Genomic DNA, 121896 nt, shown 5'->3' on the forward strand with positions numbered 1-121896 from the left:
TACTATAAACTTTATTTGTAAAGTTTGGACTTTGGAGAAATACCTTTGCATCTGCACTGAATCCTTTCAAGAACTTGACTTGAACATAACCAGTTAATCCTAATAGAGGCAGCAAAACCAGGATTATAAGAGCAAGTTGCCAATTTGCCACAAAAGCAATACACAAACCAGCAATTGCAGTTGCTGAATTCTCAACCAGCAACCCTAGAGCATCTCCAACCAGCCCACGCAGAGAAGCTGCATCTGCGGAAAGCCTCGCACCAATTGCACCACTTGAGTGCTCAGGATCGTCAAACCAACTTACTTCCATGTAAACCACCTTCTCATAGCACATTGATCGAACTCGTTTTATTAACTTACAGCCTGCCACAGCAAAAAAGTATTGTTTTGCTGGGATTGCTATGAAAGTTACCACTCCAAGAACAATGAAGATTAATGCCCAAAACTTCGAATCCTTACGGAGTTGAGGAGGTGGCTCGTAGAAGGTCTTGATTACACTGGATATCAATATCGCAAAAATAGGAAAGACTACCCCATTGACTGCTGCAGCTATAGTACCTAGTAATAATACTGGGATCTCTGGCTTGTTCAGGTAAGCCAGGCGGCGAAGTGAGACTTCTGCAGGCACTCTTGATGATGCTGAGCCAGGAATATCACGTCCTGCAGATGCTGTTTCAAGAGCATCGACTGCAATTGGCACACCGTATGAGATTGAGAAGGAATGATGGTTACTATTTCCTCTTCCAGATGATCCCCGGCTTATGGATCGTAAGTTTGAAAATCTTTTACTTGAATGTCTTCGAGAATCCATGCTGCTAAGCCTTTCGTGATCATTTACAGCAGTCTGTTCTGACACGCTGCTCATTTCTTGCAACCTTATAAGCTGGCTATATGCTCCTTCAGGGTCCTTAATTAGCTCAGAATGTGGACCTGCTCAGTTGACAACGTTCAGTATGTGCAATACCCATGGACTATGAATAAGATGAATTGTAACATTATGTTGAACTATAGACAATACGATTTGTCCTTCAAATGGTACAACAGGACAACATAAACAAATGCATTACCTTTTTCAACAATTGTTCCTCGATGTATAACAGCAATGGTGTCAGCATTCCTTACGGTGCTCAAGCGGTGGGCTACAACAACAGTAGTCCGGTTGATCATAATTCTGTCCAGTGCCTCCTGCACAATTCTCTCAGATTCTGCATCAAGAGCACTCGTGGCTTCATCTAAAAGTAAAATCCTTGGGTCTTTGAGAATTGCTCTAGCTATTGCAACTCTCTGCTTTTGGCCCCCAGATAGCTGAGTTCCATGCTCTCCAACCATTGTGTCTAGTCCCTAAATGCATAAATCATAAAACCACAAATGAAAAAAGGAATTGAATGAGTTGATCAAAATAATCCGAGTTTTTAGAAAATTCATGTGATCTCTCTATATTTCCATCTTTCAATGTAACAAAATGATAAGATCACTGGATGTCTCAATAAGCTTCCATGGTCGTGGAAATTAAGAATTCACACAAAAAGTTCAGAGAACAAAATACCAGAACTTCGATGAAAGTTTAAATGAATTTAACCTGCGGCAGTTTGTCTATGAATTTAGCAGCATTGGCAAGCTCAGCCGCAGCCCTTATTTCTTCAGTGGTTGCACCATCCTTCCCGTAGGCAATATTATCTTTAATGCTACAAGTAAATAAAACGGGTTCCTGGCTGACAAGGCCTATTTTCTGTCTGATCCATTTCAGTTGGAACTCTTTGAGATTAATACCATCAATAAGAACTTCGCCAGCTAGGGGGTCATAAAATCTCTCAATCAAACTGATTACAGTTGATTTACCACTTCCACTCTCTCCAACCAAAGCAGCAGTTGCACCACTAGGTATTGAGAGAGAAAATCCATCGAATATTTGTTCATCTGGTCTTGCAGGATAACTAAAATAAACATCTCTCAGTTCTATGTCTCCACGGATATCATGTAATCGTTGCCCATTAGTGTCAGAAGCATCAATCTCTGGCTTTCTGTCAATTGTCTCAAACATCTTATAAGCTGCAGCTTGTCCAGCAGCAACTGCACTCAAGCATGGAGATGCCTGCCCTAGGGACCTGAAAATTTATCATAGAAGCAGAAAGTTATATCTTGATCTTCTGAATAATCACATATCAAATTTTGGACTGAAGGGGGGAGGAGGAGTAGTCAGTAGATCACGCAAAAATGCAAACATGTTAACTAGTACAATAGTACTAGGATCAACAAATTTGTTCATTAAATTTTACTGAAATGAAACTTACATGGAGCCAGTCAACACAGTGAAAACTACATTAATGACTTCCCCTCCTGTATATCCTTTTTCTAGTATCATCTTTCCTCCAAACCATATAGCCAGAGCATAACTACACATCATAATCAGCATAACCGAACCCATTCCGAACCCAGATGCCAAACCCTCTTGCACACCAGAGTTGTAAGCTTTAATTAAGGAGTTGTTGTAATTAGCTATAGCTTGCTTTTCTCCTGTAAACGATGCAACCTGAATTGGGAACACCAATCAGTTTTAGTTCTACACTAAGAAAATAGAAATAATAAATTTTTGTTTTAAAGATCTTAAAGACAAGTAGGCCTACTGTTCTGATTGAACCAATTGTCTGCTCTACCACAGTTGCTGCCACTGAATAAGCAGTTTGTCCACTGGATGCCATCTTTGATATAAGGATGCCCATGAAGGCTCCAGAGAGGACAAGAAGGGGGAGAGAAGATAGCATGACAAGGGTGAGAAGCCATCCCTTAACAAATGCTATAACAAAGCCTCCTACGAATGTTGCAATTAACTGGATAAAAGTTCCTACCTGCAATAAGAAAATGAAAGAATGAGAGGTTACTGGAGAAAATAGCAACAGCTTAAGGCTTTTGTGTGTGGCATGTAAATACCTTCTCGCCCATGGCCTCTTGAATGAGCACAGTATCACCTGACATCCTCCCAACAATTTCCCCAGTGTTAATTTCTTTATCAAAAAAGCCAACATCTTGCCTCAATATTGTTTTCAAGTATAAACTTCTTATTCGAGAAGCCTGTCTCTCTCCAGTGACCATCCAGCAAGACATCTCTGGCATATAGAAAAAGCTACTATTCTCAGTTCCCAAAAAGCCAAATTATTTGTTTGGTGCACCAGCAGGCAGTTCAGTGTACTTACGTAGAAATGCAGCTGCAGCAGCTCCCACCGCCAAGTAGACAAACTTTAGAGCCACCTGAGAATATTGAATTGGTGAAATTATATGTGATTAAGCCTTGTTCATTACAATTTCTACTAAGTTAGACGAACCAGAGAATAAAATAGATCTTAAAACAGAAGTAAGCTCACAGTTCTGATAGAACTGGATACAGCAATGTATTGAGTAGAATTTTGTTCTTTACTATTGCTGCTGTTGCCTAGATAACTATCTACCAGTTTATAGTCACAGAATATTTACCTTGGAAACTGCATCAACCACGTCTTTATTATTCCCACTTCCTCCAAAGGAGTTGATCACATCTCCAAAGATTATGGTCATTAGAGGCATACAGACCCCATTTCCAATAGCGCTGATTGTACCAATAGACATTAACAGGTAATCTAAGGAATCAGCAAAGGAGAAAAGCTTGTAATATGGTACTGTTTTGGTGCCATCCTCCTTGCTCTTGGTTGTATCTTGGGGGTTGTTTTGAGAGTCCTCCACTACTGCTGAGTGGCCGTTCGATGCTGCCGTTCCCTGCTCCTTGATTACATTTCCAACCGCAGGATTTTCCTCAGCCATGTTATTCACAGCAATAGTAAAGATGCTATATTTTACGACAAGCACCTCAGAGAAGTAAGTTGTTACTATATCTGACAGAGAACTTGATCAGAGCTGCAAGACAAAACATTTATGGTTTGGATCAGGAACATAATTTTTTGGGGGGGGGAGAGAACTAAATTGACTATACAAACCAAGGAAAATTTGCCAACGGATTCTAATTGAATATGGAGTTGATTATTCGGCCAAACTTAAAAAATTCATTTGTTCCTATAATCTTCTTTTTGTGCGTGTGAACATTAGAAAACCCGTTACTGAAGCAAGTGGTACAGAATACGGACATGTTGATTCCAGTAGATGAAAATAGAAAATAAGGGTGAACACAGACAGGAAAAGGAAACAACGCAAGAAAAGAACAAGCAATAACAAAAATACTACACCCAAACCAAACATTAAGAAGCCTCACACAGCAGGCATGAAATGCAGGCAGTGAGAATGCTGAGAACAAAACTTCTCAAACACAATTTGAAACTAACTAAAACGAAACTAGGAATCAAACGAAGGAGAAAAGAGAAAGAAACCATGTGGGCAGCTAATGCATGCTCTAAAGGTGAGAAACTTAAATAGAAGAGACATAACCACAACTGAGATACAACTTCAAAAAGTGTTGCAGGAAACATTAATATCACCAAAAGATGAAGTTACTCACTAAGGAGGAAACAAGTTTACAAACTTTCAGGAAATGGGTTGATGAAATTGTTGTACTTCCCCCCGAAAGCATTGCTTTATGAGGCAGCACATCAGCCTACAGCCTACCATCTAGAAAGATAGTGTAGATACAAGACTAGTCAAACGTTCAAACTATCCATACTTTTTAAACTAAATTGAAAGACGTAAAATTCTGCTCCTCTTCTTGGTGGCTTTGGTTAGGCAGGAAATCAAATGGGTTGCTTTGACATTAAGTTAAAGTTGAATTTGCAAAGGAAACACTAGTGTTAGTGGTTTGGAGTATTTACTCTTTCAAGCAAGGTCTTGGGTTCGAGTCCTAATATTCTTGTAGATGTGTGAGTTTGGTATACTATCGCCCCTCTCAATAAGAAAGGTGCTCAAAAAGTTAAAATTGAATTTGTCAGCTCAGATACTATGCTCTGCTGCTTGCAATGTGAATCGGCCGTCTTTCTTTTGCAATTAAAGTTAAATATACCTTACCTTTTTTTTTGTTGCAAAGTTAGGAAGGCAACGGGGTTTTCTTATACACACTGCCAATTGTATCATGAGAGTTCAAACTTGAAACCACTAATATGCAAGTCAAGGCAATTTTTCACTGAATTAGACCCCTTCATCACCTACCCTACCATCATATTGCTTTGAATTTATAAAAATAATAAATAAATAAATAAAAGATCCTGGAAAAACTTGAGACCAGTGGAAAGAAATCATTTTGGAGACGTAACAAGACATGTGACACATTGACTAGCATATTCTATATATCAATCTCTAGTTGGTTGTCCTTCCTCTGTAATTATTTAACTTGTATGATATGTAAGCAGATCACAACGTTAGGTAGAAGGTACCAATCGATTATGCTTTGCCCTTTAGATTAATCAGGGTCTACAGTCTATCTACATAACAGAATGAGTAAAATAAGAAGCTGGGATTGGAATTATGTTCATAATTTGGACAATTAATTAAGTTGTATTTTGTCAAGGGGATATATGATTAGAATACATCTAAATGAAAACAAGGAATGGCAGCAAAACAAACTACTATGGCATGGGATGGAAGTGTTTGTGTATTATCGTTGACGAAAAATGCTCAAACTAAATACGTAGATAACTTAGCTGTGATATTATATTAGAATGCGAACACCAAACTCAAAATTATTAAACTATGAATCCAAGATTTCCATTTCCGAAGTAGAATAATTAATCTTAACATGAGAGTGAAGTGAGCATATGTGGTTTGATTCCTTCCCATTTTTCTTTTTGTCTTTTAAAAAAAGTAAAACTAAGAGTGATGCGCAAGTTTGTGCAATAGAAAGAAGAATTCGAGCACTGCAATTTGGGTGATCCAATATGACTTTTGGAGGTTGACTATATTTTTATTATATTATATGAAACTTGGAGTGTTGGGCATGCATATCAATATGCTAAAATATGAAAATTATGAGAGAATATTTGTTTGTGGGAATTTTTTGTGTATTCTTCTCCTTGTAAGATGTCATATTTATAATACAATGAAACTTAAATGGGCAAGTAAATAATAAATTCCTAAATCTATTTACAGTAGGAAATCAGGAATTAAAGTAAATCAATTACAATTATAATAGGAATTCTTGGTGTGTAAGGAAAGTATGTCAATATCCACAAGTCACGCCAACACTCCCCCTCACGTTGGTGCATAGATGTCGCCAATGCCCAACTGATCCAATGAATTGTGGAATGCTTTACTGGAAATCGCCTTTGTCAAAATATCCGCCAATTGATCCTCGGATTTCACAAAAGGAAACTGAAACACTTTAGCCTCAAGCTTCTATTTGATGAAGTGTCGATCCACCTCAACATGTTTAGTACGATCATGCTGAACCGGATTCTGTGCAATAGCTATAGCAGCCTTGTTGTCACAAAAGAGATTCATTGTGGATGTAGGTTTATACCCAAGTTCAGTAAGCAACTTTCTTAACCAAAGAAGTTCACAACTCCCTTTAGTCATGCCTCTGAACTCGGCTTCTGCACTAGATAAAGCTACTATATTCGCTCCTCCATGTCACTAAATTACCTCCCACGAATGCGAAGTAACCCGATGTGGATTTTCTATCTGTTACATTACATGCCCAATCTGCATCTGAATAACCATCAATATTTAGATGACCATGCTTTGAGAACATAAGTCCTTTTTCCAGGTGCAGACTTCAAATATCTAAGTATCCGAAGAACTACATTCATGTGGTCTTCACTTGGAGAGTGCATAAATTGACTGACAACGCTCACCACATAAGCAATGTCTGGTCAAGTATGTTACAAATAGATCAATTTTCCTAACCTTTGGTATCTTTCTTTGTTAGTTGGAACTTAATCCGAATATTCTCCAAGATGATGATTCTGAACAATAGGAGTGTCCACAGGTTTGCAATCTAACATTCATGTGTCTGTCAACAAGTCCAAGACATATTTCTTTTGAGAGAGAAATATGCCTTGCTGCGATCGAGCCACCTCAATTCCAAGAAATACTTGAGCCCACCAAGATCCTTCATCTCAAACTCAGTAGCCAAATAGTCTTGTAGCTGTGATATTTCATGTTTATCATTCCCAGTAATAATCATATCATCAACATAGATTATTAATGATGTTACCTTCCCTTTCCGATGTTTCAAGAACAGAGTATGATCTGAGTTGCACTGTTTGAAACCATTGTTCTTCATTGCCATGGTGAACCGTCCAAACCATGCACGTGGTGCCTATTTCAATCCATACAATGCTTTTCGTAACCTGCAAACTGTTCCAGTCTGAGTAGTATTATATCCAGGAGGAATGTCCATGTACACCTCCTCTATGAGTTCGCCATGTAGAAAAGCATTCTTTATATCAAACTGGTGTAGTGGCCAATCCAAATTAGCTATAAGGGACAATAAGACTTTAACAGTGTTTAACTTTGCAACTGGAGCAAATTTTTCTTCATAGTCTATACCATTGGTATGTGTGTACCCTTTTGCCACAAGTATTGCCTTGTATTGCTTGATAGATCCATCTGCATTGTGTTTTATAGTAAACACCATCTACATCCGATAGTCTTTTTTCCTTGTGGTATAGTCTCCAATGTCCAAGTCTGATTTTTCTTAAGAGCTTTCATCTCATCTTTTATAGCTTTGACCCACTTAGGATATTTCAATGCTTCATAGACCTTAGTTGGAATATGGATAGCAGACAACTAGTGCACAAAAGCCTTGAGTGGTTCAAACAACTTCTCAGTGGATACATGATTTGCAATTGGATACTTGGATGTCTTGCCAATATCAGGTGAATAACGGTTTAGTGGCTTCCCACGATTCTGCCTAAAAGTAATAGATATCCAATAGTTTTATCCTCTAAATGCACAAGTCTAGTAGGAGTAGTTACCTCAAGGATATTCTCAGAAATTGGTTTGTTGGTACTGTTGAGTTAGATGGGGGTCTTCATCTTGTTGTTCTATATTGTCTGTAGGTGTGAGACTCGTATAAGAAATATCTTCGCATGGATCAGGTGGGTCGGCAATTGATCGCTATGAATGGGCGATTGATCGCTTTTCGGCAGAGAGTAATCTCGTGCTCCAGACTGGACGATCGATTATTTCTATACAGATGAGAATTTCTTCATTTTCCAAGTTGCTCCAATTCTGCTCTTCACTTCGTGATCTCCCCCTGAAGCATAGAATTGGATGATAGGTCATGGAAGAACAACTTAGATTCCAGAAAATGTCACATCCAAAGTGACATAGGTACATCGGGTAGGAGGTGATAACAGCGGTAGCTTTTCTGATTAGTGGCATAACCTACAAAAACACAACGAAGCGCATAGGGATCAAGTTTGCTACGTTGATTTTTGTGGAGATGAACGAAAGCCACACATCCAAAGATTCTGGGTGTGAGTGCCAAAATATAGGTAGAGGTCTGTGTTGCGCAAGCACCTGTAAGGGAGTTTTAAAGGTTAATACACGAAGGCATGCGATTGATCGTGAATGCGGTGACAATAGCATCATCTCAGTGATGGGAGGAACATGAGCGCCAATCAAAAGTGCTCGGGCAATTTCAAGAAGATATCAATTCTTTCTTTCAGCAACATCATTTTGTTGGGGTGTCTGAGGACAAGTCGTCTCATGGATAATTCCATGTTGTTGGAAGTAAGTCTGAAAGTCATGATTGAAAAATTCTCCACCATTGTCTGAGCAAAGAATCTGGATTTGAGCATTAAACTGAGTTTTCATCTGTTTGTGGAATGACTGAAAATTGGAAAACACTTCATTTTTATTCTTAGCAAATAAAGTCATGTCATCCGTGTACAATCATCTATGAATGTGACAAACCATCGAACACCAGAAGGAGCAATGATAGGGGAAGGTCCCCATACATCAGAGTGAATTAACGTAAATAGAGTAGTACATTTGTTCGTACTCAACGGGTGAGGGCACACGGTGACTCTTGACCAAAATACAAGTATCACATGTGAAGTCGGAGTCCATGAATCCTGAGAATAAATCTGGTATAAGATGCTTCATATAACTAAAAGACGGATGTCCCAATCGACGGTGCCACACCCAGATTTGCTTTTGTTTGCTATCAAAGGGATGCGTCACACTGTTAGCCACACCGGGACTGAAGTCATCGACATAATATAACCCCCTTTTTTTAGTACCACGACCAAGAATCTCCTTAGTGTGAATATCCTGAATCAAACAAAAACTCAGGTAAATAAGTACACAACAATTCAATTGTTCAGTAAGCTAACTAATTAACAATAATTTAGTAGATAAAGATGGAACAAGTAAAGTATTAGACAGTGAGAGAGAAGATGAGAGTGCAACAGTGCCAGCCCTTGTCACAAGATACGTAACTCCATTGGCATTTGCAATACAAGTTCGTCGACGTTGTGTAGTATTCAGAAAATCTTCAAGATCAAACGTCATATGATCAGTTGCATTAGAATCAATTATCCAACTCCTAGAATCAATCTTATCGGAAGTGTGGAATCCATAACTAGTACCATTACTGGTCGTATTGTGTTGTCTTCGATCTTTAAGAGTAGCTCACCAATCGGGGTAGCCATGCAATTTAAAACAAGTCTCAAGAATATGTCTTGGATCACCACAATATGAGCAATCGGGTCCATGTGTCAAGGTCGTTAGGCGAGAAGTCAAAATACGTGCAGCGGAGAGGTATAGGATACAGATTGAGTAGGAATTGGATCGGGATCGATCTGAGTCAAGGCCGGAGTCAAGTCGGAGTTGAAGTAGGATCGGGCCTAAATCAAAGACAAATTCGGGTCGGGGTCATCTTCGAGTAGGGTCGGGTCGTCGACTCGAGGTTGTCATCGTGCCATAGTCGGGTCGTCAAAATAGGATCCTGATTTCGGATCGGGTTCGGGGTCATCAAAATAGGATCCTGATTCGGATCATATTCGGGGTCAAAGTCTGCATTTGTAGGAGCCGAGTCATCTGGGCACTCAACTCAGCTATGGTTGGTTGAGAATGAGAGAAGAGTCGGTGGTGCTACATCCATGAGGGTTGAAAAAATCATCAACCCCCATAGCGGTGACGGAGGTTTGAAACTAGAGTTAGCAATTCCAAGATCGCTGCTCTGATATCATGCTAAAATATGAAAATTATGATAGAATATTTGTTTGTGGGAATTTTCTGTGTATTCTTCTCCTTGTAAGAGGTCATATTTATAATACAACGAAATCTGAATGGGCAAGTAAATAATAAATTCCTAAATCTATTTACAGTAGGAAATCAGGAATTAAAGTAAATCAATTACAATTATAATAAGAATTCTTGATGTGTAAAGAAAATAAGTCAATATCCACAAGTCACTCTAACAAATACATGCACGTGTGTTTAATAAAGGGATGGCATAAATCCGACATGAGACATGACAAGTCAATCCTCTCGATTGCCATTCTTTTTGTGTTTTTGTTGTGTTAATCTTTGAACTTCTTGGAAGTTTGTTGGGATATTGTCTAGCTTTTTTAATTTACATTTTTTTTTTTCACTTATCATTTTCTGGGAAGATGAGATGAGCTTGTACTTGGTAGAAAGTAGAAACAAAGAAAATGATGACAAGGTGATTATAATATTGTTAAGGATGCTTCTGACTAATAATAGATTAATGGGTAATTAGTCTAATATGCTTATGACGAACAGTCACTGCCTGACTGGTTCAGTTTGCAAAGGTGGCACTTTGCTCCCTCATGTTTGCTGGGAATCTCTAGATGGTCAAGGGGTACGGAAAATTGCTTTTCACAATAAAATATGCAATTGCCATTGACTTATTATGGATAGAATTCTAGATGGTCAAAGGCTAAATAATCCTTGTGTTTTTTTTTTCTTTTCTCCCAAGGAACAAATTGACTCATCTTGAAATCCCCAAGAAACAGAAATGATCTTTTGTAGACATCCATGTTGACCAAAGGATGTTTATTCAAATTTTGTCAATTGGAAATAGCAAGAAAAGGAAGGGAGTTTCCCTAGATTCTTTGCTTTACTAGATTCTTAAAGGAGTTTCAAATTAAAGTAAACTTAATGATCATTATTGCGACAGTGTATTGAAAATTGTCAACTAACTTTGTTGAATAATCGTCTCTTAGAGGAATTTTTATTACTATTAATAACTTAATTTTGATGGATTGGTAAACATGACTGCGTCCTAAAACTGCAGCCTTTTGTGATTACTGACTCTAATGAAAATCAAACAACAATTAATCGCAAAAGTTTGAGTTTTCAAGGATGGTTGGTCTTTGTTGAGGAAGATTCAAATTGAAGCAATTCCAAGTTGGTAAGCGCAGGACGAGTTGAATTTAATTATAAGATATTCAATTAAGTTTTTTATTTATTTTTTATACAAATGATATTAGAAAAGAGAAATCGAACTTATGACCTCCGATGCCACTTAAGCTACCAGCACTTGCATATTTGATAAAGGTTGAGTTTAAGTATATGTGATGGGCCACAAGTGAACTGAGCAAGATATGTGATCGGCCAAATAAGTAGAAAAGGAAGATATGTGATGGGACTAATATTCATTGGCACAAAAGGCTTCATTTATGGTTACATAACGTGAGCATGGGGTATTCATTGGCCATTGATTTACTTCTGATACATTAGAAAATGGGTAATTTGATAAAATTACAAGAGTGTAGTTATTTCCACCTATTATTTTATTTTCTTCACTCACCTTATGTTTTCACATTCTACTCAATTTTTACCCACAATCATTCCTAAAATGCCCCCAATATTTTGATCAAATTGACACTAGTCTCATAGTTTTCACATTCTACTCAATTTTTACCCACAATCATTCCTAAAATGCCCCCAATATTTTGATCAAATTGACACTAGTCTCATAGTCCGATCCATTTGAAAATGGGCAATTTGATGAAATCATAAGACTGCTCCTATTTCCATGCGATGTATAACTAAACTATTGCACCTCTTAATTTTCTCATTAATATGTAGGGATGGCAACATGCCGGTTCAGAGACTAGTATCACAATACTATCTCCGCACTCATCCCTACCCTAATCCCGATAAGAAATTTCGGAGAATCCCGTCACCATCCCATGTCAGGGGGTTGTCCTCCAAACTCGCCCTGAATCTCCATTTTTTATTTATAAAAATATACTACAGTCAATTTTGACCAAAAAATAAACTCAATTATATTCAATTAAACCATAAAAATTCAACTTAACTACTTAAAATCATCTAAACAATTTGACAAACTATCATATATTCCACAGTAAAAACTAAATATTTTGTTGCAAAATTCTTATTTTACCTCTAAAATTAACAACAACAAAACACATTAAAAACCTACGAAAATAAAAGATGGAGAAATCGAATATGAAACCTCAAATACAAGAATAGCGAAAGCTCATTCATTTTAGATATATGGCAACATGACATAAATAATTTTTTGAAAACGTAGACATGTTTGCATAAATTTAGTAAGGTTAAGAAAGTTATGGTTAAATCTAAGAAAATAAAGCTGACCCGAGATCAATTTGTCCCAAAACAAAATTGGGAGAATGTACCAAATGTCCAAAGGCCTTTTTTAGATCGTTTACTGTCCAAAACAAAACCGAAAAGCGCTTGACCTTATCGTCATCACCATGGTTGCAAAGACCGATAGACCAAACTCCAAAGAGAGCAGCAGTCACAGCAGCTGAGCGACAAACCAATCAATCTCATCCACGAAAACAGAAAAGCAAACCTTCACTTTCAGTAGTGCCTTTCCTACCGTTGAATGAGACTGAACCAAAAACTCTCCTCAGATATTTTGAGACCTCACTCTTCTTCTTCTACTTCTGCTTCTTCTCTCGCGCTCTGCAAACACCCAACATTCATTTTCAAAGAGGGAGAGAGAGAGAGAGAGAGATAGAGATGTATACAACTGAGGCATTGGGGAATTTCTCAGTGTTTAGGGAGACTTCCGTTTCAATGGCGGCCACCAACTATGTCAGAAGTCCAGTTCGAATCCGACCCATGTCCCGCAGCATTCTTAGTAGCAAGAATTTACTCTGGAATCATGTAATCAAGTGCCAGTGCAGCAGCAGGACCAGCAGTAGCAGTAGCAGCGTTGATGAGAAGTCAGTGTTTTCACTCACCTCGTCAAGCAAGTACGAAGTTGATTATTTGGGAGAGAAAACCAAAGGGGATTTGAATGTCAAGGTGGAGCATCTTGAGGCCTTTGGTAACTTTCTTTCCTCTCCAATGCTCTATTTCGTTCTTTCAGTTTTGAAACTACAACCATATATATATGTGTGTGTGTAAAGTTTTGTTCTTTTCAATGAACCAATGTAGGAATTGATAGTCAAGCAACTTTAAAAGGTCCAATTGAGGAAGTGGCCAGGTTTGAGGCTGAAGAAGCTGAAGACTTGCTCAGAGACTTGGGTATCCCGGTGCTGTTTTTTAATTCCTTTTCCTGCAAACATTTGGTCCTATATATGCATTACCTTATCTCTTTGCTTTCTTATCTTTTTCTTTAATATATGGTTCTCTTGAATCTTGAACCAATGGATATCCCTCTTATCATTTGCTTATAGTACTACCATGTTCAATATTTATATGCAGACTCCTTTTTCGTCAAGACAATCAGCTCGCGGCATTTTTTGTAGCCGCACATTGAATCTTCGATCAATCAGTGCCATTGGATATGATATGGACTACACCTTGATGCATTATAATGTGATTGTAAGTGTCATCAGCTTAAAATATGTTCTTATTCTCAGCATTAGTTGGCGCGTCAGCTTTGATGCAACATCAAGATCATATAGTTTTGCATGTGCAAGTGACTAGTGTTGCAACCTCAACCATTACTATTCTGGCTATTGTGTGACATGGATTTGTATTTTGCAGGCTTGGGAAGGGAGAGCTTATGATTACTGTATGGAGAATTTGAAGAAAGTGGGTTTCCCTGTTGATGGTCTTGCGTTTGACCCTGACTTGGTAGCATCTATAAACAAGTTAAAAGGTTTTTGAGTATTTACGTTTAAGCAAGTCATAAGATCTAATTTTCGTTTTCCTTCCTACCTTTGTTCCATCCTTTCCCATAGGTTATTAGAGGCCTTGTCATAGACAAAGAGAAAGGCAACTTAGTGAAGGCTGATCGATTTGGTTATGTAAAGAGGGCTATGCATGGCACGAAGATGCTATCTAATCGAGCTGTAAGGTACACTATGAAGCTTTTATTTTGATTAGTGTCATAGTGCAAATGCAAAGCAGGCATTCATTGTGCTGTTAAAACATTAGCAACAAGACTTCCTATGGAAGTTCCTTTTATCAGATTTATTACTCTGGTCTTCCCTTGTATTATAACTCTCTGTATGTGGTGCTTAGGTTCTTCCAACATTTTGCACTTTAGCGTATCATTTTTGGGAAAAGATGGAATCATATATTCTATAGTGTGGCTTAACTTTTTACTCATTGAAGTGAGATGTACGGGAGGGAACTGGTGGACCTCCGGAAGGAAAGTCGATGGGAATTCCTTAATACACTGTTCTCCGTCTCAGAAGCTGTCGCTTATATGCAGGTACTGTTTTGTCATAGCTAGAGCACTGTTTTAACTTCTGACTCATTTTATTGCTATTATTTTTATGGATTTAGTTTATTCGTATGCAGACATTGACTCATGATTCTTTTCAGATGGTTGACAGATTGGATGATGGAACCATAGCAGCACAACTTGGTCCACTTGATTATAAAGGGCTCTATAAGGCAATATGTTGTGCCTCAATTTTATAGAGCCTGGTATTGGTTTTTTCTTGCTCCTTTTTAACTATTGACATGATTTCAGGCTGTTGGAAGAGCCCTCTTCAGGGCACATGTAGAGGGTCAACTAAAGGTTAATATATTTATGATTTGTGTATTAGATATGTAAGAATTGGTTCATGAGCATGAACTGATTCTGGTATATATGCAGAGTGAGATAATGTCTAAGCCTGAACTATTTGTGACACCTGATCCAGAATTACCCCTAGCACTTTTGGATCAAAAGGAGGTATGTCTTATAGAAATTTATCTTTCAGTAGCGTGTGACATCATTTAACTCCTTATTTACTTTGACCTATTCGTGCATTAGGCTGGTAAAAAGCTTCTGCTCATTACCAACTCAGATTATCATTACACAGACAAAATGATGCAGCATTCCTTCAACAGATTTCTTCCCAATGATATGGGTTGGCGGGATTTATTTGACATTGTAAGTAAATGTCGTTTGTATACTTATAACTTCATGCCATATTGAATAGTAATTATTTTATAGGACCTCTGCTATAGAAGTCTCAGGATCATTCTTTCCTGAATGATGCTTAAACTAGCAGCATAATTTTATCACAGAGCAGTGTTTTGTGTGTGTGTGTGTGTGTGTTTAACAATCAAAGATTGCCTTGAAACTTAATGATCATTAGAATTGTGATCGCATTAACAGCAGTGAGTCATGGTTTTTTCGGTCTATTACGCTCCTTTTCAGGTAATAGTCTCCGCAAGGAAGCCAGAGTTCTTCCAAATGTCACACCCTATGTATGAGGTGGTGACAGGAGAAGGGCTCATGCGTCCATGCTTCAAGGCTAAAACAGGTGATGAAGACTAATGTTCAGTACTTGTGCTTGTTTAGCCCTGAAATTCTTTTATTTTTAAGGCAAAATACAGTGAAGTTGTTAATTTCATGTGCTCAGTGGTTGCACTTGCTTTGAATGTCACTTGGTTGCACATTAGCTAAATAATCATGTTTGATAAATGATTGTTATTGTGACATTAATTAACTAAATAACTAAGTTGTTAAGTTGGTCAAATCTCTGCTGTTTTTGTTCTCATTCAACATCATTTTTATATGTCAATATATTAAATTCCTCTGGGCTTTGTATGGATCATATTATTTAATAATTCTTTACTTTGTTGGCATTGGTTTTATTTAACAATCTCATGCTCATTCAAATTCTTCTTCTTGCAGGGGGATTGTATTCTGGGGGAAGTGCTCAGATGGTTGAGAATTCCCTAAATATTCATGGAGATGAAATACTGTATGTTGGGGATCATATCTACACTGATGTAAGTCAATCCAAAGTTCATCTGCGATGGCGGACAGCATTGATTTGTCGAGAATTGGAAGAAGAGGTTTGTGTAGTTGATTTTCTCTTTACATGCAAGAGCACAGAAGAGAAAGTGCAATTATCATGTTTCTGGAAGTTGATATCTCACTATCATCGAAGAATTGAAAATTTTGGCATGATTAACAATATACTGACTAGAAAAAACACTTTGAGACAACAAATGGAACCCAAAGAACCTGCTTGCCAGTTTCCTTATATAAATATTCTATTGTTCCACAGACCAAACACCTATGGACTATAATTTTTAATTTGGTATCCTAGTAATTGAGAGATTTAATATCCTTGACCTGTTAAATGCTGATTAGGTGTCCGTTTGTTTCGTGAAATTTTGAGGCTGCAGTTTAGTGCTTTGATCCATAGCCGGGGTCATAGAGCATCACTGGTAGAGCTTATAAATCAAAAGGAGGTTGTAGGGGATCTTTTCAACCAACTTCGGCTCGCCTCGCAAAGGCGAACTAAAGGACGCCCTGCTCAAGTAAGCTTTATCCATCACTGAATTCCTGTAATGTATAGTGATAATATCTCAATGTATTTTTCATATCTTCTCTTTTTTATGCTTGTATCTGTATCCTTGAGCATTAAACAATTACTGCTTTAATTAACAAATATTGTCTACTCACCGTTGCATGTATTTGAGTAAAATAAATAAAAGTCATGATGATCTGGTTATCATTTGAACATTTCTATACTAATGATAAGTGCAACTCTTAAGTCTGGTGTTACGTCTGAACTGAATCCATGCTACATTTTCTTTTTCCCATTAAGCATCACCGCTCAGCAAACAGTATGAACTCCTAATCCAAGAGTGTGGACCAAGAGATGATAGAACTGGAAATATAAATTAAAAAATGGTTTATATAATGTAGTGCTTCTTAATTTTATCTGAACTTTTCTGCACTTTCAGACCCTTGCTGCAACAAACTTGGATGATCAAGAACTCTCAGAAAGCATGCAAAAGCTACTTATAGTTATGCAAAGACTGGACCAGAAAATTGCTCCAATGCTAGAAGCAGATGGAGAGCTCTTCAACAAAAGGTAAGATGGGGTTGGGAAACATACGGATTTGATTTTTTTTATTACTAGTGTATATCTGTGGAAAATGTTTCAGTCATAAATATACAGTTAACCTCGTGAACCTGCTGTGCATTAGGTGGGGATTTCTTTCCCGTGCAGGGTTCTGGGATAAAAGCCATCTGATGAGACAAATTGAGAAGTATGTTCTTTTTTTCGACAGTTCATATTTCATTCATCACAGGACTCTGGTTCACGTCTGTGACAGAAATAAAAATTTATATTTTGAGTGTCCTTAACAATGATTCTCTCAATTCTTTTTCATCTTACAGGTATGCCGATATATATACCTCCAGAGTGTCAAATTTCTTGCATTATACACCTTTCATGTATTTCCGCTCACAGGAACAGGTAACTACTAAACACCAAAGCTTAAATTGTTAAGGAATGCCAACACTGTCATCTTCATGCGCAACCCTGCACGTTAAAGGCTGACCGTGTAAATTACCAAATGAGTAGAGAATGAGGATTTGAGATTTCAAACTTAGGACCTCTTGTAACCAGAACTCTGATACTGTGAGGTAACAATGTGAAAAAGAGAACAAGACTACAATATTAATGAACATGCAAATAAGCAATCAATACATTACTATTTTACAACCCTCAACTTTTTGAAAGAGCACTTATATATATGCCTTGTGCCTTTTACCACTGCAGACGCTTGCCCATGATTCGTACTCATACTACTGTTCGAGGTTTAATGGGTCTGCTGTGGATGACGAGGTCAACTTTATGTTGTAGAAGTGCATTTTTGGCTGTAAATATTGCTCAAGTTAACCATGTTGACCATGCTAACTATTGTAGTATCTTGACTCCATTATTGTTCTGTATGAATGATCCAGGCACCTTACAATTTTCAAGGTTATAAACTAATAATGAATAATAATGTTTGATTACTAATTAGTAATCAGTGCGTATCCAATGATGAGTGGATTGTTTATGCCAGACAGATTAACAACGTGAGGTTATTTTCATCCATTAAAACTGAACCCATGACATAGTATTTTACCCCTACGTTGCTAGAATTCAAAGCGCCGATTATACTAGAATTCGAAGTGTCAATTATAGGGAAACATGTATTCGCATGCGAGCTGTGAGAGGTCAGTCAACTGGCAATACTAGTCGGTAACCGGCCTCTCATAGTTAGGACGCACTTAGAATGTTTTGCATGTATAAGGGCATTTCTTTTCTAATCTCACAGTAAAAATACGTCTAGAGACTATACACTAGGGGTGGGCATCGGAACCGAAGAACCGATCAATCAAACCAAAACGGATCGGAAAAAACTGAAAAAAATCATGTTGACCAAAAAGTCAAATCCAATTTAAAAAATCGAACCGAACCGATTCTAATCGGTTCCCGTTTTGATTCTATACCCCAACCAACCAAATCGGCCAAGCAAATTAAAAAATATTTTTTTTAAAAAAATATTTATTTATATCCAATGCTGTATTTTTAATCTTATAACTAATATTTATCCAAGCTTAATTTCAAAACATCTCTCTTTTCTAGCCCCAATATTTCTTTTTGTATGAAATTGGATAATTTGTTAATTTTCAAGCCAAAAAAATAAAATTTCTGTTGAAATTTGTATTAAAAAAATAATTTGAAAAAATAGTAATAATAATTCGGTTCAAAACCAAACTGAATTGGGACCAATTCAACTCAAACTGGACAGTTTTATAAATCTTTTGTTAAAATTGGACCAAACCAAATTAGGTAAATAATACCGATTTTGATTCCAATTTGAAGCAAAAACCGGACCGTACCCACTCCTGCTAGACACAGCGACTGTGGTTTGGGAATTTCAAATTAGATACACAAACGGCAGAACTGCTAAATTAGATAAACGTATAGGGGAACTATCCTATAAGAAGCACTGTCGTTTCCAGACTTTGGACGACTCGTCGTTCATACCTTTGTTAAAGCAAAATCAAAATGGGTTTAAGAAGCCGCAGAAGAAGCTAAAAGAGCAAGCAATCTGGAAATGGAGATGAAGAAGCTGAGATGGGCAATGGACGGAAGTTTTTGGGACCTTGACATGTCGACCCCGAGGACCATTGACGGGCTGGGGCGACCCGTTCCCGGAGACCCACTTCCTCTGGGTCTGACCCGAGGCGCCAGGCTCTCCAGGCCCAAGCAAATTGACTTCATGCAGCGTTTCATGACTGCCCCTTTTGTCCCTTCCTACTCCGCCGCCAATGGCTTCAATCTTCAGCGAGTCCTCACCATACCCATTAGCGACAATTGGTACCCGCCACCAAAATCCACTTCAATTCCTTTTTGCTTTTTCATCTTCACCGTTTTTCTTTATGTGGGTTCAAGTTGAATCAGTAATTCTTGAATTGAAAAGCTCTGTAGGTTTGGGACGTTACTGGGCCAGTTCAATTTGCAGAGGTTCGTATCCTCTGTTAAGAAAAGTGGGAAGACAACACCACCAGACTCTGCATCTTCATGGATGCAAAGCATTGGAACCCACCTGCGTGATAAGTCCTTGTATGCCCTTTCTTTCTGTTCTGACTTCTTGTTGACACCTGACGACACATTGGTGTTTAGTGTGGAGGCTTATGGTGATGACAAGAAAGCTCGAAAGAAGGCACTTTTTCAGCACAAGGTGTGTTTGTGTTTACCCAAGTGTCAATTTTGTGCTTCTTCTGGCTGGGTTTACTGATAAAGCTTTGGCTGTTGTGTAAATTTCAGTTTCCTCATCACAATTTGACAGTGGAGGTAGTTTGGCCCGGGCTTTTTGTTGACAAGCCTGGTAATTATTGGGATGTTCCATTCTCAATGTCACTTGATCTGGCTTCGGTTGCTTCTGACTCCGGGGCCAGTTATCATATATGTGCCCATCATAATTCAGGTGAACCGGAGCGCCTTGACAGTGGTCAGAGCGATGGAGTTCCTGCTAGTCTGCTTCCTGGTTTGTCTGTCACAAGTGCTTTTTCTTTTAAGAAGAACATTGAGCTTTGGAGAAGTAATGCTCAGAAGTTGAGAATGGTGCAACCATATGATATATTCCTCTCAAATCCTCATGTTTCGGCTTCGGGGATTATTGGTAAGACACTGCCTTTTTTTATTGCTGAATTATACTGGTAGATGATAATACATAGGAGAGGGGCAAGAGGGTGAGGTTTACTATAAGAATTATTTAGACACCCTTTTGCTTATATGAAAGAGATGTTTTCTGGGTAAAGAAAAGAAGCCATCAGGCGGTGGCATTAATGATTTACAACGTTTGCCCAAAATTGGGATCAAGTAGCTCTGTGCCCTTTGTAGCATAAATTTTATGATGTTCATAACTTTTTTGTGTACTGTGTTTTAGCTTAGGCCAACCCCTGATAGTTGGGAATCAAGTGAGTTGAGTGGAGTAGTTGTTGTCTTAGCATCTTGGCCACTGTCTTATACATGTACAACTCTCACTAATTGATAATTCAAATTCGTTCATACACAGGTGCTGCTATGACTGCCTCGTTTGGTGATAGTTCAGTTAGGTCACAAATCGCAGATGATGATCCTGAGGGTTTTAGAGGCTTTAGTATTCGGGCTCCTGAAGTAAAATCTGCCTTTCTAGCAGATATATTTGCATCTGCATCATTTACAGCCCAGCATGGAAACTTCCAAAGGCTATTCCTAGATCTTACTCGCTTTCATGCCCGTTTGGATTTTCCTTCTGGTTCTAAATTTCTTTCAGGTGCTACACATCTAGCACAAGATTTTTTCAATTCTCAACAGCCAAATTTGGAAGCTATCCGGGACATTTGCCCCAATGCCATACTTTCTCTTCAGCAGCAGGTATCTATATTTCTTTTATATTAATTATATTTTCCATCTTGGAAAAAATATTTCCCAGAATTCAAGTGTGATTTCAGAATGAGAGAAACATTAAGGTTATGAGTTAAACTTGTTCTTGTAATGGATATTCCTGTGTTGATCTTGGGCTGCACCTTTGTAGTAACTGGGTTTCAAAGCAGTCCGGGTTATGGTCGTTTCTTACATAGCTGTTGAATCTGAATGACGTTGAAATGAATGTTGACTTTGAATTGCCTCTGCAATTTCTTGCAGATTGCTGGACCTTTCAGTTTCAGGGTCGATTCAGGAGTTGCAGTTGAACTAAAGAACCAAGACTGGAATATACGTGTGGACGAGCCCGTATTTGCCCTTGAATACGCACTGCAAGTCCTTGGTTCAGCCAAAGCCGTTGCTTGGTATTCGCCAAAGCACCAAGAATGCATGATAGAGCTTCGTTTTTACGAGACATAATACCATGTGCTCTTGATATTTGATAGGGTTATATTGTCGGGTCATTTTGAGGGAGATTCTCCCATTAATGCAACAAAAAAAAATCATTCGCCATTTGTAAAGTGGTGTATTATTGGAGAATTTTATTTTTGATGAATGCCATTGTAGTTCTGGTAACTGAAACTCTCTTTGTGCTTCAACATTATACTACCTTCTGAAAATTGGATAGATATAAAAAAAGAAAAATAGTGATGATGCAATAAATACACAAGTAAATTTAACAGATCCAAAGGCAACAACTTTTATATTTTAACAGAGATTGAAATCCCCTGGTCACACCATTTCTTGAATGCTCATGTTATTGGTTCTTTGTTTATTGTTTTGGTACAAATGAAATTCGTAAATTCTTAGTAGAATGGAAGCTTACATGAGCCTATAGTATAATGCCTACCAAAACTGGTCGTGGAGCAACCAGATGGAAGCCTTAGATGCTCCTCGTTATACTTGACTGTCACAAGACTAAGCCCCTGAGGTGGAGCAAACATGGCATATTTAGCAAGTTCCCTGCGATCTCGTGTTGCCAATATCATGGGAACAATATAAGGAGGAAGTGCTTCCCTTCCAATTTGAAGCAGCAGAGAGACCTGCACAAGTGTTTCACAGAAAATGCTTATACTACCAGTTGATGAAATGCATTGCATAGTACTAAAAAGAAAATAACTTTTGATGAAAATGGTTAAGGTTGTGAATGCTTCACCATGTTCCGGACTTGTCGATATAAGAAACCCGAGCCTTCAACTTCTAGTTGTAAAAGAGCCCCCTAGCCAAGGATTTGAATGAAGAATCAGTAATGAATCATACATTTCTCATAACAAAAACTTATAAACATGGATGCGCTTCATGGAATGACTTATCAATCCATCAACAGCAAATGAAGAGCAACCTAAAATTCAACTGCTGTTGAAGAAATCCTGTTGTGGGGTTTGAAGTATTACCATTTCAATGACATCAAAACGGAATATATTCTTTACTGGATCTCACACTCGTTCTTTCTGGGAGGCATTGGCAAAAGCAGAGAAATCATGCTTTCCAATAAAATACTTTGCAGCTTCTTTCATAGCAGCGGGGTTTAGCTTATGAGCACTATGGTAAGCATAGTGACGCTGAAAAGGGTCCATGAATGTGTCATTATATATTTTGTAATGATAAATTTTGCTTTTCGCTGAAAAACGAGCATGGAATTCGGGCACTGCAGGGCTGATCTCCCTCACTCGAATATCAGAAGGAAGAAGACCGTTGAGAGCTGCATGAATGCTCTCTATGCTGTCATAGTTGAAAGGTGTGACAAAGTGTGCAACCTGAAAGCTGAACTGAAAGTAAGTTTTGATATGTTGGTGGATTTGCTTGTTGTGTTTAATCTTGATGAGAGTAAGAAAGAAAATCAGACCTGACCCCAAGCATGTACTCCCTTATCTGTCCTACTTGCACCAACCAAACTAAGATCCTTCCTTTCCAGCTTTGTTGCTTGCATTAGAACTTTCTCCACAAAGCACTGTATTGTAGGTGGTGAACTCTGGTATTGCCATCCTGCTAATTCATGGAAGTGTTGGAGATGATTGATGCAGAAAGTTGAAGCTTAATATCAAATTGGGATTTTGAAATGGGCATCTGAAATATCTCAAAATTGACAGAAAATAACCACCTTCATGCCTATAAGATGCCCAATTTGGAAACTTGCCATATCAACTAGAAAAATTACACAGACAAAGTTGGAGAAGTAGAAGGAAATGTAATCATACATGGGAGCATTATGTCAAATATCATTGAAGCACATTTCCATTTCCAAGCAGAGCTATTTTCATCAGAACTCAAAAGAAGAAAAAGAAAAAAAAAAAGGTCATCACTTTCCTCTAAATTATCAAGTGGGTTGTCACTGGTGAATTAAGAATTGAATTCTAACTTCAAATCAAACATAATAATTAGCAAAACCCATGACTGGAAAAAGCTTAGAAAGCAAAGCACATTAAAATTCACATAATAGGAGGCAAAGCTCAATGCTTTAATGGAAGAAAGAAAGAGAACAATAACCTGCATAGCGGGTGCCGTCATAAGCAATAACCAAACGCCACTTATACCCTCCAACCCCAGTGTGGTTCATTACCAAGTGGTCTCCATCCTTTGTGTTCTGCTAAATTATCCATTTTTGTTATCGCCAGTTCACAATTATCATAATCAGAAACACAGAGAGAGGAAGAGGGAGAGGGAGAGGAGAGAGAGAGAGAGAGAGAGAGTGTGTGTGTGTGTGTGTGTGTGTGTGTGTTTTATTAATCATTACCGAAGTATAAGTGGGAGTTGGAGAAGAAAGAGTCCCGTTAAGATTTGGAGGGGAAGGAAGGCCTACAACTACATTGCTACACATCTTCTCAGCTCTCCATTCAAAACCCACAATGCCACAAACGCTCGTTTTGCCAAATGACTCGAAGCAGATGCAAGTATAAGGGTTTAATGAAAACGAAAATAAATCTCCAGCCATCGAAAAAGTCAAAAGCAAAGAATATGTAAGATGAACGGTTTAAAAAGGCGGACGCACCATGGTTATCCTACATCCGGAGGCAGGTCAATCTCAAGGCTAAAGGCTGGTCGTGAAGGCATCCAACAGATTTGCCAGAGGAATTCTCCTCAGTCTGGATAGGACCTGCACCTAAGGTAGATGAGTAAGTAATTCTAACTAATTATACTACAAGCCTTTTACTCAACATGCTTGTGTGAATTATAACAATAAGGGTAAACAGCCGAAAATTCCCCTGGACTATATCGACTATCAAAATGTCCCTTCTAGATTATTTTTTCAACCAATTTGGCCTTCGAATTTAAAAGAAATCGCCAATTTTACCACTGTCATTAGTTTTTCCCCAATTCTATCCAAATGCCCGTTAAAAACACCACGTGAAAGGCACGTGAGGCGTCTCATGAGGGTAATATCGTCATTCTATACCCTCAGCCCTCAGCCCCCTTTGATTGAATCGTTCGAAGGTCAATTCCCAAATCCATTCCCAAATCAAAGTTAGGGTTTCGAAAAGGGTGAGAGAAAGGGATAGAGAAAGCGACTAAAAGATTTGAAAAATCGTGAGAAAGACATATTGCGACTGAGAGATTCAATTTTCGGAGATATTTTGTGACTTGAAGATTCCAAACAAAGGTGCGACAGTAAATGCATAATGAAAATCAGAGATGGTGGGGAAGCTCCCATGATGACCCACCCCAAATTTCCTCGAAACCGGGACGGACCACGCCTAATTACAGACATCACCCGATGCGCCCACTTACTAAAGACCGAGACTTCTACCAAAAATTTGGCGAGTCTCACATGTAAATTGAACATTCTCAAACTTCAACCTACTTAAAATTTCGATTAATAAACCCAACCAAAGAACATGCTTTACAAGCGCTTAAAAGTTTACAACAAAGGCCTCCTCACAATGAAACAAAGTTCCACTTGAAAAGAAAGATGAAGGAGTCCCTACAAAGACTCAAGGTTGGAAGCACCGATCCGCTCAAGCTCGAGCTCATCACTACTTGGTGTCAGCGCAAACAGAAAATTGTGAGTGGACAAAAATAAAGTTCAGTTCAAATAAATCAACGTAATATAACCCCACCGTTAGAAAATCATGCAAGAATTCCAATGCATCTTAAGATCGTCATAAACAAGTATATAAACATATACTAAAATAATACCGGATACCAAGTCCGAAATCCGTGAACAACACTTCACAAACCCACCATTCAAAACTTAAAAGTCCCGAAAGATTAAACTCTCGAAAACGTACCCACTGACATGGCGAGAAGTATCTTTACTGAGAAACAAGAACGAATGAATATTCATATGTATATATATGTATAATAGTATAATTATAACCAACATTTAGTTGTACCGGGGAAACAATCCAACCGAGGGATTGTTTGACTAGTCAACATGGCGAATCATTCCTCAATTCACCATGTGACTAGGGAACGAGCCATCCAAGTGGGGACTAACTCTCAACCAGCACGTATGCCGAGATACTCAAAGCATTTGTACGCTGAAAAACCAGTCCTACGCGCGCAAATACCCCAAATCCAGAGGTCTACAACATATACCAAGGATGTCCCTGGTTCCGACAATTCCAAGTATCTCAAGTATCAGTAACCAAGTTCCAAATTCGGGGAGGTACATAGGGTAGTACTTTAAGCACTTCAAACAAATATTTCAATACTCAACCCTTTCCACAAACTCATTCCAAATATATCAAAACCCAAAATGCCAATACTTCATAAAAATATCAATTTCCACCATTGAAGAAATAATATATCCAAATATACCAATAAACATTATGCATAAATTTTCCCACCACAAAACCATGCATATTAATTAAAAAACAAAGTCCACTCACAAGTAGTCTCCACGCTACTTGACCTTGAAAGGGTCCCGTTTGCTACGTATGTGGTCGAGTACCTATTTCAAAATATGAACACGCGATTAATATCAAGCGCTTGAAACAGAATTTTGAATTAAAAACCTAGTTTCCCGGTTCCTAGTGAGTGTACGCGGAAAGAGACATTCTAAGGTCCAACTACCCAAGCCGGACGATGGAAAAGCCTCGGTAGACATTCGGTCAACCGGGTGGACAAACTTCTCAAATTGGGTCAACCAGGCCCACGGACCCACGACCTCTATTTTTCAATCCGGGAGTTCCTAAAGGTTTTACAAAGTCTAGGATGCACGTCCTGAAAGTTTGGTCCGAAACGGACGGTTAGATCGCTTACGATCGCACGATCAGACGGTTTTCGTAAAACGTAAACTTTAAGTTATAGAATCGGAACATCCGGGGCTCCAATTCATGATCCGCGAATTCCTACACGATCCTAGGAAGGTCTAAAGCAACATAGTTCAATTTGGAAACGATCCAACGGTCGGAACCTATCGAACTCGGATAACGCACAATATGCGAAAATCCGTTCGATAGTCAAACGACCTCCGAATCGAGATCTGTGAAATCCTATGCACTCATGACATCCTAAGGATCTCATCAGGATAAAATTCAGCTCCACCACTCTTGCCCACGCACCGCCACACACGCCGGCGCTGTGTGGCTTGATCAATTCTGTAGCTGAAAAACTCCAAACCGGCCCAAACTCCTGTCCTAGGTAAAACACTATATTTGGAGTCACTTTTGTTCTTGGGCCTACCCCAAAAAGTGGCCGAAAATGGCTTGAATTTCGAATTGAAAACCAGCCAAAAACCTAGGTTTTCAAATCGATTTATGCTACTGAATTGATCCAATCCTATGCAATCAATCAGCTAGAACTCGGAAAATGGATGAGAACCTCACCTCACCCGTCGGAAATGGTGGCCGAGGAGAAAGATCGAGAGCTTGAAAATTCGTCTGCAAAACCGCTGAAATTTGTATTTTTGGCATTGGTGGCGGTGGCGGGGAGGTGGATCTGTGAGGAGCGTCGGCAAGGTCAGGCAGGCGGACATTTTGGGGTAAGAATGAGAGAGAGAGGGAAAAGATCGCGAGGAGAGAGAGTGTGGGGTAAGAGTGAAAAATCTGGTTTTTACCAAACTTTTTCGAAATAATTACGTTTCCGCCACCGAACTTATTTTGATCGTCACAACTTCGTTATAACTCCGATTCAAGCCTGCCCTGCTTTGTCTCTGAAGTCATCTTGGAACCACCTACGCAACCAAACCACCCGTGGTCCCAATATCCTTTCGGATGAGAAAATGACCAAATTACCCTCACCTTAAGGGTAATTCCGTAAATTCACTTAATTTAATTAAAATAGGTAATAATTTGGAGTCTGGGTGTTACATCCCATATACAGTAAAGTAACGTACTTTAGTTTATTTGTTTGATGCAATTGTTTTAGTTTTACTGTCGGATTTCATTGTTGGACTTGATGAAAAAGCATAATAAAAGAAAGACAGTGGTCCCTATGGTTGTTGTTTGTTGACTAAGACTTAGGTTGGGTTGTGAATGTGGTCCCTATGCATGTTTTTTGTTTATTGTTTGTCGGGTTCTTTGTCTGAGTTTGTATTGTATTGTATTGTATAGATTAAATAGTAATGTACTGTATATGGTATTTATATGGTAGATAGTAAATGTATATTGTACTATATAGGGTAGATAGTAAATTAATGAGAAAATTTATTGTTGTGCAGCTAATCCTGATATGTTCACACTTGAAGTACACCATGGGGGCTACTTTGTTGATGGTTTATATATAGGAGGTATTGTACAATGGGTTGATGGGCAAGATGCAGATGAGGTTTCAATGCTTGAGTTATTTGAACTGGTTAAACACCTTGGTTATGATGAGCAGAACATTCAATACTATTACAAGCACAAGACAAATGGCTGGGTTGAAATTAGGACAGATAAGGATTATTTTGGAGCATTGAAGTTGGTGAAACCGATGCAGCTGTTTGTGTTATACATAACTGATAATCCAGCACCTAGGCCTCAGTAAATATTCAATCCCCACTATTATCTGCACAAGGTGAAAATGTTGAACATTATGAAAACGAACACACTGCTCCTGGATATGATGGTGATGAAGAAAATGGGCAACATAAGTTCGTGCATGTTGAGATAGATGAAGAATGTGGTGAGGCAGAGGAAGAAGTTGAGATAGAAAGTGATGAAGCTGAGCAAGGTGGGGAGGATGAGGAAGAATATGGTGATTTCATAGATAGTGAGTTTGAGCAAAGTGATGAAGAGGACAACATGAATTTTCATAGGTATGTTGTGACTGAAGAGCAAGATGATGGGCATAAAGAACTAGGTGAGGGTGACACTGATGGTTATAATACATCAGACTTAGAGAATTTGCGTGAAGATAGTGGATATGAAGATGGGAAGAAGAGAGGTTTGAGGCAGCCAAAGTTCAAGCAATACAATAAACAGCATGACCTTTTAGATCCAAAATTCCACTTGGGTTTGGAGTTTCCTAATATGCAGGAATGTAGAGAGGCTATAAAGTACTATGCATGCAGGTGTGCTAGAAGAATAAGGTTTGTCAAGAATGACCCTAATAAGGTAAGGCTGGTATATGATGGTAATAATGAGGGTGATAAGGCAAAGAGGCCTACTAAGAGTGAAAAAGCAAAGAGGCCTGCTAAGGGTGATAAGGCAAAGTGTCATAGTAAGAGTGATAAGAGTTAGAGGCATGGTAAGGGTGAAGAAGGTCAAAAGGGTGAAGATGAATTTGAAGATAAACTTGAAGACTGTCCTTGGTTATTATATGCTGCACATGTTGGGAAATGGCCTACTAGTAGAGTGAAGACATACCATCTAATTCATACATGTGGCAGATCTCAAAGAACTAGGTTTGTCACTTCATAATGGTTGGCTAAAAGGTTTGATGAGGATCTCATAACCAATCCTAACATGTCAGTTGCTGAGTTCATGACATTGGTGAGGAAACATTACAGTATAAATGTTACTAGGGACCAATGCTACAAGAAAGAATTTGGCAAATGAGAGGATTCAGGGAAGCATTGAAGAACAATATTCAAAGTTGTGGGATTATTGTGAGGAGCTTAAGAGGCAAAACCCAGGAAGCACAGTTTTAGTAGAAGACATCATTGAGGAGAGATGATCCAGTTTTTAAGAGACTTTATATATGTTTTGATCAACTGAGGAAGGGGGTTATTGAAGGATGCAGAACCATGGTTGGTTTTGATTGGGCTTTCATCAAAGGACAGCATCCAGGATAACTTTTAAGTGTTGTTGGAATTGATGCCAACAATGGCATGTTCCCAATAGCTTTTGCTGTTGTGGAGACAGAAAGCATAGATACTTGGACATGGTTTTTAGAGATTTTCTTCAATGATGTTAGGGTAAGAGGCACTGGAAATGGGTGGGTTTTTATCATTGTGAAACAAAAGGGACTGGAGCAAGCAATTGAGGCTTTAAAGCCAGATGCTGAACATATGCATTGTGTAAGGCATTTGCACAATAATTTCAAACTTGCAAGCCATGGTAGTTTGGCACTTAGCAGAGGCTATAGGCTGCTGCTAGAAGAACAACACTCCCTTGGTGGGAAGCTGAGATGGACAATATTATGAAAATATCTGCCTCAACTCATGCATGGCTTCAGGATAGGCCTGCAATTCATTATAGCAGGTCACATTTTACTCACTGGGCCCAAGTGTGATATACTGCTGAACAATTTATGTGAATGCTTCAGTTCATCAATTTTGGAAGCAAGAGATAAACCAATAATCACGATGGTGGAAAGGATCAGAACATATTTGATGTTGAGAGTTGCAAGACAAAAGGAGGTGAAATAGACTCAAAGAGTTGGGCCAAGGATATTTCATATTATTGAGAAGAATTTCAAAGAGAGTGGCTCATGCATTGCACAGAATGCAGGTGAAAACAGGTTTCAAGTCACTCATATGCTTGGTGGGCAATATGCAGTTGATCTAAATACTCATTCATGCTCTTGTAGAAAATGGGATCTCTATGGCATCCCATGTTGCCATGGCATGCTGCTATATCAAGGCAACAGAGGAGCCCAATGACTTATGTGAATGAGGTGTATAAGAGATAAGCTTATCATAGGGCTTATAGCAATTACATTTCACCAATGTCAAGCCAACAATTATGGAGGAAATCAGGGTATAGGCCAATTAAACCCCTATTATATCACAAACAGAGTGGTAGGCCAAAGAAGGCAAGGACTAGACCTGTTGATGAGATCCTAAAGGGTGCCACTAAGCTTAGGAGATATAGAATTGTAATCCATTGCTCAGTCTGTGGAGGAGAAGGCCATAATACTACTAATTGTGGAAGGGCAGATGGCAATATGGGAAGAGGTAGAGGGAGATGAAGAAGAGGAAAGAAAGATGAACCAGCTCAGTCCATCCATCTAAAGAGGAACATGTAAATGATGTGAAATTGTGATTAATTGTGATTAATTGTGATTCATTTCAATTGTTTTAATTGTGATTCATTTCATTTGTAGGCAATTAGAGAAGGGTTGACAAGGACTGTAGCCACTGTAAGCCAAATAGCTCCAACTAATGTTGCTACCCAATCAAGTGGAAACAATGCTGCTACACAATCAGCTCCTTGCAATTTAGCTTCACAAGCAGGTCCAAGCAATGTCACTTAAAAAACTTCCAGGTCACAAGGGAAAAGGTTCAAATCCTTACAAAAAGGGCAAGGCCATGAGGTAAAATACATTGATGAATTAGGATGGATTTTGGAATCTATATTTTTAATACATGGGCTGGTAGATGTGTGTATTTTGAACAGATGGCTCTTTTTGGATGGATTTTGGATGATTAAGCAAGGTTGGAATCTATATTTTGTAGTAGAAGTTCTTCCACTGTATTTTGAACTGATGGCTATTTTGGATGGAATTTAGATGTATTTAGGTTGGGTTGGAATGTATATTTTGAACAAATGGCTTTTTTGAATGAATTCTGTTTCTGTTGTAATTTTGGATTAGTGTCTTTCCCTTGCTTTTGCTGTACTATGTTTGCAGTTTATGAGTATTTTTCCTTGGCTTGTGCTATGCATGCAAGTATCCAATTTAAACAAGCTTAAAAGACAATTCTATGAAGTTGTGCTAAATTCAGATTTGGTCCAAACTTCAAACTTCATCCACAAATTGTGCAATCTACATTTAACCCCAAAATGTACATTGAACCAAATCCAAATGTCACTGCATTGGTTAAGCCAAAACAAGGCACAAAAAGGCCATTACATTCAACCAAATCAACTAACCTACATTGAACCAAATAAAAACCTAACCTACTTTAACCAAATGAAAAGCTCAGTAATAAAACAAACAACAATAGAATCACAACCAAACAACTCAGCAGCACCTTCGAAATTTTTTCTCTCTGTCTCTTAGCTCTTGCACAATCTTCTTGTCTTTAGCTCTTTTCTATTCTAATGAGTTGATTCGTCTCAACAATCGACATATGACATGTTTGCCCTGCTCAGACATTTTTGGGTCCTTCCAAGCCTTCCAACCATAGCGACCACCATACTTCTCTCTACAACACACATATAACCTCTTCCCTGCATTTTCATCAAACTAGCAAACAATCGTTTCAGCCTCAAATCCACATCGCAGATACACACCATATCATCCTCCGTAATAAAAGTGGTCGAACTTGATTCAGATAAGCTACACGTCTGTTCCTATGCATCCTATCTTCAACTGCAATTTCTTCTCTTCTTCGTGAAATTGATGAACATCAATGCGCGTAAGAAGGTTGGAGGCGCTTGCAAATAGGGTTGGGTTCATCATCAAGGGTGGGTTCTGAAGAAGGGATGGTTTTGTCGAATCTCATGTATCAAACGAAGCTTCGTTCGAATAAAGGGAAATTTGAGGGTGAGGGCTGAGGGTGAGGTATAGAATGGCGATATTACCCTCATGAGACGCCTCATGTGCCTTTCATATGGTGTTTTTTACGGGCATTTGGATGGAATTGAGGAAAAACTAACTGCAGGGCTGAAATTGGCAATTTCTTTTAATTTGAAGGCTAAATTGGCTGAAAAAATAATCCATGGGGGACATTTCGATAGTCGATATAGTCCAGGGGGTTTTCAACTATTTACCCTAACAATAAATGTAGAACCCGCTATGATAGCATCAGTGCTTGTGCGCAATTTTTTTTTTTTGGTCAGGGAATACTATTCATTAATAGTGGAAAGCATTACAAATTGAGGAAACTCATTTCCAATGCAACCCAATACCAACAAATAAAACAGGCCCAAGGATAGAAAAGCAAATAAGCAGAAACCCAAAAATATTAAACAAAGAAACCCTAGATCTAGAACACAGGAGCAGCCACACATAGCATGCCAACAACACCACCAGAGCAGATCGCCACCACCAGGAGGAGTCACACGTATCAAAGGCCAGCGGAAGATGGGGTGAGCGGGCCACCCGCGCGGAAGCGCTCCCATAATCCAAGTGTTAAGTGCATGATGCACTTTAATCGCAGCCACGGACCACCACACACCAGAGAAGAACAGCGAGAAGCGATGGATGAGGCCGAGGCAAGCGGTGGTAAGGCGGCGCCCGGATGAAATTGCTGGCCATGTATGAACGGCATCACTACAGAAGAGATGAGGAGAGTGTGGATGTAAGAAGTGGAGGGTGAAAAGTGAAGGTGGCTGGGGAAGAAAGGAGATGGATAGATGGGAGATAAAGGGTCTCTGTAGGGTAGGGTTAACTTGAGAAGAGCGAAAAAAGACTAAAGGAAACAAGTGGAGGCAAGAACCCAGATAGGGGCCAGGCTGGAAAAACACCCATTCTAGGTGGAACCACAGAGGGTGAGCAAAATCACCACAGGGTGAGGCAAAATCACCATGAGGGTGAAGAGGAAACAAGGAAATATAAGCAGAGAGAAAGGAAGAGGAGGGGAAGAGAGAAAGGGAGGAAGAGGAGGGGAGGGAGGAGGCGGACCACCTCCCCAAAGCAGTGAAGGGTTGGGGACTAGCGAGAGAGATTGTCACGTGCAGCTTGCTCAGATGGTAGAAATTGTGAAGGTGCTTGTGCGCAATTAAACTTAACATGCAAACGCACCACACTTATGTTCAGACAAACCTTTTCTTTTGGATCAATAAGACAACTTTAATTAACTAGCTAGTCATATCCTCATTATTAATTTTACACCAATGAAAAACTTGATCAAAGTTTAGTCTAAATAATGCAATCAAGAAATAGAGATAGAGTTGCATAATGTACATCATCTTCCAAGGTGTCAAATTACTTAAGTACCATTAGAGTAGGAGGTATGTACACTGTACATGACTAATTTTAACAGAAATATATGAAACACGTGTAATTAGAGGATTGGACGACCGGAACAGTATGCCGATACAGTGTGCTGATTAGAAAACAGTGAAACATCGTTTGTCCAATTAGGTGAGACCCACGTTGATTAATGTGGGCCCACGGAATCTGATTGGGAAAGGAGATCATCTAATGTACCACATACCAATACAATCATTACCTCATTGGTTCAATAATCGCCGTCCAGTGCCAAGGATTTATTGAGACAAAAAACCAAAACTTAAAACTTCAGCCATTCAACAAGTCCAAACCAAAGAAGCCGCAACATCTACGGTTCAAAATCTGTGGGCTCACTGTAGCTAACTAGACACGGATGCAGTGAAGCATGACGGTAAAGTAATTACACGCTTCGCTCCATCTCTTTCTGTGTATGCGTACGTTTCGGAGCGGGCAAGCTCTCTCTCTCTCTCTCTCCTGTTTTCGGAAAAGTAAACGAACTGAAGGCGTCTTATAGGTTTACCAGAGGAATTCATCTCAGTCTGGCTTGAAGGTTCGATTTTTATTATCCATGCAATCTAGGGTTCCTATCTCTATGAATTTTGTGGTTGGGTATTTCATATTAGGGTTCTTGTTCCTCTATCCTTTTTTTCATATTTTTTCACAGTGCAAAAGATTTGTCTTTTTTCTTTTAAATTTGATTTTCGGCTCTGTTTGTTGTACTTGTTTTGAATTGGGAATTAGGGTTATTATGGCTCCGCACCTTTTCCTGTGGGATTTGTTACCTTAGTAACGTCTGCAGATGGAAAATTTCGTGTTGTTCTCCCAAATAAGACATTGGGTTTATGTAATTTCAGCATTAGGGTATAGATATGGGCAAAAGTTTCAAACTTTAGGGTTATTATTGTGAATGTAGTTCGAAGCGTAGTCTCATCAACTGTGAAATTCAACCTGCTTATGTAAACTTGGCTTCAAAAAATGGGATTTAGTCTCTTATCAACTGTGAAATTCAACCTGCTTCTGTAAACTTGGCTTCGAACAAATTTGTTATTTCCATTATGACTTCTTGTGTATAAACTTATAAAAAAAATATCCTTTTTGGGTGGGTAGGCCATGGCTGCAAAGAAGGTTATAGCAATATGCCAATCGGGTGGAGAATTTGTGACGAATAAGGATGGAAGTTTATCGTACACTGGGGGTGAGGCCTATGCGATTGACATTGATCAACAAACACTGCTTGGTGATTTCAAGTCCGAAATAGCTGATATGTTTAATTGTAGTGCTGAAACAATGTCCATCAAGTATTTCCTTCCGGGCAATAAGAAGACTCTCATTACAATCTCTAAAGATAAGGACTTGCAACGCATGGTCAATTTCCTTGGGATACAGCCACAGTCGATGTTTTTGTCATGTCAGAGGAAGCTGCTGCTCGAAATGTGTCAAACATGCCTGCTAGTAGGTACTTTTTATTTTGTTCATCTTATTTCTTGCTGATTCGATACCCACTTGTGTGTTTGTTTCCCTGGATGCATAACCTTTTATGGTTCGGTTTGGTCACAATTGCAGCAGTTACAATGTGGAACAGAGGCCATGGAAATGTGCTTATAGCTCCATTGTTATCTTGCACAGAGTGTTACACGTGCATGCCTCTTTGTATTCTGTTGTGTAATTATATAGTACTGTGCTTGTGTGCCAAAAAAGCATTTAATAGAAGTGTTACCCTACATGTGTTTTGCATAAAAATCTCATCGGGAATTGTTACCCTACATGTGTTGGACGTGCAGGTCGAGCAGGACAACTGTGTCAGAAGCAGTGGTTCCTATTGTTGAGCCTATTGATGTGCGAGTTGATACTTGCAATGCCATTGACCAAATTGATATGGAACTCCATGAAACCCCTTTGGTTTCTGTTCTTGGTTCTTCTAGTGATGATAAGCATCATAAAGCTGCACAACAGTGGGAAAATACCATCACTGGTGTGGACCAAAGGTTTAATAGTTTTGGTGAATTCCGAGAAGCATTGCATAAGTTTTCAATTGCACATGGCTTCGCGTATAGGTACAAGAAAAATGACAGTCATCGTGTTACTGTCAAATGCAAATCTCAAGGTTGCCCATGGAGGATATATGCGTCAAGATTGTCTACTACCCAGTTGATTTGTATAAAAAAAATGAACACAGATCATACATGTGAAGGAGCTGCTGTGAAAGCTGGGTATCGGGCAACTAGAGGTTGGGTGGGAAGTATCATAAAGGAGAAGTTGAAAGTTTCCCCTAACTACAAGCCAAAGGATATAGCAGACGACATTAAGCGAGAATATGGGATTCAATTGAATTATTCTCAGGCATGGCGTGCCAAGGAGATTGCCAGGGAGCAGCTTCAAGGCTCCTATAAAGAGGCCTATAATCAGTTGCCATATTTCTGCGAGAGGATAAAGGAAACTAATCCAGGGAGTGTTGCAACATTTACCACTAAGGAGGACTCAAGCTTCCATCGCTTCTTTGTATCTTTCCATGCATCAATTGTGGGTTTCCGAGAAGGTTGCCGCCCTCTCATTTTTCTTGATAGCACTCCTCTGAACTCAAAATATCAAGGAGTTTTGTTGGCTGCAATAGCGGCAGACGGTGATGATGGTATCTTTCCAGTAGCATTTGCTGTTGTGGATGCTGAGACTGATGATAACTGGCATTGGTTCTTATTAGAACTGAAATCTGCAGTGTCAATATCTCAGCAGATTACATTTGTTGCAGATGTTCAGAATGGTTTGAAAAAGTCATTGACTGAGGTATTTGATAAATGCTACCACTGCTATTGTTTGAGGCATCTTGCTGAAAAACTCAACAAGGACTTGAAGGGGCAATTTTCTCATGAGGCAAGACGATTTATGATCAATGATTTTTATGCTGCTGCTTATGCACCCAAACTGGAGGCTTTCCAGCGTAGTGCTGATAACATAAAAGGTATTTCACCTGAAGCTTACAATTGGGTCATACAAAGTGGGCCAGAGCACTGGGCTAATGCATTCTCTGGAGGAGCCAGGTACAACCATATGACGTCAAACTTTGGACAGCAGTTCTACAGCTGGGTATCAGAGGCACATGAGTTGCCAATTACACAGATGATTGATGTATTGCGAGGTAAGACGATGGAAGCCTTCTATTCACGCAGGGTGGAGTCCAACCAGTGGGTAACAAGATTAACTCCATCTAAGGAGGAAAAGCTTCAAAAAGAAACAACAATTGCTCGATCACTTCAGGTGTTGCTCTCACAAGGTAGCACATTCGAGGTTCGTGGAGAATCTGTTGATATTGTTGATATCGACCATTGGGATTGTAGCTGTAAGGGATGGCAACTTACTGGTCTGCCTTGCTGTCATGCTATTGCCGTCTTTGAATGCATTGGTAGGAACCCATATGATTACTGCTCCAGATACTTCACAGTCGAGAGTTACCGTTCAACTTATGCAGAATCAATTCATCCTGTTCCTAATGTAGACAGGCCACTCCCGAGTGAATCAACCCTGGCAGCAGTTACTGTTACCCCTCCACCAACCAGACGGCCGCCAGGCCGGCCAAAGATGAAGCAGGCTGAATCATTAGACATAATAAAACGTCAGCTCCAGTGTAGTAAGTGCAAGGGGCTTGGCCACAATAAGAAGACGTGTAAAGATTCCTAGCATTATTTTTTAAGGACCTCGTTAAGTAGGGTGCTTCAGCTTTTAACCTGTGTATATTTTGACATTTTTTATTGGCAGTTTAGGCTTTTGCTCTTTAAGCTTAAGGTAGTTTAGGATCTTTGTTTTGTTTTGTCAAACGAGCTTATTGATTTTCCAGTCACGCCATCATTTTAATAAAGGCATTTAATCTAGCTCGATACCCTTTTAACTTGCATGAATTTTTGCGTATGAGAAAACTTGTGCGTGGAACTTTGCATGAGATTTTGGTGTGTATGAGAAAAATATGAATGAATTTTTTTTCCGGGTAGCATGTTTCTCCTCCATATGCAGAATGCTGATTGTACAATTATGCCTGTGGAGGGGTGTAGGTTTCAGTATGACGTGTCTTACTCCGAACTTTCCCATTGCTCTCAACATTCCAATCTACTTGTGTATTGGCAGAACACTTATCATATTAGAATCTATCTCTTCAGACTGGTTTAGGCATATCAGATTCTCATAGACTCATCATGGCCTCAAAGCAACCTTACAAACAAAGTACTCAACATTATACTTGACTTATGATGCTGCATTTAGGAAGATAAATATTAAATACAATTAAACTGAGATAGATAATGAGTCCTTTTGTATTTGTAAGGAACAACTAAAAACTGGGACAAATTTTCCAAGCAATTATTATTATTTTCTGATTCATCAACTGCCATGCATCACACCTTGCAGGTTCTAAAACATTAGACCTTTGGACAATGATAACCTAAATGAGTGTTTTAGCATATACAGTTATGCAAAAGGCAAAGAATGGTGAAACATTCAAAATACCCAAAAAGGCTCTTGGTTAATGCAAATATTAAAAATTGAATATATTAATTAAATGAGGATAATATGGTAAATTTACACTTTTTTATATTAAAAAATAATTAAAATTTCAAAACAGAATCAGATTATGGATAGTTATGTTTCATAAAAATAGGACCCATTATCTTTTTAAATTCTAAAAGAAAATAAATTAAATTTATAAAAAATTATTTATATATAAAGTAAATAAAAATTGGCACCAAGGGGCTAGTTTAAAAAAAACAGAGAGAGAAAACTCTCTCATAATCCGAACAACAATAATTTTTAAAATTTATGCAACTATCAACTAAAGTTTTCCCCAAAATATAAAATGAATTTTGAACTATTTCAATTATTCTATATAAAATTATGGATCTTGTTCATATTTTTTTTTTCTTTTTTGAGGATAATATATGCTTATTTACTTTCAATGGGTGCAAAAATGATAAGTTCAGAAAAAGTGATAAAATTATGTATATATTATCTCCAAATATCCTAAAACAAAACTAAAGCAGACCACGGATATTTGAGAGATGCAGAAGAAGCTATTTCACAGGTTCATGCGGTTCCATTCAGGAAGAGACACGCAAATTGCAATCCCAACATGTCGACACCTTCGATCAAAGAGAAAAAAAAAAGCCAAAACAAAAAACCCTGTCGACACCTGGGAGGCATCAGCATGACACGTGTCCAACTCTCTAGTCTGAACAGGTGCTGAACTTGCCACCTTGTGTTACACCTGTCCTCTTACTCATACACCCTCCTCTGCCCTCTCTTTCTTCTTCTTAAAACCACAACTCCCCAACCGTAACCTCTCTCACATTCCAATACACTTCTTGTACATATCACGAACTTCAGTTTTCGAGAAACACTTTGGCATATTTGAATCTCTTCAGACTTTGTTCATGGCTTCAAAGCGACCTTTCAAAGTGCTATTTGTTCTTGGGGTGGTGGCGGTGATGCTGGCCACCATTTGCAGAGGCTCTGGTGTGGGCCATACGTCTTCCAGTGACGAGGTGTTTAAGGTGAAAACAAGGCAACCGCAGGACGAGGCGGCAGAGAAGGAAAGAGAGGGCAGAGAAAGCTCAGACTCAGAGTCATGGGCAGAGTGGGCCAAGGAGAAAATCTCTGGAGGACTTGGATTGAAGCAGGATGATGATGATGAAAATAATAAGAAAGCTTCTGATGCTGCTTATGACACTGCCAAGAACACCAAGGACAAGGTTCAAGACACTGCTTCTGGTTAGTAGCCTCAACATTATAGTAACCTTTTTTTTTTTTTTTTTTAATTTTAAAAAGAAAATTTTAATTTGCTTACATAGTGATGATTTATGAGATATGGCATTTTGTGTGTATGGATGTGATTGATTTTAATCGATTTAGGGCTCGGTTGGAGTGATTCTGGAGGGGCAAATAATCACTTTTATCTAAAAGCACATGAGAGCCTAGAATCACTTAATTTTTTTAGTGATTTTCTGGAGAATCATGTGGAAGGTGTTTCTTCTCAAAAGTGATTTTGGTCTATCTATAAATACTCCTTGTTAGGTCATTTGAATTTTTTACGTGTATTTTTGCGATATATGTTCTGATTTTAGTGCCCATAATAATTGATTGTTGTGTGTGAATTCAAACTCTAACCTAGTGTTACTCAGAGAGATCATGAGTTTTTTTTTTTTTTTTATAACATGAGTTTTTTTTATAATTAAAAAAATTAAAAAATAAATAAAATGCAGACAAAATGAAGTGCTGAAATGTGGGTTATGCAGGAAATTGGGGTTGGTTATGTTTGTGTTAGGGATGAAGATACTTTACATCTTAATCTGACTTGAGAAAAGCATATTTTCCTAAATGAACAACTGATAAATGGGGGCTTTAATTAATGGTCAGGAACTGGTCAATACACCACAGAGAAGGCCAAAGACATTAAAGATACAGCAGCGGAGAAGGCTAGAGAAATGAAAGAAGCTGCAGCAGAGAAGGCTTTTGAGGTTGAGAAAGCAGCGAAGGAGAAGGCGTATGAAGCCACAAAAGCAGTAAAGGACAAGGCCTCTGAAGCCACAAATACAGCAAAGGAGAAGGCTTATGAGGCTGCAAAGTTAGCGAAAGATGAGACATACGAGAACAAGTATGCGGCTGAGGAAACAGCCCGCAAGGCTGCAGAGAAGGCCAATGAGGCAAAGCAAAAGGTAGGGCAAACAGAAGAAGAGATTAAGAACAAGGCTTATGAGAAGGCAGAGGAGACCAAGGAGGCAGAAGAAAAGGCAAAGCAAAAAGCAGAGGAAGTGAACAAGGAGGCCTATGAGGAGGCAGAGGAGACCAAAGAAGCAAAGCCAAAAACAGAGGAGGTGAAGAACAAGGCAGCTCAGAAAGCGAAGGAGGGTTATGAGGCAGCCAAGAAGAAAGCAGAAGAGACTGTGAAGTCTGCCAAGGACACTGTGGCATCTAATTTTGAAGCTGCCAAGCAGAAGTCACAGAAGATTAAAGAGAACGTCGCTGGTCAAGGCCGTGATGAGGAGCTCTGAGCTGCTCTGCCTGTAGTTTTCTATCCACACTTGATGACCATTTCTTCTTATATAGTTTTGTTGTGATCAAGTCCCTGATCTTACAAGTTGGGTTTTGTTGTGTAGAGATCTAGTTTTGTGTTTTATGTGTGTTCGATTTTGTTGTATCGTACTTCTTTCAATCTCTGCTTGAAATATAATTTGGAGCCAGCTTTGTATTTCGAACTTGATCAATAATATGAAAATTTTCATCTCCACAATTGTATTGGGCCAAGTCCCTATTGGGATTTGGCAAGATTGTCCGTTTAGAGCATTTCTACCTTTTTGTCATGGCAGGGTAAGCGTTGTTATTTATTGTCACGTGTCCATATTTATTATAAAATATTAATTATTTTTTATTTTAAATTTTGTTTTATTTTTTATACTTAAATGAATAATTTGAATAAGATTTTGATGGTCATATGTCTATATTTATCATAAAATTCACATCTCAAATTTCAAATAAGACTAAATATAAAATTCACATCTCAAATTTCAAATAAGATTCTCTGACAGGAGTCGATCTAAATCCCACTTTGAAATCTGTGTCAAATTCTATGCGTGTCAGTCAAATTCTATGCGTGTCAAACACCTGGCAGGTGTCGAGCACACTTGTTGAACAGGAAATTTTCACAAAAGCAATCAGCCAGGAATTTGACTTGGGATAGAATTGAAATTTTTGTCCCTGCAATCTTATTAAGAAAAAAATTTAAAAAAAAAAAAAAAAGAGATGTATTTCGTTAGTTAGATATGAAACACTAAGAGATAAGTGTCTCAGTTGAGAAGTGGTCATCGGCTTGAATTCAAACTCGTCATAATATAGCCTTTATAAGAGGCATGACCCCTAGAAAAAAAAAAGGTAAAAAAAGAAGGGGCAAGGGGGAGCGGCAGGAACGAAGAGGAAGAGCAAGCACATAAGAGGATTCTGGCTATGGTGACTTCTGTCATCGTAAATAAAGTGAGGAATCTCTCTATGGCAAGGCTTCGCTCAAAGACTTCCAAGGATGCATTCAACATTCAGTACAATTAACCCATGGGGATTCTTGGCTATGATGATTTCAATCATCACATATTAAGTCAAGAATCTACTCTAAAGCGTACCTCTTCTCAAATACCTCCTGGACATCCAGCTATGGATTGACAGCCAAGATGATTTCAGTCATCATGAGATCAAGCCATGATCTGCTCCGAGGTGCAGCTCCGCTCAGACGCTTCCAGGATGTGCTCAACATCCAATTCACAAGCACTCCGTAAGGATGGCTTTTCATGATGGGCTAACCATCACAAAACCAGAATTGGTTTGTGGTGCCATTAACATACGTAAAGAAGCTCCCATAATTTTCTGGACTTCTCTTATGGCAGCAGCACAAAGGCTAAGACTTTTTTTTTTCAATGTTGTTTGTGTCTGCTGAGGAAGACAACAATAAAAAAAAAAACAAAATTAAACAAGATTGAATTGATGAAGATGTGGAGGTGAATCCACCACGGAGTCAAAAGCTAAGAAGGAATGTATGTGATTACCTTCCCAAGTGGTAGTGGCAAGCCTCTGTGTGAAGCCCAACAAATCAAAGAGACCCCATGGTAGTTGAGCTGCCTTCCACATGCTGCCAGCAAGTCGCGGAAAGGAGCTAATCTCTATAAAATCCAGACAAGCATGGAACTTATAAAAAAATAAATTTAAAAAAAAAAGGAAAAGAAAAAAAAAGGAAGATTGGCATGTGGGTTACCACGTGAAATCCTAGAGGGGAAGAAACAATTTGTTTTCTACTTTTGATGATGCAACATGTGGCTTTGGGCAAGTCTACGAGCTGGTCGGGGAAAGAAAACAAGAAAAATGAAGTTGTGGGATTCCAATTCGATCAGGAGCCTAATTCAGACTTCTTGACAGTCTCAAATACAACGGGCTCGTTTCAAGCCCAACGGGTTTGTCCATTAAAAATCCAATTGGTGAATAATTGGTGCAAAGTCCTAAATTCTCAAATTATAAATTAATGGGCTCAAATAAAAAAAGTCCCATTAATTCTCAATGAAGACTCAAGTGGTACAAAGCCACACCAAATCTCAAGTGGTACAAAACCACCCAAATTAAACAATCAAATTGGAATTACGTCGGTTTGATTCCGTCAATGATACGTAGGCAGTCTAGCATTCCAATAGACGCAACCACGACCAAATTTAAATCTCTGGTTTATCTTAATCAAATTTGCCAAAACACTTTTTCAAGTGCAAATGTCAATTTTAGAAAATTAGTGGGTTAATCAAAATTGCTCATTATTTTTCTTAGACATTGACAATAAGAAAAATGGTACAAAACCATCCAATTTTTCCCATGAGTCATCTACCCATTCAAATTTTAATGAGATTAAATTCAAATCTCAACACAAATTCTCAGTTAGTGGGCCACACTCACCCATTAATTTACAATTTTTCTCATGGGTCATCTACCCATGAAAATTCCAATAAGATTAAATTCAAATCTCTCAAACACAAATTCTCAATTAGTGGGCCACACTTACCCATTAATTTTCAATTTTTCTCATAGGTCATCTACCCATGAAAAACTCCAAATTATCCCAAAGACACAAATTCTTAATTAGTGGGCCACACTTACCTATTAATTTCCAAATTTTGAACTACGTCGGTTTGATATCATCAAGGGTACGTAGATAGTCTAGCATCTCAATAGACACAACCGCAACCAAATTTGGATCACTGGTTATATCAACCAAATTCCCACAAATCAAATATTTATCTTCACACAAATCAAATCGAACTACGTTGGTTTGATCCCTTTGAAAGGGTACGTAGGCAATCTAGAGATTCAATCTAGATGCAACTGTCCAAAACACAATTCCATATCGAATCCCTGATTTATTCAAACTAAATTCACTTAAACGCTTCTCAATACAATTCAAATCAAATTTCCCTTGAAATGAGTCATTTTTTCTTTGCGATTCTTTGAACTACGAGTGGCTTGATTCCCCCAGGGGATACGTAGGCACCCTAAGGTTCGACTTAGGGGCAGCCGCAAAACCAAATACACACATTCTGTTTCTTTATGATATAATCAAAGGGTGTTTCTTTGAAGCAAGATATTGTAATTAAGAGACACTACGTCTTTAATGGGTCGAACCTAAAATAATAAAACCTTATTAATTAATTAGTGGTGGTGAAATTATGTTAGGAGGATCACATTTTCCTTCAACAACACTTGACCAAATTGCCCTTTAAACCAAACTCAAACATTCTTTTAAGGTTTGACTACTACCAAAAAATCGGCAGACTCTCCCCTATAAATTGCTCGTTTCCCAAAATTTACTCCTGTACAAAATGCAATTCATATATCTACAAGTGTTTAGCATGCACAATGTTAGGGCACACATAATTCAACAGCAAATTTGTGTGGCCTCAGGCCTTACAAAAATCCCAGGGCAATATCATAGCCTAATAATTAATTTAATTTACAAAAATAGTACGGTTACAGTAGAATATCATACATAATGGAAGTATATGAGTGGTGGGTGATGAATGCCCGGTGGTGATGTTCCGGTACTTGATAACTGTCTGAGAGCGCAAAATATTAAAAATGTGAGTGGACAAAAGAAAGTTTTGCAAAATATAATATCAACATACTAACCCCACTATTAAAATCATTTAAAAATTCATATAATTGTTCATACCTTCAATCAATTCATCAAAACTATTTGAAAGCATTGAAAAATAATAAGTCCTTTTCACCTAAGTATACTCTTCATAAATCCGTCAATTCCATAATTTTTCTATTTATTTCCCACATTATACCATCAATTTCAAGTGTCACATAAGCACTAGAAGTGCATAAGGCCCCCTCTGCCCAAATTGACCTGTAGCGCTAGAAGTGCTCTTAGTCACTTGGAATATGATCCGTGAACTAAGAAAGTATATGGCATTTTCTTGGACAAAGATGGCTTGACTAAATGGGCGAAAGGACAATAGTGGCTGAATTCATGCCCAATTCTATACACCATGATTAGATTGTTACATAAGAACGACTACATGGGCATTTTTACGGTCTTTATACGTAACAGTTTCATGTTTGATAATACTTTGAGTCATTCTTTCTTACAAATAAATCACAGTTTCATGTGTAATATATTTGGTCCGTAAAAAAGTATTTTAATGCATATTTGAGATTAAATAAATCTAAAAGGTTATTATTTGGTACCGTAAAAACACAACTTCTTACAGTGAATATTTTGTCTAATATAGAATAAATCATGAAATTCCTAAAAAGTCCTTCAATAATGCAATGAAAGAGATGCCCGATCATAAATAAGCATCAATGGTTTTGTTGGGATCCCATTTATTGGTGAGAGTTGTGAGGATTTTGTCGTGAAGAAAATGATGTGCAGGCCAAATTGCCATAGAAAACATGCGTAAATTACGCTTCAAACGTGTTCCTTTGGATTTGATTTAATCCAAGTCATACATAACACGCCGCACGCATCCGGAAATTCTTTATTCAACTGAGAGCTAGCTTTGAATATATTTCTTGTCTCATAGCTTGAACAACGCAACGATTCTTCTGGACTGAAAAGCTTACGCTATCTCTTTTGAGGCTAACAAACAAAAGGAATAAGTTACCCGCAGTTCCCCCAACGATGTTACACTCTGAATTATGGCAAAACATAAAAGAGAAAAAGAACACAAAACAAAAGCTACATAGACAAATGAAGTGACATGTTAGAGAGGAAAATATGCAAGATCTTTAATTAGTTTACTTTACGGATCCTTAAGATTTTCTTTTCCATTCTTACACATATATTTAAATTATATAAATCACTACAACAGCTGGATTCGAACTTAAAGACTTTCACCAATTATGTATGTGAAGGGTAAAACAACTACTATTACGTGAATAGTGATTATGATTTTTGATGCATTCCTTCCATTGCCATGACAACTCAAGGGATCTTATTTACATGAGATATGAGGAGATGAAGTTGTATGGATTTTGGCGTGGAAAGTAAAGAATATGGCTAGATATTTATAGAAAGAAAGAAAAAAATCTGAATTTTTTGGTTTTTATAATCAACTTTTTTAGTATTTAAATTGGTCTCTGACTTTATGCTGACGTCAACATGATATCAATTTGCCCATACAAGTCTTGTCTTCGGGCTTGCTCAGTTTCGTGGATCACTTCTTGCCATGACAACTTGTCATTTGTAAGGTTTGTTTTTGGAGCCTAAAAGCAAAAAGGAAAGAGTGGAAGTGCTCAAAGTGCAAATAGATTCACTGTCCTAGTAAACAAGTATAACTTACCTCAGCGACAAAGAAAATTATATATGCTCATTCTGGTATGTAATGTTTTTGCTTTCAAATAAAACCAAACCACAATGAGAAATGCGAGTGGGTCGGCACAGACCAAATACGGTGGTGCAATGTAACTTGTCCGTCGGAGAAAAGAACAGAAAAAAAAAAAAATTGTTGTTTGACATGTGTAGGACCAGAAGTATCGTCACTTGTCACGTTCCTTATGTACAAGGGAATAAATAAAATAAGAAACCGCCAAGAAAATTTCTAATAGTTAATAATCTTTTAAATGACTTTTTCAAAAAACAATAAAATAAAAAACAAAACAAAAACGTGGTACTCTATTAGATAATTTCTGATTGGTTGAATTTCAACCTTCGATTTGGAATAAATAATTTAGAAAAAATGTTTAATACAATTTATTTTAAGCAATTGAATATAATGCCTAACCCTTTTTTTTCTTTTTTTTTAAGGACATTTCTGATTGAAATGGACGATATAATATATTAAATTCATACACACAACATAACAAAGATGTTAGGACTTCGAACCCAAAATCTTGCGTGGAAGAACAATTATTCCAAACCACTACACTAGTAATTGTATACAATACCTACATTCATTTTAAATGACGCATACAAATACGATTAAATTCTATATATATATATATATAAAAACAATAAAATCATTTGAAAATGAGTGCATTTTTTTCTTTCCACTTCTAAAAGAAATCTAAAAGTTTATGTATTGTTTTTTTCTCCCAATGGCTTCATACCTATAATTTAGGTAATTATATATATGCCAATCCAATCATATAAAGGTGTGAGGCCCATGACTTCCATTTCCACCTACCATGTGCAACATCTTTCCAAGCCACTGGCATATGATCTCATGATTTTGACCTGATTTCAAATTATTATGTCAATTGGGCGGGTGGCTGGCCGAGTACACGCAAAAGACATGTTCTTTTCTTTATAGGTTTTGATTATTCTTCGGATCCTTCTTCTACATCTTAAACACACACAACAATTTTCTCATTATTTTTCCCCCCTCTTTCTCAATACACTAACATTTTTGGGAGGAAAACGATCATGTCATGGATATGTTTATAATAAGCGCTTCCATCACAACTGTTCATCTTGTTATGGTCAAGATCTGATCTTGTCAATAATTGTTGCTTAATGTATTAAGTTGTGTCGAGATCAAAAAATTATTTTATTGGACTGCAAAATTGTCATGTGATTCACGTATTATAATATCAGTAAATTTATTTTCATTTATTCTCATTATAATATGAATTGATTGATAACATCACGTAACAGTATTACGATAACACTAAAAATTTCCCCACCAAATCATAGCTAACCGTGTGAGAGCACGAAATGTTTGGTTTCTTCATATATAGGAAAAAGTAAAGATGCTTTTCGTTGAGCCATATGACCCAGCAGCTACCATTATTGACACTAAAAACAGGAAGTCAATTCATAATTTAAAGTAGATAGGTAACCCGTCAATTCTATAGTAAAAAGCAGCCATACATAAAAACACGTGTCATCTTTTTAAGCAGTGACAAAAATCATAGCCACGTAAGGGCAGTCAAAAAATATAGACCGCCAATTTCAACCATCTTAGCTCAACACCTTTTATAAATACATTAAATTATCAGTAATTTAAGAGAAATATTTTTCTAAAACAGGGGATAACACTTATTTTGTTATTTCTTACCAATTGCAGAATATCACATAAAAAGTTATCATACGTGATATATCGTGATTGACTGAAAATATCAAAATAATACATTTTCCGTTTCATGTAAATGTTTCTCGTAATTTACTCAATGTAAAGCTTTAGTATTGGATCAATTTCGATACTGACCTTAAATTTTTAGAGACTAAAATGTAGTTAATGCATACAAAAATCACTAATCACAAATAATGTGTTAGATAAAAACAAAAATGCAAAAAAGTAGAGGGTCCATGCTCACATGATCGGCGTGACGCAACTACACACCTGACACGTATTTACTTTAATAGAAATGCTTAGTTGTAATACTTTTTCTTGTAATGTATAGTTGAAATTGTGGTATAAAATTAAAGCACAGAGGCCCGTGGTGGCTTCAAAATGCATGGGAGGCTTTTGTGGGGGAGAAAGATGATGTGAGAAAATGGACCCCTCGATGGTCATCGGGAAGCCTGAAAAAAAATGTGGCTAATAGCAAAGGAGGCTGAAAAGGTAAGAAAATTATGGTCTCATGTCCCTCTTATCCATACACGCATACATCCGTGGTAATCCAAACACCTTGGATGTTTATATTTTATTCAAATATTATAACCGAAAATTTGAGTAACATATACTACGATTAATGGTTTGACTATGATGTATTATTTAATTTGATCTTAATTAAATAATAACAACGCAATAAGACTCACGAGATAAATTTAGATTCGAACTGAAACATAACATGTGTTCGGAAATCCGAAATGTAGATGAAAAGGAAGTTTACCTTTTTATGGGGATGAAAACAACTTGTTTTAACCACGGTCGACCCTAATTACAGTTCAACCCACCGCAACCTCCTTCTGTCTTCTCCTATAAATGTATGCACATGCGTTATTAGTACATACATTAAGTGGAGGTTTTCAACTCATTGTTTTTGCATGTATATATATATATAGATAGAGAGGCTTCCGAGAGAGAGAGAGAGAGAGAGAGAGAGAGAGAAGGCGTGGCCTAGAAATAAAAGGGAGCTCGTTTATTTGGTTGCAAATTCCCAGTTGCGTCTCTGTTTCACCCAGTTGGACTTGGACTTTTTGTTTTTGTTATAGTTTTTATAGAATTTGCGTTACGTTTCGAATCGTTGATACTTTCTCAATTCAAACGTTTCAATCCAAGAGCCCATCGTTTCTATATATAAAGACAGAAAATTAAGAAGCAGCAGCAAGTGGTCTTCTTCTTCCTTCACGGAAACCAGAGCAAACGTGTCATTACATGGTGATGGTAAGAAAAGGTGCAGAGGAGGAGGTGGACAAGAAGAAGAACGCGAGCAATTGCAGTAACAAGGGAATGCGACTGGGAAAATACGAGCTTGGAAGGACTCTTGGTGAGGGCAATTTCGGCAAAGTCAAATTTGCTAAGAACGTCGTTTCTGGCCAGCCCTTTGCTGTTAAGATCCTCGAGAAAACCAGAATCATTGATCTCAAGATCACAGACCAGGTCAGTCTTTTTGCCCAAAGTTTCAATCTTTCATTGATGGGTTCCGTTTTTCTCTTTCAACCATTCATTATTGTTCTATTTTTTCCTCAAAGTTTTAATCTTTCATTAATGGGTTTTCTGGGCAGTGTTCAATCGAAACTGAAATTGACATTCATGAATTTTTTTTAAAAATATTTCTGAGTTTTGGACGTTTTGTTTTGTTTTGAACAACACAATAACACAATTTTAGAAGAAAAAAAAATTGCAGATAAAGAGGGAGATTGGCACTTTGAAGCTCCTGAAACATCCCAACGTTGTTAGATTACACGAGGTATGCATTGCTTCGCTGCTTCTAGAGCTCTGTTATTAACAGCGTTTTTGTTTGTCCATTACTGTCTAATCCATGAATCATGACCCCTAATTATCACTATAATTACCATAATCTCTTCCCACTAATTTCTAATAATGACAACCTCATGTTGCTGTTTTTGTTTTGTTTTGTTTTGTTTTGTTTTCTAATAATGACAACCTCATGTTGCTGTTTTTGTTTTGTTTTGTTTTGTTTTGTTTTGGGATTGGTGCTAGCAAGCACAGTTGTTTTTTACTGTGGTAACTTTTCTAATTTTTTACTTGGCTAATCACTTCAATAACGCGTCACATGACACGTACTACCCCATTTTGCTTATCGTTTCCTCAAATAAAGGTAGCATATAACAAAAACACTTTCTAGATTTTCGTTTACCGTTCTATGCTACGTGATCTACTGAATCTGAACCACACATTCGAACACGATATTTATGATACATTAACTTTGTTTTATTTGTTCATGTCGCGGTTTGCACGGATTGCTTTGTTCATGAGGTCTCACCCGGGATGATTTGATCAATCACCCTAATATACTTTTACCCTCATTAAAAAAAAATTGGTTGGGCCTGGAAAAAAAAAATTTTTTGTTGGTTATTGAGATATTTTCTTGTGTATATGACTCTGTTAAGGGGATCCATCAACCAGTCCAACCTAGCCATGTGTATATAGTAATGGTATATATACCTATCTCTGCTGCAGTCTGCATGGACTTAGTGACCTGACCTCACTTCAACAAGCATATTTTCAGAATGGGCCCACCCATGATACCATTTTGATGGATAAGACTAAGATCATTAATATGGTCTTAATTGTGGTCACCAAGGGAGGGCCATGCCTTGTCAATTGTCCCCTAAAATGAAAATGATTGCTTCAAGTTAGTTGCGTATGGTATATTCATTAAGCACCTTAATTAATTTTAGCATCCATTAGGGTTTCTTCAAATAGAATCATAGGATGAATTAGTCATATAGACAGAAATATATAATATATTTAGGGAAGAAAAAAAAAGTTTTAATAAGAAAGAAGAATGGAAAGTGATAATTTTGGATAAGGATGGTGGTGATGACTATGAATTATATATGTGGAGTTTTAGAATATGGGTTTTGTTGATGCAGAGAACTGGTCTTGGTTGCCTTTCTACAAAGGTGGATGGAACACATTTTGATTTGATTAAGTAAAAGCATTCGAACTCAATTCAATGTGTCCCCTTGGTCAACAAATGTCATCAAATTTGTTTGGTATTCAACAAAACAGTATCTTGTAAATAATATTAAGGGTGTCGTTGATAAAAAAATAAAAATCACATCCCAACCATTAGCATAATTAGCGCTGTCATTGGTTCGATCTTTGATCTATTTATAATGCTGTAAACTGTAAACCATATTTTTTTCTCTCTGTGTTCTCATCATTGGTATTAGGACTTTCAATGCCATGGCCAACAATGCTTTGTATTCATCCTGCTGATTATGCTTATCTTGCAGGTTGTGGCAAGCAAAACCAAGATTTACATGGTCCTAGAATATGTTACTGGAGGAGAATTGTTTGACAAAATTGTAAGGAGCTCTTACTCTAATGCACAGCTTTTTGTTTCAGAAGGCAGGAAGTTGAATAGTTGATGATACTAATAAGTTACTCTGTGTTTCAGGCACACAAGGGAAAACTTACAGAAGCTGAAGGCAGGAAGCTCTTCCAACAGTTGATTGATGGTGTGAGCTACTGCCACAACAAAGGCGTTTTCCATCGGGATTTGAAGGTACGTCCTTTCTTTTTAAGAAAAACTTTGTGAAACTGAGGACTCAGCAAAAAGCTGCAGATGGTTTTCAATTGCTCGCTCTTTCTTGCATGACAAGTTTTGTATGTTTTTGGTTGCAGCTGGAAAATGTTCTTGTTGATGCCAAGGGGAACATAAAGATATCAGACTTTGGCCTCAGTGCTTTGCCCCAGCATTTTAGGGTACATTACTCTTCCAAACCAAACTTTTTAAAGTGATAAGTTTGGTATCTAATAACTTAACCCTTTAATTCTGTCTGATATATCAGGAAGATGGGTTGCTTCATACAACCTGTGGAAGCCCCAACTATGTTGCTCCTGAGATTCTTGCTAATAAAGGGTACGATGGTGCCACCTCTGATATATGGTCATGTGGTGTCATCTTATACGTCATTCTTACCGGATTTCTCCCTTTCGATGATAGAAATCTTGCAGTTCTCTATCAAAAGGTGTTGACAACAACTCTCTTTGATTTTCTTGTGTTTGTTGTATGGCTTTAGGAATGAAGAATTTTTATTATCATTTGCATTTCCTTCACTTTGATGCTAACATTTTTAGAGGGATTTCAGATCTTGAAGGGTGAAGTTCAGATACCCACATGGCTATCACCTGGTGCAAAGAACTTGATAAAAAAGATTCTTGATCCCAACCCTGTTACCAGAATAACAATGACAGGCATCAAGTCAGATGAATGGTTCAGGCAGGATTACTCTCATGCGAATCCCGATGATGAAGAAGAAGATATAAACGTTGATGATGAAGCTTTCTCAATAAATGAAGTGGTATGAATATGCAATTCATGTCCATTCCCTACCCGTTCTTTTTTTGTACATCTTTCAATTTCTTTTATGCTAACTGAGAACCGTTTCTTTTACCTTTTGGTATAGCCATCTGAGGGGGAGAGGAGTCCAGACGCCCGGCACTCGCACACCCATATAAATGCCTTTCAGTTGATTGGAATGTCCTCGTGTCTAGACCTCTCCGGCTTCTTTGAGAAAGAGGTGAGGGTAAAAGCTTACTTTGTAAAACGATTTTTGTCTTCTTTGTTTGGCATTAAGTATTTCATTATCTATTACTGAAGTTGACACCTCTTTCTGATTGTGGGTTAATTTAGGATGTGTCTGAGAGGAAGATCAGATTTACATCCAACCACTCTGAAAAAGATTTGCTTGAAAAGATTGAAGAAATTGTACTAGAGATGGGATATTGTGTCCAAAAGAAAAATGGAAGGGTTAGTAGCTTTATATCCTCATTTTCGACTCACGTCCTGAAATATTAAAGTTGCAATGATAACTGGTATAATTTATGTTTCCTTCGTCAATGCAATATTGACTGAAATATGGTTTCGTTTTGTCCAACATTTCAGTTAAAAGTGATGCAAGAGCACAAAGGGGAGAGAAGTATGGGTAGTCTATCAGTTGCAGCAGAGGTATTTCATTTCAAACTCTTGGAGGGTTTTCTTCCTGACAAAATATTTGTGCCTGGCATGCATTTTAATTAATTTCTAACCACATTAACTTTCTCTTTCAATGTTTAATCCTTCTCTGTGACAATTTTATTACATGAATTTTAACTGATAGTTGTCTCCATAATTGCATCAGGTGTTTGAGATAAGCCCATCTTTATTTGTTGTTGAAATCAGAAAGTCATATGGTGATTCTTCTGCATATAGACAGGTATATATTCTTCTGAATGGTGCACAGCTTGTTTACAGTCCTATCTGCAAGTACCCCCGTCTCTCTCTTATTTCAGGAATTAAAATCATTTTCTTTTGCTATGTGCAGTTGTGTGAAAAGCTATCAAATGATTTAGGTGTTCCCGCAAGCCAAGGGTTGTTGACTAGCCAAGTGTGAAAACCATGTTCTTTGCAAAGTCAAACAACATGGTATTTAAGCCTTGGAGAGATGTAGATAGTATAGAATCCTATATTACGATTTATGTAAATTTTCAGTTTTGGATGTATTTAGTGTTAATATGTAAGACTCGAGTAGATGTGAAATATATTTTTGATTACGAGAATCATTTCATACTTTATTTTTTCATCCACAGGAAATGAGAGATTCGAACTTGGGATATTTTCCAACATTAGAAAGACAAAAACCACTAGATAAATAGTCCGAGTTATTTCGCATTTGTAAGGAAAAAACTTAAAAGCTAACTCAAATTTTCTAAGCAGTCATTATTATTTTCTGACTCAACAACTATTGTCTATGAGGTTTGTACAGATTCGTCACACCTCATATATTTTATAGACGTCTGGCTATTTTTTTTGGGATCAGCAACAGGTTCTAAAACATTAGACCTCTTGACAATGATAACCTACATAAGTATTTTAGCATATACAGTGGAATTGATCTATTTACATCGTGAATGAGAGTAACTACGAATAACCCTTCAACCAGATGCAAGCAAATCTAATTTGCAAGGCTGCTGTCAAGATCTCTACCATGTATCAAGCTGCTGTTGTCTGCACGTTGAAGTTTCTCGGTCAACACGGTCTTGTACTGCTCATCTCTGTGCTTAAAATTGCGCACAAATTCAACCTGCCAGAGATAGGAAGACAAATAAGATCATTCAGACTAAATTACCTGTCAGAAAATCGATGTCTTTAACAAGTGGTGCGCATGGGAAAAAGCTAACATTAGTTCAAATAATACATGTAGACTAGGTTCCTAAAAAGGTGTAGACAAGGTGATCCGCAAAGAAAAAGAAGGCAAAGAGAAAACTTTTTATACGACTTTTGTGGTTAAGTACTTCCATTATGAGAGATATCTTTACCTGTTTCTGGAACAAATCAAATTCATCTGAGCTAAGAGAACCATCGCTGCATCATCTCGAGATAGAGGCAAGGTGCTGAGTAACGGAATGGAGAGCTTGAGATCTTGCAGAGTAATGAAGGGTCCTGTGCTTGGTAAGCTCAATTCAGGAAAGTGTGAATCTTTAGGCCCCATTAGAGTCTAATCTCTTCAAAGAACAAATTTTCAAAAGACATGATCTAGTATACATTTACCTGGAACTTGTTCAGCCGATCAGCTAGTTTTTTGATTGCTTCTTGCACATCTTGCTCACGACATAGGTCGTCAAACTCCATCTCCTCGGAGAAGACCTCTTGAGCAGCTTGACCAGAGTTTTCACTCATTTTCGGGTGGCTCTGCTAATAAAGTAGGGCCTGGAGAAAAGTATCAACACAAATTCAAAATTTCCGAAAACATAAACATGAAGATTGCTGCTATTTCCTCCACTTTCGACTAGTTTCACAACCACCATAATTGACTCCATCACTCACTAACGGACCATCTAATAAATTTCTCTACTGAAACACAAAGACAATAGCTTGTAAGGATGCTATACATTCTTTATTATAATCAAGAGAGAAAATGCCATGTTGGATAGCTAATTACATATACATCACACCTAGGATACTATATCTGGCTATTCTTTCTTTAGGAACCAACAGGTTCTACAACATTAGACCCCTGAACAATAATATCTTACATCATTACAAGAGAAATTTGGTATATACAGTTCAAATATTTCTATTTACATGGTGAATGAGAGTAACTACATATATCTCTTCAACCAGATGCAAGCAGATCTAATTTCCAAGCCTGCTGCTAAGATCTTCACCAGACACCTGGATCAAGCTGCTACTGTCGGCAATTTGAAGTTTCTCATTCAATACGGTCTTGTACAGCTCATCTTTGTCCTCGAAATTACGCATAAATTCAACCTGCATATATAGGAAGAAAAAAAAAATCATTCAAATACAACTGCCTACAGGAATCAATGTCTTTAACAAGTAATCTGAACGGCAAGAAGCTAACTGTAGTTCAGATAATTAATGTAGATAAGGCGTTCCATAAACATGAAATAAAGTACAAAATAATGGTCCACCAAAAAATTTCAAAGAAGTGGCGCATCAATCTGATAGTCCTTTTAATACAAGTTTTCGTGGCTAACTACTTTGAATGTGAAATACAGCAATCTTTACCTGTCTCTGAAACAAATCAAATTCATCTGAGCTAAGTGAACCATCACTATTTGCATCAAGGAGCTGCATCATCTCACGTGCATCTTCCCCTGGGGCACCAAGCTCTTCCATCACCTCCATAAGTTCCTCAATATTGATCCTACCATCTCCATTCTTGTCAAGAAGGCGGAATACTCGATCGCTCTGACTCTGCTCCGTCTCAATACCTTCATGATTCATGGATGGAATATCTTGAAGACGCAATGCCGCAAATTCAGCTGCAGCCATCATTATGGCCTTGAGTCGCTTTGCCTGATCATCATCAACAAGTGATTGTAAGTCACATAACAGGCGAATATAAACCATTTCAAGTACATTTACAAGCTTAATGCGCAGGGCATATATCAAACAACCTCTTCTGGGTCTGTAAGACCACTCTTGTACAAGGAGTGGGATGCCGTTCCAGCATCTGCCAACATGTCCATCTCCTTAGTCCTTATTTGTATTTCCATCAATGGTCTACTCTTGCCACAGTCACTAACATCAACAGCCATATGTAAACTCCTGTACCCATTTGTCTTGGGCCTGGCAATGTAATCTTTTGTCCTATGAGGCATTTCCTTCCACAAAGATCGAACAATTCACGCGTCCTGTAACAAGCGCTTTCCCCTACTTCTGCCATATCTTTGCCACTCCTAGGCTCCAAAATGACTCTCAATCCTAACACATCATGTACTTGCTCTGGCTTCCTACCATCTTTCAACAGCTTCTTCATGGTGCTAAACCGACTCTTATACCGACCATCAACTGAAACATCAACAACCATGCCTGCCAACAAAGGATCAACTCTCAAAGACTGCAAGAGCTGTTCCTTGTAAACATCAACCAGAGGCTTACTTCCACTCTCATGACTTTTCAACCATGTATCAACATAAAGGTAGGAATGGGGAAACAAGTACTGAAACGAGAGATCCTCCAGCTCCAGTGACAGCCAGTTGGTCCCAACAGCGTGAGCTAAAGGTGCGTGAATCTTCATAACCTCCAGAGAAATCGATTGTTGCTGATACCTTGGGAGGTAACCAAGATGTCTCATCATGTCAAGCCTGAGGACCAAATCTAAAATCACAGCCCTCATATCATAGTACGTCAAGCAGAACTTTCTCAGCGCAACAGCACTGCCATCATCCAAGACATCAACTTTAGAAGGGACCTTCATGACCCGCATGCTTTCATGCAATAAATGGGCAGTGCCAGTACCAATCTGGTTTCTAACATCAAGAATCGAAATTGCACCAGCCTCCACAACTGGTCTGAGTATCCCAGCTGAGATAACTTCAGCATCCATCTACAACAATCAAATTCACTGAAAACCCATTAATGGTATCATCAAAATTACATAACTGAAGGTCCAGATATTGAAAAAAAAGTCCATACCTGAAGGTCTGCGAGAAGGAGAGAAATAGACAAGGCCCTGGAGAGCGAGGACCGACCATCTGAGGTTAGAGGCAAAGCGTGAAGCAGAGGAATGGAGAGCTTGAGAGCCTTGAAGAGTAACTGGGACCCACTGCTGGAGAGCATCCCCATCCTCTCTGTGAGCTCGTTGAATGCCCCCACCAGCTCAACCACCATCTTCCCTCCTGTCTGTTCCAGCAGAAACGACCGAGTTTTCAAGAAACCCAGTCTTCGAATTCGCTGAGTACAACATCTCTGCAGGGTCACAGTACCCGGGACTATCCTCACAGTACGGTGATGGGTTTTGGGTATTGGCTCCTGATGAAGAAGACGATGACGATGACGATGACGTGGACAGTAAAGCTCCATAGATGGAAGCTCCATGCTTATGTCTCTGCTTTGTTCGTGGTGGAGAGGTAAAGAGAAGTAGACAGACAGTGAGCAGGACAATATAAGGATATGCTTGTAATTTTATCAACTTTATCCTCTTTTAAACTTGTAAAAAGTCACTATTGGTCCTGATAGTTTATTGATGGTTTCACTTTTATCCATGTGATTTAAATTATCTCAATTGGATCCCTATAGTTCAATTCAAGAACACATTTAAATTTCCGTTCAACTTTATGATGGAGTAAGGGTCTGTTTTAGAGTGCTTCTAGATGGCTAAAAGTGCTTCATGATAATTAAAAACATCTTTGATAGCATTTGGTAGAAATACTTATAAATATTTCTTCAACATAAGCACTTGGATTTTCAATAAATTTTTTGATGTTTTTCTAGTAGAAACACTTTTAAAAGCACTAATGAATAGAAGTTCTTTCTACATAAACATTCTCAAACGAGCCTTAAGTAGGTGTCATTGACGTGGAGAAATATTTTGGAAAAATTAATTAATGAATTTGATAAAATTTATAATGTGTTTTTGAATTACGAGATATTTAAAACTACGGAGACCAAAGTAATAAAACATGTGAACTATAAGGACTGAAAAATACATTTTGCCTTTAAATGGAAAAGAACGACGTCGTCCCTTTAAACTGATGTGATACACGTGTCAAGATATCCTTGCTGGAACACGGTGGACTCGAATGCAGTGAAACTTATACCCCGTCTCTCTCCCTCAAGTCCTAAACCCTACGCCAAAGCCCCTATTCGAAAACTCTGCAACCTCTTGTGGGGTTTCACAGCCAATCAGCCATGCCATCAAACCCATCAATCCAATAAGACTGTTGAGATTCACTGCGGCCATGTCGGCCTTATCAAGAGGCCTCATTTCTCGCCTTCGCCTTCTCTCCCTTAACCCCACTGCCGCTGCTGCTGCTAATGCTAATGCTACGACGTCGTTTACGCAAACTCAGTACCATTTCTTCAGATGGTTCAGCTCCGAGGCCTTGGTTGAAGCGGCTGAGGTCGCCGAGGAGCGGAGCCGCGTCATCGAAGCCAAGCCTGGGGCGATGAGCCCAAGCTCAAAGAGGACTGGGCTCGTAGCCGTCAAGTGTGGGATGACTGCGCGCTGGGACAAATGGGGTGCTAGGGTTCCCATCACTGTGCTTTGGGTCGATGATAATATCGTCTCTCAGGTCAAGACCCCCGAGAAAGAGGGCTTCCCTGCTCTACAGGTAACCTTTTTTCTCTTCATTTTGCTCTGTGACGAATTCATTTTGCTTTTGTCTGGTTACTGTTTTGTTAAAGTTTTTTTGTATTCGTGGGTTGATTTATAATATCTCTGTAGCTCTATAGGTTATGAAATTTCCGAACTTTAGATTTTTCAGAGTTTGGAGAGATGATATGCGTTCAGTCCTATGGAGCGGATACAACTTAACATTTGGGCACACACTGATTTTATGATTTTGTTATTCAACTAAAGCAATATTTACTCCATTTTAGCGGTTTTAAATCTGCAAAAAAGCCTGTCTGGAGACCAGACTACTTGGCAATTTATCATTAGTCAGATCATCTGGAGTTTATTATTTGGTGGCTTCAGTTGTGCTTTAAAATTTGAAGCTATACGCATCTCTTGCTGGGCATGTGTGAAAGGTCTTGTTAGTTTTGTTACAGTAAAAGGGGTTTCTATGAATGGGATGCTCATAAATTTCAAAATTCGTTGTCACTGAGGGCGCATAATTTGTGATTTGTTTTCCTTCTGTTTTGTTAATTATATGACAGGCCAATTTGGCAGTGATAGTGTAGGAACCATTTTTGCTTAGAAGTGCTTTTGATAAAAACGCAACAAAATTTATATTGAAATTCCAAGTGCTTTTTTTGGAAGTGTTGTCCTTTGGTTCTTGCATCTCTTTTTCTTCTGTTTTGCCAACATTGATCATATTGATTTTTCTTGGTAATTAAACAGAGGGAAAATTTATATTTTCAAAAAAATTCAAGGGCACGGGTTAATTATAGGATGGTATTCTGTTGTGGTGCTAGTTAGATTGGTTGCGGACAGAAGAAAGCAAAACATTTGACAAAGTCTGAGGTCGGTCATTTCAGAGCTCAAGGTGTTCCACTTAAGAGGAAACTGAAGGAGTTTCCTGTAACAAAGGATGCACTTCTCCCTGTCGGTATGTCAATTGGTGTTCGCCATTTTGTTCCAGGCCAATATGTTGATGTCACAGGAATCACGAGAGGGAAAGGTTTCCAGGTGAACTAATTTCCTAATCCTCGTTTTTTGGTCTATCCTGTGGTTGTATATATTTTTTCAAGCAAAAAAAATAAAATCCTTGTATTAAGGATCCAATCAATGAATCTACAACAGTGATAAAAAAAAGTAATACTTTCTTTAGATGATGAAATATTATGTATCATTTTTATTTTCTGTGTTCAGGGCGGGATGAAAAGGCATGGTTTTAAAGGAATGCCAGAATCTCATGGTGCATCCTTGTCACACCGAAGTATTGGTTCTACAGGTCAGAGGGATGCTCCTGGAAAGGTTTGTATGGGATCCAAATCTCCTTAAACTATTCCCATGAACTCTTTTGGAAAATCAGTATAACCAAATTTTTTGCTTCAAATGAGATGGCTTAATTTTGTCAAATATTCTGTTGCTCATTTGTTTGTTCTCGGACATGCTACATTGCATTGACTTTCTACATACTATTGTGTTTAACCTGTTTATCTTTTCCCCCTATATGAGTAAACACTGTCGCATTTGTGTGGTCTGGAAAGTTCAATAAATGTTTTCTGTAAATTTCTTCATTGGTTTGCTATAATTATGTTTCAAGAATCAAAATTTCTGAATATTTCCGGATGCATTCTAGTTCCATTAGGTTATAAATTGTAATTGTGACAATCATATGTTTGTATGAACAGGTATTTAAAGGCAAAAAGATGGCTGGGCGCATGGGTGGGAAACAGAGGACGGTAAAAAATGTATGGGTCTACAAAATTGATCCTGCAAGGAATTTGATGTGGGTGAGAGGCCAAGTAAGATTTCCTCACAAACTTTACTTTTCTGAATTAAGTGCTCAAAATTGGATGGAAAAGGAGGAGGTTATCCACGGCCCTCTTCAATTACCTGCACACTGATGACCTTAAGTGAATGCATTTTGAATCTTATTCAACAGTAGTTTCATGAGCTTAATGGTCTTCATAAGTGTTAATAATGTTCAGGGGAAACGAATGTATAATTAAGGGTTTTGTGCCGGTAGAGGATTTTGGTTGGTTTAATGAAATTGCTGATACACACATTCACAACTGCACAGTTTAAAAGCCATACGATTATTGGTCTTAATCCTCTTCAGAAGTCAGTATGTTGTATTGTTATTCCTGGTTTTGTGTTACTCAATTGGATGTTGTCTATTCTCACAGGTCCCAGGTGCTGAAGGGAACTTTGTGTTCATAAGAGATGCTTTCTACAAGAAACCTGACATTTCATTGCTGCCATTTCCAACTTACTTTGCTCCGGAGGACGAGGATGCAACCAAGTTAGAACCACTGGTTGCTGATCTTGGAGAGGTAGATCCATTCATGGTGGCAGATTAAGCTGGAGTGTAATCTGAAATCCCGTGAGGAACTAGGATGTTTCGTTCAGCCTAATTGACTACACTGCGGTCACGTCCTTTTTGATGATGCAAAGAGCATGCTGGCTTTAGGGTTATAAAGACCTGTCTGAGGGTGTTGAATATGTTTTTTTTTTCCTATAAAGTTGATTTTTGTTAGAGGAATGCAGGCGCAGAGGTTGTAATATTTATATAATTGAGTTCATTTCAACCTCAGAATTGAATACTGACCGACAATGGTGTTTTTTTTGTTGGAACCATGTTTTGAAATAAATGTGGCTGACATGAAATTGTTGACTCTTAGCATGGTTGTGCTTTGAACCAGTTGAAAAGCATTGATACTTTTCCAATAGAAGAGGCTTCTAAACTCAAATGAATTGTTGCAAGATACAGAAGAAAAGGTTCAAAAAAGAAGAAAATGGAATCAATTTGTCATGCTATGGATTTTTAGTTCTGTTCTTTCTGGTATTTGTGTGCAGGATGAGATTAAAAGCATTAAAAAGAAGAAGGAAAAATGCAAAAGCAGAAAAAGGGCTTTTGCTTTTGGAGTTTTGCCAAATTTGCATTCAAACGCAAACAGTCAAGTGTCAAACACTCGTAGACTTAAAAACCAAAACCCAATCGATGATTTTATTGACCAGCCTCCTAAAGAATTTGCTGCTATTGAGTTTCGGCTCTGAACCTCGTCCTCTCCTCGCCCCATTTCGTACCCAAAAAAACCCTAAATTCCACCTCCCTCTTCTTCTTCTTCCTCCTCCTCCTCCTCCTAGGGTTACCGTTACCCAATAATCCTGACCCTCCAATCTCACAGTCAAATGCGAGTTCAATGGCAATGAAGCGAGACCAACCCGACCTCGAGAAGCGACTCTGCGGCGTCTGCGGCTCCACTGAGCGGTGGTTCCTCCACTACGTCCGCCACAGAGGACATTTTCGTAAGCTCTGCACCAACTGCGTCCTCAAGAACAACCCAGGCCTCTTCTGCCCTATCTGCCTCGACTTCTTCGAGCACCCCCTTCCGGCACGTGACCAGGTCATGTGCGTCCGGTGCCCTTCCATCTCTCACTCTGCCTGCGTCGCAGCCAATTCCTCCTTCCGCAGCTTCCAGTGCCCTCCCTGCTCCCAGCCCACCTTCTCCTTCTTCAACCTCACCCGCCAAAACGATGGACAAGATACCAAAACGACAGTCGTCATCGACAAGGACGCCGCCAAGGCCCTCGTTGCCGCCGCCAGGATCGCAGCGGCTTTGATGACCAAAGCTGCCGTCGCCGCCAGGGTTGACGCCGAGCGCCGGGTCAAGGAAGCCGTCGTGGCGAAAAAGAAGGCCAGAGAGGCCTTGGAACGACTCACGTCTCTTGTCAATAAGGAAAAGGAGAAGGATTCGAAGAGTGGAGGCGTTGTTTCGGCGCCTGAGAGCCTCAACGCGAAGCCCAAATTGGAGGGTCCTGGGCCAATTCAAGTGGTGCCCAAGATTTCTGAGCCTGAGGAAAGTAATGGGTTGAAAACCAGTCATGCGGATCCTATGGAAGAAGACTGATTTGAGATGAAGGAAGGAGCTTGAGCTTCTTCATGGGTTCATGGGTTCGTAGGTTAAGTTTCTTTTCATTATTTGATGATGCTCAGCTTTTGCTATTTAGCTTCAGCTTGAACTTCTACACAGTCTTCTGGCAATCTGTGAGTCTCTTTGTTAGTTGCTGTTGGTTTTATTTTTTTAAATTTTTACGCGGACGCCCTTGGAACTTTTGCAGAGACGATGTTTACTTTCCCAAGCTGATGATTCTCTGGGCCCCTTTGTATCTACATTGTCCTTCTTTGCCATAATCAGAAATTGCATTTTGTAATTCTCTGTTTTCTCCCTTTGCATACACTTTGTTTCCCAATTAGCATGAGATCTTTTGTGGTTCCTTGGCTATGAAGCTTTACCAAATATGTGTGATGGCCTTGCTTGCTTGTGTGCAAATGCATTTTGTCCGATTTTGGTGCTATTCAAGGAGATGCTAGAAAGATGACATGTTTATCAGAACTTCAAAGTTGGTGTTTCATTATGCACACTGACCTAAAATGAGTCTATTTCTTGTTCCTTGCATCTTGCAAGTTTTGCCGTCTTGTCTTGAATGCAAAATGATAAACTCTCTAGTTACTAATGCTTTATTGAGTCAAGTTCCTGAAAGACTTAACAGGTAGTGATATGACTTTGCGTTTCCTGTTATGGTTCCAATTCATTCAGAATTTTCTCTTGTTACAGTGCTCTTCCAGAACTTTATTAGTTATACAAAACATTCTTCTTTCTAGTTCATTTTGTAGGTGCTTGCATAAAGCTTAAAATTTTATGCTCTGTTGTGCCAACTTCATGGTTACAAACCCATTTGTCTGGTTAAAGCTCAAGATTACATTGCTGTATGGTTCTCTTTTTTTTCTTTTTTTGGTCGGAATTGCTATATGGTTCTTATTCGTAAGGTTTCGATTAAAACCTATTCTTGCGCAGAGTTCTGTGTGTGCATGCCGACAACTTCACATGACTGTATTATGGAAGTCGTTTGATCTGCGGCCGATTGAATGATGAATTGACCTAGGTTCCTTTTTACATCACTGAGTCTTCAAAACTCAATTGAGTTGAACCTTCTTTTACATCATCTTCCATGGTTTCTCTGTTTCCTGCCTAATCTATGCTCTCTGCCATGATGCTCATCTTGTCATCAAATTTCAGTTTTGCGCAGCCGCATTCCCAGCCACCCCTGCGTTTCATTTTATTTTTATTTTTGAGTTGTCAAGTTTCCTAACATGAAGGATATGTCATGTGCACGAGTGCGCTGCATGCATCCCTGTGCTTCCGTCCACCATATATATAATATAATAAGTTTTCAATTAGAGAGAGGAAGGGCATTTCTGCATGGCAATATTTTGAGAAGAAAAGGAGAAAAGATGCCAATGAAGTCTTGAATTTTACCGGTTTCTGACCAAACAAATATTGGAATATAGCAGGGCTTCATATTTGCCTGATTAGGGTTTTTCTTTTTGGTCGAACTATATGTCATATGGGTTTGCTGACAAACAAAATGGCTCAATCATTTTTCACTGAAAGGGTTATTACTTGTACACCACATTTTTGCCCTAAAATATAAAATCCTGGATCTCACCAAGAAAAAAAAAATTTAACTCTCATTTTGGCCTCCTTTTTACAAGAAAGGAGAAAAATGAAAAACAATGTGCTTTGCCTATATCAGTTCAAGGATGTGTCTTCCATGGGGAATAAGATGAGTAAGCAAAGCATATGTATTTACTATGATGAAATGTATATACAGAGAAAGGGCATTTGGGTACATAAAAATGCTATGCAAAAAGGTACTGAAAAACTGTACAGATACATGCAGCAATATGCAAACAATGCGCAGGGACAAAAGGGCTCCTTATCTGTTATCACTAGCGGGGGTGACAATCAACAGCGCCATCCTCTCTCTCATCCAAACCATCCATCCATCCATCCATCCATCTTCAGATTAAACTTGTTTATTTCAATTCAAATCAATGAGGCAGCTAATCCTCCTCATCTTCATGTCTCATGATGAGTAGTTAATTGGGCTGAAATGGGATATCATGAGCTAATGTTTCAAACCAGTGAAGTAAGGCACGCCTGTGTTTCTCAACCACTGGTCACCCAATAGAAAAGGACCTGCAGTGAATTGAAGAGCCTCATTTCTGTTCCGGATCACATGAAATCCCTTCCATCTCACCCTTCCGTTGGTCACAGCCCCCGGACCCCGGTTCCCATACTCTGCAAAATACAGAGTATCAAGTGCAAAGTTGCCACTCCATTCCAGCCACCCTGCTGGTTGTATGAAGTCTCCTAGTTCTGATTCCATGATCACAGCCCTTGAGTATGTCTTCCATGGCCTCCCTAAGTATGACTTAGTCTTGAACCTCGTTGGGAACAGAGCCTGTTCGGGGACTATCCTGCAGTTCTGGATGACAATGCCTGTGGTTTCCCTCTTGTCCTGTCTTCCCTGAGCAGTCACAGTGTTTTGCTGGCCGTCCATAGGCTTTCTCACTATGATCAAACAGTTCTGGATGAGTGTTGGTGAGTCACCGAAGATGAAGTCAACTGTGCCGGAAATGACACAGTTGCGATAGAACTGGCGATGCGTTTGGACGTACAATGTGTCTTGGTACGCATCCATTCTACAGTTGAAGAAGGCTGACATCTCCGACTGGACTCGGAGTGCCACTGCCTGATGCTTCTGGGCGCCTGCTGTGTTCTGAAATCCCATTGCCTTGGCTAGAAACCCACTTCCAATTGCGGCTGTGATTATAAAGAAAAAATGTGATTATAAGCTGTATCTATTACAAGGTTACCATAACAGCCAATCCATCCTTATCATGGAAATTGGTTTTCTGTAAAGCATTAGGGTCATCAAATTTGTTCAGCATATAAAGCGTGTGTAAATATATGTCAGGTTCACAGTCAGTTTAAATAAAGCATTATTTAGTGAACAAATTTGGTGACCGTAGCATTATTGGTATGGTATTATTAACTGGAGAAGTAACATCTAACAGGTGACTCACCGAATGTGGCGGTGTTCTGGGTGGTGATGCCATCAGCCCAGCTTTTACTTCCAGTGACCATGGTCTTCCGGGGTCCATCTCCATACATGAACACATTGACCTGGTCCTTGGTAACAGTAATGTACTCATTGTAAATCCCAGCCTTCACATATATGATATATCTTCCCTTAAGCCCCTTAGGGTATGCAGCAAGAGCCGCACCAATTGTTTTGTATTGTCCACTTCCATCTTTTGCCACTACCGCATTTGGTCTAACCTGCCCGTTGCTCTGACTTGCCAATAGCCTCCTGTCTGCAGCGCGAAACCAACTAGGGTACTGGCCTTGCTCATCATTATTGTGCTCGAGAAGTCTTCGGGAGCTGCTTGGATTCCTTAAATCTTTGTTTAAAGTGATGTTGAAGCTTTGTAAGATCTCAGAAATTGAGGAAGCAATTGCTAAGGCATTGCTCGTCAGCTGCGTGGCATTGAGAAGCCCATCTTTCATCTGTTTTTGGAGCCCTTCTTGAGGAATCCCATCAAGGCATGATTGTTGGAATGATATCACAGCACTCAACCAATTTTTCAGCTCATCCTCTCTGTCATGCATTGTGTGCATATCACCGTCCCCTACGTATGAAAACGAAGCTTGAAGATCAGCAATTGCCGATTCCAACAAGTCCTTGCAATCATCCATTGCCATTTTTCCTGTGGAATTGAGATTGCTAAATGATTTGGCAATGTTGCCAGAATTGTCTATTGCAGACTTCACTGTTGAAATGGTGGAATCAATGGCTGCTTGGATGAGGTCTTTAGCCGTGGCACTTTCATTTTTCGCAACTTTGCTAAGGCTGTTGATGCATGCTTCCTTGTAATCAGTTGGCGCACAAATTGCAGCGACGGCCTTAGAACTTGTAGAAAGTTGGTCCTTGTGACTCTTCCTAGTGCAAACCACAGCCACAAGACCAATCACGACGCCAACAACAAGGACAATTGAAACTCCTCCTATTACCAGCTTGCCTTTTTTCTCCATAATTTAGTTTCTGATATCTGATTTTGGTGAAGAAATGGAAGTTCTAAATCATGGAGATCATGTATATATGTTATATATATATATACAGCTACAAAAAGGCATGCATTGTATTGGGGGCTGTCCAAATTTAGTGGTGATTTTGAAGGCCTTGTCTAGAATAAGAGCAAGGTAGATGGTGTGAAGCTTAGGACAAAAATTCCCATAATGTGGTGGTGGTTAAGGGACAGTTATATTAGTTATTGTGTATATATAAGATCATCATCTCCTACAATTTCTCCGGAATGAGTTCCTGCTCAACATTGCCTCTGTCTTTTTTTGGACTTGATGATCATACCAAAACCTACCAACAACAGAGTTCACTTCCCTACTCCCTCCCTCCCTTTAGCATGCACCCTATCTTTAGAAGGACGATACCCTTTTTTTACTTGACCTTCAAGTCAAGCAGTCTATGTTGTGGCCCAAGATATCAATCAAAAGCTCTGTGATTTCTCTACGTATATCTAGGCTTTTAGAAGATGGGATGATTGTTTTGTCTTTTTTTTATTTTTTTTATTCTTTTCACATAATTACAAATCTATTCGAATGTTCTAAATTAGAGTTCTAAAACCCATTTACTCTTGAAATTAAACATTACATATATTGCACTAACAAGTTGACATGACAGTAATATTTCATAACAAGTTGACGTGACAGATCATTATAACACACTCCACAATGGACATCCTCAAATTTTAGAGAGGAATGATAAAATAAATCCTTATCTTTATTTAATGAGTATTTCTAACCATTTTTATATTTTATTTTTAATGAGATGGACCAATCAAAAGAGTTATAACATTTATGACTCTCAAATTATGGAGTATGGTTGAGTTGAAATTTTTAGACTCTTAAAATATTCTAAATTTTAGCTAAGAAATAGAAGCGTCATTCTTATCACTATATAGTCTATAATCAGTCCAATCACCTTGGATGTTAATCAATATTTCAAAACCCACCGTTGGATGTTAATCCAATGGTTCAAAGTTTCTTAAAAGTCAAGAGTAAGTGAATTTACATCCAACTGAAGAATACAAATCTTTGGACTCAGTCCAAGAGATCGGGATGAGTCTATAATATATGTAAAAAAATCACCATATTATATCTTATTCATTCATGCAAATTTTACGGTCAACCTTTTGTATTTGCAAATACATATTTTGGCAAATGTTTTTAAAAACAAAACATTTTTGGGGACCCACAATATCTTATCAACGGTGAACAAAGTAGAAGGTGCTGAAAAATAGGGTGAGTATGAAGGTTCTCTCGCTCCAAAGTGAAGACAAATGACTTCGCTCCAAGTCCTTCAAGCCACCCCACCCCACCTAAGCTCGCCCAAGACCCAGATTTCACCACTACGTGGCATCGAATCATGTTCAACCATGGCCGAGCTCAAGCAGTTGCACTCCCAAGTCATCAGGCTCGGCCTCGCAGCCGACAACGATGCCATGGGTCGTGTCATCAAGTTCTGTGCCCTGTCCAAGAATGGCGATTTGGGTTATGGTCTCCAAGTGTTCGATACAATGCTCCACCCGGATGCATTCATTTACAACACCGTAATGAGAGGTTACTTGCAATGCCAATTACCCAGAAATTGCATTGTTTTGTACTCACAGATGTTGCAAGACTCTGTCACTCCCAATAAGTACACGTTCCCTTCTGTTATACGAGCCTGTTGCAATGATGATGCTATTGGAGAAGGGAAACAAGTCCATGCCCATGTTGTGAAACTGGGGTATGGAGCTGATGGGTTTTGTCAGAATAATTTGATTCACATGTATGTGAAGTTTCAGTCTTTGGAAGAAGCTAGAAGGGTCTTCGACAAGATGCCCCGGATGGATGCTGTGTCTTGGACCACTTTGATTACTGGGTACTCGCAGTGTGGTTTTGTTGATGAGGCTTTTGAAATTTTTGAGTTGATGCCTGAGAAGAACTCTGTTTCTTGGAATGCCATGATTTCTTCTTATGTCCAGAGTGATCGTTTTCATGAGGCATTTGCTTTGTTCCAAAGAATGCGAGTGGAGAAGGTGGAATTGGATAAATTCATGGCGGCTAGTATGTTATCGGCTTGTACAGGTTTAGGTGCTCTGGAACAAGGGAAGTGGATTCATGGATATATTGAGAAAAGTGGGATTGAATTGGACTCAAAACTTGCAACAACAATCATCGACATGTATTGCAAATGTGGTTGCCTGGAGAAGGCCTTTGAAGTTTTTAATGGTTTGTCCCATAAAGGTATTTCTTCATGGAATTGCATGATTGGAGGGCTAGCAATGCATGGGAAGGGAGAGGCTGCCATTGAGCTTTTTGAGAAGATGCAAAGGGACATGGTAGCTCCTGACAACATTACTTTTGTTAATGTCCTTAGTGCATGTGCTCATTCAGGGTTAGTTGAAGAGGGGCAACAGTACTTCCAGTCCATGATTGAAGTCCATGGTATTGAGCCCAGAAAAGAGCATTTTGGCTGCATGGTTGATCTTCTTGGAAGAGCCGGGATGCTGGAGGAAGCAAGAAAGCTAATAAGTGAGATGCCAATGAGCCCCGATGTAGGCATATTGGGTGCCCTCCTTGGAGCTTGTAAGATCCATGGAAATGTTGAACTGGGAGAACACATAGGAAAGAGAGTAATTGAACTGGAGCCAGAAAATAGTGGTCGCTATGTGTTATTGGCCAATCTATATGCCAATGTGGGCAGATGGGAAGATGTCGCTAATGTGAGGAGATTGATGAATGACAGGGGAGTGAAGAAGGTTCCTGGATTTTCCATGATTGAACTGGAAGGTGTTGTTAATGAATTTATTGCGGGGGGAGGGGCTCATCCTCAGACAAAAGAGATATATGCCAAGGTTGATGAGATGCTGAAATGTATAAGATCTGCAGGCTATGTTCCTGACACAGAGGGAGTGTTGCATGATCTTGATGAGGAGGAAAAGGAGAATCCTCTATACTACCACAGTGAGAAACTTGCAATTGCCTTTGGCCTACTGAAGACTAAACCTGGGGAAACTCTTCGTATATCGAAGAATTTGCGAGTCTGTAAAGACTGCCACCAAGCAAGCAAGCTCATCTCAAAGGTTTTCGATCGGGAAATAATCGTGAGGGATCGAAATCGTTTTCACCATTTTAAAAGGGGAGAGTGTTCTTGTAAAGATTACTGGTAATGCTGTCTGGTGGTCAGCTGTATAGATTTTGTACATCTTACTTAAGATATGCTGTAAGCAAGATAGGTTCATCCAAATACTGAAATTCATTTGATTGTGTTATTATTTTGATCAACTTTGTGGTTTTCTAGCACATGAGTTTATGATTTGTCTTTGATTTGACGATAATTTTATGCTTCAAATTTCTTCCCTGTGTTAAAAAAAACAGTTTGTATAGAATTGAGTGAATGACATTTTGTCAACGATTCACCAAACCAGTTGTGCACTCACTGAGTCAAACTCACACAATTATATTGTGCAAAAAATATTTGTCTTAAATTATTTAAAATTAAAAAAACAGCTAAAAAGAACTTTGTGTTGGGTAGCCAAAGGCCAAAATTACCTTTAACCTTATTTCTTTTTATTTATTTATATTTTTTCTCAATCAATCATTGGTGGTAAATAGTAAAAATAAATAATATGTTTACCATAAAGAACAGAAACCCTAAAAAACGGCGGGTCGAGCAATCGAGTCGAACCTATTCCACTCGCGACTCACGATTCCGAACGATCCCAGCTCGTTCTTCTTCCTCCACCCAATTTTTCAAGTTTTCCCACCAATCTGACCCTCAAAAACCTAACTTTCCATCAATTTCTCCACTTTCGAGCGTATCAATCATCCCAAATCCAAATGCGCCTGACCCACATCGAAGAATTTTCAGATAGATCAATATTTCTTTATGCCATTCGTTTTTTCTAACCCAGGTAAGCAGAATTTAAGCAACCATTTAGTTTTCTGAGCTGTGTATTTTTACCTGGTTTTCAGTGGAATCAGATTATCCCCTTTCTATATATTATGGTGTTAGAAAGTTGTAGCCTTAAATTTGGGTGTTAGGAAATTTCAGCTGTGGTTTTTATGTGATTAATTGCAAAAAGTGAGTGCCAATTTGTCTGATTTTTATCTCATGCTTAAGTCTTGTTTGGTCTCAGCTAGCTACCTATGTACTATGTTTGCCGTTTTTGGTACCATTTATTGTGGCTTTTTGTTGTTTCAAATCTTATTCTGCTGCTTCAGATGCTGAGACAAAATTATTTTGAAGTGCTGGATTGAGTTTTTGAATCAAATAAACCCATTTGTTGCTTTCCAAGCTCAGAAGGAGTTGTTCTTCTGTTGAAATTTTCATTTTAAGAGTCAAATGACATTTTAATATCAACATCTATTATAAATTTGTGAAACCCCAAATTTATTTGTGTGAATTATTTGGAGTTGGTTGTGTGCTAGGTCCAGAGTTCCATTAGTAACCAGTCCTTTTTCATAATTTTTTTTGTCGAAATCCTTTTTCATATTGTGTCAATGTATCAAGCACGTTTGAGAATCTTGCCAGCTATGTCTTTATTACTCCATGTTAAGCTTGAAAACATTTCATCTTACTGTCTTTCGTACTGAATTCTTACGTATTTCTCATTTGTGCTCGCCATGCTTTGGCCTATACGCTGCCCTTAAGCTAATGAACGAATGTATTTTTTTCAAACATCTCCTGCAGATTCCTATTTCCTGTTGCCTAACTCTCACTGTGGTAAACACCAACATCCTCTTTACTAGTGTCATTGTCGGACCATGCAACGTTGCAAGATTAAAGATATTGACTTCTGTTAGTGCTGAGGATACAGCGAGTGAATCAGACAAGGGTAGTTTCTGATATACGTTCTTAAATGGTTTAAATTGACGGCCACAATGCGCTCCTCTGGACTTGTTGACCCTGGATGGGAACATGGCATGGCTCAAGATGAGAGGAAGAAAAAGGTTAAATGCAATTACTGTGGAAAAATAGTTAGTGGAGGAATATATAGATTGAAGCAACATTTAGCCCGAGTTTCTGGAGAAGTTACTTATTGTGATAAGGCTCCAGAGGATGTATACATGAGTATGAAAGCAAATATGGAAGGAAGTCGTTCTAATAAGAAACCTAGGCATTCTGAAGATATTGGGCAAGCATATTTGAATTTCCAATCTAATGATGATGAAGAAGAGGTGCATGTTGGTTATAGAAGCAAAGGAAAGCAATTGATGGGTGACAGGAATTTAGCTATGAAGTTGACTCCTCTTCGGTCATTAGGATATGTTGACCCTGGGTGGGAACATGGTGTTGCTCAGGATGAGAAAAAGAAAAAGGTGAAATGCATTTATTGCGAGAAAATAGTTAGTGGTGGCATCAATCGGTTTAAACAACATTTAGCTAGAATTCCTGGAGAAGTAGCACCTTGTAAACATGCTCCTGAGGAAGTTTTTCTTAAAATAAAAGAGAATATGAAATGGCATCGTACTGGAAGGAGACAGAGACAACTCGATTCAAAGGACATGTCACCTTTTGATCTGCAGTCAGACAATGAAGATCAAGACGATGACCAAATGGAAGCTGCTCTGCATCATATAAACAAGGAAAGATTGATTGATGGTGATAGGAGATTGGGCCAAAATTTGAGAAATACATTCAAGGCGTTGCCTCCCAGTACTGGTTCTGAACCATTATTTAAAAGATCAAGGCTAGATTCCCTTTTCTTGACTGCTCCCAAGAGTTTGACACCACATTCTTACAGACAAGTAAGGGTCAGAACAATGTCAAATAAAATATCCCGCAAGGAAGTTATTTCTGGAATTTGCAAATTCTTTTACCATGCAGGAGTTCCTCTACAAGCAACAAACTCCTTATACTTCCATAAGATGCTGGAATTGGTTGGCCAATATGGCCAGGGTCTGGTAGCACCTCCAAGCCAATTAATATCTGGTCGGTTTCTGCAAGAGGAAATTGCAACCATTAAAACCTACCTGGCTGATTATAAGGCGTCCTGGGCAATCACTGGGTGTTCTATAATGGCAGACAGTTGGAGAGACACAGAGGGTAGGATATTAATAAATTTCTTGGCTTCTGGCCCAAATGGTTTATACTTTGTTTCTTCAGTTGATGCCACTGAAATAGTTGAAGATGCTTCGAATTTGTTTAAGCTGCTGGACAAAGTGGTTGAAGAGATGGGTGAGGAAAATGTAGTTCAGGTATTTGGTTTTCTTTGTTTCTCATGTAGTTCCCCATCCCAAACTGTCATCCGCCAGCTACTAACTTTGCTTTGCTTTGCTTCTAATCCCCTATTGTGCAGGTAATCACTCCAATTACTCCTAGCTATAAAGCTGCTGGAAATATGCTTGAAGAGAAAAGAAAGAAATTATTCTGGACCCCATGTGCGACCAGTTGTATTGATCAAATGCTTGAAGATTTTTTGAAGATAAGATGTGTAGCGGAGTGCATAGAGAAGGGGCAAAAAATTACGAAGCTCATTTACAACCAAATTTGGTTGTTAAATTTTCTGAAGAGTGATTTTACACAGGGGAAGGAACTTTTGAGACTGTCTATTACCCGGTTCGCCTCTGGCTTTGCCACCTTACAAAGTTTGCTGGACCACAGGACTGGTCTTAGAAGAATGTTTCAATCAAACAAATGGATTTCATCTCAGTGCTCCAAATCATGTGAAGGAAAAGAGGTGGAAAGTATTGTATTAAATGCTACATTCTGGAAGAAGCTACAGTTTGTTAGGAATTCAGTGGACCCAATTATGCAAGTTCTTCAGAAGGTTGAGAGTGGTGACTGCTTGTCAATGTCATCTATATATAATGACATGTACAGGGCAAAGCTTGCAATCAAAACCATTCATGGTGACAATGTACGTAAATATGAACCATTTTGGAGTGTTATAGAAAGTCATTGGAACTCGTTGTTCTACCACCCGGTATATGTAGCTGCTTACTACTTAAATCCATCATACAGATATCGACCTGATTTTACGGCGGTAGGACGAACAATGGCTGCTTGTGATTTTATCATCATGTTGAATTCTTTCCTAACCTAGATGTTAATTGTCTGTAGCATACCGAGGGGATGCGTGGACTTAATGAGTGCATTGTTCGGCTGGAGCCAGACAGTGCAAGAAGGATTTCTGCATCTATGCAGGTAATAATTTTCTTATTGGAATTCATTATTTGCTTCCTGAATGTTTTCATATGTTGAGATTATCTTCTTATATTCTTCTATTCTTTCAGATTTCTGATTACAACTCTGCTAAAGCTGATTTTGGAACCGAATTGGCAATCAGTACAAGAACTGAGCTTGATCCAGGTATAATATTACACTGTCATGCTACTCATTTGAGAGTTCCGATATGCATATGCATGCCCATGCATCGAGTCTCTGGACATATTCCACATCTTCTCAAGCATTATTTTACTTACAGATACATTTCTCCTTTTCTTGCCTCTTATTAGCTGCATGGTGGCAACAACATGGGATAAGTTGCTTAGAGCTGCAGCGTATTGCTGTGCGTATTTTGAGTCAGACGTGCTCATCTTTTGGTTGTGAGCATAATTGGAGTATATACGATCAATTGTACAGTTTAAGAAATAATCGTTTAGCTCAAAAAAGATTGAATGACCTCATCTACGTTCACTACAATCTGCGTCTTAGAGAACAACAATTACGAAGAAGGGCTGATAATTCAATCTCCCTCGACAATGTTCTGTTAGAGCGTTTGCTAGATGACTGGATTGTAGACGCCGCCGAAAATGACATGCTAGAAAATGAGGTATTTCAAGCGTAGATTCTATTTTTCCTGCGGAGTGGGTTGGTTACGTGCCAATTGCACTACAAGCTTCAATTTGCTGAGTTGGCTAACTGCAAGAAATCGCTTACCTTGTCTGAATCAAATTCTTTATTTTCTCTTTGTAGGAAGTCCTTTACAATGAAATCGAACAGGTTGATGAATATGAGAATGATATGGTTGATTATGAAGGTGTAAATGGAAATGCAGAGACTAGGAACGGATCAGTCGAGCTGTTAACTTTGGCTGATGCAGATATAAATCCTGCCAATGCTGGTGTTGCCACTGATGATGATGATGAAGATGATGAGGATGGCGATATAAACTTTTTCGATGATGACATGAGTGATTAGTCAGTTTGTAGATCTCCGACTAACACAAGAAGTAATGGTGTTGAGGCAGCTCTGCCATAGTTGTGCAATTATATCCCAGCCTTACTAGTTTTGGAAGTTACTACTTGACAGAAACAGGGCGTCCTTACATGTAATATTCTTCGACCCTTTATCAAAATGTAACTTGGGCAGGTCATGGATGAATCACTGTTACTTAACCACTTTTTATTCACAATTTTCATAGCGTGGCGCTATTATCACCTTCGCACTGCTCATCAAACTGGTCATCTCCCTATCATACTTTTCCCACGGACATAAACTTACATGTAACAAACAAGTGTATACTTCAGCTTATCGTGAGATGATGTAGGCAAATTTCTCTTCTAGAATCATATTAGCCAAACTCACTGAGACTCATCCACCAATATTTTCCGAATACTATTTTTTTGGCCAAATATTTTCCAAATACTTTAAATAAATAAATAAAATGACTATGGGTGCCATGGGATGGGAGACAATGTGGCGAATGAATACGAGTTATGAAGGTGTTGGATTTATTTCGAAGGAAAGGAAAATATCACACTTCGAAGAAGAAAAATGTAATTAAATAGGTTAATTATTTCAAAGTGAAGAACTGGAAATTCCGAAAATCTCTTTTATGGATTGGGTGTGATGATCAAATTTTTGGGTGGACATGGAAAAACAATTACCCCAAATTTCTAAATCTGATAAGAATTTGATAAAATCCCACATTCCAAATTTCTTATAAACCCTGGACCTTTGTTGTTGGTTTTCTCTACTGGGCTGCTACTTTTAGTCTGGGCCGCCCCATTCGGCTAGTAACTTATTACCGGGCTGATCGCTTGTGGAACGCTGAAAGAACAACTAACCCTCTTCGACGCCTCTCTCTTCCTACCAAAGCCTAGTTTTTTTCAGTCTCTCCTCTCTCGGCCGCTAAACTCTCCCACTCCGAGACCATTGTCGTTGAAGCAACGCTGTTAGCTCCTGCCCTCTCTGATTCAGCCACCGCCAGTATGTTATCATCTTCTTCTCTCTGATTTTTCAATGAATTTGGATCGCTTTGTGCTTATCAGATTACGCATGTATTTTCCGTTGGTGCTGTTTTGATTTTGATTTCAAAAGTTGTGTTTTAGGATGCCGGAAATCAAGGCAGTGATTGGTCTCTCATGGGAGCCAAAGTTGCCGACTTTTTCATCAGCAGCCAAAAATGGAGGTGGGTCTGGTACCAAACCTCACGAAACTCACCGCGAAACCAATCAAGTTTGGAAACCCAACACACAGCTTGTTGATGGCCTCTTTGTTCCACCAAATAACCCAACAAAGCTGAACAAGTTGCTTAAGAAGCAGCTCAAAGACACTGCTGGGACAAGTTGGTATGTCATCATCTCAACTCATTCTGCTTCTTTTGAGTCTTGGATTTTATCAGAAACCCTTATGAAATTCACTCACAATTGAACTTCTTATGTTTGTCTGTGTCCCCTGATAATTTATGTGATGTAGGTTTGACATGCCTGCACCAACCATGACCCCAGAGTTGCAGAAAGATCTCCAATTACTCAAGGTATGGTAACTCCTGTTTTGTTTCTGTTCTTAGTTTCCCTGGCACTAAGTTGTAATCATCTACAGGCACTAAGTTGTAATAATCTACATCCCTTGTTTACTGGGTTTTGCGCTTGCATCATTATGAATTTTACTCTCATTATTGAGCTGTATGTGCTTTAAAAATATCCAATCTTGTACGTTGGTTCCTGGCTTCCTGCATCAGCTGAATAAAATAAATTATAAGATCCTGTGTTTTTAGAATTTTTGGGACTTATAGTTAACCGTGAATCATATTGGATCTATTTCTACTACCTTGGAGGTAATTCACATCAGACAGTCTGTCAACAGCAATCTCTAGTATAGAAACCCTAATAAAAGCTAATCTAACCTGGAAGTTTGCATTTTATGGTGCACTTACCTTAGTATCATTCCAAGTCCTTGTCAAGTTTTGGCTGTAACGAAAGTGAACCATTCTCAAATGTTAACACAGTCTATAGTAAGTGTCCTTTTTTCTTGTCCAGCTGCAAACCTTGTATGTGGGAACATTAAACAAGCTGATAATTCCTTGGAATCTGGAATCAAATCCGACATTCACTTCTTTTGCATTTTCCATGATTCCACTATTGTTCAAATTGTTTGTATTGTTAAAGTATATCAATTGTTATCTCTTTGAACTTAGTGTGAGTTATGCAGACCAATTTATTAGCTCATTGACTTGAAGGGTTCATTCATTTACTTGAAGGGGTCATCCATGTGCAATCACTGTTATAATTATTAACCTCTGAATTTTATGCTAAAGGGAAGTTTAGTCGACTGATTTGTTTTGCTAATGGTTACAGTTAAGGAATGTTATGGATCCAAAGAGACACTACAAGAAGGGTAATTCACAGCCTAACAAGTATTTCCAGGTGAGAATATAGTATCTTGATTACATTACAAGAAGCCATTCATAGGAATGTATTATTATAGTTGTCACATTTTTCTTCCTTTGGTTGTTCATCAGGTAGGGACGGTGATAGAGTCCCCGTTAGATTTCTTCTCAGGCAGACTTACAAAGAAGGAAAGGAAGACAACCCTTGCAGGAGAGCTGCTTTCTGATCATACCCTTGGGAACTACAGGTGAGATAGCCAGAGACATTCACTGTTTCCAAATTCTGAAGCAATACATTTGATTTAAGGATGATTCTATGGGGGGTTTTCTGTAGTTAATCCTAAAATTTACCGATCATGAAGAGGTCATGCCCAGCAGCTGGCAGCAGGGAAGGGGGTGGTGTGGGGTAGGAGGATGTGGGACGAGGGATTTTCTCTTCAATTCAAAAACAATTTATAAAAGAAATTTTTTGGAGAGAACAAGTGGAGGGGCTGTGGTAGCAAGTTTTGGAGTGCCAATAGTCCCACGTGCATTTAAATTTAGATATAAATATTTGAAGAAGTTGTGAGAAATCATATGATATGCAGCGTATTATGCTATAATGTATCTTTATGCTGTAGTTATGAAAGTTCAGTATTCTGAAAAGCTGAGTATCTCTATGAAATACAAACAAACCTTTAACTATGCTGTTGTTTGTTTCATGACCTTTTAGAAAGCGGAAAGTGCGTGAGATAGAAGACAAAAACCGGCCGGCTGGAAATGAAAAATGGAAGATAAAGGGGAAGAAGTCGTATCAGCGTGCAAAGCAAAGAAGGCTCTGATGTGTTTTCACTTTGACCAGTTTTTTAAGGAAATCCATAGAGGCTGATAGGTTTCTGTCAAATCAGAGAAAGATATTTGGTTTCTGTCAAATCAGAGAGATATTTTAATGTGTAATTGTACCAATGGAAGAAACATGTAGTTTCAAATTTTGATGTATGTAGTTGATTTCTTTTTCGGCCAGTTTCATGAAAGTTTATGTTGAGTCATGATTAGTTAGTTAGGATGAATATTGAAACTATTTCAATTTCCGACTTCTCCTGAATTTATTAATAAATGCATATTCATAAATTATGTGTTACAATGAAGAATTAGTTAGGGCTAGACCAAAATCATTTTTCGGAGAGAAACACCTCCATGTGCTTTTTCATATATTCACTTTTGGTGATTTTAAGTGACTCTAGTGAAAATCACCTCTCTCTCATGTGTTTTTTTATAATGTCACTTATGGCGTGTTTACTAATCAAGAATTGGAATTCTCATCAGGAATTGAATTCCACTTATGAAGGATTTCTGAGTTCACTTCACATCAATGAATTGAAAAGTAAGATCTTCATAGAAGTGATTATTAGCCTATCTATAATCACTTCCAAACAAACCCTTAATTTCATAACCATTCATTTTGTCTCTGGATTTATTCCTCACATCATATTTTAATTGGTTTAGCAGCTAGCGATACATACTGGCGTAAACTAATATCACAGGGTGATTAGAAATGCTAAAAGGGCCAATGTGTTAGATTAACATGGAAAAGAGTTATGTAGAACAGTCGGTAGAATGGTCTTTAAGCATAAGATCGCCACACGACTTGATTGTATTATATCCTCCTCCCCCTGGTGAGGTAGACTCACACAGACAAAGACACAAGAAAACTGCCAATTTTCATTACAATAAAAAAATCAGCAAATTTATCTCCTTTACAATAAAATATATGACACTTTAAACTTATAATATTCCCCTGAATTAATTTGAAAATTCATCTGTATCGATTCATTCACATAGAAACACCACAGATTCATCATGGCAAGGGCTCCTGTGAATCTCCCAAGCGAGACAAATGGAGATATGCGTCAGTCCCTGTACATACATGACACAAATATCCGCATGTCAGAAAATCACGGTGGACGAAGCAAAAGAAAATGACATGTGATTTTAAAGACAGATCAAAAGGCAAGTCAAATATATGACGACAATTTTACAGTCGGATTTAGAGAATATAATACAACTCGAGTGTAGAAGACTACCCCCTCACAACTCAGAGAAGAAAGCTACAAACAAATTGGAAGACTGATGATATTCTGAATGCAACGTGCTAGAAAATGTGGATAAAGCAATGTGCAGAATATTCAGTGCATGAGGCAAAAGAAAATGACAGGTGAGTAAAACATAAAATGGTTAACCAATGACATAGACAAGTAAAATTTATTATCTATTCATGGCAACTACTGGAGTTGCCCCTTAAGAATTTTGATTGTGAAGCCTTGCTAATTATGTATAACATTCTGAACGCAACAGGCTTGAAAATGTGGATGAAACTGTGTGTCGAACTTTTGGTGCACGAAGGAAAAGGAAACGACAGCTGATTTAAAGAGGAGATCAAGAGCTAAGTGAAACATACAGATGACCAGCTAATGACATAGACAAGTATTTTCTCTAATTACGATATCGTATGGCTAATGCCAGAAAATACCCCTTCAGAATTCAGAAGGAGAAAGAAAGGTGCAAACAAATGGAAAGACTTTGATCGTCAAGTTCTGCTGGAATAATCTAAATGGAACAGGTTTTGGAATTAGTCAACTCACCATATCCTTCCATTGAGATAATTTGCAAATCTCCTCCAAAATACCTAGCATACAAGCGACTTATAGGAAGCCCATATCCATACCCAGCCATTGTAACTGCATCAGCTTCAGAGATTTCTGAATGCTCATCCAAAGGGTTCCTTGCAGTGCTGTAAAGATATGTAAAAATTTTGGGGAGTCCACTTCTTGCTATGCCACCCCCTTCATCTGATACCTATGAAGTCAGCCAGACCAACTTGATAAGCATTTCATTGTTTAAGTAGTAAACAATTGAAAACATCATGAAATTCTCTAAATTACACTAAACAATACCTTGATAGTAACATCCTCAATTCCATCGGCAACTATTATTCTAACAGGAGGTGCAACTTTGTCCGAGTCCATGTACCGCTCTTGGACAGCACGCAAGGAGTTCTTAACTAACTCAAAGACCATGGTATGCAAGTGTGTTGGAACATACCTGTTACAGAAACTAACAAAACTTCATTTGTTGGAAAATATCGTATCACCAGCCACCACTAATAGGTTCAAAGTGAAGAGAGAAAAAAGAAGGAAGGAGAAAATATCGATATCGATTAGAAACAGACCAACCAAGTGAGAACAAAATATACTTACGGGAATGTAAAATCAGGATCCCCATAGATATTAACATTAGGTGCGCTGCCATACTCCCGTTGGCAGATTGAGCGGGCATCCTCACTAGCATTTCGTGCTACCTCCACAGGAGACATTTTTGTATGTATATAACCCACAACATGAGGAGGGGGGTTGGGATTGTGCAACTCGACATGCTGGCCTGAGTTCCACAGAGATTTTAGAACCCGGTGAAAGAAAAGTGAAATATCTAGCAAAACCACCCAACAAAAATATCACAGTAAGAAGGCAATCTGACCAATGAGCATGCGAATTCCAATTCTTGACATGTAGAAGCGATCCAAAAATTGGTGAATCTCATCAAGATCCTCGTAGACAATCCTCGGATTTATGCCTTTCTTCAACTGTTGAACGCCCAAAGCCATCATTGGGACCACGTTATTGTGTCTTACCTTAATCGCCTTAATCATGTGTGTAAATTCCTTCTCATCATTAGCATCCTTAATTTCAGGAAAGGATCTAAGGTCGCGGAAGGAATCCAAATACCAGTCTCGTACCTGAATATAAAATAAAGAAAAAAATTATACTAAAGTGTATATATGTGCCTCAAATCCTTGTAACTTCATGCTGGATGTGCTATCTAGTTAATCACCCTGTAACTCCAAACCACCAGCGTGCCCAACAAACCAAATTATTCTTAAACAAGTGCACTTAACAGATAGTTTCTTCTTCTGAAATATAAAGGGCTCGAGAACAAGACCTCAGATAGTAGTTTGCAGAAAGAACAATCTAAGCCACAAGCAATTCCCATGCAGTTACTCTGAAGAATCATTTGGCAAACAATTCCAATGCATTCTCGCTTTTGAAAGCAAAAGATTGACCCTTTAAAAGCACATGTAGCCTAAACTTTTCATAAACCTTTTTGTATAATCAAATAAAATAATAAGACAATAAATCAAATTTTATTCTGTTCGACAAAGGAATTAAATTCAAAGCCACATCATTAATTCCCACCAAATCCCATTGGATTCCAAAAGGAAAAAAAATAAGAAAACGCATGATTCACAACAACAAAAACGAAAAGTACCTTCAAAACGGCAGGTTTCTCAGACAAGCCATAAGGGAGGGCCTCGAGCTCAATTGCTCGCCTAGCAATCCTAATGGGAAGCTCCTTGTGAAGAAACTGAGCGGAGATTATAAAATTCCTCCGCGTGGGTCTGGACCCAAACTCCATCATGTACCTGAGGCTCACGCCCGTCTGCTTCATACAGCCCCATCTCTGCACTTCGTCGATCAAGCTCTTGGAGAAGGACTCGCAGGCCTTCTTAACCGCCATGGCTCCACCAGCGAGCCCAGAAGCGAGTATCACCTTGGAAATGCGCAATCACCCGCATGCAAGCCTGGCTCTCACTCTCACAACAATGCAACACTGACATAGAAGATATCAAAGCCAAAGCCTCCCAAAGCTAATCTCTGAGTTTTTCTGTAAATTACAAGATACAAAATGCGCGATATATAAAGAGGACAAATGGGTGTCTTAACCTTTTGCTTTCAATTTCAACCCTAGGGTTATATTTTAACCAGAGGAGGACCATGAGAAAAAACACTCACCCCAATTAAGATTTTGAGGCTTCGTTTTTGTTTGGTCCTGGTTTCGGATTCTCGGTTTCTTGGTATCTATGGGTGGTGTGGTTCTGAGAGTCGTCACGTGCCACGTTTTGGACTGACGTGCTTGGTTTTCGACACGTGGACACGAACCCTTATCTCCACCTGCAGAGCAGAGGGGTTTTACCCTTTGGGTTCGCGGGAAAGCCAAAATGGACAGCTTTTACCGGGCCTGGATGGATCAGGTGAAAAAGTAGAGGCAACAGTGTGAGTGGGTGGTGGGCCCAGGAGCCCATGGTCCCATTTTTGTACCAAAAGATAGCTCATGTCAGTGTGTGACCATGGCTCACTCGGGCACAAGCAGAGTGGATAATATCTATATATATAGACTTTCTCAATTTTGAAATAGGATGTTCTGAATCCACTGATATTTTTTATTTTATGTATATATATCTAAGCCTAGGTCATTTTCGGATTTAAGGCTAAGCATTTTAAGTTCTGGAGGTATTAGAAAAATGTTCCTTCATGAGATTGTTCGAGACCTTAAAATGTTTATAAACGACGATATTTGAAAAAGGAAGAATCGAACGTATCTGTAAATGATATTGCGTGAAAATTTAGTACACTAAAACTAGTCAAGTTTTATAATAAAGTTGAGGTATGGTAAATATTCCTCTTTATGGAAGTGAGAACATTAAAAAGAAAATACCATAACTGTATAGATTACTTTCTAGTTCTAATTTATATGTTTCTTTATAATAATATTAACATATTTGATGTGTTACGTTTGTGATTTAGGATTTAAGATTAAGAAAATTCCAAAAGCTATGGTGAGCCCATGAGACAATAATAAGAGACTCCAATAGAGTCTCCAACAAAGAAAAATACCAAGAGAGGTATATATGCAATTGTTCTGCGAGAACCTTTGTTCAAAACGGAGATAATGATGCGAATAATGTATCTGCGTTCGATTTTCACAAACACAAAATATGACGGTCTATTTTGCTATGCCAATTTCTTGTCCATATTTCTTCAAGTGCTTGAAGATCATATCCTAGTATGAGTAACGTCAATGGTATGATGCGTATACTAGTCAGCTTTCCTTTTTCTTTACGAATGGACATCAACAATTCCATCCCGTCTCAATCCTATCCTCCTCATCCTTGTTAAGATTCAAAGTCGAAAACAAATTTACTTTGAATCAGCCTTAATTAATATTAGGCATACAATGAAGAAATTCAATCACCCCCTACATATTTGATAACCTATCCTACGAAAAAAAACTCACAATATCGACTCCATTTGTAATTCCAACCTTAATTAATATGAGGCGTACAATCAATTGATTTAAGCAATATTCATCCACTTGTTGCATGCATGCATCTTAGTTGGATTAAATTAATAGATGAGAACAAAAACAATGGATTGGTATTAAGCCATCAAATTAGTCTTTAATGAGATGATTAAGCGTAAGCTAATATGGTAGTAGCATCGATGTATATCCAAACCCTTGCGTATACGTTTTGGATTCATCATGTGTTAAGTTATTTGTAAACTTCTATAAATATAATGCAAAGATCTTATATCCTTAGGAACCAACGAAAAGCTAATAATACAACATCTAGTAATGTTTCAAAGATGTGATAAGTTAAACTCATACATCCATTGAGTACTTAGTGGATCCCGCAAAGGAAATACTTAAACGACAGGGGAGGGAGATTTCTCGTGCAGGCACAACTATAATTTCGTGATGATTCGAACCTGAGACTTCTAATTTGTAAGTTAAGGTTATTTTCTATTGGACTAGACCCGTTACCAAATTAATATTTATACATTTTGGAAAGAAAAACTATGTGCTTTCAATTGTCATAAAATGGGCATTACATAGGTTGTGTGGTTAAGGCTGATACCTTGATTTTGATTAGAAAGCAAAAGGAACACAGATGTCAAAAGACTATAATGTCTGGTTTCATAACCTAGTCTTGTTCTCTCAATAACCATTCCATTTATGTGTACGTGTATTAACTAACTAGAGCAGTGAAACGATATATTTGAAATTTGATTATTCTTCTTATCTTAAGTGATTGGTCACGTGAGGAGAGAGAAAAAAGAACGAAAGTTTTATACGAGTAAAGTGGAAGAAATTGAATATATTTGGCCATGACAACTTATTTTTCTTTTCGATTTTATGATGCAATTTGATTCAAATGCTTATGAGTTTCTTATTTAAAATAAAATGTTTGATGAAATGCTTCTAAGGTTGAGATACATTCTCGTGTTCGATTGCATAAGCTTGTTCGTCATAATAACAAATTTACATGTATGTTTCCAACCAGTGGAGGTGATTACTACAAATTATTGTTATTTGCTCTTCCAGACATGTTTGGCCACATGCCAATGGTCTTGAAGAAAATGAAGCAGAATTCATTTTTTTTCTTTTACTTAGTGAGAAAGGAGGCCAGAAAAGCCCAACAACAAATTACTTTCTTTTCTTCTCTTTTTTCTGTTGACATTTTTGGGTGTTAAAAGAAGGGCTTTCACATATAGGCTCATAGAGAAAAATACTTCAAGTCTAATACTTTAGAAAAATATCAAAATGTACTTTGAAGTGAAAAAATAGCGACACACTAACGTCATGTTTACTTATTAGTAGTGGTGGACCTATTAAGATGCAAAAAGGTGCAGCTGCACATTCCCTCACCGGAAAAGCCATCATAGATGCTACATATTGCACCTCTCCTCGGCCTTGGACTTGCACAGCAGGTGTTCGATGAAAAGCCTAAGAGAAGTCTTGTTGTGCGCTGGTCTTATTATTAATAAATATTGGCCACGTTTTGGACCAGGTTTTTAAAACACGCACTCCCTTTTTGTTTTTGTTTTTGTTTTTGTTTTTTCCTTTTTAATAAAAATACCAATTTTATAGGAAACCTGCCATTGCTTAAGCTTTTAATGGGTATGCATAATTCCTTATTTAAGTGGGATTAGGAGTTATCTTTATTTAATTAGGTTTTAATAGGACTTGCACAATTCCTTATTTAAGTGGGATTGTGAGTTCTCTTTATAAAGGACCAATTTAACATCACCCAATTTTATCAAGTGTGCGTGCATCACAAAAATTCTGCATTTTTTTTATCCTTCTTGAGCACACCAATCTAAAGTAAGTCAGATTCATATTTTTTTCTTCTTGAGCAAATGCCAATTTTGTTTATTCTTTTTTTAATAATATTTATTTTTTCTTATTTAACTCTCTCTATATTGCACATCCGCTAAAAAATTCCTATAATCCGCTAAAAAATTCCTAAATCCGCTAGTGCTTATTAGGAATGAGTATTTGATTGATTTCAATTCATACTATCATATGTTTACAAATACACAAGTATTTGAATTATTCTAGTTTCAATTCATCCGTTAAAATCCGTAATTAAATAATCTTAAAATCAAGAATAGGATCAGTAGGTGAGTAGTTGATATGATTCCATTTCTTCATTCCTCTATTTAAGTTCTCCGATTCATTGGTTTGGAGGGAAGGGAAAAAGTTGTTACCAGGTGTCAGGTCATAAAGATGGAGGGTCCAAGAAAATGGTCCTCGGTGGGTAGGTTTATCATTGCTCTTTCAGTCAGACATGCGAGGAATTTTTTTTGAGCGCCATAGCTGTTCGAAATCCACCAAGGCACCCAACGATACACCCAGACAGACTGACAGCGCATCATTTCCAATCCAATTTCCTCCTCCTCGTTCTCAACTCTACTGCCTGTTTTTTATTTCTCCAATTATTATAATTCACAAATGTTCTTTTTCCCCACAGTACGTCATTTGCTGTCTGCTAACGTAAGCCGCATAGAAAGGGTGTGTTTATAATCTCACGATAAATTATACTCCTATCTCGTTTTATTTATCACACCTAATAACCCCACAATACACAAGTACAATTCACAAATAAATTAACAGAAAATAGGGGATATAAAAGTTAGATTGCCTACTCTCCAAATGAAATGATGAATGTTATTGTTAAACTTGCAAGCTTTCAACTAATCAACGTTTGATACCCAGTTATCCACACGTGATGTTATTCTATTTGAGTATTGATTTCATTACATTCTACGATTAGTTGAAGATTATTTTAATTTTAATTTGTGAAATGAGTTATTTTGGATCCAATTTTCATGTTAATTCTTCAAGAATGGAAATAAAATCGTCTTATAAAAACCATAACGTGACATATCTAGTATGTTGATAAAACACTATCCCAAAAAAGAAAACCAAGTCTCAAATTGAAGGAGTTAGCAAGGAAGGGTATCTTCCATTGCATTATCATGAGATGTAACAAAAAAAAACAAAAACAACCAAACAGAACATTCTTAACAACTTTTTAGATGTTCCTTAAGTTCTTGTAACTAATTTGTCGCGAAATATCATTAACTCACGGTCCAACGGCGCCATATTAGCGGCTCATGTTAGACATGATAGCCTGGTTTGCTCTCTGAGAAATAATTAATTAATTTGTGCTTAATCACAAAGAAACAAAGAAACTTAAAATAAAATAAAATACATATTTTTTGGACAACAATCAATTACCAGACAGCGATTCTCTCTCCACCCTCGTTCTCTTCCTTCCACGCTTTTAGTTTTTCTTTTTCAATTTTCTCACAATTTCCCCTCCTGAATTTTTCTGTAATCTTTTTCAATTCTTTTTATTTTTGGAGAAAATTAAAGTTTCGATTTTTATCCCAAGGAAGAACACCGTGGAGGATTGCAGTTAGGGTTTCGTTGTTAAACCTCCAGCAAATCTCAATCAGGAGCAACATATGATGTGGAGTTTTGCAAAATTGTAGAAAGGGGAAAGGTTAGGGTTTTCTTGCGGATTCGAGTTCGGAGGGATTAGTCTATGGCAACCATGGCCAGCAACTTGCCGATGAGTCCTCAGTTGGAGCAGATCTATGGTGAAATCCACGATAATTTTCGAGCCCTCGCGTATGTCTCTCTGTTTTAGTTGCATTTTAATTTTTATCCATACTGAATAAAGATCATGGCTTTTCGTTTTCTCAAGTGCCTGAACTTTTCTACGCATTGATTGTTGAATTGTGAATTCGGTGATAGGATGTTTTCTCAGAATCCTAGCATGTTTAGCAATTGAAGATAGACAATTCAGTTAGAGGGATGTCAGGATATGTAGGATGTTGTATTGCTTGATAATCAATTTGTTTGTTTTGTATGTCTTCCTATTCATTCACATTTAAGTTAGATTGATGCTCGTAAACTGTAGTTAAGCATTATTAACTTGCCATAGATAGAGTTACTGAGGCGATTTAAAGAGTATACGTGCTTGCTCAGCTGTTCCTGTAAGAGTTTACATCTGTGCAATGTTTTCATGTAGTGTTGAGTAACATTGGCTGCTCTTTAGAAACGTATACAGATTTTCTAGTTTTCAAGGCTCAACTTGCTCTATTGATTGTTTGCGTAAAGCATTGATGTCAGTTATTTATGGAGATCCAATACTACAATGAATAAAATTATTTTGGTTATGTTCTTGATGGATCACTACTTACATCCATACTACCTAACGGGCAACAATATATGCCAGAAGTGCATCATTGTTTCCACATCTACTTCAAAATTATTTTGACATCCCTACTTGAAACCCCATGGAAGCAGCAACCATGATATACTTTCCACAAACTGATGGATAATGAGGGAGATGTTAGTCAATAGTAGCCATTGTGAGCATTTGTTCTTTGTTTACAGTTTCATTTAACTTCTGGTTATTAGGTGGTTACTGAATTCAGTTGTCATGGTTGTATCACTGTTCTCTGCCTCCGTCTGACACAGTGCACTCTTTTCTTTTTTACCATGAACCAGAGTTCTGTAGCCTGTGTTAATCTCTCATATGTTTATTGCCAACTCCACACGGTCCTTGTTTACACAATCTTACATGTTAACTGTCTGCCTATTATTCTTCTACAAGGTGTAGTTACTGAAAGAAAAGAATAATTTATGTAATTGCAGACTATTTTCCTGTTTCTTTTGTTGGGGGGGAAGTGGTGGGGTTGTTACAGTAGATGTTTGTACTTCCCTGCTTTTCATAATAGAGTGATATTATTATAATTATGGGGACTTCCTCTTTGTTTTCAGAAATGGCTTCCAGAAGCTGGATAAGATCAAAGACTCCAATAGACAAAGTAAACAGCTGGAAGAACTTACAGGAAAGATGAGGGAATGTAAAAGGTATGCCACATATGGGCTTTTACTCTCCTAATTTTATCTGACTACTTTCAGAAACTTAGAATTTTGGACATTCTTAATTTTCACATTATATGAAGAGAAAGAAAAGACAGAAAGACAAATGTTGCTACATCTAATGTAATTTTTACACTTTAATGAGTCTTGCACCACCATGTCATTAGGCAATTTTGGCATCCTTAAAAATTAGCAACTTATTGGAAAAGAGAAATTAGGACTACAACCATGAGAGCATCCTCAGTTTAACTGGGATCAAGATGTGAGCGACTATAAGTCATGCCTAATATACAAGTCTTGCATCCTATTTCTGGACTCCCATACATCTCTTCATTTGTGATCAGTTTTGGGGATGTTGGAAGAATTCAGGTATGGGATGATTGTCATGATGGCATATGAAAGAATAAAATAAATAGGAATTATTTTGATCCCAGTTCTTGAGATTTTCCCTTTACTTAAATCACAGAGTATGATTTTGTAAATTCATTGTTTCAGATTAATCAAAGAGTTTGACCGTGAAATCAAGGATGAGGAGAGCCGAAATCCTCCTGATGTGAATAAACAACTCAATGATGAGAAGCAATCTATGGTCAGTTCTTATGAGCTTTTGTTTTTCACATCACATAATGTGTACATGTACACTGTACACATGCATGCTTGCAAACTTGCTTACTACTTTTGAATTGAAAATGTTGTGAGAGCAATATTTGTTTCAGATTATTCTCATATGCCATTTTTATGTAATTAAATGATATTATTGAATTTTTTTCTCTATTACAAAGGTTTATAACAGTGTCCAATTCTTATGTAATAGTTTTTGTGTGAGGAAACTAATCTGGGGATTGATATTTTAGTGCACAAGATCTTTCTAGGCACACATTTGATTCCTTCTACTTTTTGCTATTGTAACAACTGCATCTAATTATAATACTTCATTTTGCAGATCAAAGAGCTGAATTCATATGTTCAATTGAGAAAAACGTAAGTTCAGCTATGCATTTTGTATTCTTGACCGTTACTTACTCACTCATGTACTCTGGAATCTGATTGTTTTAGTTTGTTACCTTCAGTCCTTATATTCATGGGACAAACAAGTTAATCCCCAAAGATAGAAAACTATTGTACACACTCTAGATGATATTCATACTCTAGATGAACTGCAGGTTTATGAATAGCCTTGGAAACAAGAGAGTTGAACTCTTTGATATGGGAGCAGGAGTTAGTGAACCAACTGCTGATGACAATGTTCAAATGGCTTCAGGTAAGTTCTTATCTTTCTGCATATCTATCAGCTTAGTTTGATTAGGTAAAGATGAGCTTTCTCCTCCAGTTTGTTCCATTATTTTAGCTGTTGATTATCCGATGCTAGTCAGCCTTGCGCTCCTTTGATCAATACAATGTAAATGTGAATCAAACTTTGAAAAAATCAAACTGCTTGGAACTTTGTGTCTATATCCGTGCTTGTTTCATGCCTGATTTGAAAATAATGCAGTTGTCTGACCTCCTTTTCAATTTACATGTATGTCTGATAGCTATGTCAAATCAAGAACTAATCAATTCTGGGACGAAAACAATGGATGAGACAGATCAGGTCATTGAACGCTCTAAAAAGGTGAATAGCTATCCGAAATAACACTAATTTTAAGTTTGCCCTTCTTTTTTCCTCTTTCCAGCAATCTTAACTCTTTAGTTGGCCGATAGGTTGTTGAGCAAACAATTGAAGTGGGAACTCAAACTGCAGTTACCTTAAAGGGCCAAGTAAGTATTTTCACCTGTCATTTCTATTAACTTTCGTTTCAAGAAATTAGCCTAACATGGTTTCACTCAAAATCTTGCAGACTGAACAAATGGGCCGCATTGTGAATGAGCTGGACACAATTCAGTTTTCAATTAAGAAGGCCTCCCAGCTTGTGAAAGAGATTGGTAGACAGGTTAGTTGAGATCCTTCCCCCTAAGTGCTCTATCTGTATATTTTTCTATGAAAAACTAATTTTTTTTCAATATTTTCAGGTGGCAACAGACAAGTGTATCATGCTTTTTCTTTTGCTTATTGTAATTGGTGTAATAGCAATTATTGTTGTGAAGGTATGCTCTTTGGTTCATTTATATATTGCCCTAGGTTTTTGTAACCAAATGTTGCATATGAAATTACAAAGGTATCTGCAAAGTTGCATTTTAGGAACTTTTCGTGAAGGAAATCTGTCGATGCAAGAGTTTGGAAAGTTCTTTCTGATTGAAAGAGATGCAATACAAGGGGAATGTGAATAGTGAACCTTATTATCTCTTTTCGTCTCCCTCTAGGTAGTTAAGGATGTCATGCATGGAAGATTTACGCTTTCATTCTCTGAATTGAGTGTTGAAAATCTTCCTAGCGAAAAAGTGAAATAACAAAGAGAGATAAGTATTGAAAAATGACCATCTTATGAATCTTTGAAATGCAGTCACTTCTACGAGTTTGATTTATTGGGAACCTTGATGCTGCTCTACGATGATCACTTATTATTGAACATGAAAAGTGGATTAGTGTGTGTCGAATAGTAGTAATACTAATAAAAGATCCAACATTTATGCTTTGCCCTGCTTGTGAACTTGGGCTTTTTTGCGTTGTATCATGTCATGTACATTAGTACCAGCACTATTGCCGCACCCGTCTCTGTTCTTAACTTGAGTGTGTGTTACTCTTTCAGATTGTGAACCCTGGCAACAAAAACATCCGGGATATCCCTGGATTGGCACCGCCTGCTGCACGGAGGCTTTTGTCACTGAGTACTCTGCAACAGTTCGAATAGTTTCCTCCTCTTTAACCAGATTCAGTTTTTCCAATATAGTTACTATGATTTGTGTTCTTGGGGTGCAGAGGAAGCTCAGAGGAATACATTGCATTGATCGGTCTTTTCTTTTTATTTATACTTTCATTCTTGGCTGAGTTGTGCATATTGTTTGTGATTCTCTATGTAAATCACATGCGAGTCCTTTTTTGCTTTGGTTTGGGTGGGCACGGTTCTTTTCTGTAATCTTTCCAAGATTGTTTTAGGTATAGAGAGATGTACTTTATTCTATATCTACTCACATAGAGATGTATGCCCTTTCAATCTGTATGCTGACTATTTTAATTTCTAGTGAATATGAGAGCGGCTTGTTGCAAAAGAATTTGTCTCTCTTTCCGAAATTTTCTCATTAGAGAGAGGAAATGTTCAATCTGTACAGTGAAGAAATGAAGAATGGGATGAGGGAGGGTGGCGGGTCCAAACACAAAGCTGTCTGATGAGGAATTTTGTCTACAAATATGTCGTCTTCGATTCTTCTTGTTGCAGTCGCACAAAATGTACACACACAAAAGGAAACCAGAATGGAATTTGCATGCTTCTAATCTAATTTTATTTTAATCCAATAGTAAGCTTCTTTGTTTTCCCAATAACCCATTATGATTTATGATGTTATAGATGGCTACAATTAATTTCCTCAACATACAAACAACTTGACGACAATTTCTAACAATACAGTTTGGACTCAACACAACGAGATTGAGAAACACACACACTAACCTCTTTGCTTTCAGAAACCCGAGTTTGAAGATTATTTACTCGGTAATATACAAATTTATAAATAAACCAATCTTAGACATGTATTTATAAAAAAACTCAAGCACTATTTAAACATAAAAACACACCTAAAATCAACCCCAAAGTCAACTTTTTGGGTGTGTTTATAAATGGGTTTTGAGTATGTGTAATGATGAGTTTTGGATGGGTTTTGAGTGTGTGTAATGATGAGTTTTGGATGTGTTTATATGTTTAAATAGTGCTTGGGTTTTTTTATAATTTCAACCCCCATTTTGGGTGTTTTAGTGAAACACCCTTTTTTTTTTGGTTGATCAAGAAACAACCGGCCACGTGGCAAAAACTTGGCCACTCTCCAAGTACCTGACCGTAGAAAACGGAATCTGAGGCGTAGAGTTCAAACAGTGAAATAAGGTTTAATATATTCCAACGGTCGAATTGGATTGACTGCATTTTAGTAAGATACGCCTGAAAAGAGTGATGGGGCAGAGAAGAAAGATTGGATCAGAAATCCCAGAAACCCTAATCGCGGAGGAGGAAGAAACAGAAGAAGGACGATTCTTCGCATGCTATCTGTTGACCTCTCGCAGCCCCCGCTACAAAGGCCACACCTATATCGGGTACCTTCCATCTTCCCCTAATTCTTTTTGTTTTTTATTTTATTTTTAAAATTCCCAATCTGTTGAGAATAATTAGATCAATCTTGATTTGAACATTTTCGATCTGAACTTCTTTAAAGTTTGAGACTTTCTTGTAGAGCTTGGGGTAATAAGAGAGCCCACTTGAACTCTGTGCCTTTGTTTGTGCTTATTTGGGTGATTCTGATACAGATTCACAGTGAACCCACGGCGTCGTATAAGACAGCACAATGGTGAAATAGCGCAAGGTGCTTGGAGAACGAAGCGGAAGCGTCCATGGGAGATGGTGTTGTGCATCTATGGTTTCCCAACTAACGTTTCTGCTCTCCAGGTCTCTTCATTTCTTTCTTTTGTTCTCTTTACATTTAACTTGTCTATGGATTGCTCTGTATGATTTGTTTGTGTCTTTAATTTGATTGATTGGGACAAATTTCTTGAGAATTATATTCTGATAATTATGTGTCTTTTAGATTGATTGGGACCCTTCTTGAGTAGGCACCAGATTTGGCTAATTGGGATTGAAGGTTTTTTATTATTATTTTAGGATTGATATTAATTGGAAATTTGGGACCTTCTTTCTAATGTTCCCTTTGGAACTTTGCAGTTTGAATGGGCCTGGCAGCACCCAACTGTATCGAAGGCGGTTAGGCAGGCTGCTGCAAGCTTTAAATCACTGTGTTCCCTTTGGAACTTTGCAGTTTGAATGGGCCTGGCAGCACCCAACTGTATCGAAGGCGGTTAGGCAGGCTGCTGCAAGCTTTAAATCACTGCGAGGGCTTGTCAGTAAGATCAAACTTGCATACACCATGCTCACTCTCCCTCCTTGGCAGATGTATCATCTTATTATCTTCCTTGTGAGTTGTGAATGGATGAATATATACATATGCTTTTGCTGTTATTGATGGAAACTGATATTGTTTCTATGTATCATCAGCTTGAACATCACTGTAAAATTCTTTTCAACCCAGTACACCAAACATTCTGCTGGTTGTCCACGACTTCCGGAACAGATGAAGGTCAAAGTCTGCTCAATGGATGAGCTTCCTTCCTGTACTAAACTATCTGATGACCTTTTGGAAAATGAAGATGAGTGGTGTCATGAAAGGGAATGTGATGAAGATATGAATTCCAGTACACTACCCGAAGAAACATTATTGGACTTCAGGACTCATAATTCAGCAGATGATCAGCAAAGTGATAGTGGCATTAGAATGAATGAAGTATATGGATGCAGTAAGGAAGTAGGAAAAGATGAGTGGTATAATGGAAAGGAATGTGATGAAGCTATGAAAGATGGTACATGACAGAAGAAACATGATCAGATCTTATAATTCGAAGTTCAGCAGATGATCAGCAGGATGATACTGGGAAGATAATTAACGAAACATGTGGATGCAGTGAAGTGGTAGGAGAGGATTGTACAGAGCAAATGGCACTACCTCATTTGACACAGAAGTAACTAAAAAAGATATAGGTTTTTGTGGATCTTCTGATGACATGATTGTGGATTTGGGCCGACCTGCAAGGGAACAATCGACAGCTATAGTTGCAGACGATGATCAGTCTCCCAGCAGAAGCTATCTCCGGCCTTGTGGAGCTGAGGTAATAGATTTGACAACCCCAGCTCCCCTATGACTTGACTGGTTCTCCCAATTTCATCCAACGGTAGAATTGAATGTTGTACATGTGTACTACAAACAATCAAACAACTGTACATATATGTTTGATGATTTTATCGAATAATTTAGAGGAATTCAGTGTCATCTTTGCCTGATGGCACATTGTAATCACAATATATAGTAATAGCCTTCTGGTTAAAGTCTTACAGTTTGAATGAAATAAAAGATCTTTTTTACTCACTTCACTTGCTACGTTTTATTCTGTTATTGTATATCACATATCATCTGCTCTATGAATTAAGAGACTGGAAGAGTTGCTAATTCCAAGTTAATTAGAGCAATTTTAAGTTACAACAAGCTAGCAATATTTGGTCAAATTAACAAATTAAGAGTAACTTTACTAGACAAATAGAATCAGTTCATTGATAACTCAAAAAGGTACACAATTAAAGAAACTAAAGCCGATCAAAATTGTGGTACAAATATATTCATCAATACTCAGTTCTCTGCACACATTGAAAATTAGAGAGCTACAGCCATCACTTGTAGAATTAATTCCTTATACACCAACCAGGAGCTGATCTAATATCTCTCGGGACCAGTTAGACAATTGGCTACTTTGGGTTTCACCAATCGGATCAACATCATGAGAGACCACATTCTCAAAGTTACTTGGGCTCCAAGCTTCACCGAGTAGTTGTTCCATGTTGGCCGTCGTATTTTCCTCATTCTCAAAGTTACTTGGGCTCCAATCTTCACCAAGTAGTTGTTCCATGTCGGCCATCGTATTTTCCTCATTCTCAAAGTTAATTTGGGTTTCACCAATCGGATCAACATCATAAGAGACTGCATCCTCAAAATTACTTGGGCTCCAAGCTTCACCAAGTAGTTGTTCCATGTCGGCCATCGTATTTTCCTCAAAGATTGTCAGATCAATCGGATCAAAGCCCACAATATCACCACCAACTGGACTGGAAGAGCAGCCTTGTTGAGACGATGATTCTGTTGATCCCATTTGATCATCTGTTTTCATCTTTTTGTTTGTGGTCATCTTATTTTCTTCTTTATCTTGTGATCCACGCTTTAGATTTGTTGCCTTGATCCCGACCCTATCGTTCTTCCTCATCCGGCAAATGACAAAATCAAAATCGTAACCACGTTGATTGTAGTCATTCTTGGGACCATCGAAAAGACTATATTCATCTAGTAGCCACCCTGTGTGATCCTCGGAACCTTTATTCTCATAGCGAAACTTTCTCTTTCGGCCAATGGGGTTCGGGTTGGGATTTCCAGAGACCTTTTCATGAACCAATTTGGAGGATTCAGTTTCGCTCCAAGTACCCCCGTTGCCAATCCTTCGATCCATCCGCTTGGGGGTTAACTTCTTGAGCTTGGAGATGAAGTACAAGTCTGTATCAACGAGTTGCGGCCCTCCGTATTTTTTCCAAATCTCCGAAGGCTCTGTGTTGTTGCCGAAGAGATTGCAGGCATGGAAGAAATTGTTGTATAGCGACATGAAGGGCTTGCTCTCTACCAAAAACGGGTAGAGAAAGGAACCCACAATCTCTTCATCGGAGGGCCTGAAACGAAAACCGAACGGCACAAGAGACTCTTCCATTGCTTGATGCTGCTGATAATGAAAGAACACAAGAAAAGAGAGAGTAGAAGAGAATTCAAGTTTCAAGTGAAGTTTTTGTCTGAATTTCTGTGAGTGTTGTTGCGAACAAAGAGCATCTCAGTCACTGCTATTTATAAGTTTCCTTGGCGAGCATCTCACTCACAGAATCAATGTGGTAATGAAACAACTAGAGCCTGTCAACTTTTAACTTTGAGCATCTCTCCTCACTGAATCTGGAAAATCCTTTTATTTTATTTTATTTTTAATTTGAGAGAAATTCGGAGAGTCGGTTGTGGTAATTAAGGAAGTAGTACCTGTGAACTTTTAACTTTGAGATCCAACGGCCCAGATAATAGTACCGTTGACATCCAACGGCTTATTGTGGGAGAGTTAATATTGGAGAGATCGTGTCCGAATAGTTTAGTACTCAGTGGGAGAGAGAGAAAGATCAATTCCATCTTTGTTTTATTTGTTTTTTGTTTTTTGTGTGCTGCTGCTTCAATTTTTGTTAATGTATCACTTTCATTTAATGTTTCATTTTCAAGTGAAATAAAATTGTGTTTGTAGAATTTTGATTTTTTTATTATTTTAATTTGTTCAGAAAAAAAAAATCACAAAGGTATGAGTAAAAATTAACTCAAAACAAATAAAAATCACACACAAAAAAGTTAATAAATGAGTTAAATTATTGTTAAATTTCAACCTCCATTTTGCAATTAACTAATCACAACAAAAAAGTTAAGTTTAAATTATTTTAAAGCAATTTATATTGTATATTCAAATTTAAAACTATTTCATGTGGTAGGATAATTTGATTTGAGATCATCTTAAATGTTTAGGATTTCATATTCACGTACTGTTTGCCAATAAATTAATAGAATCGACTCCCATATTTCATAATCTCAGTTTCATCATCATTACATTTATCTAATGTCATAATTATCTGGTGTTTCTTCATTATTATTTCAAAACTCCTTCCTTGAAGTCAAACTTCTGATTTTTTTTCTTGACAAGTTTAAGAACATGAGCAACTAATCTTGTTAGCATATATTGGTTAAACCATTTAGATAAGGCAGGTGTGCCCGCCCCTTTCACCAGAGTTAGATCGTCTCTTTTGTACTTCAGAGTAGTTTAGATTTGTGTAAAAAATTAATATTTTAAAGGAAATTCACCAAATCTATTCATTACTCATGTCAATGTCAAGCATGCATGCAGAATGACGGTATACAAATTTGCTGTTATGTCTACATTAACTTTAGTTAAACCAAGGCAAGATATAATAGCACATATAAACAAAAAAGTGACCACAGGAATGTTGAAAACTCTGAGCCATAACTTTTCATATCATTCCTCTTGTTCTTGCTGTATATACCCAGATGGTGGCGTTTTGCAACTGAGCCTTAGGTGCTGTATTAACCCAACTAGTTCGGCTTCTACTGTGCTCTCGACATTTCAAACTGGCAAAATTCCATGCCAGTAGGTTACCGTTTTGTACAGCCTTCATTCAGTGCCTTAGGTTTTTGAACTTGGGCTGATTTTCAGAGTCTTCCTGGCTGTTGCAACGCTTCATGTAAGAGTCAAGGGTTTTCTGCTTTGCAGGGCTGCTTCGCGGCGGCTGGCTGGTTGAAACTTGCAACGTATTCTCCTGGCCATCAAGCATCTGATTGTCCAAAAACCAGAGTTCAGTTAACTATTCAGGAAAAAAAATGTTTTGCCCCTGAGATCAGCAGAGGGATCAGAGAATAGTAAGGCGTAAGGTGTGTGCAGTGCTTTGTCTGTATTTAAGAAGCTCCCCAAAAAGGGATGAAATTACCTGTCCTAGATTTTCCAACTTGCTCTGAACAACATCCCTGAAGAGAGAGAAAAGGACTAGAGTTACAAAAACCATAAAACCGATTGGAAAACAGACAATTGTGTAAAAGCTTACCATATTATGTCATCTACTGTGTCGTTTGCTAGAAGATAATATATATTGACCGAAGACACCTAAAAGCATGAGCAGAACATATCACACCAACCACCCTTGGAAACATGAATTGTTGAAGACGTCAATATTTTTTATTTATGCATAAATGCTTCAGAATTCAATAAACTTTACCTGGCCAATTCTATGAGCACGATCTTCAGCTTGAATTAGGTCACCAGGAGTCCATGAGAGTTCTGCAAAAATAACGGTGCTTGCAGCTGTCAAAGTTAATCCAACACCGCCAGCTTTGATAGATAGCTGCATGATGATATTTCAAAAGATGAATATTAGACTTTAATCACAGAATCACACCTAAGATGAGTATTCCAAAATTTTCAGTACAACTTTTTTACTTTCTTTTTTGTTTTGTTTTACAATCCAACTTTCAACAGAACTCAGTTAGATTACACAAAAAAAACAATTTATATAAACGAAGCAAACTGCTATACCACTGCTGCCTTGACAGAATCTTTTCTTGAAATTCTGTAACATAAGCTTGCCTCGACACTGTAGGGATACTTCCATCAATTCGAATGCAACCCACTTTTTTCTTCTGGAAATTTGGAAGTTCTTATAAGAATTGGTCAATCTTCAAGTAAAGTATGAATGAATGTGGCCTTACCAGAAGAAACTGATAAATTGAATCAATCATGGATTGATGGTGTGCAAATACTAGAAACTTGCAGCCTGCCTGCAAGAACCATTATGTAAAATAAGCAGACTACTCTAATGTTTAAGAAACAAAAGCACTCAAGAAAAAACAAAAGAGAGGAAGTACCTCAATCACAGTTCCCAGGTAATCCAGAACTGCTGGGATCTTGGCCTCAGCAGAATCAGTATATATCTGGAGCACAACGTGAGGTTGTTAAAGGGTTCAAAGTTAGCTATCCAATTATAATTTATAATCAAAACTAAGAATAAGAAATGCAGTGGCTAGCATTCCCAGTAGAAGAAAGGAAACAAATGCAATGCCATAATTAGCAACCATGTTGGCCCCATGTGCCTATGCTATAAGCATAACTTGCATGAATACCTTATTAATAAGATTCTTCTCAGCAAATTTCAGTGAATCAACCTCCTCTTTTGTTTGGCAGGCCTTAATTTTCGCTTTTACCACCTCCAACTACAAAACAGATGATAAGCATCAGCTATGCCTACTATAATTTTTCTTAAGTTTGAGAAACAGACTAACAAGCAAACTTTACATGGCACATAAATGATGTGAATGAATATGGTGCCACAGCCAAGAAATCATACAACTGCTAAAAGATAGAGAAAAGAAATTTCAGAATCAGAATACCTATCTTAGCATGATTCAAGGAGATAACCAAAACAAAAGGGTATTTCATGTGAAACCTTAGTTTTGGCAATTATGAGTTCTGTTAGGGGGGTCCAATTGCAACATAAAGTGGAAGCAAGGGTTATGCAGTTTTGCAGGTCTATCAAAAGTAGACTGGGCTTAGAAGATACAAGATTATTTTTTCTAACATGCAGTAGGGAATCAGAATGCTATCGCTAGTCCAATGTAAAAATGTATTTCAAATCTATTTGTGGGCATATTTGTCATCACGATGGAATAGTTCATCAGAGTCCTAAAGTGTTTTCTTGACTTAATTTATCAATAACTTAATTGGTTTCCAAAATCCCACATATGCTCTTCAAAAACATTCATTGGTGCAAATATGGGCGATGCCTTTTAAGTACTTGTGTCTCTTGTCATCTTGCCAGTTTAATCCAAACTTGAAAATTCATGAACCAGACCTGTGCCATTGAGATTCCAGCCCAATGTCAGGATATTGGAAGTAGAGAAACAAAATTACAAGGCTTCATATAAGATAACAGCATAAATGGCAAAAATATAGTTCAGCTGGAACTTCAAGAAGCCAATAGCTACTTGTTCTCAACATATCAACTTGACTAAAGAGTGTTAGACATAAACATACTACCTACTTTCATTACCTCACGAAATAAAGCATTAATTTGTTTCATGTCCCTTTCAGCCAAATCTAAGAAGACCTGAGATCAGCAGGGGGGTGAGGACATAATAAAGATCAGCAATTGTAACAAGGACTACTAAGGGCATCTCACAGGTGAAAAAACAGATTTGACAAAACAGACACTGACCTGTTGCCTGCGCTTCACAGGAAGCTCGGAGAGAACATCATTTTTCAGTCTACGAATCATCACTGTTGCTTTCATCAAATTATGCAATTCTTCATGGTTACTTGCACCTTGATACAATCCAAATGTTCCCTGAAATTTCAAAACAGTAACCAACAAAATCCCTTACGACCTGATAGAACATCTACAAGGTAAAGAAATAGTGACTTACGCCTTTGCAATATCGATTACCATATTCGTGAACACTTTTGTATACATCAGGATACAAGGCTTCCAGCTGTTAAGTTCACAGAAATTTATAAATGAATGATCAAGTTCAAGATACAGATACTTAAATATATGCAGCTTCTCAATTAGGATTTAGAAGTACCTGTTTAAATAGTTCAATTGGTCGGGACAAAGCAGGAGTTCCACTTAACAATATTGCATATTGAGCCTTCTGTAATTGTTGAGAGAGAGAGAGAGAGAGAGAGAGAGAGAGAGAGAGAGAGAGATCAAATATACCCCTACTGAGTTTGCATCCTATTGCATTGTTTACCAAAGTGGACTTTACTATTCAAAGAATAAAATTCACTTTGAAAGATAGTTAATTCTCCAGTCCATATTTGAAAGAAACCTTAGGAGCAGTACACCTCAAAATACAGGTCTACAATGATTGCTCTAAGGGTTTCGGAAGTACGGAGAGAAAAAGTTAGCAGTAGTCATCAGTTCACAAGAGAAAGACCTTTATGACAGGAAGGGAGGCAGTTGTCCTCTTTGCTTGAGCATTTTTTAGAAAGTGCGACTCATCTGCAATCACAACCTGAACACAAAATATCATAAAAAGCAGCATATGCAATCAGTGGGAAAAAAAGGGAACAAATACCAACAGGATTTCTTAATGACTCTGTTTTGGGCACACATTTACATTTGTTAACTTAATAGAGGCTTGAGCTGTTTTGGAAGGAAAACATTATATAGTCTCTGTTCTTACACAAGTGATGATCCAAGATAATAAGATTGTGTTGTGTATACTAAAGAAAGTAAAAAGAACTTTAAGCTGATTGTTTCAATTCTCACCTTGAACTCTGATGCCATTAGTAAATTCTGTAATTTAGGGACTACATCATAGGAGATGATGTTAAATAGGCCATCAAGATGAATGGTCCCTTTGGTGTTTGAGGATACGACTGTAAATCCACTTCTGTTTGAACCCCCACATTGAGACAAAACAACCTGGTGACAGTGAAATTCAAATATCAAGTTTATAATAACACATCAGACCAGTGAGAATGTAAACAATATTCAAGCTGCATAGTCAAGAAGAGACTAGAACATTTATGCAGGGATAGCTGATGACATACAAGTATATCTGATGAAGGAATGTTCATCCATTGTTGAATCATCTGCAAGAAAGCAGAAAAGCACATCATTTTGGGCAAGATCAACCTTCTCAATAACAGAAGTGGATAATGCACTTACAGACGCCCATTGTAGACGCAAGGAAGATGGTGTTAGTATAAGAACAGGCCATGAGTCACGAACACAAGATGCAACAGCAATAGCCTGAAAAGAAAAATAAAGTGTAAGGTTTCAATTTAAGGCAGAATTTGGGAATGCTTTTTGCTGATGTAAATTTCAACCCCACGGAGGGCTCTTTACAAATCCCCTTATGACTAAGCTAGAGGAAATTCCACCACATTGGTAACCCATAACACCAATGTTCCCTATTATTAGAGTTACTAGAAATGGTATCAATTATTCTAGTTACTAACATTCTGACATCTGCAACCCAACATAATCATATGCATCACCCAATTTGCGATGTCCGCCAATGAGTCTATTTTTCAATGCTATTTAAGAGTTAGCCACAAAGTCAATCTAAGAGATAAAAGAGTTATTAAGAGTTGATGCAATTGAGTCTAAGAAAGACTTATCATCTTTTACTTTTTCCAAGAATCTTCTATTCTTGATAGACTTTTATAGTTTCTTAAAGTCAGCGGGGTTTTTGAAGCTTATAAGGCTCTCTCTTGTAAAGCAAATCAGACTTTTTATGAGTGAAAATTAAGTGTTGTTGAATACCTTGGTCCCCTGATATTTCTATCTATACTTTGCCCTCCATATTCTACTCTCTTTTTTTCTTCTTCATCTCTCTATTTTCCTTGCAATAATAGAAACCCTAAGTATTCTTCGTTTGTCCTTCAAATTTCTTCTGATTACTAAAGTTTCTCACATTTATTGGCTATAATACATATAACGATAGGAAGCACTCACCTAATGTGGTTCGATTTCATTAGTGTTCTTAGGTGACCATACTAATAAAGTTCTAAAAAGTTAAAATCCTTGAGACTAGGAGCTGCTTGGAAAAGATTAGGAATGGGAGACTTGTAGAAAGTACTTTCACATGCAGGATTGATTTTTTGGGACCATTTAAATGATTGAAGGTACAGAAAGGGTTCATATGAAGAATTTCTTGCCTGTAAAGTCTTTCCCAATCCCATTTCATCTGCAAGGAGAGCACGCCCTCCATGCTGCAAGATGAACCTAAAAAAAGAACAATACAGAAAAAGTTACAAATGAATAATTAAGAAAATGACTTAATATTTTATGGGAACAAAATAAAGATAAATAAAAATCCTCAACATTATCAGAAAAGCATAATTATACATTCAATAGCACACAACAGTCATCAAATAAGGAGAAATCTCCAGATTAACAATATACCTAACACCTTCTCGCTGAAATGGCAAGAGCTTTGATTCAATGCAACTAGGTATCCTGTCATATTGGTCTGGACAGTAAAGACACCAACAAAAGACAAAAATAAAAAAATAGCTTCAGAAAATAGGATGCAAAAGTTAGAAAAAGAAAAAGAAATGAAAATGCGTATAAAACCTGTTACTTTAAAACAGAGCAAAGATATAGGATAACACAATTGAGATTGAAAAATATAAAACCTGTTACTTTAAAACAAAGCAAAGATATAGGATACCACAATTGAGATTGAAATAGATAAAACCTGTTACTCATGAGTGTACCATCCAATTATAGGACTCAAAGACATGCTTTTTGACTATCTTTCTTTTTTCTTTTTCTTCTCTGAATTATATGTTTCGGATCTTTATTTATAAATTATGCATTCCACCAGAAAACAAAGTGAAATTGAAAACTAAAAAACGACAGCTCTTTCCATTATGCAGGAACTGAACTTCATTAATACTAGCATAATCACGATTTACCTCGAATATCTGGAACAACAAACGCAGCAGCAATAGCACGGTGAACTAAGGGATCCAAGTTATCTACCTGCACAAATTTGCAACAAAATATCAAATATGGTAAAGTTGAAGTTAAAAAACAATCCAGATTTGGTGAACTTCAAACATAAATGGTAACAGTGTATACAATGAAACTCAATTTATATTAATTTAAACTGAATCATCATGCAAAGCCTGAATAGAAACTGGAAAAGAGCAAGAGTTATCACCTCAACATTAACACCAGAAGTTTCATGAAGAATTTTTTCTGCTGGTGACAAAGAAGATATAGGGAACATCCACAACCTGCAGTTTCAACACTATTACATCTGGATTAGGCTCCAACTCACAACATGTCCAGCGTTTGTAAAGGACAACCAATGAACCAAAAGTATGAAGATAAAGGGAGTTGGGGAGGTATACCTCTCTTTTGCATTCCATGTGGATTTGGGGATCTTGCGGACAGCACCTACTAGCACCTGGTGCAAGATAGAACATAATCGATAAATCAAACAAAGAGTTTGACAAGTTGTAAATGAGCATTGTTTAAGCAAATAGAAGGAATACCTGGTCATAAGGAAACTTTGCAGCAATGTTTCCACTAGCATGAAGAAAAAATTTGACAGAGAGCTTAGGTAGCTCCTTCAGACGCTCATCTTCTTGCAAAATGGCAACAAGTGGAAGAAAGAAGCCGAGAGTTATACAGAAATTACTTAAGGTCAGCAGGCAGAACAGTGCAACCAGCAAGTAATATAATCAGTTGAATGCAAAAAGTTCAGGTGGGATGTTTCTTCCTGATCCGTTTTCAAAATTTAAGAGAAAACGATTAAATATGAAGAAAAAAAACATTTTAAGAGTAGGAACCTCCATTCATTCTCAATACTAGTTGCACTAAAAATGAAGCAATCAAAGTAGGTTTCATACACATTTTTTTCTTGGAAAGAGATGAATTTTGACACTGAAGTAATAGAGAAAATTTCAAAGCAATTGAAATGGGAAAGGAGGAAACTGACCAAGATTTACTTTACATGGGACTGATGAAGGTAATACTCTGGTCCCAGGAGATAAAGGTGCTACCTGCATTGTTGCCAAATAAATATGTATATAACAACACATCCTAAAAAAGAAAATGACTAACGGCACACCAATGGAAGTAATGAAGGTGTTAACTTTTTTTTTTTTTTATTTTTTTTTTTTTAAAGTCCCAAAAGCATGTAATAATTCAAAATTCAGAAATGGAGAAAGAACAAAGTGAAAAAGAGAGAACACTGTCAATTAATCAGGTATCTGAAACCCTAGGAACTTCAAGAAGGAAACAGGAAAAAAGAAAAGTTCCACCTTGTTAGGAAGAGAATTGGGAATGGGTTTCGCAGGGGAGCTTTGGAAGCAATTCGTGTTACTTTTGTTGATAGTGGAAGGAAAAGACTGATGCAGCTGGTGGTGATTATGTGAAGAAGAAAAAGAAGAGGAAGAACAAGCAGAAGCAGAGTTGATGCGTTGCTGAGCGAGTTTCTGGAAAGCGTCTCGTTCAAGAGAATCGAGTTCTTCGGCACTCAAGTCCCAGTCGTCATCCTCCAACGCCATTCTTGAACAGAAACTTAGAAAGTAAGAATCACACACTCGGATTGTGCAGAGTATTTTTGGTTTTGGGTTTTTGATTTTGCCCTTTCTGAGAAATGAACGTCTCTCAAGCGCCAAAAGTTCTCTTCCGTTACACGCTTGATTTGGCCGCTAACTTTTTAATTTAGTGGCTGGCCCAATAATAGCCTTGACGTCTAGGCCCATCACTAGACAGGCCCACCGAGCCAAAAATCCCCCTTCTTGTTTTTTTACGTTTTTGTTTTTTTAAAATGTCCCTTGTTACAATTGGGTAATTACAACAATGGTCATTTGTGTGTTCGAGTCCTCTTCCTCCAACATCGCTTGTATTAAAATAATATGCATGCAGTATTCTATATTGAAGCATACCATAATCTCAGGTATATAGGTAACTTGTAGGTGTCTTATAATTAGCCATTAAATTTATCATTATCAAACAAACTACTTAAGGTCAATTGCTTGCTTGATGTAATAATATTGTTCAATGCTTGTGGAAGTACAAGCACACTTTCCTTTTTCCTTTTTTTTTTTCCTCACATGTAGGAAATGGGAGGTTTACTCACACACACTGGTGTCTAGGAGTTTCGAGCCTAAAACCACTGGTCTAAGGCCAAACATACTTTTCCACTATGGTATGTCCCCATTGACAGAACACTTTCCTATTGAACACAACATAAAAGTAACCAATTATGGCTTAATCAATAATCAACTGTAGCACGACCCTTTGCCACATGCATTTTCCCACTTCTTAAGTACTTAATTTTTTTTTTCTTTAGCTTCTTTGCTTAGATGAATTGCATTGCATGTCTGCATTTTGCACTGAAGTGATAGTGCAAGGCCACGACATTGTAGGCACGATCCTCTTGTGGCATAGCAGCAGAATCTGCAACCAAATATTGCCAAGATAGCAAGAGTTGCCAAATATTTGATTCTGTTATAAATTTTGTGCTGCCATCTAAGGATAAAAAGTATTTTGCTTGACCAGATTTAGCATTAGATCTTTCGGCTGTAACGAAACACTTCATAGGAGCAAACATACGGCTTCATTTTACAGATAGTAGTGGCTCAAACATACAAGCATGGTTATTATCATAATACATGTCAAGCTTGATGGATAGAAGCCATTACTAAGCAAACAGAAATATAATAATGATAGCAGCAAGCAACTAAGTTCAGTACATTTGGAACTTTGCCTTTGTTTCCTCAAAGACCTGTTCTGCAATGACAGCCTCATTGCCATCTGCTCTTTTGATCTCCAAGTAAGCCTTTTGGTAGAAACCAGTACCCCTTAATGCATCCGAAATAAAATCATCAAAACCAATAGCAATGGCTGCTTCAGCCTTGGCTCCATACATCAGCCTCTGGTAGACATAAAAGTACAGATACACGTTATCGCTTAAACCACAAATGACTGCAGGGCAAAAATATTCAAATTATAGGCTTGTTCAACCTTGATCCTTGAAAGATGGATGGCACCAAAGCACATGGGGCAAGGCTCACAAGATGCATATATTTCACAGTCTGCAAGTTCAATCTGCTTCAGCTGCTTACATGCCTGGTAAAGCAAAAACTTTAGTAAGGATTATGCTACTTTCTAGAACACTATGAGAAGAGAAGAATTCATGCGAGGTAAGTCATCATTTCCATTCAAATTACCTCTCTTATTGCTGTCACCTCAGCATGGGCAGTTGGGTCTGTGTTCCTCAGGACCATGTTGTGACAACTCACAAGTACTTCATCATTGTGTACAACAACAGCACCAAAGGGGCCTCCATCTCCACATTCAACACCTTTATATGCTTCTTCAACCGCCTTCCTTAAGAACTTGTTGTCTCTATCTTCCCCATCTCCACATTCAACACATTTACATGCTTCGTCAACCGCCTTCCTTAAGAACTTCTTGTCTCTATCTTCCCCATCTCCACATTCAACATCTTTATATGCTTCGTCAACCGCCTTCCTTAAGAACTTGTTGTCTTTATCTTCCCCATCTCCACAGTCAACACCTTTATATGCTTTGTCAACCGCCTTCCATAAGAACTTCTTGTCTCTATCTTGTACACCTGGAAAAACCACAAATCAAGATGCAGAATAAAAATACAACAGAACTTGAGTCATGGGAATGAAATCATGAAAAATTTTATTTCACAGTGTCTGTAAGAAAGAGAGAAGATGAGCAAGGGCAACTTACTGTTAGCTTCCTCCATTTTGAAGTTACGTTGATTTCAATGTGGATGCAAGGTATGGAGAAAGCAACTGGTTTCATGTTTATATATGCAGCAAAGATCCACACAACTATTCATTATGTGATTATATTTTATTTGGTTAAGTTTTCGAAGTGGGACTTAAATATTCTTCAACACTCTCCCTCACGTGAGGCAACTCTTTAATGGGTCACACGCAAAACAAATTCCACATTGGTCACCTTTAAAAAAATTAAAAATAAAAATTTGGGATTTGTTTGATTTTGGTTCAACTTGAGGTTTTGTTTGATTTGGGTTTAATCGGGCCTAATCTCTCAGCCCACTTAAATTTCAAAGGAATGAATTTGTAACCAACTAATAGCAACATTGATATTGTCCCAAACTTAACTACATGTTTAGCAAGTGTGGAGTTTCATACAAAAGATCTCGATGTGATTAATAGTAGAACCATTCATTATAGAGGAATGCTAGCAACCTTCTCTCTAACTTTCTCCTTTGGACTTTCTCTTTTTGTTGCTTGACATATGTCATTCTCCTTACACTTAAAACAATGTCATCAATATATTATACAAGCTAATTTTTGTTTTCCAAGTTTACCCTTATTAAATGTATTCAATTTATTAAAAAAATTCAAAACTTTCTTACCATCTTATTTTTTTTTTCCTAACACCAATTATTTTTTTAAAAGAAAATATGTGCTTTCAAGAGGAAATGTAAAAAAAAAAAATCCTTTGTGTTTAAAAAAAATAATTAATAAGATAGTAAGAAAGTTGTGAAATTTTTTTGGATAAATTGAATACATTTAATAAGAGTAAACTTGGAAAGCAAAAGTTAACTTGTATAATATATTAATAACATTGTTTTAAGTGTAAAGAGAATAACACATGTCAAGCAAAAAATGGAGAAGGTTAGAGAGAAAGTTGCTCGCATTCCCCTTCATTATATGTTATATTTTATTTAGTTACGTGAGACTTCAATATTCTTAAACAGATATCGCATGGAAATTTGCCAAGAGGACTTGATGGAGGAATCTGTCAATTTGAGTTGATATATGCCTTTTGTTTTCTAAGTTGCCTATCTTCTCCTACTTTAAAGAATAATATCTCTTGGTTATCTTCCTTTTATATTACATTTTCACCTTTTATCTTCCTTAAAAATTTAAAAAGCATCGAAAAAAAGAATCAAATAAATTATTTTTCTACCATTCGAACTTTTATTCTATGCAAAAACCATTGCGAATGATGGATTGACAGATTCACCATTCTCTATTAGGTTATACTTTCATTTCATTTTTGAAGAAATACAAATTCACTAAAGAATAACCAAAGAACAAGCCCACCAAGGGGCCAACAAGAAAACACACCAAAAACCTCAAGCCCACAAACTTGCGTTCGAGGATTAGGCTAGGCTATGAAAAAGGGCCTTTGGTGTTCATTCGAGAGCAAACAATCCCGCGGCCGCCGTCTGATGGCTGAAACTGTAGAGGACGATTCCTTCAAAACCCCTCTGTTTGCTTGATTTCTTTGTTCGTTGATATTCTGCCTGGCTTTTCAGCCATTCTTTCGCCTCCTTTTCCTCTCCGAACAAATTCCGATGCCCACTCGCATTTGTGTGGTTTGGTTTCTTTGTTATTCACATGAGCACATATATATCTTTTATTCGATGTGTTTTAACTCTCTTTTTTTGTTCCCTTTCTTTCATTTTTAAATTGAAAAAGTTGATTCAGCAAAGAAAATATTTTACTGGACATTTGAAAAAGAGTGGCTTTGATTTGATGCAGTTCCCAATGATCGAACGCGAAATATATACAAGTTTCAGCCTCGTCTAAATCAATGTCATGTTGAAGATTTTACAAGTTGATGATCTTTTGCCACTCAATTTCAGACAATGGTGTTGTCGAACATCGAATTTGTAATCTTTGTGGTTATGTTATGTTTGCTGTAAGTGCATAATTGGAAGGAGACCCGTCATTTTCCTTTGCCATTTGGTAAATCTGCACGCCTATATCTTCATGATGAAACAGAAGTACTTCTGATGCCATTTTCTGCTGCTCTCCATTCCTACCTAGGTTTCACTGAAATAGGCAGTGGACCGTCATGGAACCAGTCTGGGGGCAAACTCCGGGAGTTTGGAAGTGAATGAGCATGTTATCCCACTGGGCTCTAAATTCATCGTTCCAGAAGAATTCCCTCGGTAGCTCAGGTGATACGTTTTCGAAAACGGTTCTTGTACGGTACTGCGTAGGGCCTAACTAAAATTTGAAAACAATGTTACAAAGAAAGACGCATTCATTCATAATGAATAATGTGACATGAGAATTGGATTTGTATTGGACTAAAAAAAATTGAAAAAAGCGAGTACAATTTCCAGACGGCTATACTATTTGATAAAGCAAAATTAAGAAATAAAACCCTCCTAGTTGCATTAGAATAAAATACGTACGCGTAAACAGAGTATCGCCGCGCAGCTATAGTATCTCTGTTAAAAAAATTCAAAGTATCAAGTATAGCCGCGCGGCTTGACTATTTCTTTTAAATAAATAAGAAATAACAGTGTATAGCCGATCGGTTCTTTAAAAAAATTGGAAAAAAAAAAAGAGTATAGCCGCTCGGCTATACGATTTCTTTCAAAGAAATAAGAAACTCTCATCGGTCTCGTCTATGTGAGAAATTAATAGCTTCAAATCATCCTCAGTCAAGTCGGACCATTCTCCTTCGTGATGAAGAGGCTGAGTGAAGCACTGGCCATTGAAGGTGGTGGTTGTGAGCTGAGGACGCTGACAAACTAGGATCGGATGATAGCTCTCTGTGCCTGTGGCTGCTGAAGGAATGGATGAGCCTAGAATATCCGGAAAAACAGACGCAGCAGCAATAGGGCGGTGAACTAAGGGATCTACGTTCTCTACCTGCACAATTTTGCAACAAAATATCAAATATGGTAAAATTGAAGTTAAAAAACAATCCAGATTTGGTGAACTTCAAGCATAAATGATAACAGTGTATACATTGAAACTCAATTTATATTAATTTAAACTGAATCATCATGCAAAGCCTGAATAAAAAATGGAAAAGGGCAAGAGTTATCACCTCAACATTAACACCAGAAGTTTCATGAAGAAATTTTTCTGCTGATGACAAAGAAGATATAGGGAACATCCATAACCTGCAGTTTCAACACTTACATCTGGATTGGGCTCCATCTCACAACATGTCCAGCATTTGTAAAAGACACAACCAAACCAATGAACCAAACATAAGAACATAAAGGGAGTTGAAGAGGTATACCTCTCTTTTGCATTCCATGAGGATTTGGGGATCTTGCGCACATACTAGCACCTGGTGCAAGATAGAACATAATCGATAAAGCAAATGAAGAGTTTTACAAGTTGTAAATGAGCATTGTTTAAGCAAATAGAAGGAATACCTGGTCATAAGGAAATGTTGTGGCAATGTTTCCACTAGCATGAAGAAATAATTTGACAGAGAGCTTAGGTAGCTCCTTCCGACGTTCATCTTCTTGCAAAAAGGCAACAAGTTGGAGAAAGGAGCCGAGAGATATGCAGAAATTACTTAAGGTCAGCAGGCAGAACAATGCAACCAGCAAGTAATAAATCAGTTGAATGCCAAAAAGTTCAGAATGGTATCAAATTGGAAGATTCAACCATTGGTGAATGTCAAGGTGGGATGTTTCTTCCTGATCCATTTTCAACATTTAAAGAGAAATCTGTGGAATATGAAGAAGGAGGAAAAGAAACATTTGTCTGTCTTTTTAAGAGTAGGAACCTCCTATTCATGCTCAATACAAGTTGCACAAAAAATGAAGCAGTCAAGTAGGTTTATACACAGATTTTTTTTCTTGGGAAGAGATGAATTTTGATACTGCAGTAATAGAGAAAATTTCAAAGCAATAAACTGACCAAGATTTACTTTACATGGATGGGACTGATGGAGATAATACTCTGGTCCCAGGAGACAGAGGTGCTACCTGCATTGTTGCCAAATAAATAAGTTTATTACAGCACATCCTGAAAAAACAAAGTGACAATGAAGGTAGTGAAGGTAGTGAAGGTCTTAACTTTTTTTATTTATAAATATTTCTTTTTAAAAAAATGTCCCAAAAGCAGGGTAATAATTCAAAATGAAGAAAGAACAAAGTCAAATAATCAGGTATCTGAAACCCTAGAAACTTCAAGAAGGAAAAAAGAAAAGTTCCACCTTGTTAGGAAGATAATTGGGAATGGGTTTTGCAGGGGAGCTTTGGAAGCAATTCGTATACATTATTTGTATTCAATAATATGTGAGAATTTTGTGTATACTTTGTGAATTTTGGTGTATTATTGAAAATGTTATAATAAAAAATACTTGTATTAAACATAAAAAATATGTACATACATATTCAATACGAGTATAGCCGCGCGGCTATACTATTTCTTTTAAAACAATTCGAAACCGAGTAGATTTTATTTCTTTTATAAACAACGAGTATAGCCGTGCGGCTATACAATTCATAAATAACTTGTCCCCATTTCTAACAATGCAGTTTGGACTCGATTATATTAGCACAATGAGATGAGGGTTAATATATCCAACGGTCGAATTGGATTGACAGCATTTTAAAAAGATGCGCCTGAAAAGAGAGATGGAAGAAGCAGAAACCCTAATCGCGGAGGAGGAAGAAGCAGAAGAAGGACGATTCTTCGCATGCTATCTGTTGAGCTCTCGCAGCCCCCGCTACAAAGGCCACACCTATATTGGGTACCTTCCATCTTCCCCTAATTCTTTTTTTTCTTTTTTCAAATTCCCAATCTGTTGAGAATAATATGATCAATCTTGATTTGAACATTTTCGATCTGAACTTCTTTAAAGTTTGAGACTTTCTTGTAGAGCTTGGAGCAATAAGAGAGCCCACTTGAACTCTGCCTTTGTTTGTGCTTATTTGGGTGATTCTGATACAGATTCACAGTGAACACACGGCGTCGTATAAGACAGCACAACGGTGAAATAACGCAAAGTGCTTGGAGAACGAAGCGGAAGCGTCCATGGGAGATGGTGTTGTGCATATATGGTTTCCCAACTAACGTTTCTGCTCTCCAGGTCTCTTCATTTCTTTCTTTTGTTCTCTTTGCAGTTAACTTGTCTATGGATTGCTCTGCATGATCTGTTTGTGTTTTTAATTTGATTGATTGGGACAAATTTCGTGAGAATTATATTCTGATAATTGTGTGTCATTTGCGTAGGCACCAATTCTAGGATCAATTTGGGCCTGATTAAGATTTGACTAATTGGGATTTATATTAATTGGAAATTTGGGACCTTCTTTCTAATGTGCCCTTTGGAACTTTGCAGTTTGAATGGGCCTGGCAGCACCCCAACTGTATCGGAGGCGGTTAGGAGGCTGCTGCAAGCTTCAAATCACGGGGAGAGCTTGTCAGTAAGATCAAACTTGCATACACCATGCTCACTCTCCCTCCTTGGCAGAGGTATCATCCTATTATCTTCCTTGTGAGTTGTGAATGGATGAATATACATATGCTTTTGCTGTTATTGATGGAAACTGATATTGTTTCTATGTATCATCAGCTTGAACATCACTGTAAACTTCTTTTCAACCTAGTACACCAAACATTCTGCTGGTTGTCCACGCCTTCCAGAACAGATGAAAGTCAAAGTCTGCTCCATGGATGAGCTTCGTTCCTGTACTAAACTATCTGATGACCTTTTGGAAAATGAAGATGAGCGGTGTCAGGAAAGGGAATGTGATGAAGATATGAATTCCAGTACACTACCCGAAGAAACATTATTGGACTTCAGGACTCATAATTCAGCAGATGATCAGCAGAGTGATAGTGGCAATAGAATTAGTGAAATATATGGATGCAGAAAAGAAGTAGGAGAAGATGAGTGGTATAATGGAAAAGAATGTGATGAAGCTATGAAAGATGGTGCATTACAGGAAGAAACATTATCAGATCTTATAGTTCAAAGTTCAGCAGATGATCAGCAGGATGATACTGGCAAGATAATTAACGAAGCATATGGATGCAGTCAAGTAGTAGGAGAGGATTGTACAGAGCAATTTGGTTTTATGGCATCGCCAGTGAGAACGCCATCTTCAAATATCACTACCTCATTTGACACAGAAGTAACTAAAGATATAGGTTTGTGTGGATCTTCTGATGACATGAGTGTTGATTTGGGCCGACCTGCAAGGGAACAATCAACAGCTATAGTTGCAGACGATGATCAGTCTCCCAGCAGAAGCTATCTCCGGCCTTGGCAGAGGTATCATCCTATTATCTTCCTTGTGAGTTGTGAATGGATGAATATATACATATGCTTTTGCTGTTATTGATGGAAAGTGATATTGTTTCTATGTATCATCAGCTTGAACATCACTGTAAACTTCTTTTCAACCCAGTACACCAAACATTCTGCTGGTTGTCCACGACTTCCAGAACAGATGAAGGTCAAAGTCTGCTCAATGGATGAGCTTCCTTCCTGTACTAAACTATCTGATGACCTTTTGGAAAATGAAGATGAGTGGTGTCATGAAAGGGAATGTGATGAAGATATGAATTCCAGTACACTACCCGAAGAAACATTATTGGACTTCAGGACTCATAATTCAGCAGATGATCAGCAAAGTGATAGTGGCATTAGAATGAATGAAGAATATGGATGCAGTAAGGAAGTAGGAAAAGATGAGTGGTATAATGGAAAGGAATGTGATGAAGCTATGAAAGATGGTACATGACAGAAGAAACATGATCAGATCTTATAATTCCAAGTTCAGCAGATGATCAGCAGGATGATACTGGCAAGATAATTAACGAAACATATGGATGCAGTGAAATGGTAGGAGAGGATTGTACAGAGCAAATGGCACTACCTCATTTGACACAGAAGTAACTAAAGATATAGGTTTTTGTGGATCTTCTGATGACATGATTGTTGATTTGGGCCGACCTGCAAGGGAACAATCGACAGCTATAGTTGCAGACGATGATCAGTCTCCCAGCAGAAGCTATCTCCGGCCTTGTGGAGCTGAGGTAATAGATTTGACAACCCCAGCTCCCCTATGACTTGACTGGTTCTCCCAATTTCATCCAACTGTAGAATAGAATGTTGTACATGTGTACTACAAACAATCAAACAATTGTACATATATGTTTGATGATTTTATCGAATAATTTAGAGGAATTCAGTGTCATCTTTGCCTGATGGCACATTGTAATCACAGTATATACTAATAGCCTTCTGGTTAAAGTCTTACAGTTTGAATGAAATAAAAGATCTTTTTTACTCACTTCACTTGCTACGTTTTATTCTGTTATTGTATATCACATATCATCTGCTCTATGAATTAAGAGACTGGAAGAGTTGCTAATTCCAAGTTAATTAGAGCAATTTTAAGTTACAACAAGCTAGCAATATTTGGTCAAATTAACAAATTAAGAGTAAATTTACTAGACAAATAGAATCAGTTCATTGATAACTCAAAAAGGTACACAATTAAAGAAACTAAAGCCGATCAAAATCGTGGTACAAATATATTCATCAATACTCAGTTCTCTGCACACATTGAAAATTAGAGAGCTACAGCCATCACTTGTAGAATTAATTCCTTATACACCAACCAGGAGCTGATCTAATGTCGCTTGGGACCAGTTAGACAATTGGCTACTTTGGGTTTCACCAATCGGATCAACATCATGAGAGACCACATTCTCAAAGTTACTTGGGCTCCAAGCTTCACCGAGTAGTTGTTCCATGTTGGCCGTCGTATTTTCCTCATTCTCAAAGTTACTTGGGCTCCAATCTTCACCAAGTAGTTGTTCCATGTCGGCCATCGTATTTTCCTCATTGTCAAAGTTAATTTGGGTTTCACCAATCGGATCAACATCATAAGAGACTGCATCCTCAAAATTACTTGGGCTCCAAGCTTCACCAAGTAGTTGTTCCATGTCGGCCATCGTATTTTCCTCAAAGATTGTCAGATCAATCGGATCAAAGCCCACAAGATCACCACCAATTGGACTGGAAGAGCAGCCTTGTTGAGACGATGATTCTGTTGATCCCATTTGATCATCTTTTTTCAACTTTTTGTTTGTGGTCATCTTCTTTTCTTCTTTATCTTGTGATCCACGCTTTAGATTTGTTGCCTTGATCCCGACCCTATCGTTCTTCCTCATCCGGCAAATGACAAAATCAAAATCGTAACTACGTTGATTGTAGTCATTCTTGGGACCATCGAAAAGACTATATTCATCTAGTAGCCACCCTGTGTGATCCTCGGAACCTTTATTCTCATAGCGAAACTTTCTCTTTCGGCCAATGGGGTTCGGGTTGGGATTTCCAGAGACCTTTTCATGAACCAATTTGGAGGATTCAGTTTCGCTCCATGTACCCCCGTTGCCAATCCTTCGATCCATCCGCTTGGGGGTTAACTTCTTGAGCTTGGAGATGAAGTACAAGTCTGTATCAACGAGTTGCGGCCCTCCGTATTTTTTCCAAATCTCCGAAGGCTCTGTGTTGTTGCCGAAGAGATTGCTGGCATGGAAGAAATTGTTGTATAGCGACATGAAGGGCTTGCTCTCTACCAAAAACGGGTAGAGAAAGGAACCCACAATCTCTTCATCGGAGGGCCTGAAACGAAAACCGAACGGCACAAGAGACTCTTCCATTGCTTGATGCTGCTGATAATGAAAGAACACAAGAAAAGAGAGAGTAGAAGAGAATTCAAGTTTCAAGTGAAGTTTTTGTCTGAATTTCTCTGAGTGTTGTTGCGAACAAAGAGCATCTCAGTCACTGCTATTTATAAGTTTCCTTGGCGAGCATCTCACTCACAGAATCAATGTGGTAATGAAACAACTAGAGCCTGTCAACTTTTAACTTTGAGCATCTCTCCTCACTGAATCTGGAAAATCCTTTTATTTTATTTTATTTTTAATTTGAGAGAAATTCGGAGAGTCGGTTGTGGTAATTAAGGAAGTAGTACCTGTGAACTTTTAACTTTGAGATCCAACGGCCCAGATAATAGTACCGTTGACATCCAACGGCTTATTGTGGGAGAGTTAATATTGGAGAGATCGTGTCCGAATAGTTAGTACTTAGTGGGAGAGAGAGAAAGATCAACTCCATCTTTGTTTTATTTGTTTTTTGTTTTTTGTTTTTTGTGTGCTGCTGCTTTAATTTTTGTTAATGCAATATTTTTAAGTGAAATAAAATTGTTTGTAGAATTTTGATTTTTATTATTTTAATTTGTTCAGAAAAATGAATCTCTGACGGTGATGTAGCCTGTAGGCACGAAATTGGCGGGACAATCGAATTTGATGATTATGGGGGATGTGAAAGGGAGGGGGTTGTATAGGTTTCGCAAAGGTTGAAACTTTGAGGGTGAGGGAGGGATGAGAAGGGTCTGTTTGTATGTGATGAGAAGGGGCTCTTGTTCTTGTTGGGGTTTAGGGTTTGGTGAGGATGGGAAGAGAAGAGGGTTGAGAGCACGACAGTGGAGGAGGAAGAGGCCATTGTTGAACTTTTGGGATTGGGATTGAGAGTGAGGTGGGGAGCTGAGAAATCACAACCACTTTGTACTTGTTATAATTTAATTATTAAATAAATAAATAAATGCAAGAGACATGAAGGTTAACTATCCCGTTACTTAGGTGTTAGGATTTTTTTTTTTTTTTTTTAATTAGGAGTAAATTGGGTTTTAATTTTAAGATGATGTGACAATTTGTAAATCTATTAGATTAAATTTTAATGAGGTGTCGTATGGATAACAAAAGTAAAGCAAATCATGGCAGGGAAAATGAGAGCAGAGGATCCGAATCTTTTAGATTGTTGGTAACTTGCCAGACTACTTGCCTACTCCTTACTCATTCCTTGTACTTGGTGGTGGACGGTGGATACTGGGGTGAGGAGTGTGTAGTTTGCCTTGGTGGTGGACGGTGAATACCGGGGTGGTGAGGAGGTGTGTAGTTTGCCCCGCTGCATATTGACTTTTTAGTAGCTATGGTCATGAACTTAGACTCAACTTGCATTTTTCTGCGCAACTCACAAAATGAAGTAATAAGTCTGGTCTTGTTAATGTTTTAACTACCAAACCCACCACCTTCAACAAAATTCTAATTTTAATTATTAAAAAAAAAACGTTTTTGACATTTAATAAATAAAAAAAACGTTTTTCACCCGGGATTCTACTGGACTGCCTGGACCATAAAACGGAAAAATGCATCATTTGTCAAGACAAAAACTTGTTTTTCTCATCAAGAGCCTTGACAAGTTAATGGTGAGCTTGTTCACCCGACCTATGGGTCCTAAGCTACCATCTGCAAATTTCAACAGGCAAATCATGCATTCACTTCCTAATACTGAAAGTAATACAATATTGCCCCTGGGTATCGGAGTTAAAATCTCTTCCCTGGAAATAATAAAGGGTCTAGAGTGCAAAAAGAATCAGCATACTCCATCTCCAGATTTTCCTTTTCCAATCATCAATCTACACGTGAGTTCATGAATCATGCACCATGGTTGCCAACCTGCGATCGTCCAATATGTGACAGCCTTGTTGATTGAGTTAGGGGTGTCTCTTCATCGACATCAATATCGGAGGCTGATCCACTGTTGTTAGGGATAAAAATATCAGATGACTTTTTCTCCATCTTCCAATCCTGTATTGGCCGCCATGGAAAAACAAGTGTTAGAACAAATATAAGGGGGTTCAATGACTCCAAACATTTTATTAACACTAGACATAAGGAAAGTAATCAGATTCTTGAGAAAATAAACCTTTGAAATTCTCTCCGGAATACTTTCAGAAGGTAGTTGAGATGCACGAACATCCTTAACCTTTATATAGTTGTACATGACAACACCACACAATGCTGCAGGAAAAATCAACTTACGGGTTAATTAAAGTTCTAAATTCAATAGTGTACACACTGCAGTCGTAAACTGATACCCCCAGATAATATGGAAGGAGAGCTACCTATGGCATAACCAATTATGTTCAGCCTGGTAATCATAGACTCTGGAAATATAACAGTTGAAAGGGCAATCAATATCCAGTCTTTTAGAACACCAGCAACCCGGATGGTAACTGCTCCAGTTCTACCAATTACTAAGAAAATGGAGAAGTTCAACGCCAAAGCACAAAGAGCATTGGAGAAAAATATCCAGAAGTTGAACTGAATCTGTGAAACTTCCATGGAAGACTTCTCAAGTAATAACCAGGGCACAGACAGGAAGACAAAGCTGCAAAAACAAAAGAATTAATGGTGAGATGCTGATGGGATGGCATGTGTTAAATCATGCATCAATGGAAACAGTACTTGAGTAATAGAACTATGTTAAATCACATGCATCATCAATACGGAGATGCATGGTATAGATGGATCATGCATACACTGATTGTAAGATCACTACGTTTCATCCACTAAATTATGAACCTCAGCATACAGATTCAGAAAATCGACATTTAAAAGAAGCAATAAATCTCATCCACCACCAAAATTAAATTCTAGAAATGAATCAATATCCTCTATTAAGATTGGATGCCAAATGATTAAAGAGTTACTTATTCATATTTTGTGCTCAACATATATAGTATACAGGCAGTCGCCTAAATTGCAATTCATATAACACTTCTAAGTCAAGCATCACAATATAATACCTGCATGGAGCAATATAGTATAAGCTGGTGATCGGATTTAGAGTCAAGCCCTTCTTCTGGAGAAGGACTTGTGTTAAGACCAGCCTAAGAGCCTCTGCAAAGATGCCCGTAACCTGGTAAACTGTACCAACTACATTAAAATGAATCTCCCCATATGACGAAATGACAACTCCAACACTGACCAGCACCATGTTTGAGAACACGTCGCACCTTGGTTTGTCAGTGCCACACAAAACAGCCATGATAAAAGTAGCCACTGGCACTGCAGCATGGAATGCAGGTATAAGCAGCCATTTATTTTAAAAGCATCATTATTGAAGTAAAATAGAATTCACAAGTCTCTGTGCATACTTAAAGCTTTGAGCATTTGGATGAACGCCACAGAAATATGCAAGTAAGCAGTGTTTCCAAACCTGTAATGACAGAAAAACAAAAGTTCAAAACCAAAAAAAATGTATGAACTCTCCTGTCTTGACTGTTGATACAATTACACAAAGAAAAACTCAACAACCCTGCAATTCCTAAATGTGGGTATTGCATTTGTCCCCAAGTCCGAGGAATTTGACATTCTACAGCGGGGAATCTCAACCGAAGTCCATGTATGACCACTTAATCAGAGATTGCTTAGAAAAATTTGTCTGCAAACAGATTGACAAAAGGAAACATGCAATCTCTAGTATTGTACTATCTTTATATCTTCAGTGTTGAGAGGCATGAGCCTGGTTATAATCAGATCTACAAATGTTGACCACAAGCTTACAAATATATGTCACGAACCGTTTAAGCTTTCTTCCCTGAGTTTGAACACTAACAGAAGACCAGACACATGATACCTATTCATGCCCATTGGTGATCACATTGTTAGCAAAACCACAGCCCAAATATGTTACATTTCAGTGCTTACCAAAGACTTGATGCAAAGAAGGCACTGATTGGTATTACACAAGTTGCATATCTGCCACAGGAAGAAAAGCAATTAGAAAAACAACTTGGATAAACAGAGGAATAATAAAGAGTTGGAACAAAAAAATAGCCTACATCACTTACATTTCAAATGTCATTTTGACAGGAGCTACAACCTGCACAAGATACAGAGAAATAAATGAAGATTAAAAATCACTTATGCATAAAAGATTAACAAAACAATAAAAATAAGGAGCTATTGATGCAATTTGCCACACATGCATAACAGAAACTACAAATACAAACTACAAATTTGGCACATAATGGGGAAAAATGAACCAAGAAACGAAAGTTGCACAGCATGTGTACCTCCCCACACTTTCTGACAAACTAAATTTGCAAGTTCAAAATTGGGTTATAAAGCTCTCCAGTCAGAAAGTGTAAATATAAATCTTGTCCCACCCTAGCCATATGGGGCATCAGTTGCATACCGTGTCCCACTACAGACTAATCTAACCACTATCTTTTTGGCACTCCCCTTCTCATTCAGATGTGGAAAATGCAAATTCAAGCATTGAACTGAATGAAGATGCATCAGTTTTGAGATCATTCGTGTATTAACTACTTGTAAGAGCAAAATAAGGAAATAACCAACAGTGGAGGTAAGAATCCTCACAGAAATAACAACACTGGCTCAGACAAGAGCTTAAGGTAACTAAAGTAGTCATAAAAAATTCAAAACCGAAATGGTTGGTGTGTGTGCGTGTGTTTTTGTGTGGTAATTGGGTAGAAGTGAACAGCGGGAAACAATTTTTCAGGGAAATGACATTCGACCATTTTGACTATTGGCTAAAAGAAAATTCAAGACAGTGGTTACCTATCTACATGTTAAACTGGCTTGACAGAGATTTCAACACCGATGTCAAAAACAATAAACAGAAATAAAAGCATATCCAAAAGTAAAGATGTCAGTCATACCTTGAAAACACGAACAAGTAAAAATGCTACGAGTCCAGAAAATCCCATATGAATCATCGTAAGTGTTATGGGCAATGGAAAATTGAAGTATTTTGGAGACAGTACCCACTGCAAAGAAATTCATACAGAAGAACTTCAATAAAACAAATAGGGAGATTAAAGTTCCAGTTTCAGTTTAACCATACAGAGAATCATTAGGTATATAACCCATGGATGACTATTACATAGATATAAACATTCAAACCGGTAATGAGTGATGACAAGATATTCAAATGAAATACTGAGGAGGAAGGAATTACCTTGTTGTACAATATAACGCCAGACGAAAGCAGAATGTAGATGAACAGGTAGAAATAAGTCAGTACCAGCGGCTTGCTGATCATCTTGGGCATTTCCTTTTATCAAAAGACCTAATGTTATCAATTCTGGCTTTAGACCATCTTATGCAATATTTCTCACACACCAAACTGCAAACCGCAGATGTTATGCAGCCCTAAACCCAGAAGAAGACCTCATGCACTCAATTATAAATTTGTGTCAGGATCAAATCTTGCAATGGCTGCTCCAATTCAGATATCTAGAATGCTTTAAAACCTGAAAGTGAAGGCTCAGTGAGCAGAACATACTACAACAGCATAACCTTAACCAAACATGAAGGAAAGCATAACACATTTCTTTATTAAAATAAATAATAGGAAACAGTACAAAATCAGCATTGAAAGTGAAGCTGCAACCAATTTGGACAAATACAAAATCTGATCCAAAACCATTATTAGTAACAAGCACTGAACAAGGAACCACGCAATAGTTTCTTCATTAACTAACAAGACCAACATTTCCAAATTAAACAACAAAAAGGGTAGATCTATAGGAACCACACAACCAAGTGAGAAAAACCCAAATCAGGTTCTGATCTAACACACAAAACCCATGTCTATTTCAAGAGGAACCAACTTACCCAAGAGTCAAAATCAACTAAATCTGAACAAGCTCGCTTAATTTCAGAGATCGACCCACTTGGAAAACAGGCAGAAACAGACACACAGAAAGAGCGAAAGAGCGAAAGAGAGAAAGAGAGAGAGACGGGATCAGGAGAAAAAATCACTGTGGAAATAGTAGAGGACAGTGGTTGGGTAACAACAATAAATAAGCCTGGGAAAGCTAAGATGACTGTGGGGTTATCGATGAATCAGAGAAACTGAGAACGTGGGGTTGCCTGAATAAGAAGAAAGAAAATTACTAGTAACCAAGTAAAGAAGCAAGCAAACAACAGAGGGCCCTTCTTCCCTTCTCGTGCCTCTCTCTGTACAAGCGAAAGAGAATCCAACAGTATCTTCGGCCGAAGGACCAGAGCGTTATCTGGGCCTCGAGCTTTATGGCACTGTCTCTCTTTGTGACTTACTGGCTTTGTTTGCCTTGCTAGGGACTGAACTGAATGAATCTACACGTTCTTATTAGCCTCCTTCCCCGGGGTTTTGTTTTCTCCACTATTGTACCGGACAGCTTAATTGATTCGTCTAATTGTCACCTGATTAATTTGATGTGAATTTATAAGGCCCCCACCAATAGAAATTATAACATGATTACACGATTACGCACGCGACCCTACTCTAATACCATACTATAATTACTTTTTATTATTTATTATCCATTGGTCTAATTTGCATTTTTGTACCTATATATGTGTCTTAAACTCTCAAACTCGAATTCCATAAATTTCGAGTTCGAATCTCATAGATGACTCCAAAAATATACCCTTCGGGTTTGCATTGCATTCCTTTTCATATATTGGTCCCAAAGGCTATCTGGCTGCTATGCTCAAAATAATACCACATGTTTTATCACACGAAGGTGAGATATGTATGTGAATGGATGAGATTTCCCCCCCCACTCTTGCATTATTAGGGAGTGTGGGGACATTGGGACCTTGTAACTTTGCTGCCACTCAATGCCTAATATGGTAATATAATCATAAACACATCTTTAACTCAATGTGTGCAATGGTAATATTATATTACACCATGATTAAAAGGTGGTGAGCAAAATTATTAACCATCTCATTTCCCCACCTTCCCAATTTCAGAACTAGGTTATATATAGAGCCATTTCTGATATACCTAATAGCTGCCTGCAAGTTGTCAAGTTGGATGGGTAGAGGCTAGAGCCTAGACCCTCCTTGGATAATATATATGTATATATATATATATATATATTATAGTAGGTAGAATTGTGGTCAATGCATATTAATT

The 121896-nt window shown here is 37.9% G+C and overlaps 17 protein-coding genes, 2 long non-coding RNA genes and 5 pseudogenes across 27 annotated transcripts in view; 14 read left to right on the top strand and 10 right to left on the bottom strand.

The window, feature by feature from the left end:
* Positions 1-4614, bottom strand: part of LOC103323316 (ABC transporter B family member 11-like) — a 6368-nt pseudogene extending 1754 nt beyond the window's left edge. Inside the window, exons 1-9 of the transcript XR_016124644.1 lie at positions 4481-4614; positions 3469-3885; positions 3192-3246; positions 2929-3104; positions 2625-2846; positions 2292-2530; positions 1580-2105; positions 1068-1341; positions 44-930 (exon numbers count right to left, since the gene is read on the bottom strand). The product of XR_016124644.1 is annotated as an ABC transporter B family member 11-like (transcript). The remainder of the gene's footprint in view (positions 1-43; positions 931-1067; positions 1342-1579; positions 2106-2291; positions 2531-2624; positions 2847-2928; positions 3105-3191; positions 3247-3468; positions 3886-4480) is intronic.
* Positions 4615-12606: 7992 nt separating this feature from the next.
* Positions 12607-18102, top strand: LOC103323304 (uncharacterized). The gene is made up of 17 exons (XM_008225291.3): positions 12607-13210; positions 13321-13418; positions 13591-13710; positions 13876-13965; positions 14073-14188; positions 14449-14548; positions 14662-14733; positions 14813-14860; positions 14939-15016; positions 15098-15217; positions 15488-15593; positions 15968-16131; positions 16468-16602; positions 17032-17162; positions 17278-17340; positions 17471-17549; positions 17856-18102. The coding sequence occupies exons 1-17, from the start codon at positions 12901-12903 to the stop codon at positions 17937-17939; spliced, it is 1914 nt and encodes a 637-aa protein (XP_008223513.2). The 5' UTR covers positions 12607-12900; the 3' UTR covers positions 17940-18102.
* Positions 18103-19146: 1044 nt separating this feature from the next.
* On the top strand, positions 19147-21614 carry PDE320 (pigment defective 320). Its single transcript, XM_008225290.3, has 5 exons — positions 19147-19448; positions 19560-19812; positions 19899-20253; positions 20650-20990; positions 21261-21614. Exons 1-5 carry the CDS (start codon positions 19186-19188, stop codon positions 21456-21458), a joined length of 1410 nt encoding a protein of 469 aa, XP_008223512.2. The 5' UTR covers positions 19147-19185; the 3' UTR covers positions 21459-21614.
* A 59-nt stretch (positions 21615-21673) lies between these two features.
* On the bottom strand, positions 21674-23931 carry LOC103323315 (Pseudouridine synthase family protein). Its single transcript, XM_008225303.3, is given in 6 exon segments — positions 21674-22081; positions 22195-22257; positions 22433-22795; positions 22885-23024; positions 23526-23622; positions 23773-23931. Coding segments are annotated over 6 exon segments (984 nt in total). The 5' UTR covers positions 23857-23931; the 3' UTR covers positions 21674-21844.
* Positions 23932-26820: 2889 nt separating this feature from the next.
* Positions 26821-30371, top strand: LOC148920117 (uncharacterized; annotated as a pseudogene).
* Positions 30372-33680: 3309 nt separating this feature from the next.
* Positions 33681-37109, top strand: LOC103323301 (uncharacterized). Its single transcript, XM_008225287.3, is given in 4 exon segments — positions 33681-33792; positions 34350-34620; positions 34623-34698; positions 35024-37109. Coding segments are annotated over 3 exon segments (2235 nt in total). The 5' UTR covers positions 33681-33792; positions 34350-34352; the 3' UTR covers positions 36915-37109.
* Positions 37110-38194: 1085 nt separating this feature from the next.
* LOC148920118 (uncharacterized) lies at positions 38195-42021 on the bottom strand. The gene is made up of 2 exons (XR_016124534.1): positions 41810-42021; positions 38195-41696 (listed from the first exon to the last, which is right to left on the bottom strand). It is a non-coding gene; the product is annotated as an uncharacterized LOC148920118 (long non-coding RNA).
* LOC103323300 (Late embryogenesis abundant protein (LEA) family protein) lies at positions 38654-40509 on the top strand. The gene is made up of 2 exons (XM_008225286.3): positions 38654-38990; positions 39636-40509. Exons 1-2 carry the CDS (start codon positions 38654-38656, stop codon positions 40268-40270), a joined length of 972 nt encoding a protein of 323 aa, XP_008223508.2. The 3' UTR covers positions 40271-40509.
* Positions 42022-47965: 5944 nt separating the features above from the next.
* On the top strand, positions 47966-52927 carry CIPK1 (CBL-interacting protein kinase 1). Of its 2 annotated transcripts, none has more exons than XM_008225285.2 (12): positions 47966-48793; positions 49041-49103; positions 50620-50691; positions 50784-50891; positions 51011-51091; positions 51178-51357; positions 51478-51690; positions 51796-51909; positions 52023-52139; positions 52275-52337; positions 52510-52584; positions 52693-52927. In XM_008225285.2, the coding sequence occupies exons 1-12, from the start codon at positions 48569-48571 to the stop codon at positions 52759-52761; spliced, it is 1380 nt and encodes a 459-aa protein (XP_008223507.2). In that variant the 5' UTR covers positions 47966-48568; the 3' UTR covers positions 52762-52927. The 2 variants fall into 2 exon arrangements, with proteins under 2 accessions (XP_008223507.2, XP_008223506.2); XM_008225284.3 differs by having other exon boundaries at positions 48203-48793; positions 49023-49103.
* A 301-nt stretch (positions 52928-53228) lies between these two features.
* Positions 53229-53825, bottom strand: LOC148920119 (uncharacterized). The gene is made up of 2 exons (XR_016124330.1): positions 53687-53825; positions 53229-53451 (listed from the first exon to the last, which is right to left on the bottom strand). It is a non-coding gene; the product is annotated as an uncharacterized LOC148920119 (long non-coding RNA).
* Positions 53826-54238: 413 nt separating this feature from the next.
* On the bottom strand, positions 54239-56789 carry CRSH (Ca2+-activated RelA/spot-like protein). Its single transcript, XM_008225283.3, is given in 6 exon segments — positions 54239-54512; positions 54515-54638; positions 54900-55190; positions 55292-55518; positions 55521-56223; positions 56313-56789. Coding segments are annotated over 6 exon segments (1776 nt in total). The 5' UTR covers positions 56715-56789; the 3' UTR covers positions 54239-54483.
* Positions 56790-57464: 675 nt separating this feature from the next.
* Positions 57465-60628, top strand: RPL3P (ribosomal protein L3 plastid). Its single transcript, XM_008225282.2, has 5 exons — positions 57465-57949; positions 58759-58968; positions 59152-59256; positions 59637-59750; positions 60135-60628. The coding sequence occupies exons 1-5, from the start codon at positions 57578-57580 to the stop codon at positions 60306-60308; spliced, it is 975 nt and encodes a 324-aa protein (XP_008223504.1). The 5' UTR covers positions 57465-57577; the 3' UTR covers positions 60309-60628.
* Positions 60629-60963: 335 nt separating this feature from the next.
* On the top strand, positions 60964-62163 carry LOC103323295 (PHD finger family protein). The gene has a single exon (XM_008225281.3). It carries the CDS (start codon positions 61152-61154, stop codon positions 61857-61859), a length of 708 nt encoding a protein of 235 aa, XP_008223503.1. The 5' UTR covers positions 60964-61151; the 3' UTR covers positions 61860-62163.
* A 1616-nt stretch (positions 62164-63779) lies between these two features.
* On the bottom strand, positions 63780-65938 carry LOC103323313 (pectinesterase-like). The gene is made up of 2 exons (XM_008225300.3): positions 64883-65938; positions 63780-64619 (listed from the first exon to the last, which is right to left on the bottom strand). Exons 1-2 carry the CDS (start codon positions 65889-65891, stop codon positions 63922-63924), a joined length of 1707 nt encoding a protein of 568 aa, XP_008223522.2. The 5' UTR covers positions 65892-65938; the 3' UTR covers positions 63780-63921.
* A 1224-nt stretch (positions 65939-67162) lies between these two features.
* LOC103323312 (pentatricopeptide repeat-containing protein At5g66520 pseudogene) lies at positions 67163-69218 on the top strand (annotated as a pseudogene). Its single transcript, XR_016124702.1, has one exon. The product of XR_016124702.1 is annotated as a pentatricopeptide repeat-containing protein At5g66520 pseudogene (transcript).
* Positions 69219-69567: 349 nt separating this feature from the next.
* On the top strand, positions 69568-74305 carry LOC103323294 (hAT dimerization domain-containing protein). 2 transcript variants are annotated; one of them, XM_008225280.2, is made up of 7 exons: positions 69568-69832; positions 70612-72119; positions 72221-72907; positions 72985-73068; positions 73158-73233; positions 73380-73696; positions 73840-74305. In XM_008225280.2, exons 2-7 carry the CDS (start codon positions 70803-70805, stop codon positions 74062-74064), a joined length of 2706 nt encoding a protein of 901 aa, XP_008223502.2. In that variant the 5' UTR covers positions 69568-69832; positions 70612-70802; the 3' UTR covers positions 74065-74305. The 2 variants fall into 2 exon arrangements, with proteins under 2 accessions (XP_008223502.2, XP_016648013.2); XM_016792527.2 differs by having other exon boundaries at positions 69585-69832; positions 72221-72781.
* A 628-nt stretch (positions 74306-74933) lies between these two features.
* Positions 74934-77587, top strand: LOC103323293 (rRNA-processing protein fcf2-like). Of its 2 annotated transcripts, none has more exons than XM_008225278.2 (6): positions 74934-75075; positions 75198-75437; positions 75565-75625; positions 76446-76514; positions 76610-76725; positions 77190-77587. In XM_008225278.2, the coding sequence occupies exons 2-6, from the start codon at positions 75199-75201 to the stop codon at positions 77296-77298; spliced, it is 594 nt and encodes a 197-aa protein (XP_008223500.2). In that variant the 5' UTR covers positions 74934-75075; position 75198; the 3' UTR covers positions 77299-77587. The 2 variants fall into 2 exon arrangements, with proteins under 2 accessions (XP_008223500.2, XP_008223501.2); XM_008225279.3 differs by having other exon boundaries at positions 74937-75075; positions 75187-75437.
* A 492-nt stretch (positions 77588-78079) lies between these two features.
* On the bottom strand, positions 78080-81342 carry PDK (pyruvate dehydrogenase kinase). Of its 2 annotated transcripts, none has more exons than XM_008225276.2 (6): positions 80780-81342; positions 79991-80249; positions 79714-79894; positions 79411-79558; positions 79099-79312; positions 78080-78373 (listed from the first exon to the last, which is right to left on the bottom strand). In XM_008225276.2, exons 1-6 carry the CDS (start codon positions 81026-81028, stop codon positions 78315-78317), a joined length of 1110 nt encoding a protein of 369 aa, XP_008223498.1. In that variant the 5' UTR covers positions 81029-81342; the 3' UTR covers positions 78080-78314. The 2 variants fall into 2 exon arrangements, with proteins under 2 accessions (XP_008223498.1, XP_008223497.1); XM_008225275.3 differs by having other exon boundaries at positions 79411-79570.
* A 4497-nt stretch (positions 81343-85839) lies between these two features.
* On the top strand, positions 85840-90682 carry NPSN13 (Putative plant snare 13). The gene is made up of 10 exons (XM_008225274.2): positions 85840-86269; positions 87428-87520; positions 88028-88121; positions 88476-88513; positions 88696-88793; positions 89065-89144; positions 89234-89290; positions 89371-89463; positions 89543-89617; positions 90220-90682. Exons 1-10 carry the CDS (start codon positions 86184-86186, stop codon positions 90319-90321), a joined length of 816 nt encoding a protein of 271 aa, XP_008223496.1. The 5' UTR covers positions 85840-86183; the 3' UTR covers positions 90322-90682.
* An 822-nt stretch (positions 90683-91504) lies between these two features.
* Positions 91505-93589, top strand: LOC103323252 (uncharacterized; annotated as a pseudogene). Its single transcript, XR_016123891.1, has 4 exons — positions 91505-91712; positions 91923-92061; positions 92429-92562; positions 92665-93589. The product of XR_016123891.1 is annotated as an uncharacterized LOC103323252 (transcript).
* Positions 93590-96122: 2533 nt separating this feature from the next.
* Positions 96123-104007, bottom strand: LOC103323288 (uncharacterized). Its single transcript, XM_089046618.1, is given in 25 exon segments — positions 96123-96627; positions 96781-96817; positions 96895-96953; positions 97066-97191; positions 97383-97408; positions 97411-97486; positions 97556-97624; positions 97712-97777; positions 97967-98056; positions 98893-98949; positions 99058-99186; positions 99266-99331; positions 99425-99493; positions 99779-99856; positions 100114-100269; positions 100398-100439; positions 100516-100599; positions 101511-101577; positions 101758-101824; positions 102273-102339; positions 102521-102596; positions 102714-102769; positions 102858-102949; positions 103304-103367; positions 103629-104007. Coding segments are annotated over 25 exon segments (2121 nt in total). The 5' UTR covers positions 103875-104007; the 3' UTR covers positions 96123-96471.
* A 906-nt stretch (positions 104008-104913) lies between these two features.
* Positions 104914-106218, bottom strand: LOC103323287 (guanosine deaminase-like). Its single transcript, XM_008225272.2, has 4 exons — positions 106081-106218; positions 105546-105952; positions 105340-105444; positions 104914-105250 (listed from the first exon to the last, which is right to left on the bottom strand). Exons 1-4 carry the CDS (start codon positions 106094-106096, stop codon positions 105062-105064), a joined length of 717 nt encoding a protein of 238 aa, XP_008223494.2. The 5' UTR covers positions 106097-106218; the 3' UTR covers positions 104914-105061.
* Positions 106219-110660: 4442 nt separating this feature from the next.
* Positions 110661-113398, top strand: LOC103323286 (uncharacterized; annotated as a pseudogene). The gene is made up of 5 exons (XR_016123499.1): positions 110661-110847; positions 111048-111186; positions 111439-111572; positions 111673-112374; positions 112477-113398. The product of XR_016123499.1 is annotated as an uncharacterized LOC103323286 (transcript).
* Positions 113399-116306: 2908 nt separating this feature from the next.
* On the bottom strand, positions 116307-121095 carry LOC103323285 (putative sugar phosphate/phosphate translocator At3g17430). The gene is made up of 10 exons (XM_008225270.2): positions 120606-121095; positions 119947-120241; positions 119648-119755; positions 118814-118845; positions 118671-118721; positions 118118-118179; positions 117767-118028; positions 117083-117348; positions 116884-116978; positions 116307-116765 (listed from the first exon to the last, which is right to left on the bottom strand). The coding sequence occupies exons 2-10, from the start codon at positions 120037-120039 to the stop codon at positions 116613-116615; spliced, it is 1122 nt and encodes a 373-aa protein (XP_008223492.1). The 5' UTR covers positions 120040-120241; positions 120606-121095; the 3' UTR covers positions 116307-116612.
* Positions 121096-121896: the final 801 nt, after the last annotated feature.

Source organism: Prunus mume, linkage group LG2 (genome assembly GCF_029339155.1).
Source record: "Prunus mume cultivar Tortuosa linkage group LG2, ASM2933915v1, whole genome shotgun sequence".
NCBI lineage: Eukaryota > Viridiplantae > Streptophyta > Magnoliopsida > Rosales > Rosaceae > Prunus > Prunus mume.

Bases quoted from the DNA above. Each gene is read 5' to 3' on its own strand.
- CIPK1 (XM_008225284.3), top strand. From the start codon at position 48,569: ATGGTGATGGTAAGAAAAGGTGCAGAGGAGGAGGTGGACAAGAAGAAG. The intron at 50,892-51,010 runs GTACGTCCTTTC...TTTTGGTTGCAG, and splicing joins TTTTCCATCGGGATTTGAAG to CTGGAAAATGTTCTTGTTGA. The intron at 52,140-52,274 runs GTTAGTAGCTTT...CCAACATTTCAG, and splicing joins TCCAAAAGAAAAATGGAAGG to TTAAAAGTGATGCAAGAGCA.
- LOC103323294 (XM_008225280.2), top strand. From the start codon at position 70,803: ATGCGCTCCTCTGGACTTGTTGACCCTGGATGGGAACATGGCATGGCT. The intron at 72,908-72,984 runs GTAGGACGAACA...AATTGTCTGTAG, and splicing joins ATCGACCTGATTTTACGGCG to CATACCGAGGGGATGCGTGG. The intron at 73,234-73,379 runs GTATAATATTAC...GCCTCTTATTAG, and splicing joins AAGAACTGAGCTTGATCCAG to CTGCATGGTGGCAACAACAT.
- LOC103323300 (XM_008225286.3), top strand. From the start codon at position 38,654: ATGGCTTCAAAGCGACCTTTCAAAGTGCTATTTGTTCTTGGGGTGGTG. The intron at 38,991-39,635 runs GTTAGTAGCCTC...ATTAATGGTCAG, and splicing joins GGTTCAAGACACTGCTTCTG to GAACTGGTCAATACACCACA.
- LOC103323285 (XM_008225270.2), bottom strand. From the start codon at position 120,039: ATGCCCAAGATGATCAGCAAGCCGCTGGTACTGACTTATTTCTACCTG. The intron at 118,029-118,117 runs GTATGCACAGAG...TCCATGCTGCAG, and splicing joins CCAAATGCTCAAAGCTTTAA to TGCCAGTGGCTACTTTTATC. The intron at 116,979-117,082 runs GTAGCTCTCCTT...TTTTTCCTGCAG, and splicing joins CATAATTGGTTATGCCATAG to CATTGTGTGGTGTTGTCATG.
- RPL3P (XM_008225282.2), top strand. From the start codon at position 57,578: ATGTCGGCCTTATCAAGAGGCCTCATTTCTCGCCTTCGCCTTCTCTCC. The intron at 59,257-59,636 runs GTTTGTATGGGA...TTGTATGAACAG, and splicing joins AGAGGGATGCTCCTGGAAAG to GTATTTAAAGGCAAAAAGAT. The intron at 59,751-60,134 runs GTAAGATTTCCT...CTATTCTCACAG, and splicing joins TGATGTGGGTGAGAGGCCAA to GTCCCAGGTGCTGAAGGGAA.
- LOC103323313 (XM_008225300.3), bottom strand. From the start codon at position 65,891: ATGGAGAAAAAAGGCAAGCTGGTAATAGGAGGAGTTTCAATTGTCCTT. The intron at 64,620-64,882 runs GTGAGTCACCTG...TTATAATCACAG, and splicing joins CCAGAACACCGCCACATTCG to CCGCAATTGGAAGTGGGTTT.
- PDE320 (XM_008225290.3), top strand. From the start codon at position 19,186: ATGGAGATGAAGAAGCTGAGATGGGCAATGGACGGAAGTTTTTGGGAC. The intron at 19,449-19,559 runs GTACCCGCCACC...AAAGCTCTGTAG, and splicing joins ATACCCATTAGCGACAATTG to GTTTGGGACGTTACTGGGCC. The intron at 19,813-19,898 runs GTGTGTTTGTGT...TGTAAATTTCAG, and splicing joins AGGCACTTTTTCAGCACAAG to TTTCCTCATCACAATTTGAC.
- LOC103323293 (XM_008225278.2), top strand. From the start codon at position 75,199: ATGCCGGAAATCAAGGCAGTGATTGGTCTCTCATGGGAGCCAAAGTTG. The intron at 75,626-76,445 runs GTATGGTAACTC...TAATGGTTACAG, and splicing joins AAGATCTCCAATTACTCAAG to TTAAGGAATGTTATGGATCC. The intron at 76,515-76,609 runs GTGAGAATATAG...GTTGTTCATCAG, and splicing joins AGCCTAACAAGTATTTCCAG to GTAGGGACGGTGATAGAGTC.
- NPSN13 (XM_008225274.2), top strand. From the start codon at position 86,184: ATGGCAACCATGGCCAGCAACTTGCCGATGAGTCCTCAGTTGGAGCAG. The intron at 88,514-88,695 runs GTAAGTTCAGCT...GATGAACTGCAG, and splicing joins TATGTTCAATTGAGAAAAAC to GTTTATGAATAGCCTTGGAA. The intron at 89,291-89,370 runs GTAAGTATTTTC...AAAATCTTGCAG, and splicing joins CAGTTACCTTAAAGGGCCAA to ACTGAACAAATGGGCCGCAT.
- LOC103323287 (XM_008225272.2), bottom strand. The intron at 105,445-105,545 runs GTAATTTGAATG...TTGCTTTACCAG, and splicing joins AGGTGACAGCAATAAGAGAG to GCATGTAAGCAGCTGAAGCA. The intron at 105,251-105,339 runs GTTGAACAAGCC...TATGTCTACCAG, and splicing joins TCCATCTTTCAAGGATCAAG to AGGCTGATGTATGGAGCCAA.
- LOC103323295 (XM_008225281.3), top strand. From the start codon at position 61,152: ATGGCAATGAAGCGAGACCAACCCGACCTCGAGAAGCGACTCTGCGGC.
- PDK (XM_008225275.3), bottom strand. From the start codon at position 81,028: ATGGCGGTTAAGAAGGCCTGCGAGTCCTTCTCCAAGAGCTTGATCGAC. The intron at 79,895-79,990 runs GTCAGATTGCCT...TGTGGAACTCAG, and splicing joins TGGAATTCGCATGCTCATTG to GCCAGCATGTCGAGTTGCAC. The intron at 78,374-79,098 runs GTGAGTTGACTA...ATGTATGTACAG, and splicing joins TATCTCAATGGAAGGATATG to GGACTGACGCATATCTCCAT.
- LOC103323304 (XM_008225291.3), top strand. From the start codon at position 12,901: ATGTATACAACTGAGGCATTGGGGAATTTCTCAGTGTTTAGGGAGACT. The intron at 14,861-14,938 runs GTTAATATATTT...GTATATATGCAG, and splicing joins ATGTAGAGGGTCAACTAAAG to AGTGAGATAATGTCTAAGCC. The intron at 15,017-15,097 runs GTATGTCTTATA...TTCGTGCATTAG, and splicing joins CACTTTTGGATCAAAAGGAG to GCTGGTAAAAAGCTTCTGCT.